This window comes from Ranitomeya variabilis, chromosome 4 (genome assembly GCF_051348905.1).
Source record: "Ranitomeya variabilis isolate aRanVar5 chromosome 4, aRanVar5.hap1, whole genome shotgun sequence".
Lineage (NCBI taxonomy): Eukaryota > Metazoa > Chordata > Amphibia > Anura > Dendrobatidae > Ranitomeya > Ranitomeya variabilis.
The window spans coordinates 532,674,053-532,818,231 of record NC_135235.1 but is presented as its reverse complement, the minus strand read 5'-3'; the positions used below and the strand labels follow the sequence as shown (position 1 = coordinate 532,818,231).

Genomic DNA, 144,179 nt, shown 5'->3' with positions numbered 1-144,179 from the left:
TGTTTCCAACTCTGAAAACATACTTCATTCAAGAGACCCATTCGCCCACTTGAATTTAAATTTGACCCTTGTGAATTGGACCATGTGATAACCTAGTGAAGCTGTGATTGGCTACTCAAGGGTGAGGAGGGTTTGTTGTTCTCCTGTTTTCCCTAAGCCAATGAGATTGTGCTACTGATGCTTTCTACCAATAAAATGTCATGTGATTGTTTATTATCATTTATATTTGTACTAGGAATAGACCCTATGCTATTGCATCGAGAGTGCGGTGAAATGAACATCCCCTGGCGCTCAGCCAATGAGTGGCGCGGGATTCAAATCCCCAGCCGGCTGAGCCAATGAGCGGAGCCGCACGGCTTTGGTGGGGGATTCAAATCCCATGCGGCATCGCTCATTAGCTCAGCCGTCGGGGCGGGGGATTTGAATCCCGCTCAGCCAATGAGCGGTGCCGCGCGGCTTGGCGGGGGATATGAATCCCGACCACCATATCGGAATACCCATAACTTGGGTGTTCCAATATGGCGGTCGGCGTAGTTCCGATGCGAGCAGCCGGGTGATGAGCGGCTGGCGTCGCTCATCTGCCGGCTGCATCGCCGCTGACCTCCCTGCGGCAGGAGATGAGCTGCGCCTATCGTTGGGAGATTAGCGGCTAGCGCCGCTGATCTCCCGACAGAATAGCGGTGCCATTTTTGTCACAGCTTCCAGCCGCTGTGGATTGCGGCATAGCGACACAATCGCCGGAAGCTGTGACAGAGCCGATTGGCAATTATATATTTGATGTAACCTCTTTGTACAGCACTGTGGAATCAATGGTGCTCTAAAAATAAATATTAAATTGTTGCAGCAACAGCGGGCAAATGTTTATTTCTGGAGTATAGAAATTATGGTTTTCTGTTTAGGCACTCGGCTTTTAATGTGTAAATGCCATGTATTAGCATTAGTCTAATGTAGGGGTGGGCAATTAACTTTCCCCAAGGGCCACATGAGAGTGACTGTTGTGGAGGGCCGAACCAATAGGCTGAAAATAATTCTGATCATTATTATTAACATATAATTATTTTATATGAATTGTATCACTTAATATTGAGCAGAATTAAGTATTCCGACATCCTCTTATAGGCTGTAAGAGCCCGCACACAGCCCCCTTCATATGCCGTAAAAGCCCGCACAGCCCCGTCCATATGTCATAAGAGCTCCCATGATCAGCAGGAACCCGCACACAGCCACCTCTCTATACCGTAAGCGCCCCACAGCCCTGCCCATGATCAGCAGGAGACCGCACACAGCCTCCCCATAATCAGCAGAACCCCATAGCCTCATCTCGTCCAGCACGAGAACCCCACACATCCTCCCCATGTCCAGCACGAGACCCGCTCACAGCCTCTGTATGTCCGGCATGAGAACTCCCATACATGTGGGGAAAAAAAAACACCACATACTCTCCTTTCTCCCGTTCTTCCACTGTTCTCTCCAATGCAGTGACTCTCAGCATTGCTCAGCTGATGCGACAAAATGACGTCATCGTGTCAGCTGTCTCACGCTGATTGGTGGAAGAAAGGGTCCGCGTCCCCTCCACCAATTTATTCACCGCTGCCTGTATCCCAAGGATGCAGATAGCGGTGACTGGGCAGCAGCGGACAGGCTTGGGAGGGCATGGTGCGGCCCGTGGGCCATGGCCACTGATTTCAGCCCCTTGGCTGTCATGGCCCAGGTCTAATGTATTGTGTGTATTACAATACGTTCTAACAATTGGACAAAACGTTTGAATATGAAAAGTGGATGTGTAAGCTGATAATCTTCAAACAAAAACTGGTAATTTTGGGTAATGTGCCCCAGCCCTTGGAAGCTAGCTGTGGGCACTCGGCTATAATGTTCCCGTAGTTCAATCTTATATATGAAATGAATATGTACCATCTTCCATCCTACAGGAATATGTTGTACAATTGTCTGGTTTCTCATATTTTCCCTGTTCAGTGCCAAATAGCTGTGGCAATACCCCTGGTCGTTGTCTACATCTGTTATTGGCACTGCTCTGGTCAGTCTTCAGGTTCCTACCAGATCGCTCCAGTGTTTGCTGGGTGAGACGCAAATCACTTCACAAAATAAGGCTATGTTTCCACGGACTGGAATGGCAGTGCTTTGGACGCAGCGGACACCCGCCCCGTACAAAGCGCTGCAGGTTTTTGTATGCGCATTGATTCCGCATGTGTTCATTGAACACATGCGGAATCACTGCATCCTATACATAGAACTGTGCTATTTATCTTGCAGAGACTGTGCATTTCCGCAAGATAAATAGACATGCTGTGGTCTATAAAGACGCACCGCATGTCCGGAAATCCCCTCCACTATGGTGTAACATCTGGACGTTGCAGCTGTACGCAGCGTCAAACCCGCAGTGTTTACTGACCATGGAAACATACCCTAATGAAAAGAAAAAAAAAGCAGGGCGCTCCATAGTGCAGAAATCCTTAATGAAGTGGAGCTGGTGATGGCTGACAGAAAGGGGATATGTTAATACACTCACCTTGAAGGGATGTGCAAATATCAATCACAACCTTGTTCCAAATCCAGAGATAAAAGAAATCAGCTGCAGCTTGTTCCATATGATGGTCCGATGCAGGAACCACAATATGTCAGAGAAATAAAAACGCTGCCGAGTGTGATAGACAGGCAGCATCTTCATAAGAATTTATGATAAGACTATAGGCTACACGTTTCAACATCGGACAGATGTCTTCCTCAGGTCAGGCATATAAAACACAAGCTTAGCCTGAGGAAGACATCTGTTCGGTGTTGAAACTCGTAGTCCTTAGGATAGGTGCACATGGCCAGTAAACACTGCAGGTTAGACGCTGCGTACCTCCGCAGCGTCCAGATATTACAGCATAGTGGATGGGAATTCAAGAAATCCCATGTCCACTATGCGTCCTGAGATGCCCACGGAGACGAACATGTGGCGCATCTTTCCAGACCGCAGCATATCTATTTATCTTGCAGATACACAAGTCTCCGCAACATAAATTTCACGCATATAATGTATTGAACTCAGTGATTCCGCACGGTTCAGTGAACACATGCGGATTCGCCTGGCTTTAATAGCCGGCCGCACTTTGGATGCAGCAGATATGTGCTGCTTCCAAAGCACTGCCAATTACTGAATGTCTGCACATACCCTAATTCTTATCGTAAATTCTTATGAAGATATTACCTGCCTGTCATGCTCAGCAGTGTTTTTAATCACCCTCTTTTTTAATTTTATTTTTATACTATTTATTCAATGTAAGTCTGTGGGACCCAGAAAGAGGCTCTCATAGACTTGCATTAAGAACTTGTGACCTTTACTTCTGACGTCCGGTCAGTCATAAATTGCGTTCACAAGATGACAGTGCGGGGTGCTGGGAACAGCTGAAGGCTGGCTGGTAATTATAGTACTAGGGTCAAAAACCGATGGAGTGGTGCTTTAACCCTCCGTCAGGGGCAATATGTTTCATAACGAGTTTAGGGGCATTGCGCCTGTCCGGCACAGGCTAGAAAATTGGCTATATTTTCCTTTTTTAAAAATTTCAATGCTCTAAAAGTGATCAGTTACCTTAATAGGAATGTAATAAATGAGAATACATATAATCAGGTGTAAAAAAAAAATGTTTAATAACCAGAAAAGTAATATGTTTCTATGTCTTGAGCATCCTCCTCACTCTCTCCATCTTGACCTGTATCAGACACATCTGGACATTCTTCCACATCATCTTCTGAAGCAATGTCACTTTCTTCCCCTAAATCTTCTAGCTGTAAGGGGTCTGTCTCATCATCAATCAGTATATTTTGCACTTGCTCAACATGAAGGGCATTGGACAAGTCAAATATTCTCCTCGCCATTTCAGAAGAAAAGCTGAAGCAAGAGAGAGAATATGTGTTAGGGCGCAATGTGCCTGAGAAGCACAATCTTATTTCTAACAAAACCTTTTATGACAAATCCACAAATTTAGCACTAGCTATTCATAAAACAAGCTAAAAAAACAATTGGGATGAATAAAAACAGCAAATTCTAATCGTCAAATGTGTGACGCGTTCAGGGGCAATGAGCCTGAGAAGCCAAAACACTGATATCTGATCTCCTGCAGCTCTGCAGCACAAGAGGCTTCGCAGGTTTCACACAGCCTTTAGGGTATGTGCACACGTTCAGGATTTCTTGCAGAAATTTCCTGAAGAAAACCGGAAATTTTCTGCAAGAAATCCGCATTTTTTTTTTGCGTTTTTTTTCAGTTTTTTTTAGCATTCTGCAAGCGTAATTAGCTTGCAGAATGCTAAAGTTTTCCAAGCGATCTGTAGCATCGCTTGGAAAACTGACTGACAGGTTGGTCACACTTGTCAAACATACTGTTTGACAAGTGTGACCAACTTTTTACTATAGATGCAGCTTATGCAGCATCTATAGAAAAAGATAGAATGTTTAAAAATAATTTAAAAAATAAAAAAAATGCTTATACTCACCCAGACATCTCATCAGCGGCGTCAGTTCCTCTTCCTATAGCTGCTGTGCGCGCAGGACCTTCCATGACGTCGCGGTCATGTGAGCGGTCACGTAAGCGGTCACATGACCGCTCACGACCAATCACAAGACAGTGACGTCATCACAGGTCCTTCACCGCACAGCAGCTATAGGAACCGAAGCGGCAGCATGCAGCGGTGAGGCGGGAAGACATCGAGGGTGAGTATAGGACTATTTTTTATTTTAATTCTTTTATTTTTTACCAATTATATGGTGCCCAGTGCGTGGAGGAGAGTCTCCTCTCCTCCACCCTGGGTACCAACCGCACATAATCTGCTTACTTCCCGCATGGTGTGCACAGCCCCGTGCGGGAAGTAAGCAGATCAATGCACTCCTAGGTGTGCGGAATCCCCGCAATTCCGCATTTTTAATGAACATGTTGCTTTTTTTTCGCGGAAAAAATCGCAACATTTGCACAAAAAATGCGGAATACATTGTAAATAATGGGAGGCATATGTTAGCGTTTTTTTCGCGTTTTTATCACGTTTTTATAGCGAAAAAAACGCGAAAAATCCTGAACGTGTGCACATGGCCTTAAAGTTAAGGCCCCGTCTCACTTAAGCCCCCGTCACACTAAGCGAGATCGCTAGCGAGATCGCTGCTGAGTCACAAGTTTTGTGACGCAACAGCGACCTCAGTAGCGATCTCGCTATGTTTGACACGTAGCAGCGACCAGGCCCCTGCTGTGAGATCGCTGGTCGTGTCGGAATGGCCTGGACCTTTTTTTGATCGTTGAGGTCCCGCTGGGTAGCACACATCGCTGTGTTTGACACCTAACCAATGACCTCATTGACGACTCAGACACTGAATCGTCATAATAACTGCCATGTGACATCGTTGTACAGGTCGCTACAGGTCGCCGCATCGCTGCTGCGTCGTTGGGAAGATCTCACTGTTTGACATCTCACCAGCGACCACATAGCGACGCAGCAACGATCCCTGACAGGTCGTATCGTTGTCGGGATCGCTTTAGCGTCGCTAAGGAAGGTACTGGGAGGATGGTGTTTCCCAGACAAACCACTGAAAATAGAGAAATGAAACTAAGTGAGCTGCGCCTGTCAGATCAGTTGCCCCTGACGGAGGGTTAAATCTACCTCAGGTCAGTTTATTTAGTCCAACTTTTTATAGTCTTCACAAGGGGGCATGTCTTTAGGCTGCTCTCAATTATTACCTTTTGATTGACACCACCTTGTAAAAAGCAACACTAAATAAAAAGGCCCATATATCTGGGACCATATAGTGGATTAAAAAATAAACTGAATACTCAGGAGCAGTGACAATAAAATAAGATCAAAACCCAGCCAACTTTTGACCTGGTATAAGGTTCTCTTTAAAAATATTCCATTACAGCAAACGTCCACTAACAGAATAGTGAAAGCTGCAGCTGACCTATGAACAGGAGGTAAGTATCTGTACGAGCACTTTTTACCTATTGTGTCCACCCTATAGATTGTAAGCTTATGAGCAGGACCCTCACTAACTGTTGAACGTTTCCATGTTCTGCTTTGGATGCAGCGCATACCCCGCTCCGTCCAAAGCGCCGCCTCCTGTTGTACACGGGGTGATTCCGGATGTGTTCATTGAGCACATGCGGAATCACCACATCGTATTAACTGACTGTGGTATTTGTCTTGCGGAGGAGAGTCTCCGCAAGATAAATAGACATGCTGCTGTCTATAAAGACGCGCCTCATGTCCAGATACGCAGGGCCGACGGATGCAAGTTTTATTCAATTAGGACACAAAACCCATGCTGTCACAGGAAATATGTATTTCTATGTAACTGCAATGCATGAAATAAATACATGCATTATCATGTGTCTGATCAGAAAAATTTAACAAACTTTAGGCCTCAACTTCAGGTACAAGTTGGCCGAACCCGATCATTTTAGCTGACCATGAAATGTGTACGTGAGACTCCCAGTAGATTATGTCAGAGCGCATAAGGATCTGGCATTTACAATTCAATCACCCTATCCTTTTTTATGGTAGAGGTAAGCCACTTCCAGATAATTATGTTTGTAGATCTCTCCTAGAGAACACAGGAACATGTGGCTGAGTGTTCGTGTGTATGGGGAGGCGGGTGTGATAGCTGTTAGGCTACGTGCACACGATGCGGTTTTTGCTGCGGATCCGCAGCTGATTTGACGCTGCGGATCCGCAGTAGTTTTCCATGTGGTGTACAGTACAATGTTACCCTATGGAAAACAAAAACCGCAGTGCACATGCTGCGGAAAATTCCGAGTGGATTCTCTGCGAAAAAAAAGGAGCATGTCACTTCTTTCTGCGGATTCCGCAGCGGTTTTCAACATGCACCAATAGGAAAGTGCAGTTGAAAATCTGCAGAAGAAACCGCAGGAAAATCCGCAGTGAAAACCGCAGTGGTTTTGCACTGCGGTTTTTCAAAATCCGCTGCGGAAAAATCCGCAGCAGAATCCGCAACGTGTGCACATACCCTTAGTCAAATGCTACTTTGGCCAATATCAACCATCTAATGTGTCTGGCCAGGTTAGCCAACTGTTTAGCTATTCTGCCAATCTTGCACCTGCTGAAATGTTACTACAACAGTATATGCTAACTTTAGAGAAGGCATTATAAGGGTATTGCTCACAATTTAAAAAAAAAAAATTTTTACACATGGATATTTCTGGCTGAAAAAAAACCCAAACTATTTTGTTGATTTATTTGCAACTCTATTCTCAGATGCTTCATTGGGGGACAAAGGAAACCATGGGTGTATGCTTCTGCCACCAGGAGGTTGACACTAAGAATTACAACTAGGGTTGATCGAATAGCTTTGGCTAATAATAAATGTTATTTCTATAGTACCAACATATTCCGAAGCACTTTACATTTTAGAGGGGATATTGTACAGACTACATTTTAGAGGGGACATTGTACAGACGAAAGACATTACAGCATAACAATAATCACATAAATAAACAGATACAAAGAGAAATGCATATCCGAATAGCCATAGCGCTTTGCGAATAGCTGCATTAGATACCTGTAGCGCTCCCGATAATCAGATGTTCAGCGCCGCAGCTGTTTCACGGTCACAACACATGCATGGAGACCCTGTTTGTTGGGCTCTATGTATGTGTTGTGACAGTGAAACAGGCTTGACACATGCAGCTGCGGCAGTGAACAGCTAAGTGGTTGAAATAGAGCTGTTGTAGAGGTGTTTTGTGATTTGTTGTAGTACATGTCTATCCTGTACCTATTCCCATTTAGTTTATTCCTCCATGTTCCTATCCTCCGCCATATTGTTGGTTAGTGCTTTTGCATGATAGAGGTTCTCTGTAGTGATGAGCAAGTATACTCGTTGCTCGGGTGGTCTCCCAAGTATTTGTGAGTGCTCGGAGATTTAGTTTTTGTTGACACAGCTGCATGATCTGCGGCTGCTAGACTGCTTGAATACATGTGGAGCTTCCCTAGCAACCAGGCAACCCCCCACATGTACTCAGGCTGGCTAGCAGCCATAAATCATGCAGCTGCGTAGACAAAAACTAAATCTCCGAGAACTCACAAATACTCGGAGACCACCCGAGCGTGCTCGGGAAAACCCGAACAACGGGTATACTCACTCATCACTAGTTCTGTTATCCCTGTTTTGTCTTTGTGTTTTGTTTACATTACATTTCGGGCCATGCCTCATGGGTTGGGGGAAGGGGACAGATCATGGTTTAATAGAAGCATAGTAAGGTCGATGACTCAAGCTTCTCTCCCTTCAAAAGTACCCCCGAGACAGGGATAGTTAGGGTCCAAGTTCCAGGGACAGTTTGAGGCCCCTCTTCCTTACTGAAGACCGTCACAGTGTGACACACACACTAGCAGAGCAAAAAAATCAAAGATGAGTTGTGCCAAATAAAATGCAAGGAAAGTGTAAACACTGCTAAACATGAACAATAGTGATGAGCGAATAGTGAAATATTTGGATTCGGTAAAATCGGCACGAATAATTTTTAATATCCGTGTATTCGTACCGAATAACGAATCCAATGCAAGTCAATAGTAAAGCCGAATATTTTTCTGCTGGACCTAGCAAACAGGTCTGGAGCCTGAGGAAAAAGCTGAAATGATGGGAAAGTGCTAAAACTAAATGGGAACAGCATGGAGAAGATGCCTGCATGCCTTTCTGACTCACATATGGTATCTGGGAATAATGTTGTCAGACAATTGCACTGGTTTTACGGATTTATAAGACCTATTAAACCAAACCTAATCTTTTTTTTAACTCCTTTTCGATGTTGGGCGTAATAGTACACCCACGTTGGAATTTCTTCCTTTTGATGTGGGGTCCAGCGCTGAGCCCCCATTCTACTCAGCATTTCTGCTACACACAGGCGTTCTGATCAGCGCGATCAGATAACTGCAGCTTCTATGTGTTAGGACTGGCGGAACGCACCGAGTAAATAGTGAGATGATATTTGTTGCGTTCGCAGCCCGGGGTCCACCGTGCAGGAGAGAACCTGCTGCTGGCAAATGGCGGCGCTATATGGCGGTGGGAGCGAACTCTGTTACGTCACAGGGTCGCGGTACCGCACAAAGAGCGCAAGCAAGGAGTCATAGAACTCAATCCCAAGACTCAGGAATAGAGTTCGTCTAGACCACTTGCGCTCGACACCGCTACTGGGTGTCAAACTATAACTAATAATAGTAAATTAAAGCACAAGATTGCGAGCAGTGCTGCACTGGCGGACGCCACCAACCACCCAGACTTGAGTTAGAGAAGCGCTCTATTAGCGCACGGCGCCGCACTGGCGGTCACAGTAATAGACGCTGTATGTTTAATGTTGATAGCTTAGTCGGGCGCTAGACAGCAGACATCCATCTTTTGCGAGCAGTCATACACAAGGGAGGGGATGTTTAAACAACGACTTGCACTCATCAACACACACGTTTTCAAATGTACACTAGCACATGGCTGTGCGGTCATGCGAACCTTTTATAGCTGCAGCAAGTACAGGATCTTCCCAGAAGGACCAATGGGAGGCTGCCACAGAAGTTGAGCACCTTCAGGACCTTCCTAGAGGACCAATGGGATTTGCTGCAGTATCTGAGCATGTGACCCTTGATCTCCAACGAGAGATCTTACCCTGGGCATGCTCAGAAGGGAAAAGTAGGACTTAGTCCCAAAAGGTCTGCTCGTCGCTTCCCAGTACTGGCTACAATGGCAGAAGCTGGAAAGGCAGGAGTAACCCTTTGCACAGAGTCAGACTGAGCGAGACGCTGGGACCGACGTCTCCACTGAGCAGACTCCACTGCGGCAGGAGAAGAATGGGAGATAGCAGCGGAGATGGCCCGAGATTCCCCTTGTGCAGAAGCGGGAACTTGACCCCTAACATTACCCCCCCTCCTTGGCCCTCGCTACGCTCGAAGGCAGCAATGAGCTGCGGAGCCCAAATATTCTCAGCAGGCTCCCAGGACCATAACCCTTCCAGTCCACCAAATAAAATTTTTTGCCACGGACCACTTTGCACCCCAAAATAGCGTTCGCCTCGTAATCGTCCGTAGACGAACCCGATGTCCCGGCAGATGACTCGGAAAACCTGGACATGTATACGGGCTTTAAGAGGGACACATGAAAGGTGTCGGTGATACCCAGGCGTGGCGGAAGGGCAAGACGGTAAACCACTGAGTTAACCTGTTCGAGGACCTTGAAGGGGCCCAAGTAGAGAGGTGCAAACTTAGTGGACTCAACTCGCAGCATGATGTTACGGGCGAGAGCCACACTAAGTCACCAGGAGCAAAGGTCAGAGTGGGGCGCCGATGTGCATCGGCGGAGGACCTCATTCTCTCCTTGGAGGCCCGAATGGCATCCTGAGTGCGGTCCCAAATGTCCCGTGCCTCCACAACCCAGTCTGCCACGGTAGCAAGGATGCCCAGTCATCCTGCCTGGCTGAGACAAAATGTCGCAGATATGTGACCAAGGTCTGGTTGGCCCTCTCTACCAACCCATTCGTCTCGGGATGATATGCAGAAGAGAGATTCAACTCAATGCTGAGAAGACGACAGGCGGAAGATGTGTTTTATAAACAACGCTGCGAAGGCCCGTGCAGAAGGTAGCCGTGGAAGTGGCACCAAGTGCACCATTTTAGAAAAATGATCGGTGATAACCCAAATGATGGTACAGCCATGAGACTTGGGCAAGCCCACCACAAAGTCCATCCCGACCATCTCTCGGGGCCTGTCTGCCACCGGCAAGGGATAAAGTAACCCAGCTGGGCCATTGTCGAGGAAACTTATTTTTGGTGCAGGAGACACATGCCCGAATATAATCTCCGGCGTCACAGACCATATGCGGCCACCAGTACGTCCTCACCAGCAGCTCAGATGTCCTCTTTGTCCCAAAATGTCCACCCACCCTGGACGAATGAGCGCAAGAGAGAACCTCCGGTCGCAAATTAATAGGTACAAAAGTCTTGCCCGGAGGCACTGACTCTAGCGAAACCGGAGCTATGGTTCTCAGGCTCTCAGAAGGGACAATAAGCCGAGGCTCCCTTTCCTCCTCAGAAGACACAACGGAGCGAGAGAGGGCATCAGCATGAATGTTCTCCCCAGCGAGATAATGGAGGGTGAAGTGGAACCAGGAAAAGAACAAGGACCATCTGGCCTGACGAGAATTTAGCCGCTGGGCTGTTTGTAAATATACCAAATTTTTGTGGTCCGTGAAGACTTGGAAGGGAAAGCGAGCCCCCTCCAAAATATGTCTCCACTCCGAGAAGGCCAACTTCATTGCTAGCAACTCCCTGTCCCCGATGGAATAATTCATCTCTGCTGATGTGAAGGTCTTGGAGAAGAAGCAAGGATGCTTCCGACCTTGAGCATCCTTTTGGAAGAGGACTGCTCCAGCACCAATGGATGAGGCATCTACCTCCATTATAAATGGCTTATCAACATCGGGACGATGTAGGATGGGAGCGCTAGCAAAATGAGACTTAATAAAAGGGAAAGCCTTGGCGACCTCTTCAGACCACAATTTGGGATTTGTTCCCTTCTTGGTAAGGGCTACCAAAGTTGAGAAGTGGGGAATGAACTGGCGATAGGAATTAATGAACCCCATAAAGTGCACCGCTTTGAGAATGGGGTTCTTGCCTGTCCATCACAGCCTGTAGTTTGGCAGGATCCATAGCCAATCCCTGGGCGGAGATGATATAGCCCAGGAAAGGTAAAGACTCCTGCTCAAACATACACTTCTCCAACTTTGCATAGAGGGAATTTGCCCGTAGGAGGTCGAAGACTCTGCCAACATCTCTCCGGTGGGAGTCAATATCTGGAGAGAAGATGAGAATATCATCCAGATAGACTACGACCGAGGTGGAGAGAATATCCTGGAAGATATCATTAACAAAGTCTTGGAAACCGGCTGGGGCATTACAGAGCCCGAAGGGCATCACCAGACACTCATAGTGCCCAACCCTGGTATTAAAAGCAGTCTTCCATTCGTCCCCCTCACGGATGCGAATCAGGTTATAAGCACCCCACAGATCTAATTTGGTAAATACCCTTGCTCCCTGTAGTCTATTAAAGAGCTCAGAAATCAGGGGCAACGGGTACTTATTCTTAACGGTGATGGTGTTAAGACCCCTGTAATCTATGCATGGTCATAATTCTCCATTCTTCTGCACGAAGAAGAACCCCGCCCCTGCAGGTGACACTGACTTCCTAATGAACCCTCTTGACAGATTCTCCTGGATGCACTGGGACATAGCCTCCGTTTCCTGGAGAGAGAGGGATAGACCTGTCCCCGAGGAGGTTCTGCTCCAGGCATGAGATCTATAGGACAGTCATAGGGGCGGTGAGGCAGAAGGGTCTCTGCAGCCTTTTTGGAGAAGACGTCTGCATAGGACTAATAGTGTTGTGAATTAGACTTTTTTGGCTCCCTCTAGTGGATACTAGTGATATGACTCTGGGATTTCCTTCCCTCTGTCTGCACCCAGCTGGGTCGTTACTTCAGGGGTGTTGCTATATAAACCTCCTGGAACCTTAGTCCAGTGCCTGGCATCGGTGTTATCAGACACATTCTGTTTGCTGGTCCTGGTTCGTGTTAAATTAAGCTAAGTCCTGCTTCTTTGTTTTTTGGGTTATTTGTTTGCTATCATTTTTGTCCAGCTTGTACTAAATGTGATTCCTGACCTTGCTGGAAGCTCTAGGGGGCTGGTGTTCTCCCCCCGGGCCGTTAGACGGTTCGGGGGTTCTTGAATTTCCAGAGGATATTTTCCTCTGACAAATCAATGCCCATCTTGGCACAAAACGTCCGCCAAAATCTAGACACAAACTGGGATCCCCTGTCAGAAACGATATTCTCCGGAATCCCATGCAAACGAACCACGTTCTGAAAAAATAAAGGGACCAACTCAGAGGAGGAAGGCAACTTAGGCAAGGGCACCAAATGAACCATCTTAGAAAAGCGGTCACACACAACCCAGATAACGGACATTTTCTGTGAAACCGGGAGATCAGAAATAAAATCCATGGAAATGTGCGTCCAAGGCCTCTTCGGGATGGGCAAGGATAACAACAACCCACTGGCCCGAGAACAGCAAGGCTTAGCTCGAGCACACACTTCACAAGACTGCACAAAGGTACGCACATCCCTAGACAAGGAAGGCCACCAAAAAGACCTGGCCACCAAGTCTCTAGTACCAAATATTCCAGGATGACCAGCCAACACAGAAGAATGGACCTCGGAGATGACTCTACTGGTCCAATCATCCGGAACAAACAGTCTTTCTGGTGGACAACGATCCGGTTTATCCACCTGAAACTCCTGCAATGCACGTCGCAAGTCTGGGGATACGGGGGACAATATTACCCCATCCCTAAGGATACCAGTAGGCCCAGCGTCTCCAGGAGAGTCAGGCACAAAACTCCTGGAAAGAGCATCTGCCTTCACATTCTTTGAACCTGGCAGGTATGAAACCACGAAATTGAAACGAGAAAAAAACAACGACCAACGAGCCTGTCTAGGATTCAAACGCCTGGCAGACTCAAGGTAAATGAGATTCTTGTGATCAGTCAAGACCACCACACGATGTTTAGCACCCTCAAGCCAATGACGCCACTCCTCAAATGCCCACTTCATGGCCAAAAGCTCCCGATTACCCACATCATAATTGCGCTCGGCGGGCGAGAATTTTCTAGAGAAGAATGCACATGGCTTCATCACCGAGCCATTAGAACTTCTCTGTGACAAAACCGCCCCCGCTCCAATCTCGGAAGCATCAACCTCAACCTGAAAAGGAAGTGAAACATCTGGTTGACACAACACAGGAGCAGAAGAAAACCGGCGCTTAAGTTCCTGAAAGGCCCCCACGGCCGCAGGAGACCAATCAGCAACATCAGCACCCTTTTTAGTCAAATCAGTCAAAGGTTTAACAATACTGGAAAAATTAGCAATGAACCGACGATAAAAATTAGCAAACCCCAAGAACTTCTGTAGGCTCTTAACAGATGTAGGTTGTGTCCAGTCACAAATTGCCTGAACCTTGACGGGATCCATCTCAATAGTAGAAGGAGAAAAAATGTACCCCAAAAAAGAAATCTTCTGGACTCCGAAGAGACACTTTGAGCCCTTCACAAACAGAGAATTGGCCCGCAGAACCTGAAACACCTTCCTGACCTGTAGAACATGAGACTCCCAGTCATCAGAAAACACCAAAATATCATCCAAATACACAATCATAAACTTATCCAGATATTCACGGAAAATATTGTGCATAAAGGACTGAAAGACTGACGGAGCATTGGAGAGTCCAAAAGGCATTACCAAATACTCAAAATGGCCCTCAGGCGTATTAAATGCGGTTTTCCACTCATCACCCTGTTTTATCCGCACCAGATTATACGCACCGCGAAGATCTATCTTAGTGAACCACCTAGCCCCCTTAATGCGAGCAAACAAATCAGTCAATAATGGCAATGGATACTGATATTTGACTGTAATCTTATTCAGAAGGCGATAATCTATACAAGGCCTCAGGGAACCATCTTTTTTTGCCACGAAAAAAAAACCTGCTCCCAGAGGGGACGAAGATGGACGAATATGTCCCTTTTCCAAGGACTCCTTAATATAATTCCGCATAGCAGTATGCTCTGGCAGTGACAGATTAAATAAACGACCCTTAGGGAACTTACTGCCAGGAATCAATTCTATAGCACAGTCACAATCTCTATGAGGAGGGAGCGAGTTGAGCTTAGGCTCCTCAAAAACATCCCTATAGTCAGACAAAAACTCAGGGATCTCAGAAGGAGTAGATGAAGCGATTGAAATCGGAGGTGCATCATCATGAACCCCCTGACATCCCCAGCTTAACACAGACATTGTTTTCCAGTCTAGGACAGGATTATGAGTTTGTAACCATGGCAGACCCAGCACTAGTACATCATGTAAATTATACAGTACAAGGAAGCAAATCACCTCCTGATGAACGGGAGTCATGCGCATGGTCACTTGTGTCCAATACTGCGGTTTATTCATAGCCAATGGTGTAGAGTCAATTCCCTTCAGAGGAATAGGAACTTCCAGAGGCTCCAGACTAAAACCGCAGCGTTTAGCAAATGACCAATCCATAAGACTCAGGGCAGCGCCCGAATCCACATAGGCATCAACAGAAATGGAAGACAGTGAAAAAATCAGAGTCACAGACAAAATGAACTTAGGCTGCAGAGTACCAATGGCAAAAGATTTATCAAGCTTTTTTGTGCGTTTAGAGCATGCTGATATAACATGAGCTGAATCACCACAATAAAAACACAATCCATTTTTCCGCCTATAATTTTGCCGTTCACTTCTGGACTGAATTCTATCACATTGCATAGTCTCAGGTGCCTGTTCAGAAGACACCGCCAACTGGTGCACGGGTTTGCACTCCCGTAAACGCCGATCAATCTGAATGGCCATAGCCATAGACTCATTCAGACCTGTAGGCGTAGGGAACCCCACCATAATATCCTTAATGGCCTCAGAAAGACAATTTCTGAAGTTTGCAGCCAGGGCGCACTCATTCCACTGAGTAAGCACCGACCATTTCCGAAATTTTTGACAATATATTTCCGCTTCATCATGCCCCTGAAAGAGGGCTAACAAAGCCTTTTCAGCCTGAATCTCCAGGTTGGGTTCCTCATAGAGCAATCCCAATGCCAGAAAAAAACGCATCCACACTGAGCAATGCAGGATCCCCTGGTGCCAATGCAAATGCCCAATTCTGAGGGTCGCCCCGCAGGAAAGATATTACAATCCTGACCTGTTGAGCAGGGTCTCCAGAGGAGCGTGATTTTAAAGAAAGAAACAATTTACAATTGTTCCTGAAATTCAGGAAGGTAGATCTATCTCCAGAGAAGAACTCTGGAATAGGAATTCTAGGTTCAGACATGGGAGTGTGAACAACAAAATCCTGTATGTTTTGAACTTTTGCCGCGAGATTACTCAGGCTGGAAGCCAAACTCTGGACATCCATGTTAAACAGCTAAGATCAGAGCCATTCAAGGGTTAAGAGGAGGTAAGAAGCAGCTAGACAGCAATTAAGGGCTAGGCAGCAAAACTCTGAAGGAAAAAAAAAAATAAATTTCCCTTAAACACTTCTTTTTCTCCTGCTTCAGCCCCAACAATTAACACTTTGTGGGCCGGCTATACTGTCATGAATCCCAATGGCTAGGGATAGCACAGGACAAGCAAGGTACAAATATATAACGGACGAGCTCTAGGGTGATGGAACCTGGGCTGACCGCTGCCCTACGCCTGACAAACGCAACTAGAGATAGCCAGGGAGCGTGCCTACGTTGGTTCTAGACGCCACGCACCAGCCTAAGAGCTAACTAGCACTGCAGAGAAATAAAGACCTCACTTGCCTCCAGAGGAATGAACCCCAAAAGGTACAGTTGCCCCCCACATGTATTGACGGTGAAATGAGAGGAAGGCACACACATAGAGATGATATATATAGGTTTAGCGAATAGAGGCCCGCTGTAAACTAGAAAGCAGAACGATACAAAAGGGGTCTGAGCGGTCAGCAAAAAACCCTAATCAAAAAAACCATCCTGAGATTACAAGAACCCATGTGCCAACTCATGGCACATGGGGAGAACCTCAGTCCACTAGAGCTACCAGCTAGCATAGAGACATAATAAGCAAGCAGCATTAGAGCTGCACAAGTGGCTCTTTTAGTTAAAAATGCCTGGGGGGGGGGGGTGTGTGACAGGTTCCTTTTAAGGACATTCTGGGAATTTTAAGTAGTACAAAAATGAATTGCCTATCCCAAGTCATCTTTCTCGTATACTGAAATAATAGAGCTTAAAATGAATTTGTTGCAGTTGACATACGACTTGTCCATGTATAATGCTGCATGTTTTCTTGCATTATATACCTATCTTATTCAGGATTGCTACAATTAGGGAATCTGTCAGCAGGATTTTGCTCAGTAAACTACAGACTACAGACAGTGTCAGGTTGGCGCCGTTATACTGATTAAAATGATACCTGGGATGATGAAATTCGTCTTGTGGTTGTTGTTTATTCTTTATTTTTAGTTAATGAGATTTGCGTGCTCCGGGCGGCCTGTGGGGGGGTCTTTATATAGTGCTCTGCTTACATATTCATCTGTATTGGCCTCTGACAGGTCACTGATTCTTCAGTGACCTTCCTCCTATTTTGCATACTGCATATAATAATGGCTTTGAAAAAAAAAAAAAAAGTATCTTCAGCAAAATGGCGGTGCATGCGCAGTAGCATCTTTCGCCTAGTCACGTGAAGCAGAGTTCGAGAACAGCTAGCTCCACTAACTGTTCAAAACAGCTGACATGTCCCGGCTTTGATGCGGGCTCACCGCGGAGCCCTGCATCAAAGCAGGGGACCTGACGTCGGACGTACTATCCCGTCTGACGTCAGGAAGGGGTTAAAGAAAATGTCCACTACTATAACTTTTTTTTTTTTTTCATAAATCTTGCTATTATGTGCCACTGAAAGCATCTACTGTGTTTATTTTAGCAATATTACCTTTTATCGTGCTGTAGCAGCACATCTTCGGTGCTGGATCCAGCTCTCATGGGGTTGATCGACAACTTCCTTTCTCCTGACTTACTGTGCTCTAATACTACAAGTTCCATGATGCATTGCAGTCGCCTGTAACTCAGCACCTGGCACACCCACGCCAAAACACACCCCAACCCCTCCCTATCTTCAAAAAGATTTGTGATGTCATTTTTGTCCAACCTCCTCTTTCACATTTGTCCAACCCACACTCCATTACACACAGATAGATAGATAATAGATAGCGGATAATAGATAGCTAATATATAGATAGCAGATAATAGATAGATAATAAATAGATACATACAGAGATATATCTATATATCTACTGTATATCTATTTCCATAGATATGTCCATATCCATGTTTCTAAACCCCTTCACCCCTGGAGCTTTTTTCATTTTCGTTTATCGCTCCCCTTCTTTCCAGAGCCATAATTTTTCCGTCAATATGGCCATGTGGGGGCTTATCTTTTGCGGGACAAGTTCTACTTTTGAACGACATCATTGGTTTTACCATGTCGTGTAGCAGAAAATGTGAAAAAAATTAAAAGTGCGATGAAATTGCAAAAAAAGTGCAATCCCACACTTTTTTTTGCTTGGCTTTTTTGCTAGGTTCACTAAATGCTAAGGCTGTGTGCACACGTTGTGGATTTGATTGCAGATCCGCAGCGTTTTTTGCCGCACAGAATTGCATCAAATCCGCAGTGTAGTGCACAACCAATGTAAGTCTATGGGAGCCGCAGACTTGTGTTGTGTTATTCTGTATGGGGCGCTGTGCGGTGCCCACAATACTGTATGGAGCAATATATGGGGCTCATTATTCTGTATGGAGCACTGTGGTGCCCAGAATACTGTATGGAGGACTATACTGTCTGATTTATGACCTATTGTAGAATGTACAATAGTTATCACTCATGTAATGTATGGGGGGGACTGTATATGAGATGGGAGCCCTATAGGGGGGCTGTACAGTATATGTGTTTGGAGGGGCGCCGTTTTGAAGTTTGCCTCAGGCAGCAGTGTGGCTAGGTTCACCCCAGATAGTGTTCCATACAAAATGCACCCCATATAGTGCTCCAAACAGAATAGACCCCATACAGTGCTCCATACAAAATGGGCCCCATATAGTGCTCCAAACAGAATGAGTCCCAGATAGTGCTCCACACAGAATGGGCCCATATTGTGCTCCATAAATTAAAAAAATACTTATCTCTCCCTCTTTTTCGCTATAGGGCTGGTCTCCTCAGCATCTTCTGACTCCCTGCACTGCTCAGCGCAGAGGGCACGCTGTAGTGACGTCATGGCGCCATCTGCCCTGAGACTGAGGAGTCTTCAACTGCATTGCTGATAAGGACTGAGTTGCAGGATACAATCAACAAATTTTATCAAATGTTTTACAAGTCAACACGTTTCAAGGTCACACATGTCCCCTTCATCAGGACAAAACCCTATGAGTGACTATCAAGAGTGTTTGTCTTATAAGCAGTCTTTATTTTAAATAAAACCGCCAAACCGGGCACATGACTGTGTTAAAGTTCAAATAGTGACTCCAGATACGTATTGATGTTAAAACATTTGTATGATTTCTAACGTTTTGAAATTATTTAAAGTTTTTAACACATTTTTATTACCAGTAAATATTATAAAACTGATAAAACATTAAAAAGAAATAAAAGCAAAAAATAAAAACTGGAAACATGAGTGGAAACACCTCCCTGGGCACATTCGGGACCGGTGACCGGCAGCAGCTGCTTTACGTGCCTATCTCAGGGTGCGATTTGCAACCACATCAGGTGAGTCGGCTCACATTAATATTCTCCCGTTATCATTGGCTAAAACCCCATTGCGCTCCTTTTTGTCTCCTAGTCCTTTCTCTTCCATCTGCCCTGAGACGTCAGAGAGTCACAAGACGTGGAAGAGATCTCACCTGCGGGGGAAGAGGAAGAAGTAAGTATGGGGGGCTCACAGTACACGCTGGGTGGTGAAGCCAGCAAGGGCCCCCCTCCACCTCCGAGCCCCGATGCAGCTGCACCGGCGGTATGGCCGCCCCTGTCATGCAGATAGCATCACTTGGTGTCTGACAGCTGCACATCTGATGTTTACATCGATCACTTCCTGTCCTCAGCCTGTGTTCTAATACTACAAGTTCCATCATGCATTGCAGTGGCCTGTGTGCCTGCACTTCTCCATCAAAACTCCTCCGTCCTTCATTTACTCTGATTACATGCGGGATAACTGTGTTTGTTATGCAAATTTTGGCCAATATTCTAAAGCAATATCCTTACACAGAATAGATGACATAACCCCTTTTGCTTATGAAATGCAGATCACAGCACTTCACTAACAAAGGTGTCGGCCCCAGCTCTACTTCTCTATCAGGCTGTCTGGCAGCTTGTCTGAGGCAGACTAATTGTGTCTTCAGGAGACATGCTCAGGGAAGCTGTCATTCAATCCAAAAGGTCTACACTCACTACCAGGAGCACAGTGACAACTTCCTCTCATTTTGTACTATTTGTGTGCCGGAAATGGGAAGTATCAGCCAAAACAGAGGAGGAAGAAGTATCTCCGTAACAATCCAGTACCAAGTGATACCTGCTGAGATGCATGGTGCCATTATAGAAACGAGCAGTGTGGGAGAGACATTATAGAGAGGATCGTTATTGAGAGGGGCAGTGTGGGGTGCACATTATAGTGAGGTGCAGTGAGTCAGAGACATTATTATGCAGAGGGACAGTGGGGGCATTATGGAGCAGGGCAAGCTTTGGGTGTGAAATCTCATTATGGCATCTGTACAAAATGAAGACAAAGAGGATGGCAACAATTCCAATCAAAGAAGATGTCACCTATAAGGGACCTGGATCCAATGCTTAATTGTGATACTGCCTACGTCTCATCAGTACTGTGGTTCCTGTATGGTCCGCAATCTGATGATGGCTGTTAACAGCTCCCAGTATCTCCTTACCATTGTTAAAGGGAACCTGTCACCTCCCCCCCAGGCGTTTTTAACTAAAAGAGCCACCTTGTACAGCAGTAATGCTGCATTCTGACAATGTGGCTCTTTTAGTTCTGGGTGCTGTAACTGCCGAAATAATCAGTTTTATAATTTGTCCTAAATACCTTGTCTTCAGTCAAGGAAGCAGGCGTTTCCCCCCTGCTGCAGACGCCACACAGCCATCACTCAAATTTTCTTGGCACCGCCTCCTCACCGCTGTTTTGAAATCTACCGGCGCCTGCGCTCTTTTCTCCTGCCTTGAGCAGGCGCAGTGAGCGCTGCCCGTCCTCTGTCCTCATATGCCGTCTAGCTGTCTGCGCCCTGCAATGTGAATAAATCAGAAGACACTGCGGGGCTGGGATTCACAGGCAGGGCGGCCGCACAGGTGCAGTCCGCTAGACTGCATATGAGGACGGATGGTCAGAGCTCACTGCGCCTGATCAAGGCAGGAGAAAAGAGCGCAGGCGCTGGCAGATTTCACAACAGCGGCGAGGAGGCGGCGCCCGGCGCCAAGAAGATTTGAGTGACGGCTGTGTGGCGTCTGAAGCAGGGGGGAAACACCTGCCTCCTTGACTGAAGACAAGGTATTAAGGACAAATTACAAAACTGATTATTTGTTAGTTACAGCACCCAGAACTAAAAGAGCCACCTTGTCAGAATGCAGCATTAGAGCTGCACAAGTGGCTCTTTTAGTTAAAAATGCCTGGGGGGGGGTGACAGGTTCCCTTTAAGGACATTCTGGGAATTGTAAGTTTATGTAATACAATTATATATGGGGCTAATTTAACATTACAATTGATCACTGTACTAAGCATGGTGCTATATACACGTACTGATGGTGGTTCTGACCATGCATTCATGTACTGATGGTGGTTCTGGAGCTGCATTTGTGTTCTGACAGGGGTTCTGGTGGTGTATTCATGTGTTAATAGTGGTTCTAGTGCTGCATTCTTGCACTAAAGGGGGTCTGGTGATGCATTCAAGTACTGATGGTGGTTCTGGTGCTGCATTCATGTGCTGATGGTGGTTCTGCTGCTGTATTCATGTGCTGCTGGTGGTTCTAATCTTGTACACAAGGTGCAATCCATAACATGCTTCCTGTTAAAACTTCAAAATCATCAAACCTTAGAGATTAGCAGATGGATTTGGGGAGTTTCTAGTCCAAAAACTCAGTTTAAGTTAGCATGTGTTCACAATCTATTTTTCTGGAGCAAAAACTCTCCAAATCCTCCTGAAATATTCAAAACTTGGTTTTGGTGATCAGAGGAGTAGCTAGGGTTTCAACTTAGGGGGTGCGAAACATCTGAGTGGGCCCCTAACCAGCTAACCCTGATTACAGTTACGGTTGCGCACTCTAATTGTGAATATAGTGGAACCTCAGAATATGAGCGCTCTGTTATTGAAAATAAATCTGTATACAAAAACGAACATTGATTTTACCGCCATATTGTGACGATATACAACTTTGATGGTCGCAATACTCTGAGTGCCCCTATAACAACACAGTAATGCTTAAGTGCCCACTTTACATTTAATAATGTCCCCTAAGTTCCCTCATGTACTGCTCCATTATACACAGTATGATGATTCTATAACTCCCCGATACACCGTATGATGTTCTCACGGCTCCCCTTTACACAGTATAATGCTGACAGAGCTCCCCTATATACAGTGTAATGGGCCAACAGCTCCCATATGCACAATATGCCTTCACAGTTCCCTATACACAGTATGGTGGGTCACAGCTCCCTTATAAACAGTATGATGTCCCTCACAGTTCCCCTGTACACAGTATGATGGGACCGCAGCTCCCTTATACACAGTATGATGGGACCGCAGCTCCCTTATACACAGTATGATGGGCCCGCAGCTCCCTTATACACAGTATGATGGGCCCGCAGCTCCCTTATACACAGTATGATGGGCCCGCAGCTCCCTTATACACAGTATGATGGGCCCGCAGCTCCCTTATACACAGTATGATGGGCCCGCAGCTCCCTTATACACAGTATGATGGGCCCGCAGCTCCCTTATACACAGTATGATGGGCCCGCAGCTCCCTTATACACAGTATGATGGGGCCACAGCTCCTTATACATGGTCTGATGGGCCCACAGCTTCCTTATACACAGTATGATGGGCCTGCAGCTCCCTTATACATAGTATGATGAGCCCGCAGCTCCCTTATACACAGTATGATGGGCCCGCAGCTCCCTTATACACAGTATGATGGGCCCGCAGCTCCCTTATACACAGTATGATAGTATGATGGGCCCGCAGCTCCCTTATACACAGTATGATGGGCCTGCAGCTCTCGTACAAACAATATGATGTCCCTCACAGTTCCCCTGTACACAGTATGATGGGGCCACAGCTTCCTTATACACAGTATGATGGGCCCGCAGCTCCCTTATACACAGTATGATGGGCCCGCAGCTCCCTTATACACAGTATGATGGGCCCGCAGCTCCCTTATACACAGTATGATGGGCCCGCAGCTCCCTTATACACAGTATGATGGGCCCGCAGCTCCCTTATACACAGTATGATGGGCCCGCAGCTCCCTTATACACAGTATGATGGGCCCGCAGCTCCCTTATACACAGTATGATGGGCCCGCAGCTCCCTTATACACAGTATGATGGGCCCGCAGCTCCCTTATACACAGTATGATGGGCCCGCAGCTCCCTTACACACAGTATGATGGGCCCGCAGCTCCCTTATACACAGTATGATGGGCCCGCAGCTCCCTTATACACAGTATGATGGGCCCGCAGCTCCCTTATACACAGTATGATGGGCCCGCAGCTCCCTTATACACAGTATGATGGGCCGCAGCTTCTGACTGGCCAGAAGTTAAAAGCTATGTCACAAGCGCTCAATGTAAGACTATGAGGCTATGTGCCCACGTTGCGGATTCGTGTGCGGATTTTTCCGCACCGTTTTTGCAAAAATCCACAGGTAAAACGTGCTGCGTTTTACCTGTGGATTTCCCGCGGATTTCCTGCGTTTTTTGTGAGGATTTCGCCTGCGTATTTACACCTGCGCAATCCTATACAGGAGCTGGTGTAAAACGCTGCGGAATCCGCACAAAGAATTAACATGCTGCGGAAAATACAACGCAGCGTTTCCGCACGGTATTTTCCACACCATGGACACTGCGGATTTGGTTTTCCATAGGTTTACATGGTACTGTACACCGCATGGAAAAGTGCTGCAAATCCGCAGCCAAATCCGCAACGTGTGCACATAGCCTGAGAGTGAGAAAGAGGCCAGAACGAGGCTCCCATAGACTCACATTGATTAGTGACCTCTGCGCTGCTCCATGAAACACTGGAGCCTCGGACAGGCCACAAACTGCAGGAGACGGAGACGAGCGGAGAATAAAACAGATGAAAACGCCAGAAGGTGAGTATCAGACAGGGGGCAGGGGACGCGGATTTTCAGCACCGCTCCAGCAATGAAATAAAAAAAAAACTTGAGTGGTGCTGTAAATGTGATGCAGCTCTTGGTTACTATATGGGGGCTTCGTATACTAATACTCATAAAAGACCCAGGTGGTACGTATCAAAAGCCCCCTACCCCCCCATCTCCAGCCTCCCCAGACAGCAAATATTACATGTGATGGAGTACATATAATATCGTAACAAAACATTATAATATTCAGCCCCCAGTGCCCTGTCCCCCCTCCCCCACTTCAGCCCCAATACCCCAATCATCTCACATCCACCCCCCCCAGTGCCCTGTCCCACTTCACCCACCTTCAGCCCCCACAACACCCCCATGGTCTCACATTTACCCCCCAGTGCCCTGTCTCCCCTCCCCCACAATACCCCCATGGTCTCACATTTAGCCCCCAGTGCCCTGTCTCCCCTCCCCCACTTCAGTACCCAATACCCCATCATCTCACATCCACCCCCTCAGTACCCTGTCTCCCCTCACCCACTTTCAGCCCCCACAATACCCCAACGGTCTCACAGTGACATACCTGAATTTAATAAACCTAAAATGTTCCATCCCCAGCACTTACTGATAAAGTTTGCACTGCAGGCAGGACCAGGAAGTGTCTAGGTCAGTGATGGGCAACCTTTTGAGCTCGGTGTGTCAAAATTCGCCAAAAAACCGAGCATAACTTGGGTGGTGTGTCACCTTGATAAAAAAACAATTTTGCGACATGTATAGTTTAAATAACAAATATGTATAATTAGAATTAACTTACCTGCTTAGTGACTTCTTTGTTCATCTGTCAGTTGGTTTCTTTTGTTGGTCTTGCTATTATTTAACTTGTGTGGGGTGCCGTGAACTAAGATAAGTGAGGGGGAGGGGGAATTCTTCCAGTGATGGCGAACCTGTGGCACTCCAGCTGTTGCAAAACTACAATTCCCATCATGTCTTTACAGCCAAAGCCTTTGCTTTGAATGGCCAGCCATGATGGGAATTGTAGTTTTGCAACAGCTGGACTGCCACAGGTTCGCCATCACTGATGCCTCCCTCTCACTTATCTCAGTAATGGCCAATGACACCCCACAGTTCACTGGATGATGGTTGCTGTAGTAGTCACAGGGCCTGAGTCCAGACAGCTATCACAGGGCCTGAGTCCAGACAGCAATCACAGGGCCTGAGTCCAGACAGCAATCACAGGGCCTGAGTCCAGACAGCAATCACAGGGCCTGAGTCCAGACAGCAATCACAGGGCCTGAGTCCAGACAGCAATCACAGGGCCTGAGTCCAGACAGCTATCACAGGGCCTGAGTCCAGACAGCTATCACAGGGCCTGAGTCCAGACAGCAATCACAGGGCCTGAGTCCAGACAGCAATCACAGGGCCTGAGTCCAGACAGCAATCACAGGGCCTGAGTCCAGACAGCAATCACAGGGCCTGAGTCCAGACAGCAATCACAGGGCCTGAGTCCAGACAGCTATCACAGGGCCTGAGTCCAGACAGCAATCACAGGGCCTGAGTCCAGACAGCAATCACAGGGCCTGAGTCCAGACAGCTATCACAGGGCCTGAGTCCAGACAGCAATCACAGGGCTTGAGTCCAGACAGCAATCACAGGGCCTGAGTCCAGACAGCTATCACAGGGCCTGAGTCCAGACAGCTATCTCCTCAGGCCTCAGAAGTGCAGCCTGGGACTTCTGGTCGGCGCAGCAGGGAGCAGCGCAATGTCGCCCAAACAACACAGATCCGACGCAGAGGCCTGGGACTTCCGGGAGCTGCGCCTAGCCTACCGGAAGTCCCAGGCCTAGACGCTCTGCACCGGAGCTCTGTTGTTTGGACCCACAGACCTCCTGCATGGCATCCGATCCGATAAAAAATCGGATCGGATGCCATTGTTTAGTATTCCGATACCGCAAGTATCGGGTATCGGCCGATATTTGCTGTATCGGAATTCCGATACCGAGATCCGATACTTTTGTGGTATCGGGTATCGGTATCGAAACAACATTAATGTGTGTAAAATAAAGAATTAAAATAAAAAATATTGCTATACTCACCTGTCCGACGCAGCCTGGACGTCCGCGAGGGAACCGGCAGCGTTGTTTGCTTAAAAATCGCGGTTTTCCTTCCTTACTTGAAGTCCCGGCTTGTGATTGGTTGCGTGCCGCCCATGTGACCGAGACGCGACCAATCACAGCAAGCCGTGACGTAATTTTAGGTCCTTCAGGATTTTAAAATTACGTTCCGGCGTTGTGATTGGTTGCGTGCGGTCACATGGGCGACGCAACCAATCACAACGCCGGAACGTAATTTTAAAATCCTGAAGGACCTAAAATTACGTCACGGCTTGCTGTGATTGGTCGCGTCTCGGTCACATGGGCGGCACGCAACCAATCACAAGCCGGGACTTCAAGGAAGGAAGGAAAACCGCGATTTTTAAGCAAACAACGCTGCCGGTTCCCTCGCGGACGTCCAGGCTGCGTCGGAGAGGTGAGTATAGCAATATTTTTTATTTTAATTCTTTATTTTACATATTAATATGGTTCCCAGGGCCTGAAGGAGAGTTTCCTCTCCTTCAGACCCTGGGAAAGAAGCAATTTCTATGGGGCCGCGGCCGGCGGCCGGCGTGTCACTGAAAATGACTACGCGTGTCAGCACTGACACGCGTGTCATAGGTTCGCCATCACTGGTCTAGGTGAAATGCAAGGTGGGCACTAGGACCCAGCGCACCTGAGCCAATCCCAGCGTGCACAGAGTGAAGAAAACTGCAGCCAGGAAAAGCTTCATGATCAGGTCAGACAGGCGAAACCATTCACTGCAGGGGGGAGACTGCAGCCGGCCACTGTGCTAGCAGCGTGCAGAGTCTCCGTCAGACGGGAGCAGACATTATACTGCTCTGCTCCTATGCGGTGTTCTGCCTCCTCACAGAATTGGCCTTGGCTCCCGGTGGGCCCCTTCGTGTGACAGGGTCCGGGGCGATGGCCCTCTCTGCCCCCCAGTAGCTACGCTGCTGTTGGTGATGTATTAATATACCGATGGTGGTTCTGATGATGGATTCATGTAGGTAACCCTTTAAATTTTGTCGCAGTCTTTGGGATTGGTTCAGTCTGACAGTGTAGCCCTTGAACCAAAACATGCGTGCCCCCCTAAATGAGACCTAAAATGAGGCTCTCCATTACCCAAGGCAAAGATAATGTTTGCCCCTACATATCCAAAGCATAAGACACATTCTGACGTTATGACTGAATTACTATTTTTGCTGCGACTGCTGTAAAACTACTCTTCCGTTACGTGTTAAAGCAGCCCAAGGGAAGAGGTTAGGAGGAGCTCTATTATTATGGCTGGATGTGGCAAAAATGCTCAATTATAAAAATGCCGCAGCTGCCTGCTGACGTGATTTTTGGCCAGGTTGTGGCATTAATACTACTTGGGCTACTTTCACACTAGCGTTTTTTGTCCTCCGTCGCTATGCGTCGTTTTGGCGAAAAAATGCATCCTGCAAAAGTGCTTGCAGGATGCGTATTTTCCCCATTGACTAACATTGCCGACGCATTTGCGACGCATTGCCACACGTCGCAATTGTCATGCGACGGTTGCGCCGTGTTGTGGTGGACCGCCGGCAGCAAAAAACTTTACATGTAACGTTTTCTGCTGCCGACGGACCGCCATTTCCGACCGCGCATGCGTGGCCGGAACTCCGCCCCCTCCTCCCCGCACCTCACAATGGGGCAGCGGATGCGGGGAAAAACAGCATCCGCTGCACCCGTTGTGCGGCGGAAACAACGCTAGCGTCGGTACGTCGGCCCGACGCTCTACGACGGGCCGAGTACGACGCTAGTGTGAAAGTAGCCTTATTCATCTGGCCTCCCATCCACCCCTTCCCTACCGATGCAGGCCTCTCCTTACACAAAAAGCAGAAACTGTAGTAGACATCAGTTAAGCTTAAGCAGCTTGTGTTCTCTTGCTGGAAGCTTCTTAACTCAGAGCGTGATGCTGTCTGACCTAGTCCGGTCAGTAGTCGGCTAGTCCTGCATATCTAAATGAAAAGTAAATATGCATACCTACCCACACCCATATTCACTCCCATGTCAGTGATGGTAAAAATCTTGCAGATAAGAGATCCCTCCCTAGGTCTGTGCATGTGGGGTTTCATTTATTCCTATTCTATCATTTACTATCACTGACCTCGGCACACAGAGGTGGGGAGAATATGGGTGTGGGTAGGGATTCCAGTTTACTTTTCATTTACATACGGAGAACTAGCCGATGCGTGACTGTAATTGACCGGAAATTACTGCAAGAAAACAAAAGAAAGGTACAGCAATAAAATGTCCAGATTCATAAAGGGCTGCCAAGCAATATTTCAGGGTGCTATTAAATTATCACCTGGGAGATTCCCTAACAGTGCCCATATTGTGCCTCATAAAATTAATAATGCCTCCTGTGTGCCCCTTTGACAGTCTCAATACTCCAAGTGTCCCTACAATAATGTTTTTATAAGTGCCAAATTAACATTTAATATTGTCCCGAATCCCCCATGTAGTGTAATAAAGTCCCCTGAGTCTATCCCTCTCACAGTAAAAATGTCCACTGATTCCTCAATGTACAACAGTAATGTCCCCAGTATGATGGCCCCCACTGCTCTTATATACAGTATGATGGCCCCCAATGCTCTTATATACACAATATGATGTCCATACAACCTCCAATATACAATACTAGATGGTGGCCCGATTCTAACGCATCAGGTATTCTAGAATGCACAGCCAAGTAGTATATAACAGAGCCCATGTAGTATATAGCACAGCCACGGAGTATATAACACAGCCCACGTAGTATATAACACAGCCACGTTGTATATAACAAAGCCCACATAGTATATAACAGCCCACGTAGTATATAACAGCGCACGTAGTATATAGCACAGCCCACGTAGTATATAACACAGGCCACACAGTATATAACACAGCCCACGTAGTATATAGCACAGCCACGTAGTATATAACAGGCCACACAGTATATAACATAGCCCACGTAGTATATAGCACAGCTGTTATGATCCTCAGTGGCTTAGGATCACAAATCTAACCAGCTAAGTAGAAGATAATAGGACGAGCTCTGGGGATGTGGTAACTGGACTGACCGCAAACCTGATCCTAACCGCAAACACTATAGGCAGCCGTGGAACGTTTCCTGAAATCCTAGACGTCTCTTCACGGCCTGAGAAACTGACTACCCCTAAAGAGAAAGTAAAGACCTCACTTGCCTCAGAGAAATAACCCCAGAGATATAGAAGCCCCACACAAATAATAACGGTGAGTTAAGAGGAAAAGACAAACGCAGAGATGAAACAGGTTGAGCAAATGAGGCCCGCTAACGCTAGATAGCAGAAAATAGCAAGGGATCTGTGCAGTCAGTAAAAAACCCTATGCAAAAATATCCACGCAGAGAATGCGAGAACCCCCACACCAACTAACGATTGGGGGGAGCAACTCAGCACCCCAGAGCACCAGCAAGCAAGGAAATCACATATTAGCAAGCTGGACAAAACTCATCATATACTAGGAAACATCTTGAACACAGATGAGCAAAAATAAGCAAACAAAACTTAGCTTCTCTTGAGAGACTGATAACGGATGTAGACAGGAGCAATCAGAATAGCACTGAATACAACGACAACAGGCAAGGAATGAAGGACCAGGTGGATTAAATAGGAAACCTGACTAGCAGATGACGAGACAGCTGATCCCAGCCAGAAACCTGCAAAATAACAAAAAGAGCCACCAGGGGGAGCCCAAAGAGAGAACTCAAACAGTACCACTCACGACCACAGGAGGGACCCCGGAAACAGAGTTCACAACAGTACCCCCCCCTTGAGGAGGGGTCACCGAACCCTCACCAGAACCCCCAGGGCGATCAGGGTGAGCCACATGGAAGGCACGAACCAAATCGGCCGCATGAACATCAGAGGCGACAACCCAGGAATTATCCTCCTGACCATAGCCCTTCCACTTAACCAAATACTGAAGCCTCCGTCTTGAAATACGAGAATCCAAGATCTTCTCCACCACGTATTCCAATTCTCCTTCAACCAGCACCGGAGCAGGAGGCTCAACAGAAGGAACCACAGGCACCACATACCTCCGCAACAAAGACCTATGGAACACATTATGGATGGTAAACGATGCCGGGAGGTCCAAACGAAATGACACAAGGTTGAGGATTTCCAAAATTTTATAAGGACCGATAAAACGAGGTTTAAACTTAGGAGAAGAAACCTTCATAGGAACATAACGAGAAGACAACCACACCAAATCCCCAACACGAAGTCGGGGACCCACACAGCGACGACGGTTAGCAAAGCGCTGAGCCTTCTCTTGTGACAACGTCAAATTGTCCACCACATGGTTCCAAATCTGCTGCAACCTATCCACCACAGAATCCACCCCAGGACAGTCAGAAGACTCAACCTGACCCGAGGAAAAACGAGGATGAAAACCAGAATTACAAAAAAAAGGCGAAACCAAAGTAGCCGAACTAGCCCGATTATTAAGGGCAAACTCGGCCAATGGCAAAAAAGTCACCCAATCATCCTGGTCAGCAGAAACAAAACATCTCAAATAAGTTTCCAAGGTCTGGTTAGTTCGCTCGGTTTGGCCATTCGTCTGAGGATGGAAGGCCGACGAAAAAGACAAATCAATGCCCATCTTAGCACAAAAGGACCGCCAAAATCTGGACACAAACTGGGATCCTCTGTCAGACACAATGTTTTCAGGGATGCCGTGCAGACGAACCACATTCTGAAAAAATAACGGAACCAAATCGGAGGAAGAAGGCAACTTAGGCAAGGGCACCAAATGGACCATTTTAGAAAAACGATCACAAACCACCCAGATGACAGACACTCTCTGAGAGACCGGAAGATCCGAAATAAAATCCATGGAAATATGCGTCCAAGGCCTCTTAGGAACCGGCAAAGGCAAAAGCAAACCACTGGCACGAGAACAGCAAGGCTTAGCCCGAGCACAAATCCCACAGGACTGCACAAAGGAATGCACATCCCGCGACAAGGAAGGCCACCAGAAGGATCTAGCCACCAAATCTCTGGTACCAAAAATCCCAGGATGACCCGCCAACACTGAAGAATGGACCTCGGAAATAACTCTGCTGGTCCATCTATCTGGGACAAACAGTCTCTCTGATGGACAACGGTCAGGTCTATCCGCCTGAAATTCCTGTAACACCCGTCGCAAATCTGGGGAAATGGCAGACAAAATTACCCCCTCTTTAAGGATACCAGCCGGCTCAGAAACTCCAGGGGAGTCAGGCACAAAACTCCTAGAAAGAGCATCAGCCTTCACGTTCTTCGAACCAGGAAGGTACGAGACCACGAAATCGAAACGTGAGAAAAACAATGACCAACGAGCCTGTCTAGGATTCAACCGCTTGGCCGACTCAAGATAAATCAAATTTTTATGATCAGTCAAGACCACCACACGATGCTTAGCTCCCTCTAGCCAGTGTCGCCACTCCTCAAATGCCCACTTCATTGCCAACAACTCCCGATTACCAACATCATAATTTCGCTCAGCCGGCGAAAATTTTCTTGAAAAGAAGGCACATGGCTTCATCACAGAGCAATCAGAGCTTCTCTGTGACAAAACAGCCCCTGCTCCAATTTCAGAAGCATCAACCTCGACCTGGAAGGGAAGAGAGACATCTGGCTGACATAAAACTGGAGCCAAAGAAAACCGGCGCTTCAGCTCCTGAAAGGCCTCAACGGCCGCAGGAGACCAGTTAGTCACATCAGAACCCTTCTTGGTCAAATCCGTCAAAGGTTTAACCACACCAGAAAAATTAGCAATGAAGTGACGGTAAAAATTAGCAAAACCCAAGAACTTCTGAAGACTCTTAACCGATGTAGGTTGAGTCCAATCATGAATAGCCTGGACCTTGACTGGGTCCATCTCAATAGAAGAAGGAGAAAAAATAAAGCCCAAAAAGGAAACTTTCTGGACTCCGAAGAGACATTTGGAACCCTTCACAAATAAGGACCTGAAATACCATCCTGACCTGCTTCACATGGGATTCCCAATCATCTGAAAAGACCAAAATATCATCCAGATACACAATCATAAACTTATCCAGATATTCTCGGAAGATATCGTGCATGAAGGACTGAAACACAGAAGGGGCATTAGAAAGTCCAAAAGGCATCACCAAGTACTCAAAATGGCCTTCGGGCGTATTAAATGCTGTTTTCCATTCATCGCCCTGTTTTATACGCACAAGATTATATGCACCGCGAAGATCTATCTTGGTGAACCAACTAGACCCCCTAATCCGAGCAAACAGATCAGACAACAATGGTAAGGGATACTGGAATTTGACCGTGATTTTATTTAGAAGGCGATAATCTATACAGGGTCTCAACGAACCATCCTTCTTGGCCACAAAAAAGAATCCCGCACCAAGAGGGGACGAGGAGGGGCGAATATGTCCCTTCTCCAAAGACTCTTTTACATAGCTCTGCATAGCGGCATGCTCTGGTACAGACAAATTAAACAGTCGTCCCTTAGGGAACTTACTACCAGGAATCAAATTTATAGCACAATCACAATCCCTATGAGGAGGTAGGGCACTGGATTTGGGTTCATCAAATACATCCTGGTAGTCCGACAAAAACTCAGGGACTTCAGAAGGAGTAGAGGAAGCAATTGATACCAATGGAGCATCGCCATGAATTCCCTGGCAACCCCAACTCAACACAGACATTGCTTTCCAATCCAGGACTGGATTATGAGCCTGCAACCATGGCAGACCCAACACGACAACGTCATGCAAATTATATAACACAAGAAAGCGAATCACCTCCTGATGTGCAGGAGTCATACACATGGTCACCTGAGTCCAGTATTGAGGTTTATTCTTGGCCAATGGTGTAGCATCAATTCCCTTCAATGGAATAGGGAACTGTAATGGCTCAAGAATAAAGCCACAGCGCTTGGCAAATGACAAATCCATCAAATTCAGCGCGGCACCTGAATCTACAAAAGCCATAACTGAGTAGGATGACAGAGAGCAAATCAAAGTAACAGACAAAATGAATTTAGGCTGTACAGTACCAATGGTGACAGATTTAGCGAAGTTTTTTGTACGCTTAGAGCATGCAGAGATAACATGAGCTGAATCACCACAGTAAAAGCACAACCCATTCTGACGTCTATGATTTTGCCGTTCCATTCTGGTCAGAGTCCTATCACATTGCATAGACTCAGGTTTCTGTTCAGAAAACACCGCCAGATGGTGCGCAGGTTTGCGCTCCCGCAAACGCCGATCAATCTGAATGGCCAAAGCCATTGACTCATTCAGACTCGCAGGCGTGGGGAACCCCACCATAACATTCTTAATGGCTTCAGAAAGACCTTCTCTGAAATTTGCAGCCAGGGCACACTCATTCCATTGAGTAAGCACCGACCATTTCCGAAATTTTTGACAATACACCTCAGCTTCCTCCTGACCCTGAGAGAGAGCCAGCAAGGCCTTTTCTGCCTGGTTCTCAAGATTAGGTTCCTCATAAAGCAATCCAAGCGCCAGAAAAAACGCATCCACATTCAGCAATGCAGGATCTCCTGGCGCCAGGGAGAAAGCCCAATCTTGAGGGTCGCCACGTAACAGGGAGATAACAATTCTAACTTGCTGAGCGGAATCACCAGAGGAACGAGTTCTCAAAGAAAGAAATAATTTACAATTATTCTTAAAATTCAGAAACCTAGATCTATCTCCAGAAAACAACTCAGGAATAGGTACATTTGGCTCAGACATAGGACTGTGAACAATAAAATCCTGAATGCTTTGTACCCTTTCAGCAAGATGATCCACACTAGAAGTCAGACTCTGAATATCCATGTCTGCAGCTGAACTCAAAGCCACCCAGAGATTAAGGGGATGAGAGAAGCTGGACAGACTGCAGCAAAGGGAGAGGGAAAAAAAAAAAATTGTACTCAGGACTTCTCTTATCCCACTTCTGCGATGCATTAAACACTTTTTGGCCTGTTGTACTGTTATGATCCTCAGTGGCTTAGGATCACAAATCTAACCAGCTAAGTAGAAGATAATAGGACGAGCTCTGGGGATGTGGTAACTGGACTGACCGCAAACCTGATCCTAACCGCAAACACTATAGGCAGCCGTGGAACGTTTCCTGAAATCCTAGACGTCTCTTCACGGTCTGAGAAACTGACTACCCCTAAAGAGAAAGTAAAGACCTCACTTGCCTCAGAGAAATAACCCCAGAGATATAGAAGCCCCCCACAAATAATAACGGTGAGTTAAGAGGAAAAGACAAACGCAGAGATGAAACAGGTTGAGCAAATGAGGCCCGCTAACGCTAGATAGCAGAAAATAGCAAGGGATCTGTGCGGTCAGTAAAAAACCCTATGCAAAAATATCCACGCAGAGAATGCGAGAACCCCCACACCAACTAACGATGTGGGGGGAGCAACTCAGCACCCCAGAGCACCAGCAAGCAAGGAAATCACATATTAGCAAGCTGGACAAAACTCATCATATACTAGGAAACATCTTGAACACAGATGAGCAAAAATAAGCAAACAAAACTTAGCTTCTCTTGAGAGACTGATAATGGATGTAGACAGGAGCAATCAGAATAGCACTGAATACAACGACAACAGGCAAGGAATGAAGGACCAGGTGGATTAAATAGGAAACCTGACTAGCAGATGACGAGACAGCTGATCCCAGCCAGAAACCTGCAAAATAACAAAAAGAGCCACCAGGGGGAGCCCAAAGAGAGAACTCACACAGTACCACTCACGACCACAGGAGGGAGCCCGGAAACAGAGTTCACAACACACAGCCACGTAGTATAAAACACAGCCCACGTAGTATATAGCACAGCTACGTAGTATATAACACAGCCCACGTAGTATATAACAAAGCCCACGTAGTATGTAGCACAGCCACGTAGTATATAGCACAGCCACGTAGTATATAGCACAGCCCACGTAGTATATAGCATAGCCACGTAGTATGTTGTACAGCCATGTAGTATATTGCTCAGCCCACGCAGTATATAACACAGCCCACGCAGTATATAACACAGCCCACGTAGTATATAACAGCCCACGTAGTATATAGCACAGCCATGTAGTATATAACACAGCCCACGTGGTATATAGCACAGCTACGTAGTATATAACACAGCTCACGTAGTATGTAGCACAGCCACGTAGTTGTCAGGACTCTGAACATTTTTTACCTTTTGTGCATTACTGCCCTTTTTCAAGATGGCGTCTTTGGTCTCATGTGCACTGTGTGTTCCTGCTATAAAACTCCACCCCAGCCTTCAGTCTGTGCTAGAGTATTCTGCCTTGCATCCAGCTTCTGACCTCTGATTACTCCCTGGCTATATACCTGCTCCTGTGAACCTGTGTGGTGATCCTGCTACTCTGCTCTGAGTTCCTGCTGCATACACCAGTTCCAGTAATCCTCCTTCATTTGCTGCTCGTGTTTACTTCCATCTGCATTTGCTGGACATGTAAGCGTTTGCTGCCCTGCAAAAACCTGAGACTATTAACCAGGCCTCCCTGGTTGAGCTAAGATATTATTTGAACTGCCTTATAAGCTTATCTATCTGTGTTTGGACTAAGGGTACCGTCTCACAGTGGCACTTTTGTCGCTACGACGGCACAATCCGTGACGTTCCAGCGATATCCATACGATATCGCTGTGTCTGACACGCAGCAGCGATCAGGGACCCTGCTGAGAATCGTACGTCGTAGCAGATCGTTTGGAACTTTCTTTCGTCGCTGGATCTCCCGCTGTCATCGTTGGATCGGTGTGTGTGACACCGATCCAACGATGCGTTCGCTTGTAACCAGGGTAAACATCGGGTTACTAAGCGCAGGGCCGCGCTTAGTAACCCGATGTTTACCCTGGTTACCGTCGTAAATGTAAAAAAAAAAAAAACAGTACATACTCACATTCCGGTGTCCGTCAGGTCCCTTGCCGTCTGCTTCCCGCACTGACTGACTGCCGGCCGTAAAGTGAAAGCAGAGCACAGCGGTGACGTTACCTCGGCATCGTTGGTCGCTGGAGAGCTGTCTGTGTGACAGCTCCCCAGTGACCACACAACGACTTACCAACGATCACGGCCAGGTCGTATCGCTGGTCGTGATCGTTGGTAAATCATTTTGTGAGACGGTACCCTAAGACAAGGATTTATTCGTGTCAAGTATCCTCAAGAATAACTGTGCTTCATAGACTTTCTGCTTGATTGCATTATCCTCTGAAGTTTCCTATATACTGCTAAGCTGCGTTTAATATTTACACCAAGTGTTGTAGACTTGAGTTTCTCTCTGCACCTGTTTGAATCACCGTGTGATAATATAGCCCACGTAGTATATAGCACAGCCACGTAGTATATCGCACAGCCCACTTAGTATAAAGCACAGCTACGTAGTATATAGCAGAGCCACGTAGCGTATAACAGTCCACGTAGTATATAGCATAGCCACGTAGTATATTACACAGCCACGTAGTATAACACAGGCCACGCAGTATATAACACAGCCAACGTAGTATATAGCACAGCCCACGTAGTATATAACACAGCCATGTAGTATATTGCACAGGCACGTAGTATATAACACGGCCCACGTAGTATATAACACGGCCCACGTAGTATATAACACGGCCCACTTAGTATATAACACAGGCCACGCAGTATATAACACAGCCGACGTAGTATATAACACAGGCCATGCAGTATATAACACAGGCCACGCAGTATATAACACAGGCCACGCAGTATATAACACAGGCCACGCAGTATATAACACAGGCCACGCAGTATATAACACAGGCCACGCAGTATATAACACAGCCACGTAGTATATTGCACAGCCCACGTAGTGTAGAGCACAGGCTCGTAGTATATAGCATAGCCCATGTAGTATATAACACAGCCCATGCAGTATATAACACAGCCCACGTATTATATAGCAATGTGGGCACCATATCCCTGTTAAAAAAAGAATTAAAATAAAAAATAGTTATATACTCACCTTCCGTCAGTCCTCGGATGCAGCCAAGGCCTTTACCGATGCTCCTTGCGACGCTCCGTTCCCAGTAATGCCTTGCGGCAATAACACGTTATCATGTAGCGGTCTCGCGAGATCGCTACATCATCTCGCGAGACCGCTACGTGATCTCGAGTCATTGCCGCAATGCATTCTTGGGACTGGAGCGCGAGGAGCGGGAAAGGCTGCGGCGAACTTTGGAAGGTGAGAATATGTTGTTTTTTATTATTATTTTTAACATGATCTGTTTTTACTATTGATGCTGCATAGGCACAGCTCCCCATTTTCAGTATGATGGCCCCAACAGCTCCTTATACATAGTATGATGGCCCCCACTGATCTCATATACACAATATGATGTCCATACAGCCTCCAATATAGAATATGATGTCCTCCCAGCTCCCCATATTCAGTATGATGGCCCCCACAGCTCCTTACATACAGTATGATGGCTCCCACAGCTCCTTATATACAGTATGATGGCCCCCACTGCTCTCATATACACAATATGATGTCCATACAGCCTCCAATATACAATATGATGTCCTCCCAGCTCCCCATATTCAGTATGATGGCCCCCACAGCTCCTTATATACAGTATGATGGCTCCCACAGCTCCTTATATACAGTATGATGGCCCCAACAGCTTCTTATATACAGTATGATGGCCCCCACTGCTCTCATATACACAGTATGATGGCCCTACAGCTCCCCATATTGAGTATGATAGCCCCCACAGCTCCTTATATACAGTATGATGGCTCCCACAGCTCCTTATATACAGTATGATGGCTCCCACAGCTCCTTATATACAGTATGATGGCTCCCACTGCTCTCATATACACAGTATGATGGCCCTAAAGCTCCCCATATTGAGTATGATGGCCCCCACAGCTCCTTACATACAGTATGATGGCCCCCACAGCTCCTTATGTACAGTATGATGGCCCCCACAGCTCCTTATATACAGTATGATGGCTCCCACTGCTCTCATATACACAATATGATGTGCATACAGCCTCCAATATACAATAAGATGTCCTCCCAGCTCCCCATATTCAGTATGATGCCCCCACAGCTCCTTACATACAGTATGATGGCTACCACAGCTCTCCTATACATATCATGGCCCCACAGCTTTCCTATATACAGTGGTACGATAGCCCTCAAAGCCCCCTCTCAACAGTATAATGACCACACACTGTATAATGTCCCCAAAGCTTCAATACACAGTATAATACACCCAAAGTTCCTCAAAACACAGTATGATCCCCCAAAGCCCCCTATAAACAGTGTAATCCCCAAAAGCCCTCTATACACAATATTAGTTTATACCGCAGTGTTTTTATGTTACAATTTCCTGCTAATAAAATAATCCCTCTGGATTAATGTCTCTGGGAAGATGACGAGCTGCTCCCAGTATAAGTAGTGTCCGGTCACTGTACACAATGCAGATACTTCTCCCATCACTCGGATACCTGTAATGCCTGATCACTGGCTCGACCAGGTGACGCCTCTCACTGACTTCCCTGGTACACTGGACACAACTTGCTAGACTGCCCATAGACTGGATGATGTTGCTGTTGCCTTCCCCGCTGCTTTCTGCCATCAGGTATGCTGTGTTCTCACTTCTCTCTCCTATCAGCTGATTTTCCTGCTGCTGTCCTCACTGATTCCTTCTGTCTTCTGCTATCAGCCATCCTCATATAGCATCTTACCAACTGCCAACTGTCCGTTTGCTTCAAAATCATGAGACTCCTCCCACTTTAGCCCTGCACCAATCAGACCTCCGCCCACTTTAGCCCTGCACCAATCAGATCCCACGTTTTTCCCCCCCCTGTCCCTCTGCCCAGCTATAGATATATTTACACGACTGGTTACTGAAGATCTTAAGCAGTTGTCGTCAAAACGTAGATTTGATAATCTGACATATAGGCAGAGATGCGCCATTAACGAACTAAAATCTTATAAAGATGTGGTATTTAAGCCTGCAGACAAGGGGGGGAACATCGTCGTCTGGCCATGTGACAAATATGAGAAAGAGGCATTTCGGCAATTGCGGGATGCCACCACATATATAAAACTAGCCTATAATCCGATGGCCTCCTTCTCTTCTCAGCTACAGAAGATCCTTGGGAGGGCAATGGAGGAAGGGATTATTAATAAAAAGGTCCTGGATGGTCTCACGGTCAGGTCACCTAGGACGCCTACTTTTTACCTTTTACCAAAGGTGCACAAGGACGCCGTCAACCCGCCGGGGCGTCCGATCGTGTCTGGGATCGATGGTCTATGTGATCCCGTGTGTAAATTCATCGATTTTTATCTCAAGCCACTTGTGGAGGTTTTACCCTCTTATGTTAGAGACACGGTGGACGTCCTTTCACGTGTTGACGGCGTCCTTGTTGACCCTGGGGTCCTTTTGGTCACCGCCGATGTCCAAACACTGTACACCTGTATTGACCACGAGCACGGGTTGGCAGCGGTCCGCCTCTTCCTGGGGGCCTCCGACCTGGGCAGCCCCATGTGCGAACTGGTCCTCGAGCTGCTGCGCTTTGTCCTCACCCACAATTTTTTCGTCTTCAAAGATAATTATTATCTACAGAGGCGCGGCACGGCCATGGGCGCGGCCTGTGCGCCCTCGTATGCCAATCTCTTCTTAGGATCATGGGAGAGATTAATTTTTGGCGACGGGGGCGCGCAGTCCGCGGACCATGTGCTGTGCTGGATGCGCTATATAGACGATGTTCTATTTCTGTGGGGGGGAACGGCGCAGCAGCTTGAGGAATTTATGAGTCGGCTAAATGATAATGGGCTTAACATAAAATTGACATATCAATTTGATTGCCGACGTATTGACTTCCTGGATGTGACATTGGAGATTGACGATGCCCGACGGACGTCTACAGGAAGTCGACGTCGGTAAATGCCCTTTTGCATGCCGACTCAGCACACAATCGTAGCACTGTTGGGGCTGTCCCGGTCGGACAGTTCCTGAGGATGAGGCGGATATGCTCCACTGATGAAAAATTCTTTGCTCAAGCAGAGGACTTAAAAGGACGTTTTGAGACAAGAGGGTACAGCCGTAGGACCATCAGGCGGGGATTTGAGAGGGCAAGGAGGACACCACGGCGGGACTTACTCTACCCCAAGGATATTAAACAGGGGACACAAATAGAGAGAGATAGGATCCGATTTATCACCACGTATAACCATGAGTGGTCTAAAATGCGGGATATTCTAAATAAGCATTGGTCGGTTTTGTTGACTGAGCCCGCATTAGCTCCTGCCTTAGGTAAGTTTCCATCAATGACTGCGAGGAGATCTCCTAATTTAGGCAACTTTTTAGTTCGCAGCCATTACGTCCCCCCAATTCCTAATCCATTTGGTACCAGGGGCCCATTGTTGGGCTCATTTAAATGCGGCCACTGCTTAGCTTGTACTAACATAATACGGACTTCATCCTTTAAGTCATCCGATGGTACCAGGGAATATGACATTAGGCAATACATTACATGTAGTACGTCTAATGTCATATATTATGCTACATGCGGATGTTCTCTGATTTACGTGGGACTCACATCCAGAGAATTTCGGGTGCGGGTCCGTGAGCACGTTAGAGACATCCACGCTGCACGCTCAGCTATCGATGACTCTGACCTGAAGACACTTCCCCGTCATTTTAAGCAGTATCACAACTGTAACGCGGATTCTCTTCAGGTCAGAGGCATCGAATGTATCCACCTTGGGGTCAGAGGTGGTAATTATAAGAAAATTTTAGCGCAACATGAGGCGGCTTGGATTGTACGCCTCAACACCCTGACCCCAAGTGGACTTAATGAGTCCCTGAGTTTTTCCTCATATTTATGATTAGAATAAAAATATGTATATATATCTCCTTATCTTGAGATTGTTCTCCCTTTGCTCCTGTATTTAATATCATGTCTCCTACCATATCCCTATATGGCTCACCTGTCGGGGCCCAATGTATGTGGGTCTCCGGATTGGATTCTTTTGTTGTTTTTATTGCTTTTATTCACTTTATTTTTCTTGTTATTTTTAGTTTTTATCCTGCTTCATCCATCTCGCTCCAGTATCCAGGACGCCTCACATGATCGGACTACTTTATATGCCTAAATTTGTATATGTGCTGTTTCTCCATTCGTGTCTTCAGTGTGGTTATGTTATTGCGGTAGTTCTATATGCGGCATTGTTCCTAAGTATTATGTACCGATATTTTTCTTATATATGTGTTCCATTTAAGAGGTGATTACGTGTGCCCAAATGGTACTTGTGTTATGGGCACTATATGCATACCCACATACTTACACTTAAAATTGCATCAGCGCACATTTTTCCAGATATGGCATTATGTCCGATTTTGCCATTGTGCGCATGCGTCGCTCGAGGCTCCCGCTGTTCCGGGCCGGAGCGGCGTCTCCTAGTGCCTCGCGCAGACGCTGTGGGATGGTTTCCATAGCGCCGGGTGTGACGCCTGACGCCGTCCCTGACGTGGGACGGGGCGCCCCGGGCGCGCATGCGCCGCATATATGGCTTCCATTGGCTGGCACGACCCATGTGACGGGTCATGTGCCGTTGGTCCGCTTCTATTTTAAGGGTCCTGTCTCAATCTGGGGCACCTCCCCTTGAGAAAGCTAACACCCGCGTAGGCGAAACGCGTGTCGGGGACTCTCCGGTACTGAATCCCGCCTGGTGCAAACTGCCTCCACATTACCCGGTAAGCGCCGCTTGTGACATTGGTATTACTTGCTGTGAAGGGTTAATTAGTTACCCATTCACGTAAATTGACACATAGGCTTGGTTGCTTCCCGGTTATTATCCTAATATATATGGGCTATTTACACTTGGCAGCCCCTGCACCAGTGGTGACTCACTACTCTTTTTAACCATCCTTTTGTATATGTATATGATGTATTTTGCACTATTTTGTCTGCTAAATTAATAAATATTTAATCTTTTTGCATCACTTCTCAGCTCCATTGTTACTCCTTTGTGTGCTATGCCTGTATGGAGTTAGTTTGCCTCTTTGGTGATGGGCTTTTATGGCACTATTTAGTGCTTTAATTTCCCTGTTAAAATGTTGCCTGGTCTTGTTATTAACCAATCAGATCCCCGCCCACTTTAACCCTTCACCAATCAGACTCTCTTCCACTAGAGCCCTGTGCCAATCAGATTATTCCCACTTGAGCCCTGCACCAATCAGGGCTTTTCTACAATAGCTACACGTGCACGGCTCCTTCCCCCAGAGAGACATCAGCTGGTACCACAGTGTTATCGCTCTACAGCGGCCACTACAGGACAAATGTGGCACTACGTGCTGCCACCAGGAAACTACATGATGGTAACGATAGGTTGCGGCTTTAAAGAAGTTGTCCACTACTATAACTTTTTTTTTTTTTCATAAATCTTGCTATTATGTGCCACTGAAAACATCTACTGTGTTTATTTTAGCAATATTACCTTTTATCATGCTGTAGCAGCAAATCTTTAGTGCTGGATCCAGCTCTCATGGGGTTAATCGACAACTTCCTTTCTCCTGACTTACTGTGCTCTAATACTACAAGTTCCATGATGCATTGCACTCGCCTGTAACTCTGCACCTGGCACACCCACTCCAAAACACACCCCAACCCCTCCCTCCTCTCCCTCCTCTATCTTCAAAAAGATTTGTGATGTCATTTCTGTCCAACCTCCACTTTTACATTTGACCCACACTCCATTACACACAGATAGATAGATAGATAGATAGATAATACATAGATAGCAGATAATAGATAGATAGATAGATACATACAGATATATCTATGTCTATTTCCATAGATATATCCATATCCATGTTTCTAAACCCCTTCACCCCTGGAGCTTTTTTCGTTTTCGTTTATCGCTCCCCTTCTTTCCAGAACCATAATTTTTCCGTCTATATGGCCATGTGAGGGCTTATTTTTTGCGGGACAAGTTCTACTTTTGAACGACACCATTGGTTTTACCATGTTGTGTAACAGAAAATGTGAAAAAAATTCAAAGTGCGATGAAATTGCAAAAAAGTGCAATCCCACACTTGTTTTTTGCCTGGCTTTTTTGCTAGGTTCACTAAATGCTAAGGCTGTGTGCTTTTTTTGCCACACTGAATTGCATCAAATCCGCAGTGTAGTGCACAACCAATGTAAGTCTATGGGAGCCGCAGACTTGTTGTGCACATGCTGCGGAAAAAGCCGCACCGAAACGCAGCTTTTTTTTCCCGCAGCATGTCACTTTTGTGCGGAACGGCAGTGTTTCTGCACCCTTAGAGTTGCATTGAGTCGGGCACATCCGCAGCAAAACCGCAGATGTAAAAAAGATCTGCAGTTTTGCTGCGGATGTGGGTCCGAGAAACGCTGCAGTTTTGGAAATGTGTGGGCAGTGACTGTGTGCATGTATGTGTGTGCAGGCGGGGTCTGCGGACTGTTCGGGTGTGTGCGGGTGCCTGGCTTTTCGGATGTGTGCCTGGCTTTTCGGGGGGGGGTCTGCGGGACTGTTTGTGTGTGTGCGGGGCTGTTCCGGTGTGTGAGGGACTGTGTGGGTGCCTGGCTGTTCAGGTGTTTGCGTGACTGTTCAGGTGTGTGCGGGGCTGTGCGGGGGGTCTTTTGGGGTGTGTGTGCAGGCATCATCCGATGGGACTACAAGTACGCAGCATCCAATCTGCAGCTAATTCGGATGTAATCCGGACAGTGTACATACACCCTACACTTTCCATACATCTATCAATAGATATATCTATCCCGATATATCTATAGATAGATATATGAATAGATGTATGCATCTATAGATCTATCTATATGTAGATCTGTCTATCCATTTCAGCTATCGTCTATCTGTGTCTGTAATAGAGTGTGGGTTGGACAATAATGACATCACAAATCTTTTTTTTGTTCAATAATACATCTTTATTTAGCTTTCAAAAACGCATACCAAAACGCATCAAAACCGCGCAAAAAACGCACCAAAAACTGCACCAAAAGCGCACCAAAAACTGCATTTAAAACGCACAAAAACCGGACCAAAAACTGCATAAAAACGCACCAAAAACGCATCAAAACCGCACAAAAATGCACCAAAAACTGCATCAAACTGCATCAAAACCACGCCAAAAACGCATCAAAACCGCACAAAAACCGCATCAAAACCGCACCAAAAACAGCATCAAAACCGGACCAAAAACTGCACAAAAAAACAGACCAAAAACTGCATCAAAACTGCACCAAAAACTGCATCAAAACCGTGCAAAAAACGCACCAAAAACCGGACCAAAAACTGCATAAAAACGCACCTAAAACGCATCAAAACCGCGCAAAAACAGCATCAAAACTGCACCAAAAACTGCATCAGAACCGTGCAAAAAATGCACCAAAAGCGTGCAAAAACAGCATCGAAACCGCAACAAAAACTGCATCAAAACTGCACCAAAAACTGAATCAAAACCGCGCAAAAAACGCACCAAAAACTGCATCAAAACCGCGAAAAAACGCAGCTGCGTTTTCTGCAAGGAGATGCAGATTTTGTGCAGAAAATTCTGCACGCAAATCTGCAACATGTGCACACAGCCTAAAACTGACCTGCCATTATGATTCTCCAGATCATTACGAGTTCATAGACACCAAACATGTCTAGGTTACGTTTTATCTAAGGCCTCTTTCACACTTGCGTCTTCAGGCCTCCGTCGCAATCCGTCGTTATGGCAAAAAAACGGATCCTGCAAATGTGCCCGCAGGATCCGTTTTTTTGCCATACACTTTAATGGATGACGGATGCCCACACGTCGCATCCGTCGTGCGACGATGCGTCGTGTTTTTGCGGTCCTTCGGGACAATAAAAGTTCAATGGAACTATTTTTGTCCGTCGGATCCGCCATTTCCGACCACGCATGCGCGGCCAGAACTCCTGCTCATCACAATGGGCAGCGGAAGCATAGTAAGACTGAATCCGCTGCCCACGTTGTGCTAAATTTAGCACGTCAGTCAGTAGGTGTGCTGTTCCATGTATGTTGTTATATTTTACTCTGCTGCCACCCAATGGCCTTTTTCCGTATGACAGCTTGTTATTCATTAATTCTTGTGGGTATGTCTTCCACTTGCAGTTCTGGGGTCAAGTCTTCTCTTCCTCTGGCAGCCATTTCAGTTTCAGTTTCATGCTGTTGTGAGAGGACATGCTTTACCGGGCTTAGGAAGGCATCAGTCTTTCGACCTCTTTTGTTGCTCACACTTGCAGTCATACTTGGTGCTACATCTTACTGTACCTCATCTACACCTGCATTTCTGGAGAAATTACTGTATTACCAGTTATACGCTGTATGTCCAGATTTCCAAATAAACAAGTCTGGATTGCACAATCCCTGGGGTGCATCATCTCTCCGGACGCTGAGCAGCATTGGTCCTGTCTGCCTCACATCGAAGAAATACTGAAGGTACGAATCTCTCACAACTCTTAATAGTCAATCACACCTCCATTCGCCTCATGTGGGGACAGAACAGTACGTCAGGCCGACGGTTTGCGACGGCCCCGTACCGACGGAAGTGTGAAAGTAGCCGAAGTGGTGAAAAAAAATTCCAAATTTTGCTAAAAAAAAAAAATAAAAATTGCGCCATTTTCCGATACCCGTAGCGTCTATATTTTCTGAGATATCGGGTTGGGTGAGGGCTTATTCTTTGAGTGCCGAGCTGACGTTTTTAATGATACCACTTTTGTGCAGATATGATCTTTTGATCGCCCGTTATTACATTTTAATGCAATGTCGCGGCGACCAAAAATACATAATTTTGACTTTTGATTATTTTTTTTTCGCTACGCCGTTTAGCAATCATGTACATTTTTTTTTAAATGAAAACAGCTGACATGTTGCGGCTTTGAAGTGGTCTCACGGCCGAAGCCCACCTCAAAGCGGGGGATACTGCCAGCTGACGTACTATCCCGTCAGCTGGCAGAAAGGGGTTAATGAACAGTATGTTTTAGTTAAAAAAATGAAGAGAAAAAATGGCGTGGGAGCTCCCATGCAATTTTCTGCACCAGAGAGGGAAAGCCGATGGCCGGGAGCCAATATTTGTAGCCTGGGAAGGGGTTAATACCCATGGCCCCCCCCCAGGCTATGAATCAGCCCACAGCTGTCTGCGTAGCCTTTACTGGCTATTAAAATAGGGGGACCCCCCAAAAAAATGACGTGGGGTCGCCCTATATTTTATAGCCAGAAAGGCTACGCAGACAGCTGCGGGCTGATATTCATAGCCTAGAGAGGGGCCACGGATATTGCCCCCCCCCCCGGCTACAAATACCAGCCCGCAGCCGCCCCAGAAATGGCGCATCTGTAAGGCCGGCGTCACACTGGCGTGTTTTAAAGACGTATGAGAGGCGCAGAAAATACGGATTGCATACGGTACAATGATTCTCTATGGCCCAGCTCCTATCTGCCATATTTTACGGATCCGTATTATACGGTCTTGTACAGCCGTAGAAAATCGCAGCATGCTGCGTTTGTCACCGTATTGCGCAAAAAAATTGCCAATGAAAGTCTATGGGGGCGCAAAAAATACGGATTACACACAGACCAGCAGTGTGACTTGCGAGAAATATGCCAGACATCACCAGGTGCCAGGAATTGTGCCAAGCCCTCAATCAGGAAGCTCAGACATGCTAATTAGCTGAAAAAGCCACACAGACATCCCAGAAGTCTGGTGCTCGCCTCCACGAGTTCCAAGCAGCATGGCCAGCATAATTAACGTGGATATGCTCATCATCCTGGTCCAAGAACGCCCTGAGATCTGGGACCATCGTGATTCAAACTATGCCAACTGGGCCAGGAAAGAGGCAGCTTGGAGGACCATCTGTGGGATCCTATTCCCATATTATGCCCAACGGCCACGTGCGGAGCAGACACGACTTTGTAAGTACACTCATGCTGTGACATAAATTAAGCTTAAAAAATGGTTTACCTACATGATTGCAGAAAGAATATTTTTGGCCTTAGTATGGTATATTTTTCCATTTTGTGCAAAAATCAAAGATGATTAACATGAGAAAGGGTTAACGTACATAGCTAATATAGATGTTGCGTTGGGTACTATTTTTGTTTAGGCCAAACTGGTACAGAGTGGAGTGGACCCTGTCCTTGTGTTGTTTCTTTTTCTTGTGTATATTTTTTTTTTTTTAAGCAATTGTAACTTTATGTCAATCATTTAAAAAGGCATTTTATTCTCATCATTCAAATATGATCTATCAATGCCAACTGTTTTAAGCAATGTGCAGAATGAGCTTAACCCCTTAACGACCGCCGATACGCCTCTTAATGGCGGCCGCTAAGGGTACTTAAACCACAGCGCCGTTAATTAAGTGAATAGCGCCCCCCAGAGTCGGATTTTCTCTGGGGTCTCGGTTACCGGGGGTAGCCGAGACCCCAGAGAACATGATTCGGGCGTCTTTTACCGACCCCCGAGTTGCGATTGCCGGTAATTAAACGTTTACCGGCGGTCGCAAAAAAAACCCAAAAAAAACGCGATTTCCCATTTAATTTCTCTGTCCTCCGATGTGATCGCACATCAGAGGACAGAGAAATGGGGTCCCCGATTGCCCCCCGATACTCACCTGTTTCCCCCGATGCTCCCCGTGGCTCCCGATGGGCGCAGCCATCATTTTCCGGCAAAAAAATGGCGGGCGCAGTGCGCCCGCCGGCCGGCACCCGGGAGATCTTTGGGGTCTCGGCTGCTGAGGGTAGCCGAGACCCCAAAGAACATGATCGGGGTCGGTTCTTACCGACCCCTGTTTTGCGATCGCCGGTAATTAACTGTTTACCGGCGACCACAAAAAAAAAAAAGCGATGTGTAATTCTCTGTCCTCTGATGTGATCGCACATCAGAGGACAGAGAAATAGGGGGATTCGGGGACCCTATCATACTTACCGGTGTCCCTGGGTCCTCCTGCGTCCTCTCCTGCCGGCCAGCTTCTTCCTATGGAAAGAAAATGGCGGGCGCATGCGCAGTGCGCCCGCTCTCTGCTGCCATCTGCCGGCGGGCAGGAGAGAGGAGTTGGAGCTAAAATTAGGGCTAGGGTTAGGGTTGGGGCTAAATTTAGGGTTAGGGTTGGGGCTAAATTTAGGGTTAGGGCTGGGGTTAGGGTTGGGGCTAAAGTTAGGGTTAGAGTTGGGGCTAAAGTTAGGGTTAGGGTTGGGGCTAAAGTTAGGACCAGGGTTGCAGCTAAAGTTAGGGTTAGAGTTGCAATTAGGGTTTGGATTAGGGTTGGCATTAGGGTTACGTTTGGGATTAGGGTTAAGGTTAGGGCTGGGATTAGGGACGTATTGGGATTAGGGTTAGGTTTGAGGTTAGGGTTGAGATTAGAATTAGGGGTGTGTTGGATTTAGGGTTCTCATTAGGGTTATGGTTGTTTTGGGGTTAGGGTTGCGATTATCCTTAGGGTTGTGATTAGGATTATGGATCGGGATGGCATTAGGGTTAGGCCTCTTTCACACTTCAGTCTTTTGGCATCAGTCTGAAACCGCCATTTTCATCAAATAGCAGATCAGCCATTTTTTTTTTGCGGATCCTCTATTTTCCCATAGACATGCATTAGCGACGGATTGTGGCGGATGGTCGTCTGTTCCATGCGACGGATCCGTCGAGATTTGGCGGACGTCATCTAGACATTGACGGCCATTGTAACGTTTTTGTCTGCGCCAGAATGGCGGTTCGCGACGGATCCGTCGCGTTCGTCATTCCATAGAATGGCCGCCTATGGGCGATGGATCCGTCGTTACCGTCATTTCGGCGGATCCGTCGCCCCAATCCGCTTTTTCAATTGCGCATGCTCCAAAAAGTAGATACTTTTCCCAGACAACCCCCAAGTAACGGATCCGTCAAAAAAACTGATCCGTTAGAACCGTTTTGTCAACAATTGTGACGGATCCGTCGACCCGTCACTATGTCGGAGCTGACTGACGCCAAACAACTGAAGTGTGAAAGAAGCCTTAGGGGTGTGTTGGGGTTAGGGTTGGAGTTAGATTTGGGGGGTTTCCACTGTTTAGGTACATCAGGGGGTTTCTAAACGCCACAGCCAATTTTGCGCTCAAAAAGTCAAATGGTGCTCCCTCCCTTCCGAGCTCTGCCGTGCACCCAAACAGTGGTTTACCCCCACATATGGGGCATCAGCATACTCGGGATAAATTGGACAACAACTTTTGGGGTCCAATTTCTCCTGTTACCCTTGTGAAAATAAAAACTTGGGGGCTAAAAAATCTTGTGGAAAAAAAATATTTTTTATTTTCACGACTCTGCATTATAAACGTCTGTGAAGCACTTGGGCATTCAAAGTTCTCACCACACATCTAGATAAGTTCCTTGGGGGCTCTATTTTCCAAAATGGGGTCACTTGTGGGGGGTTTCTACTGTTTAGGTACATCAGGGTCTCTGCAAACGCAACATAATGCCCGCAGACCATTCTATCAAACTCTGCATTCCAAAATGGCGTTCCTTCCCTTCCGAGCTCTGCCATGCGCTCAAACAGTGGTCCCCCCCACACATGGGGTATCAGTGTACTCAGGACAAATTGGACAACTTTTGGGGTCCAATTTCTCTTGTTACCCTTGTCAAAATAAAAATTTGGGGGCTTAAAAATCTTTTTTTGTGGAAAAAAAATTTTATTTTTATTTTCATGACTCTGCATTATAAACGTCTGTGCAGCACTTGGGCATTAAAAGTTCTCCCCACACATCTAGATAAGTTCCTTGGGGGGTCTAGTTTCCAAAGTGGGGTCACTTGTGGGGGGTTTCTACTGTTTAGGTACATCAGGGGCTCTGCAAACGCAACATAACGCCCGCAGACCATTCTATCAAAGTCTGCATTCCAAAACGGCGCTCCTTCCCTTCCGAGCTCTGCCATGCGCCCAAACAGTGGTTTACCCCAACATATGGGGTATCAGCCTACTCAGCATAAATTGCACAATAAATTTTGGGGTCCAATTTCTCCTGTTACCCTTGAGAAAATAAAAAATTGCAGGCTAAAAAATCATTTTTGAGGAAAAAAAAAAGGATTTTTTATTTTCACGGCTCTACTTTATAAATTTCTGTGAAGCACTTGGGAGTTTAAAGTGCTCACCACACATCTAGATAAGTTCCTTAAGTGGTCTAGTTTCCAAAATGGGGTCACTTGTGGGGGGTTTCTACTGTTTAGGCACATCAGGGGCTCTCCAAACGCGACATGGTGTCCGATCTCAATTCCAGCCAATTCTACATTGAAAAAGTAAAACGGCACTCCTTCTCTTCCAAGCTCTGCGGTGCGCCCAAACAGTGGTTTACTCCCACATATGGGGTATCGACGTACTCAGGAGAAATTGCACAACAACTTTTGTGGTCTAATTTCTCCTGTTACCCTTGTCAAAATAAAAATTTGGGGGCGAAAAGATCATTTTTGTGTAAACAAATGCGATTTTTTTATTTTCACGGCTCTACTTTATAAACTTCTGTGAAGCACTTGGGGGCTCAAAGTGCTCACCACACATCTAGATAAGTTCCTTACGGGGTCTAGTTTCCAAAATGGTGTCACTTGTGGGGGGTTTCCACTGTTTAGGCACATCAGGGGCTCTCTAAACGTGACATGGCATCCGATCTCAATTCCAGCCAATTCTGCATTGAAAAAGTCAAACGGCGCTCCTTCTCTTCCAAGCTCTGCGGTGCGCCCAAACAGTGGTTTACCCCCACATATGGGGTATCGGCGTATTCAGGAGAAATTGCACAACAACATTTATGGTTAAATTTCTGTTTTTACACTTGTGAAAATAAAAAAATATGGTTCTGAATAAAATGTTTGCAAAAAAAAGTTAAATGTTAATTTTTGCCTTCCACATTGTTTCAGTTCCCGTGAAGCACGTAAAGGGTTAATAAACTTCTTGAATGTGGTTTTGAGCACCTTGAGGGGTGCAGTTTTTAGAAAATAACCAAGTGTGACACCATTCTATCATATAGACCCCTCAAAATGACTTCAAATGTGATGTGGTCCCTAAAAAAAAAAAATGGTGTTGTAAAAATGAGAAATTGCTGGTCAACTTTTAACCCTTATAACTCCCTAACAAAAAAAATGTTGTTTCCAAAATTGTGCTGATGTAAAGTAGACATGTGGGAAATGTTATTTATTAACTATTTTTTGTGACATATCTCTCTGATTTAAGGGCATAAAAATACAAAGTTTGAAAATTGCAAAATTTTATTTTTTTGCCATATTTCCATTTTTTTCATAAATAATCGCAAGTAATAGCTAAGAAATGTTACCACTAACCTGAAGTACAATATGTCACGAAAAAACAATCTCAGAATCAGCAGGATCCGATGAAGCGTTCCAGAGTTATAACCTCATAAAGTGACAGTGGTCAGAATTGTAAAAATTGGCCTGGTCATTAAGTACCAAATTGGCTCTGTCACTAAGGGGTTAAACATTATTTGTTACCATGTCATTGCAGTGGATGATGTTATGACACGATGGCGCAGCATCAGGGATCAGTACCTGCGGGAAAGGCAGCAACTGGCAAGAAGTGGGTCAGCAGCGGGCAAGAAGTGGGTCAGCAGCACCACCCAAAAAAAGGAAGTACATATATTACGATCGACTTTCCTTTTTTGATGCCAGTTTGGATCTAAGACAGTAAGTAAAAACACAACAATTTTTTTTTTTTTTAAATATTAGTATTAATATTTGTTTTTTTAGTTCTAGCGTCATTTATTCCATGGCGCTTTACATGTAAGGAGGGGTATACATATTAAAAAATATATTAAAAATAAATAAATAAAACTGGTACAGGAGGAGTGAGGACCCTGCCCGCAAAGCCACACAAGCTACAACAAGGGATGGGTGAGAATACAGTAGGCGAGGGTAGAGCTGGTCATGCAGTGGTTTTGTCGATCGGTGATTACCGCAGGTTATATGCTTGTCGGAAGAGGTGGGTCTTCATGCTCTTTTTGATGCTTGCAATGGTAGGCGAGAGTCTGATGTTTAGTGGTAGTGTTTTCCACAGTAGGGGTGATACACGAGATAAATCTTGTATACGATTGTGGGAAAAGGAGATAGGAGGGGAGTACAGAAGGAGATCTTGTGAGGATCTGAGGTTGCGTGTAGGGAATTACCGAGAGACGAGGTCACACATGTATACTACACTTGTTAGAAAATGGCTCAAATATTTATTTGGTGTCTTATTTTAATCATAACAGAACTCAATCCAACCTCACTGAGAGGGAGACCGGGTCGGACTCGGAGGTTGTGATACAGTTGCTGTTGACGAAGAGATGGCAGGCCCATCTTTGGACTCAACATCATCCATCCTTCCTGGAACATCGGCTTCTGCATCACAAGAGACTGCACCAAGTTTACAAGATGCAGCACCATCAACATCAGCAGCACAACCTGATCCTGTAAGCCAGGAAGAGCATGGCCACAGCAGCAGCCCTACTCTCCCACTGGTGTCCTCCCCACAGGCATCTGGGGCTTTACGCAGAGGCTGCAGAAGGAGAGAGCTGCAAGCCACTAGGAGGGATGTGGATGCTGGGGTCCTCAATTATTTGGCCAGGGCAGCCACAGATGATGGAGAGGAGGCCTTTGCTCGAAGCCTGGCCCAGTACCTTCGTCCCCTTCACCGTGAGGTGAGGCTACGTGTGAGAGGGTGTATTCAAATCCTGATTGATTTAAGCACCCCTCCAAGTAACCGCTGAGGTTTTTGAATTTCATAAAAGAAGGCAGCTTTCACAAACTAACGTCTTACGCCTTCAAATAACTCAACAGGTGCATGGTCAATCAGGATTTGAAGCACCTCCTCCACATATGCCTACACCTCAACCCCTCCCAACCCAAAATCAACAAAGGTCAGCACCGTATCAAATGGCAGCCTACAACCCACCTTCCCAATATGGCCACTTTTCCAGACCCAGTGCTGTAGGCTGGTCCCAACCTGGTTTTGGACAACATGGCCATTTTGGGGGTGGGTATGAGTCCAGCCAATATGTCGGTCAGCATGAGGGCTAGAGACAAATACCTTATGGGCAATACCCAACTGCCCAATTTGAACAAGGCCTGTATTTGCCTCAGCAACCAGCAGTATCCACACTGGGTGAAGGACAATTGGCCCAACAAAGGCCCCCTAAACAGGACCCTGAGCTGCTGCCATCACCACCGCCAACTTACAGGAATCTGTAAGAAAAAGTTTTGTGTTTTTTCTTGGTTACGCATAACCATGTTTTTGTTTATTGTGTGGTGTATTTGAAATTTGTTCATGTTTTTTTGGCTAAAAAAAAATACAAACCCCCCAAAAAAAATTCTAACCATATGAAAAAAATATGGTTAAAAATGTAAAACAAAAGGCTTTTGCCTTAATCACAGCCTCCAAAACCGTTAAATGTCCATTTTGGCAGGGTGCGTGAAAAAAAACGCATTACGGATTACATATGCAACATTACATGCGCAAAATACGCAACCACACCTTGCCTATGGATTACATACGGATCACCATTTTGGAAATATTTATGCGTATTACGGCCGTAAAATACGCACCGTATTTACCTACGCTGAGTGTGACGCCGGCCTGAGATGCGCCAATTCCGGCACTTAGCCCCTCTTTTCCCACTCCCGTGTAGCGGTGGGATATGGGGTAATAAGGGGTTAATGTCACCTTGCTATTGTAATTAAGCCGGGTTAATAACGGAGAGGCGTCAATAAGATGCCTATCCATTATTAATCCTAGAGTAAAATCAAAATAAAGACACAGCCAGAAAAAAGTATTTTATTATTCTTAATTTCACCATACTTCAGCGCCTGCAAAAAACGTAAAATAATAAACCGTATAGTACCTGTCCGCCGTAGTCCAATTAATAACGAGTGTCCCACGACGATCTCCCCTATAGAACAGTGACATCGGGTGATGTCACTGCTCTATAGGACCTTCAGTGACACACTGACAGGAGACAATGGCTCCTGCAGTGCATCACTGAGAGGTTACTATAGTTCACTGGTCTCACTTTATGGCAATTGGTGCGTGGGAAAATTCCTCACACAGCAATGCCAAACGTGAGACTAGGGACTATTTTCTCACAGGGGCGTAGGAATACATTGTGGGGAATACATTCCATCATTGTATTCCTGGAGCCCCTGGAGAGCGATGGCATCAGCTGATGCTGCTGCTCTCCACGGGAGATCGTCGTGGGACACTCGTTTTAATTGGATATCTGCGGATCAGGGAGTATAGTGTTTATTATTTTAATATTTTTTACAGGTGAAACTGGCTTCGGGGAACAAAGTGACAAGTGATGGTGAGTATGTACTCTATGTAAGGTTATACACATGGGAAGAAGGAATCAATATCACCATTACACACTGAACGGGAAACCACTGGGTAAATCTGACAGGGAGAAGGACTTGGGGATCCTAGTTAATAATAAACTTACCTGGAGCAGCCAGTGCCAGGCAGCAGCTGCCATGGCAAACAGGATCATGGGGTGCATTAAAAGAGGTCTGGATACACATGATGAGAGCATTATACTGCCTCTGTACAAATCCCTAGTTAGACCGCACATGGAGTATTGTGTCCAGTTTTGGGCACCGGTGCTCAGGAAGGATATGCCGTATTTTTCTGACCATAAAACCCACTTTTTTTCCTCCAAATTTGGGAGGAAAGTGTGGGTGCGTCTTATGGTACGTGTTATGATGCTGGTGGTTAGGAACACTTGGAATGACCTGATAGGTAAACCAGAAATATAGGACAAGCTCTGGGGACGTGGGAACTTTACTGACCGCAACCCTGATCCTATCACACACACTATAGGCAGCCGTGGAGCGTACCTAACTCTCCCTAGACGCCTCTTCACAGCCTGAGAGCTAGCTACCCCTAGAGAGAAACAAAAGCCTCACTTGCCTCAGAGAAATTTCCCCCAACGTAATGTAAGCCCCCCACAAATAATGACGGTGAGTTAAGAGAAAAATACAAACACAGGAATGAAAACAGGTTTTAGCAAAAGAGGCCCACTAGTACTAAATAGTTTGAAGATAGCAAGGGAACTGTGCGGTCAGTATAAAATACTACAAAAATATCCACGCAGAGAATACAAAAGACCCTCACACCGACTCACGATGTGATGGAGCAACTCTGCTCCCCAGATCTTCCAGCTAGCAAGAAAATAGCATATAAGCAAGCTGGACTGAACTTATCATATACTAAGAATCATTTTCCAAAAGCAATGAGCAAAAATGAACTAGCATGAACTTAGCTTCTCCAGGAGGAGACAGGTCACACGTGAAGTCCCAGAGAGATCTGAACCAATACTGAATACAACTACAGCTGGCAACAAGTAAAGATCTTGGTGGAGTTAAATAGGAAACCAGCACAGCAGAAAACGAGGCAGCTGGAGCCCAGCTAAAGACCCGCAGTATCACTCAAAGCCACCAGAGGGAGCCCACGAACAGAACTCAACAAAGTACCACTCATGACCACAGGAGGGAGCCCGAGAACGGAATTCACAACAGGTACGGATGTAGCATGTGGAGAGGGGGGCAGCAGGGAGTGGGATCGCACTGTTATCCCACTTCAGGATATCCTCACTGCCCAGAGTCAGCACTGGGGAAACCCGATGATTAAGTGCAGTGAATATTCATTAGCTGCTTCCCCGCCCACTGATCAGCTGAGCGGTGAGCCGGGAGAAGCAAATGAATACTGCACTTAAGCAGGGACACACAGTTTCCCAGCGCTGATTCCTGCAGCAGCTGAGATCTGTGTGTCCGGGGGAGGAGGAGGAGGCAGCAACAGGGGCCAGGAGATCGCTGCATACCTGCCTGCTGGGGCTGTGCTGGACGCTGAGCTGTGGTGCACAAGGAGGACCTGTGTGATGTCACAAGTGGGCGGGCTGGAGCATCACATGGCAGCACAGAGCCCTCCCTCTTCTTGACATCATCACAGGTCCTGCAGGCTCTCCACTAGAATCTGCAGCTTCCTCTTATAACCTGTGCTGTGGAAAGGCAACAAGAGGGAGGGCTCTGTGTGCAGCCATGGGATGCTCCAGCTTTTACCTCACCACAGGCTGGCTGCCACAATTAAGAGGTTAGTCTTTACAATACACAATAAAGCACTCTGCCACTCCTGAGGTGAACTATAACTCCCAGCATGTCATAGGATCTGCAGGACATGCTGGGAGTTATAGTTCTCCCATGGGATTTTAAAGCAGCACTCCAGTGTTATTTTGCAGTGCTGGAGTGGTGCTTTCAATATAAGCCCTGTGCCCCCATTCTTATACTCACCCTCCAGCATCTTCACATAGTACTTTACAGACACCACACTGGTCCTGCAGCTTCCAAAATAACATACTATTATATATAATAACACCACATATAATAGAATGTTATTTATGTTATTAAATATTTTACCACTTTTTTTGCTTCAAATATTTTTTCCCCTATTTTCCACCTCAAAAACCTGGGTGCGCCTTATAGTCCGAAAAATACAGTAATGGAACTAGAGAGTACAAAGGAGGGCAACAAAATTAATAAAGGGGATGGGAGAACTACAATACCCAGATAGATTAGCGAAATTAGGATTATTTAGTCTAGAAAAAAGACGACTGAGGGGCGATCTAATAACCATGTATAAGTATATAAGGGGACAATACAAATATCTCGCTGAGGATCTGTTTATACCAAGGAAGGTGACGGGCACAAGGGGGCATTCTTTGCGTCTGGAGGAGGGAAGGTTTTTCCACCAACATAGAAGAGGATTCTTTACTGTTAGGGCAGTTAGAATCTGGAATTGCTTGCCTGAGGAGGTGGTGATGGCGAACTTAGTCGAGGGGTTCAAGAGTGGCCTGGATGTCTTCCTGGAGCAGAACAATATTGTATCATACAATTATTAGGTTCTGTAGAAGGACGTAGATCTGGGGATTTATTATGATGGAATATAGGCTGAACTGGATGGACAAATGTCTTTTTTCGGCCTTACTATGTTATATGTACTGTATGTCACATGTCGCACGTTGCATGATGTCGCGACATGCGCCATGCATGTCATATGGTGCATGTCTGTATGTTGTATGTAATGTATGTGTTTTTTGTCGCATGTCATATGGTGCATGTAGCATTTCTGTATGTTGTATGTACTGTATGTGTGTAATGTATGTGGGTTTTTTTTACATTCAACACATTAGCCGGATAATGGGACTACTACTGTCCCATCATTGGCTAATGTGTCACTCACTGTCACTGTAGCAGGCAGAGCTGATGGGACTTGTAGTCCCATTGGACGATGCCTGCACACAGACACACACCAATGACCCCCCCGCAGCAGACCCCAGCACGGCCAGCACATCCCAGCGCCGGCACGCAGATCCCCAGCGCCTCCACATCCCGGCGCCCGCACAACCCGGCGCCGGCACGCAGACCCCCGGCACCCGCAAACAGACCCCCGCCCATCCCAGCACAGCCCCGCCCGCCCCCAGCACAGCCCTGCATCCCCCAGCGCCACCCACAGCCCAGTCACTCTTGATGAGTGACTGCTGTCTGTGGAGGCTGGTCGCGCCTGCTCATGATGTCACGTCAATTTCCAGAGTCTGGAAATTGACGTGACGTCGGCGGAAATTAGCGGCGGCAGCAGCCTAGGGGTCACGTGACCCGGACCCAGCCGCCACCATAGCGCCGCTCACAGGTGGAAACGGAAATGGAAGGTATTTACACAATTCATTAGGGGCCCCGGGGGATACATTGGGGGGTTAATTGAAAGTAGTGGACAACCTCTTTAAGGGTAATAGTCATGTCCATTATATAACTTCGGGCCACTGCATGAGAAGTTCCTAGAGTAGGATATTCCAACCACAATATGGCCAACGCTTCACGTGTCCAACGGCAAGTAGACTGCTGGAAGCCCCGAGCCCTCCAGGAAGTGCTCCATAGTGACTTCCGGAGGCTGAGTGTGCTCTGGCGCTGGAAGAGAAGCGCCGGAACCGCAGGACACGTGACACAAAGGCGGACACGCTGTTGTGTACCGGTATATATCAGGAGGTGAGGAGCTCTATGGTGAGAATGGCCGCTTCTCTCCTACCCGCACGTCACACACTGTGCTCCTTACTGGGAACTGTACATGCACTGCTGTGTGTTCCTCCGCAGGAAATAGTCCTGGACCCTGCACATCTGTAGTGGATTGCTTCGCCCATAAAGAGCCATGCATTGCATTCCTGTTAATGTGGGGTGCCCACCTGTGTATAGGGCTGGTGTAGGGTGCGACCCTCCTGTGTACGGGGCTGGTGTAGGGTGCCGCCCTCCTGTGTACGGGGCTGGTGTAGGGTGCCGCCCTCCTGTGTACGGGGCTGGTGTAGGGTGCCGCCCTCCTGTGTACGGGGCTGGTGTAGGGTGCCGCCCTCCTGTGTACGGGGCTGGTGTAGGGTGCCGCCCTCCTGTGTACGGGGCTGGTGTAGGGTGCCGCCCTCCTGTGTACGGGGCTGGTGTAGGGTGCCGCCCTCCTGTGTACGGGGCTGGTGTAGGGTGCCGCCCTCCTGTGTACGGGGCTGGTGCAGGGTGTTGCCCGCCTGTGTATAGGGCTGTTCACTGATTATCGGGAGCGTTCCAGGTATCAAGGTTACCCATGCAGCTATTTGATAAGTTATAGCTATTCAGATACAGACTTATCCGAAGCCATTCTATCATCCCTAATTACAACACCCACCTACTGGCAACTAGGCTATTCAGTTTAGCTTGGTGTCATTAGGAGGCAGATAGGTTCTAGGGCTCCAGGGCTCCAGTTTGGTTTCTGTCAAAATTATGTATTTTTTTTGTTTATATTTTCTAAGGCTACTTTCACATTTCCGTCGGTAGTCGCCCGTCACAAAGCGTCGGCGCGACGTACCGACGGAAGTGTGCCCTTTCACATTTCCGTCTGCAGTCCCGGGGAGGAAAGAGACAGAGAGATTTCCTGCCGGGCATGCGCAGACGGAAAAACAGGATACAACGCACAGAAAAACGTTCCCTTGATCATTTTTTCCAGACGAGGGGCCGCCAAAATCCGACGCAACCAGTGCACGACGGACGAAACGTGTGGCCATACGTCGCGATCCGTCGGTAATAAGTCTATGGGAAAAAACGTATCCTGCGGGCAAATTTGCAGGATGCATTTTTGTCCCAAAACGACACATTGTGAGACGGATTCTAAACAACGTGTAAAAGTAGCCTAATCTGTCCTCTCCTCCAGGTAAGGTAACAGATGGGGATCCATTGCTCTGTTTATATGCTTATCCAACCCTAAGGACAGAGAGCACAGTTCTACCAGGAGTCAGTCTGTATCGTCTCTTGGCTGGGACGGCAGAACCTTTTATTCTCTTAATGCATTTGGCATTATGGCACTGGTGTGCACAGTCCTTTCCCTTCTTTCTTCTTCCCACCTCCCCCCCCCAGGAACAGGCCCGTGCATATACCAAAGATTAAGCCAGTGATCATCACCTCAAAGAAACATCATGGATGGATCAAGCCTTGGAAAGATATCTAGGACAGGCAAATTGATCTTCTCCCCACATCCCACTGCAGTGCGCCAGCTCCCAGCCAGTAACAGAAAAGCTTATGCTCAGTCTTCAGCTTTTTTTTCTTCCTCCTGGGCCATCCCCCTCAAGTTTCCTCCTAGGGCTGGGATTCTGTCCCCCACTTCTCTGTGGCCTAATTCAGCCTCATGCCTCAGCCAATCATGAGCAATTCTCCCACACAATTTTCTTCATCTGCAGCATCCCTCATCCAAACCAGCAGTATCTTACAGCATCCCATGGGAATTACATGGCTCTTATACCCTGGATAAATCCTTCCAGTGCTCATTATCCTGGCCTGGCCCACTTCATGGCCCTTAGAACTTACACCATGTTGCACAGCAGGCTTTCACCTTCCTGGCACATAGGAACTAGCTTTGTGCCTGTCTAGTCATTTCACCTTTTCTTTCTTAAGGTACCTTCACACTGAGCAACTTTCCAACGAGAACGACAGCGATCCGTGACGTTGCAGCGTCCTGGATAGCGATCTCGTTGTGTTTGACACGCAGCAGCGATCAGGATCCTGCTGTGATATCGCTGGTCGGAGCTAGAAGTCCAGAACTTTATTTAGTCGCTGATCACCAGCCGTCATCGCTGGATCGGCGTGTTCACTTATAACCAGGGTAAACATCGGGTTACTAAGTGCAGGGCCGCGCTTAGTAACCCGATATTTACCCTGGTTACCATTGTAAAAGTAAAAAAAAAAAAAAACACACTACATTACTCACATTCTGATGTCTGTCACGTCCCCCGGCATCCACAGGGTTAAAACTGCTTTCGGCTGTCAGCTCCGGCCGTAAAGCAGAGCACAGCGGTGACGTCACCGCTGTTACTGCCGGCGCTGACACATTCAGTGCAGGAAGCTCTCGGCAGCAGCGCAGCATTAGCAAGCGCTCCTGCCGAAAGCAGTTTTAACCCTGTGGACGCCGGCGGGGGACGTGACAGACATCAGAATGTGAGTATGTACTGTTTTTTGTTTTTTTTTTACTTTTACAATGGTAACCAGGGTAAATATCGGGTTACTAAGCGCGGCCCTGCACTTAGTAACCCGATATTTACCCTGGTTACCCAGGTGCTGCAGGGGGACTTAGGCATCGTTGAAGACAGTTTCAACGATGCCGAAGTTGTTTCCCTGATCGTTGGTCACTGGAGAGAGCTGTCTGTGTGACAGCTCCCCAGCGACCACACAACGACTTACCAACGATCACGGCCAGGTCATATCGCTGGTCGTGATCGTTGGTAAATCGTTTAGTGTGAAGGTACCTTTAACTGCATGTTGTTGAACATTGCAGCCACACATATAATATATGAGATAAGGTAAACTAATCAAATTTGCAGAAGCTGCAAAGCTAGGATGGATTGATAATTAGAGAGAGGATTCAGAAGGATCTAGCTAAGCCTGAACAATAGGCAGTGACTAATAGAATGGTATTTAACGGACATGCAAGATTCTACATCTGGGTAAGAAAAACAAAAAATACATCTACAGAATTAGAGGAATAGAACTACAACACCACATGTGGAAAAAAAACTTGGGTATACTAATAGATCAGACTGCACATGAGTCAACAGTGTGATGCAGCAGCAAAAAAGGCAAACAGCTCTAGGATGTATTAAGAGGAGAAAGTCTAGGTCACGTGAAGTAATTATTAGTGATGAGCGAATATACTCGTTACTTGAGATTTCTCGAGCATGCTCGGGGGTCCTCCGAGTTTTTTAGTGCTATGAGTTTTAGTTTTTAGCGCCGTAGCTGAATGATTTACATCTGTTAGCCAGCATAAGTACACGTGGGGGTTGCTTGGTTGCTAGGGAATGCCCACATGTACTTATGCTGGCTAACAGATGTAAATCATTCAGCTACGGCGCTAAAAACTAAAACTCCGAGCACTAAAAAATACTCAGAGGACCCCCGAGCGTGCTTGAGAAATCTCGAGTAACGAGTATATTCACTCATCACTAGTAATTATCCCTCTTCTCCTCGGTCAGGCCTCATCTAGAATACTGTGTTCATTTCTGGGCACCACATTTCAAAAAAGACATTGAAAAACTTGACCAAGTTCAGAGAAGAGCTACCAGGATGGTAAGCAGACTGCAAACTATGTCCTACAAAGAACAGTTAAAGGATCTGGGAATCAAATGGAAACAACATGATACTACAACAAACCTGCCAAGAGAGGGCCACTCACCAAAACTTAAAGCCCGGGCAAGGAGGGCATTAATCAGAGAGGCAGCACAGAGACCAAAGCTCTGTCCCTATGACTGCCAAAAGATATGTGGGAGACTTCCCAAATGTATAGAGGAAGGTACTGTGGTCAGAAGAGCCAAAACTGAACTTTTTGGCCACTGAGGTAAACGCTATGTGTGGCACCAAACCAACACAGCTAATCACCCAAAGAACACCATACCCACAGTGAAACATGGTGGTGGCAGCTTTATGCTGTGGGACTGTTCTTCAGCAGCAGGGATGGGAAAATTGTCTAAGTCAAGGGGAGAATTTCAGGGATATTGTTGAGCAAAACCTTGAGTCTGTCAGTGATTGGATACTGGGATGGAGGATTGCCTTCCAACAAGACAATAACCCCATGCCTACTGCTAAAGCAACACTTGGGTGATTTAAGGGGAAATGTGTAAATGTCTTGGAGTGGCCTAGTATACGCCCAATTTAGAATCTGTGGTCAGATTTGAAGATTGATTTTCAACCACCTAACTTGAAGGAGCTGAAGCAGTTTTGCCTTGAAGAATGGGCAGAAATCCCAGTGGCAAGATGTGGAAAGCTCACTGAGGCTTATCCAAAGAGACTTGCAGCTGTAAGTTTCCTTCCTGAACGTCCCCGGCGCCTGCACTGTAAGTTTTTTTCAGCGCAGTTTGAGCTGCCCTTCGACTCCCATAACATGATGGGAACTTACAGCGCAGGCGACGTTCAGGAAGGACCTGGAGGTGGCGCACGGAGGCCCCGAGTGACGGCTGGGAGGCGTTCATGTCAGGTGGGAAAAGACATGCCCCCCCTGACAAACTGCAGGTATGAGGGGCAAATTCTAAAAACGATTATTTTAGCGTTGGCAGGGACCCGAACTAAAAGAGCCACCTTGACAGAATGCAGCATTAGTGCTGCACAAGGTGGCTATTTTAGTTACAAACGCCTGGGGGGGGGTGACAGGTTCCCTTTAAAAGATTGTTTCTGCTTCTACTGTTTTTTCTTTTTCACTAACTGAATAGCTTGGTTACCAACAAGCAGGTGTAGTCAATTTTTTTTAGGTTGTAATAGTATCACCCTCCTGGAGGTAGTACAACCATGGTTTCATATGTCCCTCAATGATGGCTACAAGAAAGTATTTTTTAATTTACTGTTAAATCCCTTTTTTCTCAAGTAGAAGTGCCTCAAAAATTGACATAGCTTTTTCCCTTCTTGAAAAACCCTGCACAAAATGACAATTTGCACTTTAGCCCTGTTTCCCTTTGAAATGACTAGGGAGCTTATTTGAAGCGCTTTTTTTGAATTGGAATATACCCTTTGGGTGCTGACCTCTTCCCTTACACATCTGCCTATTTCCTTTATGACATTAACAGGTTCTGATCATTAATTCTATACACAGACAAGAAGAGAAACATCCAAAAAGAGAACATTATTTTATATAGATATATTTATATTTTAGTATTTTTCAACCATTTTCTTGTAGTCCTATTTTACACATACAAAATAGACTTCAGTATCTATAAGTTCAGATTATTTTAGAGTAAAATATACATTAGAAAAGAATAAGTACCAACTCTGCTCAATCTTTACCCCTTTTTTGCCAATAAGAAGCAAAGCATTGTGGGCCAGAGTAGTGCATCTTGGGAGATGTATACACACCACTCTAGGCTTCACAGTAGTGGAGTGTGCATACCACTGATGCTCTGCAAACCACCGTTTTGTGTCCCATTAGCAGCCTGAAAGGGGGAGTAGTGTATAAGCAAGGGGTCACAGTTCATGTATCGATTGCCACTCATGACTTGGCTCTTGGGAATGTTTTCACTTTTGGCTAGAGAGAAGGTGGTACCTTAGAGATGAACAAAAATATTCTTAGCACCCTGGTCCAAAAGTATAGACTGTGCTGGTCCAGCTGCCGCATAGACACTGGATAGGGTGCGGCAAATCTTTTTTGCTCATCTCTAAAAGGTATAGTTGCCCAGCTTCCACAATAATGGCCAGCAGTTAGGCTACCATTAATGTGGGAAAAACCCTGGAGACCTCCCACTTTCACTTTGTCAATTAGTGGGGACACCAGGAGCAAGTCCCACATAATCATAGGTGTTAAAACCTGCCAGAAAAACCCTTTATCCACTTCAGTCTAACCTCCCTTGGACAGTCCCTTCTCTATCCCTTTATATTGATTACTAGTGACACAGGAGTGTTGCAATCCTCCCCATGATTGGATATCTTGGGCAGACCAGGCGTTAACCAATATTGCTATTTGAATCAAGAATTATAAACTAGACTTCTCCTCTGGCTGCACATATAAATGCCCCAAATTTATTTGATCATAAATAATAATAAATCTGCATATCTTAATATCTATCCAAGTGCTTGTTATTGTCTCAATGACTTTATGACGAGGCAGCAGATTTCATCAAACAGCGATTCCCTTTACTCAATATGCTCTACAAAAGGTGCATTCATGCACAGCATTTTTGCGTTTTATTTTCCTTGATATTTGGGTGGTTTTTCCTCATCATAAAACTGGAAGTCAATCATGGATTATTACATGCTCTACAGTGCAGGGTGAGGTATTTTTCACACTTTGGTGCACTCTTTTTGGTTCCTTAGCCGTTCTTTCAAAACACAGGATGCTCTAGGTGTGACTTTCTTTTTAGTTATTTTTCAATAGACTTCTGAAAAGGGGTCTAAAAAAAAAAAAAAAAAAAAGAAAAAAAAAAGGCTCCCAGGAAATACTTCGTAAAATACAAGAAAAAAAAAAGGCTGCATTCACACATCCATGTATTACCATCCAAGACAGACAGACAGACTGTTCTCAGGTGTCAGATTTTTTTTCTTCACTGAAGTAGATAGACAGAATTGTTTTCTATCCATTGACACTTAATGGCTCAGTTAAAACCGGAAGGAAAACTGAGGTATGAAGTCTGTCTTCATTGTCTTATAAGGATCCATCATAGATTAATCACACCAACGGATGAGAATAGGATATGCTTGGAGTCACGCAGATTCTCACTCTCAGGCTCATGATTTTAATGGATGTGTGTATAATAGCCATTCTACTCTATGGAGTCCAAGTACTAGTTGATAAAAAAAAAAAATATCAAACAGCACTAAGACTTTATGCAACTTTATAAAAGAGAAACTCTTATTATGGCAGATATGCAAAGAGCGGCCACCAATGTGGGGAAGTCCTCCTACTATACCAGCAGTTGGCGTAAACTGTAGAGCAAGGGTGCAGATATTCCATGAGTCCAGCCCATAAGCAGCAATCACTGACACCAAATGTGAACCCTTGATATAAGGCAAAATGATTCCCTACAAACCCAAGCAGCATTGGAGGTGTTGGCAGTCATAGACATGCTGCAGCTTAGTGTCTCCAGTATCTCTATACACAGATGATAAACATGCTGCAACAGAAAATGACAGTAAATGTCTCTATGTGGTGCACTGTGACAATGCAGAGTACCTCTGCACTGGTGCTATATGTGCTTTTCTAACTACACGCTAAAAACGTCCAATACCCAGAGAATGGTCCATTAGAAACCTTAGTATTGTCATAGCTTCTCTACACAAAACCAGAGAGGAAACTGGTAACCATATTGCATTCCTGAAAAATACGGCAAGGGATTAATACTACAGTCATGGTTATTTCAGAATTGAAAAAGCAAAAAAAAAAAAAAAAAACAGGAGCTGTAGGGTATGGGTATAAAAAGGAAGGTGAAGAAGAAGAAAAGTGGAGGGGGGGGGGGGGGGGGGGAATTCCAGTGACCTAAAAAATGGAGAACACCACTTATGACCCTCTTATCTGCATAGACAGTGAAGTGCATAACCACCCAAAAAAAAACAAAGAAAAAAAAAAAAAGACTTGTTCCCATCACCGTTTTAAACAAACAACCTCCACTAAAATGAGTCTCTGTAGTTCCGATGCATCCCTCGGTCGCCACGTATGAGTCTTTTTCAGCCATGTTGCATTGTAAGTTTTGCTGAAGAATGTAGTATGCAATAATCATGCTCCCAGTTTCAACCATTTGAGGTCAACATACCGAGTTGGGCCAGGTCTCTTTGGGTAACAGTTACGAAGTGCATTCTGTGGAGTACAAGGCCTGGGAGAGCTGGGCAGCTGGTCATCACTAGTCATCCTGGGGAGGTTATGTGATCCTATAGTAGAACACGACTTCTTCCTTATAGTGTCTACGTTGTGGAGTTTTACTTACTCCGAAAAACCTCTTCCTACAAATGTATTAAACTATTCAGTTTCCCATGGCATTAGCAAAAGTAACCATCTTTTAAAGTCTGACAAGTAGAGAATGGAAGGAGAAAGATCAGAAGTTTCCTGACTAGGCCCAGGAGTTGGAACCGCACAATGCCCACTCCCGTGCAAGGTGTGGAGAGGGCTGTCGGTGACAAGGATATGGAATGCATAGAAAGGCAGCAGGGGGGCACCCAGCTCCTTTTTGTTCACAAATGTGGTCATGCGGGAGCAACCCAACTCATTAAAAGATGGGCAAAGAGAACGAGGGCCGGGGTGAAGAGTCCAGGCAGCAGAGACTTGCAATGTCATCTCACCTCGGAATTGGCGGCAGCGGAGGAGCTCCACGGGTTGCTAAAAAGACAACAATATACAGGTCAGAGGAAATGTACAAAAATGCACTTGACATTAAATGGGGTTCTCAGACATTTATTTACTAACTACATGATAAATATCTAGTTTATGAAACCACTCCACTGGGACCCCCCATTAAGTAGAATAGCTGGCCCAATGTTTTGTTTGAGAGCAGCCAGAACGTTAAATAGAGCAGTGATCAAATGTGCCAGTCTATCCTATTGAAAGTAATAAGATAGCCATACAGCTTTGTCTATAAACATCAGCCCCAAGATCCTTGTCCTATGTTAAGAGGAAAGGGCTCCATTCTAGTGTGAGTCTAAACAGCAGGACCCCTAGAGATCTGACACTTGTAACCTATCCTGTGAAAGAAGTTGTCCAAGCAATTTTGGAATTTACCTTTTAAGAATCAAGACTAGACGGATTTTTTTTTTTTATCTATTCTCTATTAAAGGCCAACAATGCAGTCTGAGGTGGCAAGATTCCTAGAAAAGGAGTGCAACATTTACAAACGTTTGCTATGGAGCTTGTGAGCACTGTTCTGCGGATTGCTTGATACATCTACCTAGCCTAAGTTCTCCTGTGCGTCTGAGATGCTGAAGAATCAAAGCTGATCCTTATAGTAGCATGGGAAAGGGCACAGTTTGGGCCATTGGGTCAAATACTATCAATGATCAGAAGCGCTCAGCCACCAGGAATGCACTAAGTCAGGATGCAGAAGAGTTTGTGCTCCTGAACAAAGTATGTTAAGAAAACCCCATTAAGGCCATGTTCACACTTTGCGGGTTTTACCGCGGATCTGCAGCGTTTTTGCAGCTGCGGGTCCGCAGCAGTTTCCATTGCGTTTACATTTACATGTAAACCCTTTGGAAACAGCAATCCGCTGTGCACATGCTGCGGGAAAAACCGCGCAGAAACGCAGCGGTTTACAACCCGCAGCATGTCACTTCTTTGTGCAGAATCGCTGCGATTCTGCACCCATAGGAATGCATTGATCCGCTAACTTCCCGCATGGGGCTGTGCCCACGATGCGGGAAGTAAGCGGATAATGTGCAGATGGTACCCGGGGTGGAGGAGAGGAGACTCTCCTCCAGGCCCTGGGAACCATATTAGTGTAAAAAAAAAAAAAAAGAATTAAAATAAAAAATGATACACTCAGCGCTGCACGCGGCTGTCCGGTCTCAGGGTTGCTGTGCGAGCAGGACCTGCGGTGACGTCGCGGTCACATGACCGTGATGACGCCGCGGTCACATGACCATTTTGTCACGAAGGTCCTTCTCACACAGCATCTTTGGAACCTGACCGCCGCGTGCAGCGCCGAGGAGATCGGACGTCAGAGGGTGAGTATAAACCATTTTTTATTATTTTTAACATTACTATTGATGCTGCATATTGCTGCATATGCAGCATCAATAGTATAGGAGTAAAACCCGCAGCGGAAACTGGAAGACAAACCGCGATAAATCTGCAGGGATAACCGCAGCGGTTTTGCCCTGCAGATTTATCAAATCCGCTGCGGGAGAACCCGCAGAGCACGCCGCAAAGTGTGCACATAACTGAAGTGTGAAAGAAGCCTTAGGCTGTTTGGCGTCAGTCTGCTCCGACATAGTGACGTTTCACGGATGCGTCAAAAAAACGGATCCGTTAGAACCGTTGCGACCGGTTTTTACATCCGTTGGAACTGTTTTTTGACGGATCCGTTTTTAAAAAACCCGAGGATCTCAATGTGTTTGGCTAATACAAAGTACTTGGAAAGGTGACTGTCTACTGGAAACTATATATACAGTATATTTACACATCTTTGAAAGGTTGTAGAGAAAGTGGCAGAGATGGAAGGAGTACTGGCGAATACTGTGAAGATATGTGCGGATTTCACTTTTGAGGCTAATCGGTTGGCAGTTATCGTTCGGGACAAGGAGGAAGCAAGACTGCGCATCCTGCGGCAGCGGCGGAAGAGAAGGCTGTGGATCCATCCTATCACAGCCCAACGCATGACCAGTGGCGTTTATTCCACACTGTATATTGAATTAAGGGAAAATCCTGAAAAATTGCTGGCAGGGTCTGTCTTGATGGCTGCTGGCAGGGTCTGTCTTACTGGCTGGCACTGTGTTCTCTCTGCTTCTTCTCTGCTTGATGGCACATTAAAGAATGAAGCCCACCTGTCCTGTTTATATAGTTTTGGGGTTGTCGGGGAAAAGTATCTACTTTTTGGAGCATGCTCAATTGAAAGAGTGGATTGGGGTGAAGGATTCGCCAAATGACGGATCGCAACGGATTCCCTAGAATGGCCGCCTATGGGCGACGGATCCGTCGCGAACCACCATTTCGGCGCAGACAAAATTGTTATAATGTCCATCAATGTCTAGATGACGTCCGCCAAATCTCGACGGATCCGTCACATGGCGGATGGAACGGACGACCATCCGCCACAATCCGTCGCTAATGCAAGTCTATCGGAAAATAGCGCATCCGCCCCAAAAAAATGGCGGATCCGCTATTTGACGAAAACGGCGGATTCAAACTGACGCCAAAAGACTGAAGTGTGAAAGAGGCCTAAGCCCTTCCAGATGTGACATAATACGTCACATTTCGATCCCCTCAGTAAAAATATGCATAAAAAGATTAGCTCATTTTGGCTAGGTCAGTGTAAAAATAAAAGCTATGGCTCTTGGAAGAAGGGGAGGAAAGAAATGGAGGCGCAAAATTGTCCAGATGGGAAAGTGTTAAAACAAATGTTCATAAAGACAGGAACTTTTGTCATTGCTCATGCTTTACCTCTGTTTGTTTTACTTGGGTAAACTTTTTGGAAGGGTCTGTAGTCCTCTGGAGCAGGAAACTCATCCACCGAATGGAAGGGAAATTTTGATTCAAAGTCATCTGTAATACAGTTTACATATAAACATGCAAGTAAGTTACACAACAGATATAGTATGAGCGAGGTTAGCATATTCAACCAAGGGCTTTTAAATAGAGGATGCACCTCAGTTTGTAGCCATGTCCATAGCTGTTCATTGTATATATGTATAGATATATAGTCAGTTTTCAGAGGAACAGAACATAAAAAAATAAATAAATCACAGAATCCCTTAAAATGCTTTTAATTTTGCTTCCATCATATCCCAAAAAAATACATTACAATGTAAAACAAAGCAATGTTTTTGGTGATGAACCCTTCGTCAGGCTAAAAGGAGGATAAGTGACATGTTTATTGTGGGCAGAAGATAAAGGATTCCAATTGTACCAAGGAATACATCGAGAGCTGGGCTGGCTAGATGTCCAGAAGCATAGAAGTAGTACTGTCATGAGTGGGTCACGTCCTTCTGGAAGATCTGGGGTTAGACAGTCACTACGAATTGCGAATCGCAGATCTTCCAATTTAGCTGATGTGTTTGAGTTAAATATTAAATGGATTTAGTTTCCTTTGGTGCTGAAGAGGGTAACCCTTTACATGCTGGTTAGAAACATGCAGCTCCATCTCACAGCTGTTCCTGACTTGGACATTTTCTTTCTCTATAAAATCTTGTCAGACCTTCTCTTCCTTGCCAGTGAACGCTTTGCTTCCTACCCCCTTGCAGATGCGGTGCTGATTTGGAGATCGTTGTTGCCACTGGAGATTGTGGAGTGTGATTTTTGGGTGTATGCTTTCCTCATTGTCCTATTCCTCCCTATATACCTCTCTACCTTTGGTGAGTGTTTTTGTATGTTTGTTGCTTTAGGTTATCCCCGTATTACATATTATTACACTACAGGAAAGAAATATATCTTGGTACCGTGTTAGCCAGTAGATAGAAAAATATTTAGAATTGAGAGTCCTCAGTGGTTGATACCATCTTTTCAGTTAGCCATTAAAAGGTAACAAATTGCAAGCTTTCGAGACTACATACGTCTCTTCATCAGGCAAAGACTAAAACAAATTCTGAAGAATCACATATTTATGCACAACATAGTATAGAGAAGAAAAAAAAAAAAAAAAAGGGGAAAAAAACCATGGATAAGCCAGGTGACATGAAGCAGAATTACCATGGGTGATAAACAGTTACGTCCATAAATATTGGGCCAATTCTTAGATAAGGATTGTTTATTGTCCTGTGATTAGGGTCTCTGTTGTGATGATCCCACATGGTCTGATGGGCAAGTTCCTTAATTGATGTAAAAAGACATAAATCCATGTGACACATTCATTCCTGCAGTTAGAGTGTCAAAGGTCGTCATCAGTTTATATTCCCAGACTCTCCTGTCTTTTTGTGTTTTGAAGTTACCTTTCAATACAAGTAATTTCATGTCCATAATGCTATGATTTGGGAGACAGAAATGTATTGCCACGGGTATATCCATTCTTTTTTCTCTTATTGTATGGCGATGAGAGTTCATCCTTGTTCTCAGTTTCTGCCCTGTCTCCCCCACATACAGACCCCCAGTTGGACATTTAGTACAAATAATTAGGTACTGATTAAAATGTCATCAATGTAGCGGTAGTACCTAACTATTTGTACTAAATGTCCAACTAGGGGTCTGTATGTGGGGGAGACAGGGCAGAAACTGAGAACAAGGATGAACTCTCATCGCCATACAATAAGAGAAAAAATAATGGATATACCTGTGGCAATACATTTCTGTCTCCCAAATCATAGCATTATGGACATGAAATTACTTGTATTGAAAGGTAACTTCAAAACACAGAAAGACAGGAGAGTCTGGGAATATAAACTGATGATGACCTTTGACACTAATTGCAGGAATGAATGTGTCACATGGATTTATGTCTTTTTACATCAATTAAGGAACTTGCCCATCAGACCATGTGGGGTCATCACAACAGAGACCCTAATCACAGGACAATAAACAATCCTTATCTAAGAATTGGCCCAATATTTATGGACGTAACTGTTTATCACCCATGGTAATTCTGCTTCATGTCACCTGGCTTATCCATGGTTTTTTTCCCCTTTTTTTTTTTTTTTTTCTTCTCTATACTATGTTGTGCATAAATATGTGATTCTTCAGAATTTGTTTTAGTCTTTGCCTGATGAAGAGACGTATGTAGTCTCGAAAGCGTGCAATTTGTTACCATCTTTTCAGTTAGCCATTAAAAGGTATCAACCACTGAGGACTCTCAATTCTAAATATATTATTACACTAGCATTTCTGTCCCAGGCCACCTAGGGGAGGGGACAGCTTAGGGAATAAAAGGAGAACAGTAAAGCTGGTGTCCCAAACCTCATCAGCTAAAGGGTATGTGCACACGTTGCGGATTTTTCACGTTTTTTGCGCATTCTTTCGGCAGCTTTCCACGGCAAAAACGCTTAAAAAAAAATGTATACATTAAGCATCCCATCATTTTTAATGGTTTCCACAATTTTGGTGCACATGTTGCGTTTTTTTCCACAAAAGAAAAAAGCATGCGGAAAAATACGCAGCATGTTCATTAATTTTGCTGATTTTAAGCGGATTTCCCACTATTTTATTGCATTGGGAACCTCTGGAAAAAAACGCGAAAAATCCGCACAAAAAAACGCGCAAAATACGCGATAAACACGTGTGCAGAATTCCTGCGGAAAATCTCAGGATTTTCTCAGGAAATGTCTGCATACTTTCCGGACGTGTGCACATAGCCTTAGAGGTACCTTTGGGAGCAGAGATAGTTAGGGCCCGAGACCTAGGGACAGTTCAGGGCCCCTTTCCCTAATCACATACAGTCACTACATGACAGGTACATGGTATAGCCCAAATAGGGAAGGGGAAAAGTGAAAAAAAAAAAAAAGCATCACCAGGAGGCTACACAAGTAGGGGAGTGACATTACATGATACAGCGATTCTGCCTTTTTGGTGTGCAGTCTCTCCGATAACTGACTATTGGTCTATGGAGCAAAGTGGTCTACTCTAGTGGAACAAGCACCCATTTCCTGTTCTTCCATGCAGCTGGGAGGTTGAGCAACCCACCATTAACCCCTTCACTCCCCCAAGCCTGTTTTCACCTTCAAGACCAGGCCAAATTTTACCATTTTGACAGGTGTCACTTTGAGGTAATAGCACTGGGATATGTTTAAGCGTTCCAGAGTTGTGCTCTTTTAGGCTTCTTTTACACTTGCCATCTTTTTGCGGCCCCAAAAGATTTCTATGGGGCCACAAATTCGCCGGAGCGCCATACGGCCGTGAAAAAATATTGAGCCTGCTCAATATTTCTCACGGCTCACGGACACGGCCCCCATTGAAAATTAATGGGGTTGCAAAAACGGAAGCTTTTTTTTTTTGCGGTGCACTGTCAAGAACGTATTGGCGGATCGCCTTTTTTGTCCCATACTATTCTAAACCAGAAAAACGTCGGGAAGTGTAAAAGAAGCCTAAGTGTTTGCAATGTTATTTGAAAAAAACTCCAAAACAAATAAAAATATTTGATTTAAAAAAAAGACTTGCGCTTATTTATGATAGAAAAAAACGTAAACTTGGAGAAAATTTAGCAATTTTCAATCTTTTACTTCTTATGCCCTTAAACCAGAGAGTTATGTCAGACACAATATTTAATAAATAACATTTCCCACATGTCTACTTTACATTAGCACAATTTTTTAAAACAATTTTTGTTAGGAAGTTAGACCGGTTAAAAGTTGACCAGTGATTTCTCATCTTTCCAATTTTTTTTTTTTTTTTTTTTTTTTTTTAAGGGACCACATCACATTTGAAGTGTCTTTGAGGGGCATATACAGTGGGGGAAATAAGTATTTGATCCCTTGCTGATTTTGCAAGTTTACCCACTGACACAGACATGAACAGTCTAAAATTTTAAGGGTAGGTTAATTTTAACATTGAGAGATAGAATATCAAAAATAAAATCACGTTGTATAAATTATATAAGTTTGCAATTTGCAGTGAGAAATACGTATTTGATCCCTTACCAACCATTAAGAGGTCTGGCTCCTACACACCAGTTAGACGCTCCTAATCAACTCGTTACCTGCATTAAAGACAACTGTCTTACATAGTCACCTTTATAAAAGACACCCGTCCACAGGACTCAATCAGTCAGACTCTAACCTCTACAACATGGGCAAGACCAAATAGCCTTCTAAGGCTACGTTCACATTTGCGGTCTGCGCCGCAGCGTCGCCGCATGCGTCATGCGCCCCTATATTTAACATGGGGGCGCATGGACATGCGTCGCACTTGCGTTTTGCGCCGCATGCGTCCCTGCGGCGCCCGCGTCCGGGCGCAGAGGACGCAGCAAGTTGCATTTTTGCTGCGTCCAAAATCAATGAAAAAAAGGACGCATGCGGCGCAAAACGCACCGTTGTGCATGCGTTTTGCTGCGTTTTTGTTTGCGTTGTGGCGCCGACGCGGCGGCGCACAACGCAAATGTGAACGTAGCCTAAGGATGTCAGGGACAAAATCATAGACCTGCACAAAGATAGAATGGGCTACAAAACCATAAGTAAGACGCTGGGTGAGGAGACAACTGTTGGTGCAATAGTAAGAAAATGGAAGAAATACAAAATGGCTGTCAATCAACATCGATCTGGGGCACTATGCAAAATCTCACCTCGTGGAGTATCCTTGATCATGAGGAAGGTGAGAGATCAGCCTAAAACTACATGGGGGCAACTTGTCAATGATCTTAAGGCAGCTGGGACCATAGTCACAAAGAAAACCATTGATAACACATTATGCCGTAAAGATTTAAAATCCTGCAGTGCCCGCAAGGTCCCCCTGCTCAAAAAGGCACATGTGCAGGCCTGTCTGAAGCTTGCCAATGAACACCTGGATGATTCCGTGAGTGACTGGGAGAAGGTGCTGTGGTCAGATGAGAAAAAATTGAGGTCTTTGGCATTAACTCAACTTGCCGTGTTTGGAGGAAGAGAAATGCTGCCTATGACCGAAAGAACACCATCCCCACTGTCAAGTATGGAGGTGGAGACATTACGTTTTGGGGGTGTCTTTCTGCTAAGGGCACCAGACTACTTCACCACATCAATGGGAGAATGGATGGAGCCATGTAGCATAAAATCCTGAGTGACAACCTCCTTCCCTCAGCCAAGAAATTAAAAAATTGGGTCGTGGCTGGGTCTTCCAGCAAGACAATGACCAAAAACATACAGCCAAGGCAACAAAAAAGTGGCTCAAATTGAAGCACATTAAGGTCATGGAGTGGCCTAGCCAGTCTCCAGACCGTAATCCCATAGAAAACTTATGGAGGGAGTTGAAGCTCCGAGTTGCCAAATGACAGCCTCAAAATCTTAATGATTTAGAGATGATCTGCAAAGAAGTGTGGGCCAAAAATCCTCCTGACATGTGCGCAAACCTCATCATCAACTACAAAAAACATCTGACTGCTGTGCTTGCCAACAAGGGTGTTGCTACCAAGTATTAAGTCTTGTTTGCCAGAGGAATCAAGTACTTATTTCTCACTGCAAAACGCAAATACATTTATACAATGTGATTTTCTGGATTTTATTTTTGATATTCTATCTCTCAGTGTTAAAATTAACCTACCCTTAAAATTATAGACTGGCCATGCCTTTGTCAGTGGGCAAACTTACAAAATCAGCAAGGGATCAAATACTTATTCCCCCCACTGTATAAGACAGAAAATACCCAAAACTCAAATCCCCCGCCCCGCCGGCTGAGCCAATGAGCGGTGCCGTGCAGCTTTGACATTCCCGTGCCGCTCGTTGGCTCAGCCAGCAGCAGCTCAGCCAATGAGCGGCGCCGCGCGGCTTTGAGCGGCGCGGGATTCAAATCCCCTGCCAAAGCAGCGTGGCGCCGCTGATCTCCCGATGGAATAGCGGTGCCATTTTTGTCACAGCTTCCGGCCGCGGTGGATTTTGGGATAGCGACACAATAGCCGGAAGCTGTGACAGAGCCGATTGGCAATTATATATTAGATACAGTAGTGTTGTGCTGTGCTGTAAACACAAGCATGTATGTCTCATAAAAAGACAAAAAGGGGGTTAAAAATTCTCACAGGACGCATGTACAGTGTTTTCTTTTTTAGCATCTATCTGTATAATCATCTAAGGGTCACTTCCGTCTGTTTGTCTGTCATGGAAATTCCCCGTTGCTGATTGATTTGTCGCGGCTGGCCGCGACCAGCGACGGCCACAGTCCGGCCACGAATTCGCCCTTCCCTACTCCCCTCCAGTCAGTGCCCCCATAGCGGTTTAGCAGTCCGTTAAACGGACTGCGTTACACCGCGGCATAACGCAGTCCGTTAACGCTGCTATTAACCCTGTGTGACCAACTTTTTACTACTGATGCTGCCTATGCAGCATCAATAGTAAAAATATCTAATGTTAAAAATATAAAAAAATCATTATATTCTCACCTTCCGGCACCTTTCCCGCTCCTCGCGACCATCCAGTCCCAAGAATGCATTGCGGCAATGACCCGATATGACGTAGCGATCTCGCGAGACCGCTACATCATCACATGTTATTGCCGCAATGCATTCTTGGGACCGGAGCGTCACGAGAAGCATCGCTAAACGCCTGGGCTGGATCCGGGGGCCGCCGGAAGGCGAGCATATAACTATTTTTTATTTTAAATTCTTTATTTATTTATTTATTTTTTAACAGGGATATGGTGCCTGCTGTGCTATATACTGCGTGGGCTGTGCTATATACTACGTGGGCTGTGCTATATACTGCGTGGGCTGTGCTATATACTACTATACATATTCTAGAATACCCGATGCGTTAGAATTGGGCCACCATCTAATTATTTCATAAAATCCATGTCAGACAACCAAAACATACACTTAAAACAACTGCTAAAGGGGTGGTCATCACTTTATAATCAGTAGAGATCTAACTCCCACAATTTTAAGAATGAAAGGGCCTCAGTGCCGGTTTGGGGCTGCGCCTACTAAGTTTTCCCTGGTCATCTCACCCTCAGGCCCTACTGTGTATGTGCAGGAAAAAAAAAAGTGAAGAGCTGCAGTACTCATTCAGTAATGTATCACTTTTACTGTTAGGATCTGCTGGACCTCACCAAATAAAGTGATGAATTCCTGTACTTGTCTCTCTCTGCTATAGACTTTGAATGGAGTGGCAGTGTGCATGCTCAACCGTCATCATTGATGGGATTGATCCTATGGATAATCAAAACTTATGGGAACATCCCACTAACATTTCTAGAATAGTGGCTCATATATAATTATATAGTTGGAAACTTATGGAAAACCAGAATTAGTTTACACTCAGAAAAGCAATGAAGGTCCAAGACTGGGGCACCTCAATCAGGGAGGTAGAATACCATTTGATATTACAGTAGGCAGGTATCTATCCCTAAATAGAGATCTTAGTCACCGATTAACTTGCATGTTCTGCACTATTACAGCAGATGGGAAGAAATGTGATGCAAAAAGTATTTAACGGAGGTTTACCTGCAAATGACCTCCCAACAGAGATAGAGTCTCTGTGTCCATTCCTAACAGGAGGTGGTGGCGGAGGAGGTCCAGCAGGAATTCGAGAGGGAGGCGGGGGTGGCTTAGCCCGGTTCTGTGTTGTATCACTTGTGCCATGCATTCGGTAAGGAGGGGGAGGAGGAGGAGGTGCATCACGGCCGCCATTACGTACTACAGGAGCTGCAAGATGAGGACATTTTTACAATGCAGAACAGCAACATTTGGGGATTTTATGGACAAATGAAATTTCCATTCAAATAGAATTACTACTTCAATAATGCATGCATTGCCTCACCTGATCCCCTAGAAGGAGGGTCTCTTACAGGCGGTGGTGGTCTGTTACCACCCGGAGAGAGATTTGCTGAAGTTGGTGGAGGAGGAGCCAGTCCTCGCACGTTTGCAGCTTGTCTGCGAGGGAGAGAGTTGAGCCGCAGTGGTAGGTCTGGGGGCGGCTCATTTATAGGGCTAGGTGGTCCATTCACAGAAGGAGGAGGCTGTCTGTAAGGTGGCGGTGGAGGGGGTTGTCCCTGAGAATTAGGGGTTCGCATGTTGACAGGAGAGGGAGGCGGCTTTACTGGAGGAGCAGCAGGAGCCCGATGCCCTGGGGTTGGCGGTAAAGGTTTATCCCTACTGTAGGGTTTGGCATTCTGAGCAGGAGAAGGTGCTGAACTAGCATGTCGCCGCCCAGGAGGAGGCGGTGGAGGGGCAGAGGAACTGTGCCTCATTCCTGGACTAGTGGTACTAGGGGGACGTGTAAGATCTGGCAAGGATGGCCTGTGGGCTCGTCCAACTTCTGGAGGGGAAGAACGGTTGCTGCTGCTGTCAGTGTCATCCTGGGGTCTCCCTCCTGAAACTGGGGGACGGGGAGCAGCAGATCTTGTTGTTGATCCCTGAAGAGGAGACCGACCAGATGGGCTTTCTGAAGAAAATAAGAAAAGTGACAAAATCAAGATATTTTTGTACAGAAATGCTACAAAGCAGAGTGTATAGGGACAAGACATTGGAAGAATAGCAAAAGGTACAGAGGTGAATACTGAAGACATTCACACTTCCCCATGGGCCAGCAATAAATCAGTTCTTATTCAGCAGCAGAAACTCCCCAAAACATCATCACGTACCAGAGTTACTATCTTTGGTTCCTACTGGCCTAAGTTGAGGAACTCCCCCTTGAAAGAGGCCTCCTCTTGGTTGCATCGCTCCTCCGCCTGTCGGCCTAAAACCAGGACCACCACTACCGCCGCCATTAGAGTCTGCAAAATATTACAGCATTTATATTACAGCAAAAAGGAAGAAACTGTGTCTGATTTCTACAATTCCAAGACAATTGTTAAAAGAAAAAAAAAATGAAACCATAAGATGGTGACTACTGTACTACCACCTCCTATGATTATACACTTACTCAGCCAATTCAGTGGTCCATGTTGACGGGGGTGTTTGGGAAAGAGTATGGCCAAGTTAATGGCCTACGATTCTCAATATATGGTTTGGGGTATACCTCTAAATCATGCACATACATCTTCAGTAGCGGCTGACCAAATTCTAGTTCAGCTGTCAGCTCTTTCCCCTGATCCCTCAAACACAACACGGCAATGCATTCATGTGTGCTCTATAGGGAGAGAGGGGTGAGATGCTAACAGACACCATCGGCACTACATGAAGAACAAGAGGATGGGGTGTCTGAATTCGTATTGCCTGATCTAACCCAACAATCTTTCTGTTGGGAACAGGGGGAGTTGGGAGCCACCCATACACATTAGATAGCTGGCAGGGCTCGATCAAAACCATTAGGTGCAACCAACTATCATTATGTACATGGAGCCTTAAGGATTTATTCTCAACTTTAGAAGTTATCACGTATGCAAAGTGATAAGTTGTGCATTAATCGGGGTCCAACCACTGGACATCAGGGCTCTGAAATTTTGTGTTGGAATCAAGTGGTGGCCACACATGAATGTCACTGCTCCATTCATTACCTATGGGACTGCCAGAGTTAGACGTGCATTGAACTCTACTATATCAGGCAGTCCCACCGCTCCAGATCACAGTCTTTTCTCAAGATTGGTGGAGGTCCCTTCTGTCGAATACTTGCACATCTGCAAGTACGATAACATTGGGAATAATCCTTTAAAAGGGATTGTTCACCACTGCGACAACCCTATCCTGATCTGAGTATTTGGCGCCGATAAAATAAAGTCAGAGCAGCCACAGCCTTGGCTTTCTCTTCATGCTCGATTTGTCTGAAGATGAGGACAGTAACAGCAGCACTGATTGTACAAAGGACTTATGTATCATAAATATTACATGTAAGCCCCGGGACCAAGAGTGCCGACACCGCTGGAACAGCACCAGCACGAGAGATGAGTATAAGTGTTTTTATTTTATTAGGCCAAACATTCAGATCGAGAAGGGGTTGTACTAGTAGTGGAACAGGTCCAGGGACTAGATAGTCATTATGGATCCAACTTGGCCACGGTTTAGCAGAAGCTTCTTCCAGGTTATCTTACACTGTGCGGACAGCCAATTACCAGTGTTGGCACGGTGTTGGGAGCATCTTTGACCACTGCTGGTCTACACTGCAACTGTGGGAAGTGGCAGACTGAAATAATTCACAATGATTTCCACTGGAATACGGAGCGGAATATAGCCCTTCAGCCCTGACATTACATGGAAAGAGGCTGTGACCCCAGACAGTCTCTTTAAAGGAATTATCGTCAAGTACTAAACAACTGATGAGATTGGAGGGGGTCGACAACAGGCACCACCACTGAATTCTGCTCTGGCATTTCCGGGTATAAACAATGTACGGCAGAACAGAGCAGCTCCACACATGGTTTTCTGGCAGCTGCTTTATTCTGCCCCACACATCACTTATATCCGGATACTGCTAGACTAGAACTCAATTGATCAGTAGCAGTGCCAGGCATAGGACCTCTACTCATATACATAGGATATCATTTGTTTTGGCACTAATCCCTTCATAGGAGACTTGCCATCAGATTCATGCTGCCCAGAATCAGACATTGGCTGCGCAATTGCAGCTTTGTATTTTTGTTCTGAAATGCTGCACGGTTTCAGGGTAAGCACCCTTTGAAAAGCAGTCCAGGATTTATGTCTCGGCTGACTAGCCCAAAGCAAGTCCCCAGCCAGCTTCTCCCTGCCAAGTCTTTATGACTGACAGGTCTCTTCCAATGATACACAGGTAGAGACCTGCTAGCGTCCAGGGACCTTGTAAGGATAGTAAAGATAAGACGACCCATACTGTTGTTTATAACAATCTGCAGCTCTATAATCAAAATAATCATGTTTTTATCAGCCTGCAAATGAGGCCATAAGTGCTCAGGGCACGATGAGCACTTCATGATCCTCTGCTTCCCCAGCTCAAGTCCCCATCTTGCACCTCTCACTGCTGCGAGATTTCGTTTACTAGCACATGACAATACACAGCCATGGAGCTGTCAGTCAAGCACCAGTGGATTGCACAAGGTGGGGACTTGAGATGGGAAAGCAGGGACTCAAAGTGTTCTGTGACCTCCAAAAACACAAGTGGCCTCATTTGCATGCTGATAGAAAAAAAATATGTGGATTTTTTGATTATGGATAAAAAAAAGTATGGCTTTACTTATCTTAACAAGCACTATCTGACTAGATAAGCAGATTGGGGAGTGACGAGTTAAGTGGCAGATTCACTTAGGGTACTGTCACACAGTGGCACTTTTGTCGCTACGACGGTACGATCCGTGACGTTCCAGCGATATCCATACGATATCGCTGTGTCTGACACGCAGCAGCGATCAGGGACCCCGCTGAGAATCGTACGTCGTAGCAGATCGTTTGGAACTTTCTTTCGTCGCTGGATCTCCCGCTGTCATCGCTGGATCGTTGTGTGTGACAGCGATCCAGCGATGCGTACGCTTGTAACCAGGGTAAACATCGGGTTACTAAGCGCAGGGCCGCGCTTAGTAACCCGATGTTTACCGTGGTTACCAGCGTAAAAGTAAAAAAAAAAAAAAAAACAGTACATACTTACATTCCAGTGTCTGTCCCCCGGCGTTCTGCTTCTCTGCACTGTGAGCGCCGTCCGGCCGGAAAGCGAGCACAGCGGTGACGTCACCGCTGTGCTTTCCGGCTGGCGCAGACACAGTGGAGAGAAGCAGAACGCCGGGGGACAGACACTGGAATGTAAGTATGTACTGTTTGTTTTTTTTTACTTTTACGCTGGTAACCACGGTAAACATCGGGTTACTAAGCGCGGCCCTGCGCTTAGTAACCCGATGTTTACCCTGGTTAGCCGGGGACTTCGGCATCGTTGGTCGCTGGAGAGCTGACTGTGTGACAGCTCCCCAGCGACCACACAACCACTTACCAACGATCACGGCCAGGTCGTATCGCTGGTCGTGATCGTTGGTAAATCGTATAGTGTGACAGTACCCTTACACATATCCCCTTTGCAAAATGACAAGCATCTTCTTTTATTTCTGCAATGTTAGTTTCAGGGGAAAAGTACAGAGTTCAGTATATTTTATAACTTCAAACCCAGACGTCTCACACCAGTCAATATTTATATAGAAAGGGAGTGCCTGGAGATTGCATGAAGATTTCCTGCTCCGCATATTCATTACATACAGGTCACACAATACATACTTTCTAATACGGGAGCACTCCGGTCATTCACTGCAGTGGTCCTTTTTAGATTCGCTCCTTTGCAGATGTCGCTGAGCAGAGCCCCTCGGCCTCTTTGTTCTTCGTTGGTAAGCTTAGGGGGTTTAGTGTTGGCCTGTAGACAAGTCAAGGACAGAAAATTGTAACAAACATTCTCGTATATGATATTATATTCTGGAAATGATATCAAACCATGACAATGTGCTGAGTGCCACAAACACCGAGAGCCCTCGCCTGTTCTGCAATACCTGGACTGGTAATAGATGGGGACTAACCCTGTGACACGACCATCCCACAGTCTATGTTCAGACAGAAAACTTAATGCAAGTTCCATCCAGAAATGAGGCAAGATAAGTTTTTAACACCCCAGTGTGAATAGATCTCCCTCTCGGCTTCATCTTTCCAGAACGTGGATTGAGCGATTAAGTCAAAGTGTATTACATTACTAAAGTAGGTCCTCAGCAGAGCGAAAACAAGAGCCTCAAGACCTTTTTACACTAGAGGGGAAAAAAGCACAGCAACTGCACTGTGTGAACCCACCTATAGGGTAAGTTCACAAAAGACCATTGCAATATACTGTACATCTGCATTGATTACATGACAATTTGCTTTGCAAAAGATAAAATCCACACAACAGAAAAACCTGCAGAAAGAAATGGCATTGTTAGAAGTTGTAGGCTCCCCGCAGGTCAATTTCAGCACAAGAAATCTCTTTGAAGAGTGTAGATATTTGGTAAAAGGTCATAGACTTTGCTGATATACTGGTTGCCGCATTTTTGCCTCATCTGAACATATCCTTAGAAAGAACAAACCATACACTCTACCCCACTTATGAATAAATCCAATAACGAGCTACACAGGTTGTATGTTGGAAGTAGCACAGATGAGAATAAACCGCCCTAGTATCACTAGTATAAGTGCTTCTCATCTCATATCATCAAAAGTTAATTTATTTCAGCTCCAATATAAAAAGTGAAACTCATTATATAGTCATTACAAACAGAGTAATCTATTTCAAGTGTTTATTTTTGTTAATGTTGATGATTATGGCTTATAATAATTAACAAAAACACCTGCAAAGGCTTCCTAGACTGTTTCAGTAGGCTACACTATCATGGGGAAGACTGCTGACTTGACAGATGTCCAGAAGGCAGTCATTGGCACACTCCACAAGGAAGGTAAGCCACAAAAGGTCATTGCTAAAGAAGCTGACTGTCCACAGAGTGCTGTATCCAAGTATATTAACGGAGAGTTGAGTGGAAGGAAAAAGTGTGGTAGAAAAAGGTGCACAAGCAACCGGGATAATCACAGCCTTGAAAGGATTGTTAAGAAAAGGCCATTCAAAAATTTGGAGAAGATTCACAAGGAATGGACTGCTGCTGGAGTCATTGCTTCTAGAGCCACCACACACAAGTATCCAGGACGTGGGCTACCAGCGTCGCATTCCTTGTGTCAGCCACTCATGACCAATAGACAACCCCAGAAGTGTCTTACCTGGGCCAAGGAGAAAAAGAACTGGACTGTTGCTCAGTGGTCCAAGGTGTTGTTTACAGATGAAAGTAAATTTTGCATTTCATTTGGAAATCAAGGTACCAGAGTCTGGAGGTAGACTGGGGAGGCCACAATCCAAGCTGCTTGAGGTCTAGTGTGAAGTTTCCACAATCAGTGATGGTTTGTGGAGCCATGTCATCTGCTGGTGTAGGTCCACTGTGTTTTATCAAGACCAAAGTCAGCACAGCCATCTACCAGGAAATTTTAGAGCACTTCATGCTTCCCTCTGCCGACAAGCTTTTAGGAGATGGAAATTTCATTCTCCAGCAGGACTTGGCACCTGTCCACACCGCTAAAAGTACCAATACCTGGTTTAAAAACAACAGCATCACTGTGCTTGATTGGCCAGCAAACTCACCTGACTTTAAACCCATAGAATCTATGGAGTATTGTCAAGAGGAAGATGAGAGACACCAGACCCAACAATGCAGATGAGCTGAAGGCTGCTATGAAAGCAACCTGGGCTTCCATAACCCCTCAGCAGTGCAACAGGCTGCTCGCCTCCATGCTACGCCGCACTGATGCAGTAATTGATGCCAAAGGAGCCCCGGACCAAGTATTGAGTGCATTTACTGAACATACGTTTCACAGTACACCAACATTTCAGATTTAAAAATAATTTTTCAAGCTGGTGTTATAAAGTATTCTAATTTACTGAGATAATGACTTTTGGGTTTTCATTGGCTGCAAGCCATAATCATCAACATTAACAGAAATAAACACTTGAAATAAATCACTCTAGTTGTAATGACTCTATATATGAGTTTCACTTTTTTGTATTGAAGAACTGAAATAAATTAACTTTTTGATGATATTCTAATTTAGTGAGAAGCACTTGTATATAGTCCTGAATATTCAAGTCAAGCCTGCTTTGTTGTATGCATTTACCTGGGAGAATGTAGGAGGTGGCGGAGGTCCTGGTGGTGGTGGGGGTGGAGGAGGGATAGGCATCTTTCTCAGTAATATTACCGATTCACTGTTGACTCCTGCAACCAGCCCCTATATGGGGTGGAGACCACACGAATCCTGTATGGAAGAAGCAGCAGAGTCACATTAATCTTCAGACCAAGCTTCTGTGGAAGAAATACAAGGATTATGGCAGTCTGTATTATGTGAATGGAAAGGCTACAGATATAATAGTTTTGTATGTGCATAAAATTAACCACTCTACTGTTAGCTATCAAAATCTGCTCTGCTACCAATACCCACTGATTCCCAACCACGAGCCACCTTGGATCTGGCGGGTCGCCATAATTATCGTGGTTACAGGACAAGATAACGTTTCCATATGCAATGGTGGAGATCATGCATTCCGGCAACGGTGGAAAGGAGAAGAATTTTCAAGTGGCTGTCCAGTCTTAAAACTACAAGCCATTATATAACTGCAGACTTGTTAATCCTCACATTATGCGCACTACGCATTGTGTGGATTCTCTGATGTTGGGTACGGTAGTGATGTGAGCGCCTGTATGCATTATGTATACTCCCAGCCACATTCCAACTAGATGTGCGCAGCCTCACTCAATTAAAGTACATTTAGGGAAACTGGAAAATTTCTAGTCGGACTGTGGCCAGGAGTATGCATAACGCATACATGGGCTCACATGACCGCAAGCTCCCAGCGCCAGAGACTCCTCACAGAGCGCAGCGTGTGTGATGTGAGGATTCCCAAGTCTGCCATCATAGAGTGACGGCAGACTTGTAGTTTAAGAATGGACAACCGGTTTAAAACCATGTTGTTAAGTTTGATATTTCTGTATCCCAAGCACGTACAAGGCTTCCTGGCCCATCCTAAGGATAGGCCATCAATATCAAAATCATGGACAACCCCTTTAACACTGTGGCTTATATAGGAGGAATAGCACTGTAAACAGGGCACAAATTAGAGATGAGAATTCCCTCTTCAGCTCTAACGTCAGCATGTGTAATAATGAGCTTCCTCGGTCATTGCAATTAAAAATGTTTGGAAAAAGTTAGTGAAATCTGGGAAACATACAGATGTGCTGCATTACGTCTTGCTAGCACAGGCTGAGCTTGTAGAGGGGTCGCCCACTTGGCACGGCATCTATAAGGGCAGGCTGATCTACGTAAAGGGGTCGCCCACTTGGCACTGCATTTATAAAGGCAGGCTGTGCTCGTAGAGGGGTCGCCAACTTGGCACTGCATCCATAACGGCAGGCTGAGCTCATAGAGGGGTCGCCCACTTGGCACTGCATCTATAAGGGCAGGCTGAGCTTGTAGAGGGGTCAGCCACATGGCATTGCATCTATAAAGGTAGGCTGAGCTCATAGAGGGGGTCGCCCACTTGGCACTGCATTTATAAAGGCAGGCTGTGCTCGTATTGGGGTCGCCCACTTGGCACCGCATCCATAACGGCAGGCTGAGCTCGTAGAGGGGTCGCCCACTTGGCACTGCATCTATAAAGGCAGGCTGAGCTCACAGATGGGTCACCCACTTGGCACTGCATCTATAAGGGCAGGCTGAGCGCGTAAAGGGGTCGCCACTTGGCACTGCAATTATAAAGGCAGGCTGTGCTCGTAACCGGGTCGCCCACTTGGCACTGCATCCATAACGGAAGGCTGAGCTCGTAGAGGGGTCGCCCACTTGGCACTGCATCTATAACGGCAGGCTGAGCTCGTAGAGGGGTCGCCCACTTGGCACTGCATCTATAAGGACAGGCTGAGCTCGCAAAGGGGTCACCCACTTGGCACTGCATCTATAAGGGCAGGATGAGCTCGTAAAGGGGTCACCCACTTGGCACTGCATCTATAAAGGCAGACTGACCTCATAGAGGGGTTGCACACTTGGCACTGCATATATAAGGGCAGGTTCAGCTCGTAGAGGGGTCGCCCACTTGGCACTGCATCTATAAAGGCAGGTTGAGTATGTAGAGGGGTCGCCCACTTGGCACTGCATCTATAAAGGCAGGCTGAGTTTGTAGAGGGGTCACCCACTTGGCACTGGGTCTATTAGGTAAACCTTTGATCAAACCACGAGGATGGCAAATATTTTACTATAAAGTGGGCCAGCTCTCATCACGCCTTTATTGGTAAATACACTCATATTCCATAACAGTACACTTGAGTATCTAGTTGTTATTTAGGGCTCCTTCAGACATCAGTTTTTCTTGCATGAGTTATATAAAGCGTTTTTCACAAATAGAAATAATACCTATTCTATGGGCCTGTTCACATGTCTGTGTAATTTTTTTTGGTGGCCGACTGTTAAGGGAAAATAAAAAATTTTAAAAAAATCACAGAGCCATACCTGATTTTGATCCAAGCTTTGGACCAAGTTTGCCAATGCAAGTCTACAGTGTGCGGTCCATTTTTCATAGGCTGTTTGAATGGAGAAGCTTGAGAAGCTTGAGAATCCCTCAGTTTTGTGTTTTTTTCATACAAGAAATACTGATTAAATTGATGACACACTCATATGAAACACTGATGAAACGTGGAAAGATTTTTGGGTATACGAAAAATCACTGATTTGGGAATTAAGCCCTTCTAATCCTTGACAGTCCATTTATACTTGGTTCACATATGGGTCATTCCACATCAAGTGGACTAGTTTTAAAAATCGTCCCCACTCGACCTTCTCCGATTTTGCTGAAAATTTATAAGGATGTACATGTATGTTTGAAAAGAGGTTCTGTAAATTTTTAGGGCCAGATCTCAAATACATTGGGCACTGTTGACCTTTCACTGGAGGTTCCACCAAGCCTGCGGCTTCAGCTAAGAGGATTTTGCAAACTTTGGCACATAGCCATTAGAGTTCTATACTGGCTATGATGCTGAAATTTGGCATGCTAGCTCAACTTTTGCGGCTAAACACGATAAAATTATTACCGGCTATGACAAAACAATATTTCGGCCGCAACTTTGTGTCAAAGTAGCTTGAAAAACGCGTCGCATAAAATTTATGCCAAACTTTGCCCATATATAACTCAAGACCAAAAGCCAATAGTAACTGGTGCTTTGCCCTGTACACCAAACATCTACATGACTTTGCATTGCTGCAATATCACGGTCAAAGCATATGTATTTGTGGAAATATTCACACCCACATATGATGAAAAACTTAAAAAAAACGAATTTTACCTATTTTTAGGTCAAATTTCTCAAAAAGGGTACCCCTAAAATATATTCTGATATCATTAGAAAGAGCACATTTTTCTCTACAAGGATCATTGTTTTGTTTTTTTGGAGTCTCTCAGTTTAAGAAATGAAAAATGCCACTGAACATGGTGTTATTTATTAATACGCAATGAATGGTAACTGCACTATTCAAACCCTTGCGTTGGTCCATGGTGGTTATACCACAACCAATTCCCTAAGAATTGGTATTATAATCCTATTAAGAGTTGTAATAATGCTGTCTTTTGAGAATTGGCAGCCCCATCGCCTAGGAGCCATGGCCGATAGCCGTGCAAGGCGAGCCTCGGGCGGTCTCTTTATTGCAGGTTCCGAAGCCTGAGGGTGGGTTGTCTTTGCCTAGGATCCCAAGCCTAATATTGGGTATCTTTTGTTGGTTCCCAAGCCATAATGTTCAGTCTAAGTAGTCTGGAATTGTTGCTGAATTTGCAACATAATCGGTTCAGAGAAGCTGTATTGTCGGCCCATTGCTGTCCAAAAAGGTCCAAATCTTGACATTGGCATCTAAAAGTTGGTCCATTAAGGCTATATCAGACGAATTCGGTGTCTCTGAAAGAATGGTCAAACAAGCTCAAAAGCTTAAATGTGAATATGGGATCTTAGCCTTACCTAGAATCAAGTGTGGCAAGAAAGTTTCTGAGGAAGTGAAGAAAAAGGTGCAGGCATTTTTTGAGGATGATGAATTCAGTCGAATGTGCCCTGGTAAAAAAAGACTATAACAGTGCGAATAGCAGGAGAAAAAAAAGCAGATGCAAAAGCGACTATTACTGAGCAATATGAGGGAAATGTTTGTTGCCTGTCGGGATCGGAATGGCCCTGAAATTGGATTTTCCAAGTTTTGTGAGCTTCGGCCAAAGTGGTGCGTAACCGTTGGATCTGCTGGAACACATTGCGTTTGTGTGTGTACCATTCACAAAATGTCAAACTAATGCTTGCAGCATGCCCAATCAATGATGACTCCAAAGAGCTCATATGCAAAATGGTCTGTGGAATTGAATCCAAGGACTGTATGCTCGGCCGTTGTGATAAATGCCCGGGTCCTGAAGTTTTAAAAGAATTTCTAGTCAATGTGTTTGTCAACAGTGACCCTGAAGATATTATTGAGTTCAAACAATGGATTCACACTGATCGAGACACGTTTGATACCAAACAACTGACTATAGAAGATTTCATTGAAGAATTGGTTTTGAAAATTTCTAAAGTTTGTAGCCATCACTACATCGCCAAGCATCAAAGTTGCTATCTGAAATTGTTGAAGGAAAATCTGAGACCTGAAGAGCTTGTGATCCTTATGGACTTTGCTGAAAATTACTCATTTATTGTTCAAGATGCCATTCAAGGTTTCCACTGGGAAAATAGTCAAGCTACAGGACACCCATTTGTAATTTACTTCAAGGAGTTAAATGGTGAAGCTGGCAGAACATCAGCTTGTGCATAATCAGTGATTGCTCACAACATGACACGGTTGCAGTCCACACTTTCTTAACAGTAATTGTGGAGTATCTCAAGACTCATCTATGGGATTCGTCATATCCACTACTTCAGCGATGGATCTGCAGCCCAGTTCAAAAATTTCAAAATTTTTCTCAACTTGTGCCACCACAATGCTGATTTCAATATCAGCGCTGAATGGAATTATTTTGGTACCAGTCATGGAAAGTCGCCCTGTGATGGGATTGGAGGGACAGCAAAGAGGTTGGCAGCTCGTGCCAGTCTTCAACGCCCAACTGAAAACCAAATACTGACCCCGGTGGATTTATTCAACTTTTGCAACGAGCAACTGCATGGAATCAAGTTTTTTTTTTTGTTCCAAAAGAAAAAAATTGACGAAATACGGGTAGTTCAAGAGGAAAGGTTCAAATATGGACATACAATTGCTGGAACAAGAGAAAATCACCAGTTTGTGCCAATTGATGACAAAAAGATTCGCATTTCAAGGGTGTCAAATGACCCATCATCTTTCATTGCCCATGTAGATAGATCTGTCAGATCAGAAATGCCTTTTGTGCCAATTGCAAACCTCCAGCCAGGGCAATACATTGCCTGCATTTACGATAGGAACTGGTGCATTGGAAATATTTCTGAAATTTCAGTCGACGAGCATGATGCATTAACAAATTTTATGCATCCTCATGGACCAGCTAGCTTCTTTCACTGGCCTGTGAGAAATGATACATGCTGGATTCCCAAGCAGTCAATCATTGCAATAATTCCAGCACCAGCTGCAACAGCAATGGGCCGACAATACAGCTTCTCTGAACCGATTATGTTGCAAATTCAGCAACAATTCCAGACCACTTAGACTGAACATTATGGCTTGGGAACCAACAAAAGATACCCAATATTAGGCTTGGGATCCTAGGCAAAGACACCCACCCTCAGGCTTCGGAACCTGCGATAAAGAGACCGCCCGAGGCTCGCCTTGCACGGCTATCCGCCATGGCTCCTAGGCGATGGGGCTGCCAATTCTCGAAAGACAGCATTATTACAATTCTTAATAGGATTATAATACCAATTCTTAGGGAATTGGTTGTGGTATAACCACCATGGACCAACGCAAGGGTTTGAATAGTGCAGTTACCATTCATTGCGTATTAATAAATAACACCATGTTCAGTGGCATTTTTCATTTCTTAAACTGAGAGACTCCAAAAAAAACAAAACAATGATCCTTGTAGAGAAAAATGTGCTCTTTCTAATGATATCAGAATATATTTTAGGGGTACCCTTTTTGAGAAATTTGACCTAAAAATAGGTAAAATTCGTTTTTTTTAAGTTTTTCATCATATGTGGGTGTGAATATTTCCACAAATACATATGCTTTGACCGTGATATTGCAGCAATGCAAAGTCATGTAGATGTTTGGTGTACAGGGCAAAGCACCAGTTACTATTGGTTTTTGGTCTTGAGTAGTGTTGAGCATTCCGATACTGCAAGTATCGGGTATCGGCCGATACTTGCTGTATCGGAATTCCGATACCGAGATCCGATATTTTTGTGATATCGGGTATCGGTATCGAAACAACATTAATGTAAAAATGTGTAAAAGAGAGAATTAAAATAAAAAATATTGCTATACTCACCTCTCCGACGCAGCCTGCACCTTACCGAGGGAAGCGGCAGCGTTCTTTGTTTAAAATTCGCGCTTTTCTTTCCTTTACGTGAGTCCCGGCTTGTGATTGGTTGCGTGCCGCCCATGTGACCGGGACGCAACCAATCACAGCAAGCCGTGACGTAATTTCAGGTCCTTCAGGATTTTAAAATTACGTTCCGGCGTTGTGATTGGTTGCGTCGCAGTCACATGGGAGACGCAACCAATCACAGCAAGCCGTGACGTAATTTCAGGTCCTTAAGGATTTTAAAATTACGTCCCGGCTTTGTGATTGGTTGCGTCGCAGTCACATGGGAGACGCAACCAATCACAAGCCGTGACGTCACGGGAGGCTGGACACGCGCGCATTTTAAAATGGGCGCATGTCCAGCCTCCCGTGACGTCCCGGCTTGTGATTGGTTGCGCCGCGGTCAACCAATCACAAGCCGGGAGGCTGGACACGCGCCCATTTTAAAATTTTAAAATGCGCGCGTGTCCAGCCTCCCGGCTTGTGATTGGTTGACCGCGGCGCAACCAATCACAAGCCGGGACGTCACGGGAGGCTGGACACGCGCCCATTTTAAAAAGCGCGCGTGTCCAGCCTCCCGTGACGTCACGGCTTGTGATTGGTTAATGGCGGCCATGTTGCCGGGACGCGGACCAATCACAGCAAGCCGTGACGTAATTTCGTCACGGCTTGCTGTGATTGGTCCGCGTCCCGGCAACATGGCGCCGTGACCAATCATAAGCCGGGACGTCACTGGAGGCTGGACACGCGCGCTTTTTAAAATGGGCGCGTGTCCAGCCTCCCGTGACGTCCCGGCTTGTGATTGGTTAATGGCGGCCATGTTGCCGGGACGCGGACCAATCACAGCAAGCCGTGACGTAATTTCGTCACGGCTTGCTGTGATTGGTCCGCGTCCCGGCAACATGGCCGCCCTGACCAATCACAAGCCGGGACTTCACGTAACCAAGTAAAAGGGCGAATTTTAAACAAACAACGCTGCCGGTTCCCTCGCTGAGGTCCAGGCTGCGTCGGAGAGGTGAGTATAGCGATATTTTTTATTTTAATTCTTTGTTTTACACATTTATATGGATCCCAGGGCCTGAAGGAGAGTTTCCTCTCCTCCAGACCCTGGGAACCACCAGGAATACCGTCCGATACTTGAGTCCCATTGACTTGTATTGGTATCGGGTATCGGTATCGGATTGGATCCGATACTTTGCCGGTATCGGCCGATACTTTCCGATACCGATACTTTCAAGTATCGGACGGTATCGCTCAACACTAGTCTTGAGTTATATATGGGCAAAGTTTGGCATAAATTTTATGCGACGTGTTTTTCAAGCTACTTTGACACAAAATTGCGGCCGAAATATTGTTTTGTCATAGCCGGTAATAATTTTATCGTGTTTAGCCGCAAAAGTTGAGCTAGCATGCCAAATTTCAGCATCATAGCCAGTATAGAACTCTAATGGCTATGTGCCAAAGTTTGCAAAATCCTCTTAGCTGAAGCCGCAGGCTTGGTGGAACCTCCAGTGAAAGGTCAACAGTGCCCAATGTATTTGAGATCTGGCCCTAAAAATTTACAGAACCTCTTTTCAAACATACATGTACATCCTTATAAATTTTCAGCAAAATCGGAGAAGGTCGAGTGGGGACCACTGGTCCACTTGACATGGCATGACCCATATGCACTTGACAGCGAGCACTATTCTCGTCATCAAAACTACAGAAACCTCATCCAGCACACTGTCATGTTGGGACGATGGTCTAAATGGGGTGCCCCAGCTAACTATCTGTGCAATAGTAAAAACTAGCCCCAGGCAAGGTGAACATCCAAGCAGTGACTTGACAGGTTGCAGGAAGAAACCAGCACTCTGCAGTGCCATCCGGTTACTGGAGAGGATATGATCGCTCGGTCCGTAAGGGGCAGCTACACACTGTACTTCACCGCAACATTAATGTAGCCAAAGGGTATTGTTTTTGCAAATTATGTTACTTTTGCCACACAATTAGCATATTATGCATATTTTGCAACTGTGTTTCATTAAAAATGTTGCAACATTTGTCTTTTGTAGCCTTTGTGTTGTACCAACTTATTCCGCAATTGGTTATAGTCATCTGAGAACCTGTCAGTCAGTCTGTATGACTGACGGAGTTTATTACTCATAAGGTTCAGTCAGACCGCAGTCCACGGACTAGCCAGCGGCTCTCCCAACCCATGATCGACAGCATCGTATTTTTCTATGCCGCTGTCACACTCGAGTGGGGAGAGCAGCCAGCCAGTCCGCACAGTGCAGTCTGATCTTGGTCCGATTTACATGGTTGTCTGACTGCGGCCCTTATCTGCCTTTTTCTGAACTGCTCTGAGCTTATTTGGGACCACAGACCACATCAAAGTTCAATGTGCAGGGGGAAAAAAAAAAAAAAAAAAGGTTGTAGAAGCCAAAACTGTGCACATTTTTAAAGGGGTTGTGCACTACATTCTATAATGCCTCCACAGAGTTAAACCTAGTAAAGAAGTATTTCTGTAAATGCCTCTTGTTTTCATCTGTGCCCGTCATTGGCGCCATCACTGACCGTGGCTGCAGCCGCCGTTGAGGTCACGTCGAGCTCCAGAACACCTTACATCACCCGGGTGTGACCCAGTTGCTCGCACCCCTCCTGATTACTGGGTTGTGACGTGCGGTGACACATTGCCCAAACCCCAGTCAGATAGTGGGCGCTTGGGGCTAATGAAAGCAGAGAATAGAGGGAAGTCGCTTGCTGGATACTGGGCTGTGACGTGCGGTTAAACTCAACCCACAGACCAGCCAATAAGGAGGGGTGAGCGCAACTGGGTCACACCCGGGGATGCAAGGGAATCTGGAGCTTGACGTGACATCAGCAGATGTCAGCAGCGGCTGCAGCCAGGGTCACGTGATGCCGAGTGAGTGGTCAGCAATTTACAAAAATACTTCTTTACAAGTTTTAAATCGGTGGGAGAATTATACAATGTAGTGGACCACCTTTTTAATGCATCACAATTGCAAAAAAAATTTTTAGCTCCAAATACAAAAATAGCACACAAAAAAAAAAAAAAAAAATCTCCCCAAAGCTGGAAAATCTCTCTAAACACAATACCGCTACATCTGGAACATGGCAGTAAAGCAGAGAAAAAAAATAAAAACAGCCTAGAAAGCGAGATACATCTAATGAATAATTCAATAATAAAAGAGTTGTCCAATCTTAAAAAGAATAAAAAAAACACATCATGGATGTATAGGGCATAAAGTTATCGTTCGATAAGCCTGGGAATTTAAAGAGCTCAGCCCTGCAGCATAGTTGTACTACTGAACTGAACTGTGCCCGCTCCCATGCTACAAGCAGCGGTAGCTGGGCCTCAACAGCATCAAAGGAGTACAGGGGCACTGAAGGTGACCAGATCAAGCAATCTGGCCAGCTGTATAGCAAAGAAATCAGATTATAAATGCTGAACTCCTTTATAGATGGACAGCAGCAGCGGCTGGGAACCTAGGAAACGAGCAGAGCAGCATACATGATAAAATGTAAAATCCCCTCATTCTTCAGAATTCAAAAACTTTTCAACAACAGTTTGATTGCAGAGATTTCACAAATTCTACCCATGTAAGATCACAATCAACTCCATTCAAATGCAGAATTCTTCAGTACTGGAAATTTACAACAGACTATCGATCAAAAGTACACTGTAACAAGCATGTGCACAGCTCTTAATGGGTTATTCCCAAAATAAAAAGTTATCCTCTGCCTTCAGTATAGGGGATAACTTCCTGATCTCTACAGAGATCCTGCGAATTGTGCTCTGCATAGCACTTTCTTGAGCATAGTAGAGGTGTGCTCAACGCAGCACGGTGGCTCAGTGGTTAGCACGGCAGCCTTGCAGCGCTGGGGTCCTGGGCTCAGCAAGGACAACATCTGCAAGGAGTTTGTATGTTCTCCCCGTGTTTGTGTGGGTTTCTTGCGGGGTCTCCGGTTTCCTCCCACACTCCAAAGACATACTGATAGGGAATTTAGATTGTGAGCGGACAGCGATGATAATGTGTGCAAACTGTAAAACGCTGCGGAATATGTTAGCGCTATATAAAAAAATAAATAATATTATTAGTATTATTAACTTCCGCTCTATTCATTAACTTTGGCACTGCTATGGAAAGCCAAATAGGGTCATTCTATGGTAACGTACGTTACATTCACAAGCCAAAAACTGGCTACAGACTGTTCTTTGAAGGCAGGCACAGAAAGGAGTGAATGTATATTGTACAATAAACTATTCTCAATAGATTTCAACACAGTTTGATTTTTCAACAATAAAATTAAATACAAAATTCAGTGTTATTACTTGGTAACTTACGTTACAAAAAAGGAAAGGCAATTGTCCTTCATGAGGCTGCCAAATTTTCTGTTCTGGTAAACAGGGGAAAAGCACTATTTTTATTGTATTAAAACACCGTAGTCTCAGCAACTTTAAAAAATGTATTTTAACCTCTCAAGTTAAAAGCAACAGTTTTTATTACAAGAAATATAGATAACTTGCGTAACCGCACAGTATAGTAACTTTTGTTACTAAACTGATGGTAACTTGCATTACAATAGGTTACCATACATTGGATTAAACATGTTTGTAACATAAGTTACTATATTGTGTTGTAACATAAGCTACCATGGAATGACCCAATACAGCACTACGCTATTTCCTGGAGCAGAGATCGTGCTTGTGGACCTTTGCTCCACTCTACAGAGCACGGTTTTCGTGAAGATTGCTGGAGGATCAAGTGGTCAGACGCGAAGCAATCAAAGTTTTCTCCTATCCTATGGTTATGAGAAAAGTTCAAAATTTAGGGAAAAATCCTTCAGTAGCTTGGGAACATCAACTAGAGAGGAGTACATGAGGCTCATATAAAGTCACAAAGCAGAAGACCAAGTGACTGCACTAGCTCACTAAGGGTATGTGCACACATTGCGGATTAGGCTTAGGAATTTCTGGTGCGGATTCTGTCTCTCCTGGCAGAAAACGCACCTGCGGTTTTTTGTGTGGTTCCGCAGCGTTTTTTGGTGCGTTTTTGCTGCGGTTTTCTTGCGGATTTGCTGCGTTTTTTACCCCTGCGGTTTTCTATAATGGAATGGGTACAAAAACGCTGCATATTCACAGAAAAGAATTGACATGCTATTTCTTTAAAACCGCAGCGTTTCTGCAGCGGATTTTCCGCAAAGTGTGCACAGCATTTTTTTTTTCATTGATTTACATTGTACTGTAAATCAATTGCTGATCTGGAGCATTTCTGAACCTCAAAAAACGCTGCGGATCCGCAGAGAATCCGCAACGTGTGCACATACCCTTAGTGAGTACACTCCCAAAAGATGAAGTACAGATGTTGAGTTAGTACATTTGAAGCCAGTCAAGTAGACAGGAAAAAAACAGGTTTCAGTGGTACATTAGGGCCTCTTTTGACCAGATAAAAAGTCAAGTCTACTAATAAAGTGAACTGAACTTTTTAATAACTTTACAGCATGTACTATATATATATATATATATATATATATATATATATATATATATATATATATATATATATATATATATATATATATATACACACATACATACGTACATACACCTATACCGTATATACTCGAGTATAAGCCAAAATTTTCAGCCCACTTTTTTGGGCTGAAATTGCCCCTCTCGGCTTATACTCAAGTCATACCCGGGGGTCGGCAGGGGAGGGGGAGCGGGGGCTGTCTAAAAATACTCACCTAGTCCAGGCGCGGTCCCTGCAGGTCCCTGTCTTCCCCGGCGCCGGCAGCAGCAGCTTCAGCTTCTTCCTGTACTCAGCGGTCACATGGTCCCGCTGATTACAGTAAATGAATATGCGGCTCCACCTCCCATAGGGACCGCTGAGTACAGGATGCAGCGCTGCGGCGTCGGGGAAGCAGGATCTACACAGCGGCAGGACCAGGTGAGTATACGGGGAGGGGAGCGCAGCGCAGCGCTGCGCGATAGACACCTGCTCCTCGTTCCGGGCGCCGATCTGTCTCCAGCACTGACGCTGAGGTCAGAGGGCGCGGTGACGTGGTCAGTGCGCGCCCTCTGCTGAACGTCAGTGCTGGAGATAGATCGGCGCCCGGAACGAGGAGCAGGTGACTATTGAAAGTGCGGAGGCCTGAGCGACGGAGAGGTGAGTATGTGATTTTTTTTTTTTATCGCAGCAAATGGGGCAAAAGTGTCTGTATGGAGCATCTATGGGGCCATAACATTCCTGCAGCACTATATGGGGCCATAACATTCCTGCGGCACTATATGGGGGCCATAACATTCCTGCGGCACTATATGGGGCCATAACATTCCTGCGGCACTATATGGGGCCATAACATTCCTGCGGCACTATATGGGGGCCATAACATTCCTGCGGCACTATATGGGGGCCATAACATTCCTGCGGCACTATATGGGGCCATAACATTCCTGCAGCACTATATGGGGCCATAACATTCCTGCAGCACTATATGGGGCCATAACATTCCTGCAGCACTATATGGGGCCATAACATTCCTGCAGCACTATATGGGGCCATAACATTCCTGCAGCACTATATGGGGCCATAACATTCCTGCAGCACTATATGGGGCCATAACATTCCTACAGCACTATATGGGGCCATAATGTTTCTGCAGCACTATATGGGGGCCATAACATTCCTGCAGCACTATATGGGGCCATAACATTCCTGCAGCACTATATGGGGCCATAATGTTTCTGCAGCACTATATGGGGCCATAACATTCCTGCAGCACTATATGGAGCCATAACAATCCTGCAGCACTATATGGGGCCATAACATTCCTGCAGCACTATAAGGGGCCACAATGTTTCTGCAGCACTATATGGGGCCATAACGTTTCTGCAGCACTATATAGGGGCATAATGTTTGTGCAGCACTATATGGGGCAAGTGTCTGTATGGGGCCATAAATAACAGTTGTAGGGCACTACGGCATATGGGGCAAGTGTCTGTATGGAGCATCTTATAGGGCCATAACGTTTGTGCAGCACTATATGGGGCAAATATCTTTATAGAGCATCTTATGGGGCCATAATCAGCATTTGTGCAGCATTATATTGGGCAAATGTGTCTATGGAGCATCTTATGGGGCCTTTATTAACCTTTATGCAGCATTATATGGGGCATATTTTAATATGGAGCATCTTATGGGGCCATAATGAACAGTATGGAGCATTATATGGGGCTCCTGATTCAATATGGATATTCAAAGACACTTAACCTACTGATGTCTCAATTAATTTTACTTTTATTGGTATCTATTATTACTTTTGACATTTACCGGTAGCTGCTGCATTTTCCCCCCTAGGCTTATACTCGAGTCAATAAGTTTTCCCAGTTTTTTGTGGCAAAATTAGGGGGTTCGGCTTATACTCGGGTCGGCTTATACTCGAGTGTATATATATATATATATATATATATATATATATATATATATAAAGTTTATTTACCCTTTAACAACTTCTGCACTGCCCTAGACAACATCGGGCTGTGCACACTTTACTCTCCACCGACATTCTAAAATGTCAATGCAGAGTAGGCAGCTTGCCCGAAATTGTGCAGCTGCTGAGGATCTGCTATCAGACAAAGCCAGGAATCATTTATTATGTTGTTTGCCCTGATCACTGTCTACACAACAAGCAGTGTGTGCACAAGATTAGTAAGCACAGACAGTGCTTCCTCCTCTGGACCTAGTGATCATGTGATCGCTGGACACCGGGAGAGAGCAGGAGCTGCTGCGTCCTAGGAGAATTAGTCAGCTCTGCCATGCAGCCAGGAGGCAGAACTGGCCCTTTAACTAGGACTATTCTACCAGACACCGTTACATGGGAAAAATATAGTTCTTACCAATAACGGTATTTCTCTGAGCCCATGACGGCACCACGGAGAGAGGGGATCCGCCCACCAAGGACAGGAAACCTACAGATAAAAAGGCGGTACCACTCTCCCGCATCAGTTGTTTACATAGAGAACGATGGGAGACTACGAAAAAGCTTGTTAGTTATAACATTACTTAGTATAATCAAGATACCGCGTGACCTAATATCAAATAATCTATGACACTATGTTGATGTGTACACCCATGAGTGAAGGGAGGGAATGTACGGGTGCCGTCATGGGCTCAGAGAAATACCGTTATCGGTAAGAACTATATTTTTCTCTGTCGCCCATGACGGCACCACGGAGAGATTTAAATAGATTGTACATTCAGGGAGGGACCACCGCTTCTAGAACCCTTTTACAGAAGGTAAGGTCCGAAGAGGAGATAAGGTCCAATCTATAGTGCCTATAGAATGTGGAAGGTGATGACCAAGTAGCAGCTCTACATATCTGGTCTATAGAAGCTCCGGCCTTCTCCGCCCAAGAGGCTGCTACTGCTCTTGTTGAGTGAGCCTTGACGTCCCCTGGAGTGGACAGTCCATTTGTCGAGTATGACAGGCTGATAGCGTCCTTGATCCATCTCGCTAGAGTGGCTTTGGAGGCTTTTTTCCCCTTTCGGGGACCCTGGAAACACAAAAAGAGAGGCATCCTCCCTACTCTCTCTGGTGGCTTCTAAGTATTGCAGGAGGCATCTTCTGACATCTAATGTATGTAATATTTGTTCCTCCCTATTTTTAGGGTTGGGACTGAAGAAGGGGAGCGATATCTCTTGAGATCTGTGAAATCTGGAAGCCACTTTCGGGAGGTATGCTGGGTCTATCTTTAAAATGACCCTATCCTCTAAGAACTGTGTGTAAGGGGGGTTAGCTGAAAGCGCCTGTATGTCACTAACCCTGCGGGCAGATGTGAGGGCGACCAACAGGGAGGTTTTGAGAGATAGGTTTTTCAATGAGATTTCATCTAATGGTTCAAAGGGAGGTTTAGTCAGGGCTTTAAGGACAAAAATTAAATCCCATTGGGGGGTAACCCTTACCGGAAGAGGCCTAGATCTCCCGGCTGCCCTGATAAACCTAGAGACCCACCTATTTGAAGCTAAATCAAAATTGAATAGGGCTCCTAATGCTGCAACATGAACTTTTAGGGTGCTCGTGGCTAAACCAATCTCCAACCCTTTTTGCAAAAACTCTAATATGGATTTAAGGGGGGTTTCTTCCCCTATTTTCGCACCTGATGAAAGGAATTTTTTCCATATTTTCCCATATTGTTTTGTTGTGACTGGTTTTCTACTTTGTAGAAGAGTTGAAATTAGCCCCAGAGAGAACCCTCTGCCTTCTAACAGCTTCCTCTCAAAAGCCAAGCTGTCAAGTGTAAGCTCTTGACTTGTGGATGATGGACCGGGCCTTGTGATAGAAGGTTTTGGAGGTCTGGTAAGACCCATGGGTCGGATATTGACATTTTCCTCATCCAGGAGAACCAAGGCCTCTTCGGCCAGAACGGGGCTATCAAGATCACAAGAGCCCCGTCCTTCAGAATCTTCCTCAGCACTGCCGGAATCAGAGCGAGAGGAGGAAAAGCATAAGCCAGCTGATGTTGCCAAGGGATCAGGAATGCATCTACTACTACTGGGTTCCCCAGGGGAGCTATGGAGCAAAAGGAGTCCACTTTTTTGTTCAGGTAGTTTGCGAAGAGGTCTATTTTGGGAATACCCCATCTTTCTGTGATCTGGGTTAATACTGCCTGATTTAGCTCCCATTCCCCTTGTTTTAGACTGGAGCGACTGAGGAAGTCCGCTTTGAAATTGTCGACTCCCTTTATATGCAGGCTTGTCAGGGATAGGAGGTTGGTCTCGGCTATTTGTAGGATTGACTTGGTCACCTCCATTAGATTCTGGGAACGAGTACCCCCTTGGTGATTTAGGTATGATACCACCACCCGGTTGTCTGACATCACCCTGACATGGTGAGAGTGAAGGGGTCCCAAGAATTCCCGCAGGGCAAACTTGACTGCTAAAAGTTCCTTCATATTGGAGGATTTGTTTTTTAGTGTTGACGACCAAGAGCCCTGGGCTACTAGATCGCCGAGATGAGCACCCCACCCCGTGGGACTTTGAAACTGGGAACACCCACGGGACTCCCCGGGAAAGATTTTTCTGTGATGTCCACCAGATTAGGGAGTGACTTGTGCGAGGAGATAATGTTAACCGCCCTTCTAAATGCCCCCCTAGAGAGACCTGTTCTGACAAGATTTGCCATTGGAGGTCTCTTGAATGGAACTGAGCCCACTGGACTGCGGGGATGCATGAAGTCATAGAGCCTAAGAGGGACATGGCCTGGCGGAGGGTTACGGAGGGTAGAGATTGCATTTTTGATACTAGACTTTTAATTTTTTGTATTTTGTTCCCCGGGAGCCGACATTCCATTTTTATGGAGTCTAGGGTGAGTCCTAGATACTCCTGGACCTGGGAAGGCAATAGTCTGGACTTTTTTAAGTTTATTAGCCAGCCCAACTCCTTTAAAGAGTGTATTACTGTTGCCAGCTGATTTTCGCAGTGTTGGGGGAGGAGCCTATCACCAAAAAGTCGTCTAGATATGGCACAATCAGGGTGTTTTGTTCCCTGAGATGAGCCATTACCTCTGCAATCAGTTTTGTGAAAATTCTCGGGGCTATGGCTAGACCAAAGGGTAGAGCAGAGAATTGGAAGTGGCGTACCACCCCCCCCGATATGAACTGCCATTCTGAGAAACCTTTGGTGGTCTTTGTGTATGGGGACATGGTAATACGCGTCCTTCAGGTCCAGGACTACCATGAAGCATTGAGGAAACAGCATTTTTATAGATGACTTTATTGTTTCCATCTTGAATGCTTGAATCTCTAGGCAATTGTTTAGAGTTTTCAAGTTTATGATCGTCCTGTAGGACCCGTCCGGTTTTTTCCTCAGGAACAGAGGGGAATAGTACCCTTGCCCTCTTTCTTGTGGGGGAACTTCCAGGAGCACTCCTTTTCCTACTAACCCGATGACTTCGTTCTCCAATGCCAGTTGTTCTTCCGCTGAAGACCTTGGAGATGTCATCGTAAAGGAGGGACGAGGGTATTTTTGAAATGTCAATTTCAGACCTGATTCTATTATGCTCAGAATCCAATGACTGGAGGTAATTCTTTCCCAGGCCGAGAGAAAGAGTGACAGTCTCCCCCCCACCTGGGGCCAACCTTCATTGGGAAGGTTTTTTGTTATCATTGGGATTTTTGTTAAAAATGAAATCCTGTTCTTGTTTTTCTTATCTTCCCATCTCCCCTGGCCTCTCCCCGTTTTTTTACGGAAAAAACCTCTTGTTCCGAAAGGGCTTCCTATAGGAGGGGAAACTCAGGGAGGGAAAAGATTTCTTTTTATCCCCTGCTTTTTCCAGAATGTCGTCTAGGGTGGACCCGAACAAAAATTCTCCTTCGCAGGGGATGGTACACAATTTTGTTTTTGTTTGCAGATCGCCTGGCCAGCATTTAAGCCAGAGGGCGCGCCTAGCCGCGTTCGAGAAGACCGCTGATCTAGCAGCTAATCTGATGGAATCGGCCGAAGCATCGGCCAAGAATGCCGCTGCCCCTTTCATTACAGGCAAGGTGTTGAGGATAGAGTCCCGGGATGATTTCCCTTTAAGCTGGCCCTCTAGTTGATCTAACCAGATCATTAGGGAGCGGGATGTACATGCGGCTGCCACTGCCGGTTTTAGACCTCCTCCCGCTGCCTCCCAGGAGCTTTTGAGAAAGGCGTCTGCCTTCTTGTCCATAGGGTCTTTTAGGACCCCCATGTCTTCGAAAGGGAGGGCAAATTTTTTTGATGCCTTAGCTATGGCGACATCTAGTTTAGGGGCTCTATCCCAGAAGGAGCAGGATTCGTCCTCGAAGGGGTATTTTCTTTTCGGAGTTAACAGTGACTTTTTTATGGGTTTTTTCCACTCTTTTTTAATTAGTGACGAAATTGCGTCATTAAGCGGAAAGGCCCTCTTCTTTTTCTGTTCTAGGCCCCCAAACATAATGTCCTGAACCGATCTTTTGGGGTGAGAGTCTACCAGCCCCATAGTGCTCCTCACTGCTTTTATGAGGCCATCAGTGTCTTCTATGGGAAAACAACTGTGCCCCCCTGAGGAAGAAGAGGATAATGATGAAGAAGAGGAGTCAGAGGAAACCGAGCTTGAACTATCACTGTCTGTATCTGATGCCGGAGACGGGGACCTATGCCTGGTCTTCCTCCGTTTTTTTCCTTTTTTAAGGGATCTAAAGGTGTCTTCTACCTGATCCTTGATCAGGGTTTTTAGATCGGCTGCGAACCCGGGAAGGCTCTCAGAAACTGTTTGCTGTATGCATGCATTACATAGTCTTTTTTCCCAGGTAGATGGGAGATCTTCTCTACAAAGGGCACAGATTCTATGCTTAGTTTTTCCTAAGCTTTTCTTCCCCTATAAAAGAGACAAATAATAACCTTACTGCCTCTGACATTCACGAAGATCACTTACCACCTCAAGGACCCATAAATACCGGTTGGGGATGCTCTTCGTCTGTCTTTTTCCCTGACGCCGTGCTGGACTCCTTGCTATGCTGAGACCTTTGGCGTTCTTTACCGGTGGTATCCTGGTGTCCTTTCTGTTGTCGCCGTTTTTGCTGCTGCGACGATACTGGTGGTGGTGATTCTGGCAAGGGTGATGCCGGGTCACTCATACTTGCAGTTGGCGCTGCGGCTGGTGCTGCGGTTGCTCTGCTACTGTGGCGGCTGATGCTGTGACACGAGGCTCACGCTGTGGCTTGAGGCTCATACTGCTGCTTGGCTCGTGCTGCAGATAACACTGCGGGTAACGCTGCGGAGCCGCTGGGTAACTGGTGCAGTTCCCTTCTTAAACGGGAGATTCCCGCCGCTTTTTTGAATTTGCGCCTGCGCAGATCGCTCATAGTTTCGGCGCCGAGCGCCGTCCGGCGCCCACGCAGATGCGCCCATCCGCCGGCGCCTGCGCAGATGCGCCCATCGCCAGCGCCTGCGCAGAACCATCCACTGCCGGCGCCTGCGCAGATGCGCCTATCGCTGGCGTCAGCGCAGATGCGCCCATCGCCGGCGCATGCGCCAAAGCGCCCGTCGCCGGCGCATACCCCGAAGCGCCCAATGCCGGCGCCAGCGCAGAAGCGACCCGCGCAGATGCGCCCCTGCCGGCGCCTGCGCAGAAGCTCCCGCCGTCGGCGCCTGCGCAGCTCCAGTGCTCCTGCGCTATCGAGAGAACTGGCAAGTCTCGGGCATGCGCCGTAGGGCCAAGATGGTGCCCTAGAAAGCACATATGGAGTGGCCCGCTGGGCTCCCGGCCCTATGTGGCCTTAACGCGCGGCTCTGCATGCCGGGTGGCAGTGCAGTGTGCAGGCTGACGCTTTTACAGGGAGGGCCATGCTGCACCTCCCGCAACCACAGAGGGACCCCCCTGGATGTTGCAGCTGCTGCATCTTACCTGGGGAGGTGACCGCGAACTCCATGTCACCTCCCCCACACACCCTAGAGGCCTACTAGCCCCAGCGGTGGTGCCTCGGGTAACCACACCAGCCGAGGCAGAGGGACCCCAGCTGCCTGAGTCGGACTGATTGGCCCCGGAATCCCATGTCGATCTTCTTCTGGTAAGTCCGTAGGTCTCCCATCAAGGACAGGAAACCAACTGATGCGGGAGAGTGGTACCGCCTTTTTATCTGTAGGTTTCCTGTCCTTGGTGGGCGGATCCCCTCTCTCCGTGGTGCTGTCATGGGCGACAGAGAAATAAGTAATAAAAGAATGTATTTATATGCAGTAATATGAACAAGTGCCCCTCAACATTCAGCAAACTGTGGTGCACAGTGTGTACATTAAATTAATTTTAAAAAAAGGCAAGGAAAAATGTTAAAAAATCTCACCAGCCCAAAATGTGATTTATAATAATTGACTTATAGAAAAATAATTTCTGTGGAAAGTGCAGCACAAAGTTAAAATATTTTGGGTCTTTATTCGTGTTCCTTGATGGTTGGAAAAAAAAATAAAAATTTGAAAAACAAAAGACTATTTCCCTTTCTCTTTACATGTTCACCAGAAAGGAAGAAATATATAAATTAGAAAAATTAAGCCTCATGTATCCGAACGAGCCACTAAAGATGTATGCTCGATAAAAGCTGTAGGGAACTCAAACACTTGCTGTAAGGTTTTCCCAGAGATCACAAATGATTACTGGTGGTTCTAATTTTAGTCAACACTTTTGATGCCATTAAAAGGAGTACACTAAATCAGACAGGCACTTTACCTCAAGCTACGACGGTACTAGACAAACCCTTCTAAAAGATTTCTCGTGAGCTGCACCAGCTCTCTGGAATGCACTAGCTCTCTGGAATGCACTAACCGAGACAATTTCATGAATTCCCAATATCTACAGTTTTAAATGGGGCTTAAAGACGCATTATTTTAGACTGGCCTCACCACACTTATCTAACTATTCCTATTCTGACCTTGCAAGACGTTCCTCCAAATCTGGCCCCGTGTATCATCTACACATCGTCCACGTACTTAATATCCCTCTGTGTCTGTACTTATACTGGCTGGTGACCGCTTCATGCAGCGCTATGTGAATACCCTATTTATTATATTGATGGCTGGACCGAACATTATGAGCTCTTTACCATCCACCTTTCGTTTTCGTGTCCCCCCTATTTCCTCAGACTGTGAGCTTGCGGGCCCCCACTCCTCTTGGTAGGTGTTGAATGTGTTATTCTGTGATGTCTTTATTGTCTGTATATTTCCCCTCTGAATTGTAAAGTGCTGCGGAATATGTTGGCGCTATAGAAATAAAAATCATTATTACACTGTCATGACTCAACAGTCTGCAGAATTCTGTCCGAAGCCTGGACAACGCTTTTGATATCTCCACAGCTCATCATAAAATAAAACCACTTCTCACTTTCATCCAATCACAGATTTGTCCCCAGGGGTCATGACATTACGTCACGTGACCACTACAGATAGTCAGTGGATGCTGATCGACTGCAGCCTTCAGTATTTCATCAGGGCAGAAGTCATGTGGCGCAACAATTGGGGCACACATTGCCAGTCCAGGAGGTAAGTATGCAGGGTTTTTACTGTATGGGTGGGCTCTGGAGCCATTTAGAAGAGGCTGTTCTGTAGTGGGCAACGTCTTTAAGCAAGTATAGTGGTAATAATGAATTACAAGCAAAATGGCATCTAGAAACCATCATTTTCAGCAGAACCACACTACATCCATCTCTGAACCTTCATTAATAGGTGACATCTCTATGTCCTCCTTTAGCTACCCCTGATTGTGGCAGGACACCTTTGCATTACACATCCCATCTGACACTACACCTATATACAGAGCAGCCGTGCCAGGCATTGCTGTCATAGCACAGATATCTCTCCACATAACCTGACCTCCATCTCTCCACGGTTTCCTGCTCCGCCACCTCCACTTTCAGGAAGTGCTGAAAATTAATTCCACAAATCTGTATCACACCTCGTCCATAAAGCCGCAGATCTTTGGGCTCTGTAAACACCCTGTAAAGTCCTGGAGTCACCTTCACCTGTCATGTTGTAGCTGTCTCCATTTCTAGGAACGCTGCCGACATCTGTTTCCATTATGAACACAAATATGTTAGCACTAGTGATGAGCGAACGTGTTCAGATAAAGTTTAATACAACTATGCTCGTGTTCTAACCGAGCGTCTTCGGCGTGCTCGAATACTATGTTCGAGTCCCCATGCCTGCATGTCTCGTGGCTTGGATAATGCCTTACCCCAGCACGTTCACTCATCACTAGGTGGCACCCAGCTTTACCAGGGAATAGACCTGCAAATCTGCCCAGAAGACATGCTGCTGTACTATTGCCTGTTCAGCGATTATGGAGGAGTTGGAGAGGTGATCAGTGTTAGGTGACTAATGTTGGGAGTTATAATCCAGCTTCTCAAATAACAAAGGGGCTCAACTAATTTTAATTAAGGGTCTTTAAGGTAGGTATAAGAAAAAACAGCTGTTCTCTTCCAGAAGCAGCGCCTCTTGTCCATTGATCTGGTATTGCAACTTACACTCTTCAATAGTACCAAGCTGCAACACCAGAAATATCCATGGACAAGAATGGCATCGTCTCTGGATAGAAGGAAAAGCCACCAATGTTTCTCTAATGGCATACTACACCTTAAGAGGGCCATACACCCAAGAGAGCCATTGGCTGAATGCTCCTTTGGCAACAGGTCTCTCTACATTACGCTGGTCTTAGATGGGGCAGCAAAAATCTGGTGACCGACTCCCTTTAAAGAGTAAGGCTGCCGTCACATTATCAGTATTTGGTCAGTATTTTACATCAGTATTTGTAAGCCAAAACCAGGAGTGGAACAATTAGAGGAAAAGTATAATAGAAACATATGCACCACTTCTGTATTATCACCCACTCCTGGTTTTGGCTTACAAATACTGATGTAAAATACTGACCAAATACTGAACGTGTGACGGCAGCCTAACTGTCTGTTTAATATTTTTTCTTAAAACAATAAGACATCAAAATAAGCAACTTTGCAATATATCTTATTATGCTTATACGTTTCTTTCTCCTCTTAGGCGGATGTTTCCTTCTCAATTTTCGGGTAAAATCAGTCTTTAATATAGACTCTCTCATTACAGAGATAGATGACAGTTGGAGAACGGTAACTTCAGGAGAACTTGCAGCAGAATGTCTGTGTTTGCCTGTAGCTCCTCCGCTCTACACAGAATCTCATCAGTAGCAGCGGTCATCCATCTCAGTAATGGGAAGGTCTGTCTCCACTGAATACACATTTTACCCTTGAATTGAGTGTGAATGATCAGACCAGGAGGTGAAAGAAACAGCTTTCTCTGATAAGATATTACAAAGTTTTCTTATTTTCGTCTGTACTATCAATTTCGGAAATAAAAATTAAAATGGCAGCTACTCTTTAAAGGGAATCTGTCAATAGGATCAACCCTCCTAAGCAGTCTATATTGCCATGTAGATCATAGGAAGCTGAATAAACGATACCTTGATATCTGTGATCTGATGTCTTATTTTAAATGAATGAGGAAGTTACCAGTGCGAGACATGTAATGACTGACAGTCTGCTCTCCTGATCAACACGTCTCACGCTGGTAACACTCCCATCATTTAATATCTCTGGAGGCAGATACTTATACAGATCAGTGTCCGCCCGTAGCCCTGAAAAGCTCATTTACATATAAGAAAAATGTGGATTCCTAAGGAAGACATCGGATTGCAGATATCAAGGTATCATTTTATTCAACTTTCTATGCCCATACAGATGGCTTAAGTGGGTTGATTCAGATTCCTTTAAGGGTATGTGCACACGTCCGGAATGCATGCAGAATTTTCCTGACATAAACCTAAGGTTTTCTCCTCAGGAATTCTGCATGCGTTTTTTTCACGTTTTTGACGCTTTTTTGTGTGGATTTTTTTACGTTTTTCCCCTGACACTCCAAAACAATGGGAAATCCGCAAAAAATCCGCAAAAAGAATGAATATGATGCTTCTTTTCCCGCAATGCATTTTTATGGCGGAAAAAAACGCATCATGTGCACAAAAATTGCGGAATGCATTCTAAACGGTAGGATGCATATCTAAGCTTTTTTTATGCGTTTTTATAGCGTTTTTATCTCAAAAAAACATGCAAAAAACGCGAAAATTCCTGAACATGTGCACATACCCTCAGAAGGCCAGTAGTGTACAACCCCTTTAAGCTGGTCATAAACCTATCAACTCTGACACTTCATACACATGCTGCCGAGCTAAGCATGTATCTATTGTAAATGGAGAGAACAGAGTAAGCTATTGAGTGGAAAGTCGGACTACCACCATGTACAGCAGATTGGAGGGTTCAGCTGACAATCTAACCCGTATACAACCCCATGACTCATTTAGGGAGCCCTTTTATTAATATACAGGTGTGTCCTAGGGCAGCGCTCAGCAGCAGATCCAGATGCAGGGACGATCATTTTTCTGGACAATCCACATTTTTGGAGGTTTTGTATGTTCCTTCCAGTAAGGTATGCAGCAGAGCTATGCAGTCACACCCCGGGGCTCCTGCTCCCCTATCATACCTTACTAGAAGGCTGGGTGAGGTAGCACACGCAGGAGTCGTCATGCTAAAATATTCTAACTCCGCGGCCTGCAACAGCTCCAAGATGTAGAAGCCACATAGAGGTGGTGGTAAGGGAACCATCAGCTGCACATCCCCCTGTGAGCTGACCGAGCGAGACAACCCAGTGGCTGCAAATGTCACACAGACACATCTACATAATACTATGGTAATTATGGTGACAACCCTCGGCTCAACAACTACTAATGACAACTCAGACATGACTGTATTTTAGGTCTCAATTGATGTCTATGGTTTAAAGGGGAATTCTACCTGTATTCATCCCCTGACATGTCTCCATAATCAAATATGTCACCCTTCTGGGAATCCTCAGGTAATCAGTCAGGAAAGCACCAAGCCTCCTTAGCAGTGAGCCCTGTGGCACCTCTGTGGTGTGACCACCGATCTGGATAGAAGAGGGTCCTGGCTGTTCATTGTCTTGTAACGCCTTGTAAAAAATCTAGAAGAACGTTTCAATTATTGTAGAATGAAAACTCCCATAAGAACAAATGGAGAACCACAGGTGTGCCACCACCTCTCCACTCACTGGAGGTCCATCACTGGCTGGAGAGAGAGGAGATCAGGGTCACCACCCATGTGATGTCAGGGATGTTCCCAGACCCACAGACATGCATTGGTGATTGTGATCTGTGGTGCGGATCAAAAAATGAACTTGTCTCGGACTTTTTTGTGAGTGAGACTTCATCTACAACCCCCCAAAAGGCTAAAGAACACGGACGTCTGAATGAGGCCTAAACCTGGGCCTACAAAGAACTAGCCGAATCGGGGAACTGAGGCATCATATTAGTGCCCCATTGAATTACTGTACCTGGCCAGTCACTTTTCTTTTTTACGCAGCGTGCTGGTAACAAATGATGATATCTGACGCCGCTCACTTCCAAATCGGAGGTAACAGGTGCCCATGACATTCTGACCTCCTACAGCCCTTAAAGGGGTTGTCCACTACTCAGACAACCCCTACTTGATCTAAATGTCTGACCCCGATAACAGAATATAGCCTATACTCACCTCCCGCACCGGCACTCGCTCTCCCCGGGGCTCTTGTGCGGTGTTGTGACACCGACGCCCAATCAGCGCTGGCGTCACTGTCCCCACCTTCGGACAAACTGAACATGAAGAGGAAGTCCGGGCTGCAGCTGATCCCTGGCTTCCTCTTCCTGCTCAAAACGTCCGAAGGTGGGGTGAAGCCAGGGCTGAATGGGCGTGGGGTCATGTGTAACACCACATCAGAGCGCTGGGGAGTGCGAGTGGAATCACCATGGGAACAGTGCCGGCACGAGTGGTATGAGACAGAGTTGTCCAAGTAATGGACGACATCTTCAGGCCGCGTGCGTCATCGGCAGATATCGTGCAACTAATAGGAAGGAATGGACTTTATTCTAGTCATTCACCTGTGAGTCATCTTGTGCCCTTATGCCAGATATTTGTCTTATGCCAATTCTGAGCCTATTCCAATGGGCACGTTTAAAGGGAACCTGTCACCCCCACCGTCATCAGGGGCTTATCTACAGCTTTCTGTAATGCTGTAGATAAGCCCCCGATGTTACCTGAAAGAGGAGAAAAAGAGGTTAGATTATACTCACCCAGGGGCGGTCCTGCTGCGGTCCGGTCCGATGGGTGTCTCAGGTCCGCTCCGGCGCCTCCCATCTTCATTCCATGACGTCCTCTTCTGGTCTTCACGCTGCGGCTCCTGTTGAAGGCAGAGCAAAGTACTGCAGTGTGCAGGCGCTGGGCCTCTCTGACCTTTCCCGGCGCCTGCGCACTGCTTTGCTCTGCCCTCAACAGGGCAGACAAAGTACGCCTGCGCCAGAACCGCGGCATGAAGACCAGAAGAGGACGTCATGGAATGAAGATGGGTGGCGCTGGACCGGACTGCAACGCCCATCGGAGCGGGACCGCTCCTGGGTGAGTATAATCTAATGTCTTTCTCCTCTTTCAGGTAACATCGGGGCTTATCTACACCATTACAGAATGCTGTAGATAAGCCCCTGATGGCGGTGAGCTTACCTCACCATCGATTCTGGGGGTGACAGGTTCCCTTTAACCCGTGTAATACATACGACACAATGTACTTACACTATTTTTCTTGTTTCATATTGAGCCAGATTGTAGGCGGACTCAGAATTGTACATTTGTGGTTGTATTTATGAGACCTCCGTTTCCTATCAATAAATGGAAAGATTCTTGCTTACACTCACAAGTTTAAAGCAAAGTGTTCATCTAATCCTCAGTGTGAGTCCAGCAGACCCCATTGTTGTCATTTGCACATCACATCTGTAGCCCATGCACTAAGCAATCACCCAGGGCACTATTGATGGAGGGCAGTAAGGCTATGTGCACACGTTGCGGATTCGCAGCAATTTTCCATGCGTTGTACAGTACCACGTAAACCTATGGAAAACAAAATCCGCGTGCTGCGGAAAAAAACACGCGGAAATGCAGCGTTGTTTATTCCGCAGCATGTCAATTCTTTGTGCGGAAACGCAGCATTTTACACCTGCTCCACAATAGGAATCCGCAGGTGTAAAACCGCAGGTGGGATCCGCGGGTAATCCGCGGTGTGGTTTACCTTCAGATTTTGCAAAAACAGTGCAGAAAAATACACACACACCAATCCGCAAGGTGGGCACATAGCCTAAGGGTGCATCCTGCAGGTTCGGGCTCCTCTACATCCTCTCTGTTTCGGGATTTCCTTAAGGTACCGTCACACTAAACGATATCGCTAGCGATCCGTGACGTTGCAGCGTCCTGGATAGCGATATCGTTGTGTTTGACACGCAGCAGCGATCAGGATCCTGCTGTGATATCGCTGGTCGTTGATTAAAGTTCAGAACTTTATTTGGTCGTCAGATCGCCGTGTATCGTTGTGTTTGACAGCAAAAGCAACGATACCAGCGATGTTTTACAATGGTAACCAGGGTAAATATCGGGTTACTAAGCGCAGGGCCGCGCTTAGTAACCCGATGTTTACCCTGGTTACCAGTGTAAAATGTAAAAAAACAAAAAGTACATACTCACCTTCGTGTCCCCCGCCGTCCGCTTCCTGCACTGACTGAGCGCTGGCCGTAAAGTGAAAGCACAGCGGTGACATCACCGCTCTGCTGTTAAGGCCGGCGCTCAGTCAGTGCAGGAAGCGGACGGCGGGGGACGCGAAGGTGAGTATGTAGTGTTTGTTTTTTACATTTTACACTGGTAACCAGGGTAAACATCGGGTTACTAAGCGCGGCCCTGCGCTTAGCAACCCGATGTTTACCCTGGTTACCCAGGGACCTCGGCATCGTTGGTCGCTGGAGAGCGGTCTGTGTGACAGCTCTCCAGCGACCAAACAGCGACGCTGCAGCGATCGGCATCGTTGTCTATATCGCTGCAGCGTCGCTTAGTGTGACGGTACCTTTAGTATTGCAGACGATGCCGTTATTACATGTGCATCACTAAGAGAAGCCCGAGAACATGACCTGGAGGTGGACCTTCTCCAGTAGAGGGGACTGTTGTGGCCCGAGATTGCCTGCAGCGGTCAGGCGACTTGAAGAGCGCATCATCGGATACATTTCTGAGAATACACTGGTTCCCAGGCAGCTGCAGCCAATCACAGTCCGCAGCGGTCCCTCAGCGGGAGCGCTGCTGGAAGAATAATGAAAGGATCAGGGATACATTCCGATTTGGTGGAAAGATGCCGCCTCTTCCTGCACTGGATCCCGCAGGGGAACTTTTATTTTTACCCCTACATCACCTTTAACTCATACTGGGGTATACCCGGTGTCATAATGGCCACCACATGCAGCAAGACCGCCAGCAGTGAGAACAGAGCGACCTGACACATTGCAACGAACTGTCAGAAGTGGAGAACGGTCCATACTGGACACAACTGGAGCAAACAGCGATGTCTGCACGAGGACAGAGCCCATGAGAAGCCGCGGAGCCTCACACGTGACCGCCCCTTTATGGTGGAGCACCCCTTTAAGTCAGACTTATTGCCACACAGAGTATGTTACAGTTCTCTGCAACCGGTCACGCTCCAGCTGCAGAAACACTACAGCTCCCAGCATGCCCTGACAGTCTGGAGAGCTAGGACTGTCCACATCCCACTGCCCAGCATCATCGTGTGGTTGTTACAGCAGAGGCTAGCCCAGGGTGTCACTACAAGTCCCAGCACGCCCCCTTCTCACTGTGCCCACAGGCAATGATGGGACTTGTAGTTCCTCAGCAGCCGAAGCTTCCTGTAATAGACAGACGTGACACCCAGGAGCCGTGATTTACTGGTGTCAGCCACAGCCCGGACACGTCCCCACCCGGGTCACTGCGGAGCGGCACAAGCCCTCTGTTCCCAGCCCTACCAGCAGCACGGCGGCCTGCTCCGAGCCGTCCCCTTACCCGCTCACCGCCGCTCCCTCCGGTTTCGGTCTCCGACAACCCGGAAATACAACCAGCAGCTCCTTCCACTAGCACAAAATGGAGTCACCGCAAGGGGCGTGTCTCTGTGCTGAGTGACGTCAGCGCGTCACACGCCTGCTTGCGGGTAGCTAGCGCGGCCATGTTGGGAAGGTCAGGGTTGTGTTTTCTGATTGCAGCCATGTTGGGAAGGTCAATAGTGCTGCTGCTAAGTCAGGAGGACACAGCAAATGGGAGACTGAGGGTCGGTATTTTACTTCAGTCTTTGTAAGCCAAAACCAGGAGTGGAACAGTAAGAGGAAAAGTATAATAGAAACATATGCACCACTTCTGTATTTATCACCCACTCCTGGTCTTGGGCTTACTAATACTGATGTAAAATACTGACCAAATACTGAAAGTGTGACCCTGCCTTAAAATAAATAAGGGGAATATTTATTAGTCCTAATAGATAGCCATTGTACACATAGCCTTGACAGCCTGAAAATGAGCCATTTATCACGGCCAGTCATGCTGGACTTCAGCCTTACACCTCCCATTTGCTTTTATATCAATTTTGCGCAGGAAATGTCACGTATTAAAGGGAACCTGTCACCCCGTTTTTTCGGTATGAGATAAAAATACTGTTAAATAGGGCCTGAGCTGTGCATTACAATAGTGTAGTTTGTGGACCCCGATTCCCCACCTATGCTGCCGAAATACGTTACCAAAGTAGTCGTTTTCGCCTGTCAATCAGGCTGGTCAGGTCAGATGGGCGTGGTGTCTTCCCCCAGATCTTGCGTAGTTTTCCGTTGGTGGCGTAGTGGTGTGCGCATGTCCAAGGTCCCGAATCCTGCACAGGGGTGTGAAAATAGCAGCGATGTCCGTTATTCCATTGGTGGTCGGTGGGCGCGGCCATCTTGCTTTGGCCGCGCGTGCGCAGAAGCGGCGCTCTGCTGGCCGCAGCGCTCTGCTGGCCGCGGCTTCAGGAAAATGGCCGTGGGCATCCGCGCGTGCGCAGATGGCTATCGCGGCGGCCATTTTCCTGAAGCCGCGGCCAGCAGAGCGCCGCGGCCAGCAGAGCGCCGCGGCCAGCAGAGCGCCGCTTCTGCGCACGCGCGGCCAAAGCAAGATGGCCGCGCCCACCGACCACCAATGGAATAACAGACATCGCTGCTATTTTCACACCCCTGTGCAGGATTCGGGACTTTGGACATGCGCACACCACTACGCCACCAACGGAAAACTACGCAAGATCTGGGGGAAGACACCACGCCCATCCGACCTGACCAGCCTGATTGACAGGCGAAAACGACTACTTTGGTAACGTATTTCGGCAGCATAGGTGGGGAATCGGGGTCCACAAACTACACTATTGTAATGCACAGCTCAGGCCCTATTTAACAGTATTTTTATCTCATACCGAAAAAACGGGGTGACAGGTTCCCTTTAAGCCTCACCATTTTCCAGTGGAGCCCCGCCCACCCACACAGACCACACCCCTTTATCTTGATAGCAGCACGCAGCCCTGTAAAAACATAAACCCGCCTGATGCCGTAATGTGCCCCACAATTTACAGAGTGGCTTCCAAATTCATGCTAATCCAGCCAGAAATGCTGTAGGGGAAATCAGTGACTCACCAAGGTCAGCGGCTCATATCATCCACAGCGGCTCAACTGCTGAGCTCAGTGATTGGCTGCAGCGGTGATGTGCACCATAGTCGTGATATCACTATTGTAGCCATAAACAGAGATCGGAGCAAGAGAGGTAACGCTGGATTGGGGGAGGGGGAGTGATCAATGGATTACGGGGTTTCAGTCAGCCCCTCACCATAGATGTATGACATCCGCCCCTCACCAACATTTGGGAAATAATGGCTCGTTCTATAGAGCTCACCGGTGTAACAAGTCAGACTGTGACATGCCTTCCCTCCTAAATATTCTACGCTCACCTGTGAGTGATACTATTGGAAAGCGTAAGCTATGAGGAACCGCAGCAAGTCAGCCACGAAGTGAGGCCACGTAAAGTCACAGAGCAGGGTCACTGAGTGCTGAGGAGCATAGTACATACAAGTCACCAATGCTCTGCTGACTCCATAACTGCAGAGGCCAAGTCTCCTCTGGAATTAACATCAGCACCAAAACTGTGCGGGAAACTTCATACTATGGATTTCCATGGCCGAGCAGCTGCATGCAGCCTTACATCACCAAGCGTCAGATGGAGTGATGGAAAGCTGCTGCCAATGGACTCTGGAAAACTCTTTGGAGAAACTAATAAAACTTCTGTATCTGATGGATAAGTTTGGGTTCAGTGAAATGGTAGGAGAACATGGCTTGACTGCATTGTTGTTATGGCACTGTTTGAGGATTTAATCCGGTGACCTTTTACTTTGTGGTCAATTCTTCTACCTCTTGAGATATGGCTCTTTTCCATTCCTGTCCAACTGCTGATTATTCCTTTGTCCTTATTCTTTCTTCTTGGTTTGCTCTGTTCCGAGAGTTTTCCATTTTCAGAATTTGGTTTGCCCTATCACATTCTGTAACCCGTCCCTGCATTTTCTTGCTGGCTATATTTCTTGGTGGATGTACAGCACAGACCAAAAGTTTGGATACGCCTTCTCATTTAAAGATTTTTCTGTATTTTCATGACTATGAAAATTGTACATTCACACTGAAGGCATCAAAACTATGAATTATCACATGTGGAATTATATGCTTAACAAAAAGTGTGAAACAACTGAAATTATGTCTTATATTCTAGGTTCTTAAACGTAGCCACCTTTTGCTTTGATGACTGCTTTGCACACTCTTGGCATTCTCTTGATGAGCTTGAAGAGGTAGTCACCGGGAATGGTCTTCCAACAATCTTGAAGGAGTTCCCAGAGATGCTTAACACTTGTTGGCCCTTTTGCCTTCACTCTGCGGTCCACCTCACCTCAAACCATCTCGATTGGGTTCAGGTCTGGTGACTCTGGAGGCCAGGTCATCTGACGTAGCACCCTATCACTCTCCTTTCTTGGTCAAATAGCTCTTACACAGCCTGGAGGTGTGTTTGGGGTCATAGTCCTGTTGAAAAATAAATGATGGTCCAACTAAATGCAAACCGGATGGAATAGCATGCCGCTGCAAGATGCTGTGGTAGCCATGCTGGTTCAGTATGCCTTCAATTTTGAATAAATCCCCAACAGTGTCACCAGCAAAGCACGTAGCATGTAGAGTCCATCCGTTCACCTTTTCTGCGTCGCACAATGACACGGTGGTTGAAACCAAAGATCTCAAATTTGGACTCATCAGACCAAAGCACAGATTTCCACTGGTCTAATATCCATTCTTCTTGTTGCCTGTCCTTAGCAGTGGTTTCCTAGCAGCTATTTTACCATGAAGGCCTGCTGCACAAAGTCTCCTCTTAACAGTTGTTGTAGAGATGTGTCTGCTGCTAGAACTCTGTGTGGCATTGACCTGGTCTCTAATCTGAGCTGCTGTTAACCTGCGATTTCTGAGGCTGGTGACTCGGATAAACTTATCCTCAGAAGCAGAGGTGACTCTTGGTCTTCCTTTCCTGGGGCGGTCCTCATGTGAGCCAGGTTCTTTGTAGCGCTTGATGGTTTTTGCCACTGCACTTGGGGACTCTTTCAAAGTTTGCCCAATTTTTCGGACTGGCTGACATTTCTTAAAGTAATGATGGCCACTCGTTTTTCTTTACTTAGCTGCTTTTTTTCTTGCCATAATACAAATTCTAACAGTCTATTCAGTAGGACTATCAGCTACATATCCACCAGACTTCTGCACAACACAACTGATGGTCCCAACCCCATTTATAAGGCAAGAAATCCCACTTATTAAACCTGACAGGACACACCTGTGAAGTGAAAACCATTCCCGGTGACTACCTCTTGAAGCTCATCAAGAGAATGCCAAGAGTGTGCAAAGCAGTCATCAAAGCAAAAGGTGGCTACTTTGAAGAACCTAGAGTATAAGACATAATTTCAGTTGTTTCACACTTTTTTTGGTAAGTATATAACTCCACATGAGTTAATTCAAAGCTTTCATGCCTTCAGTGTCAATATACAATTTTCATAGTCATGAAAATACAGAAAAATCTTTAAATGAGAAGGTGTGTCCAAACTTTTGGTCTGTACTGTATATTTATGAGTTCCAGCTCTTTATCTTGGTTTGTAAAGTCCAGTTGTGTTCTTGCTTTTCCTCCTAGCAACTTTTCCTTTTATCACTGTTAGGTTCTTGGTAGTCTTTTGCTGCCTCCCCTCTGGTTCCTTAGGAAATATGAGAAACCCGTCAACGGCCTCGGAGCCAGGTCTGAGGTGGTGTTTTTAGTTGTGCCACTCGCTAGGTCCTTTCTAGTCTGCACAGGGACTAGTTAGGTGTAGATGCGGTGTTTCCCCGGTGTGAATGTGAACACGCTCATAACGATTGTCATGGTATGGAATTGTGTTTCAGGGGTCAGACTAGGCTCCTTACTTTCCTTAAATGGAAATCTTAAAGAAGCACTCCAATCAAAGTTTATATCCCCTAAATATATTGCAGCACACGCTGTGATTGTTCACAGCACACAGGGACTTTCCTAGCCCCTGAAACGAGCATCACTGATAACGCTTTGTTTCAGGAAGGAGGGCAGGAGCTGCAGCAGTGACCACAGCCTAAGGCCCCTGATAACGCTTCGTTCAAGTATCCCAGCACGTACTTAATCCCTTAACGACCGCCAATACGCCTTTTAACGGTGGCAGGGGTACTTAAACCACAGCGCCGTTAATTAACAGTGCTGTGGAAAAAGTGTATAGCGCCCCCCCAGAGTCGGAATTTCTCTGGGGTCTCGGTTGCCGGGGGTAGCCGAGACCCCAGAGAACATGATTCGGGTTGGTTTTTCCCGACCCCCGAGTTGCGATCGCCGGTAATTAACCGTTTACCGGCAGTCGCAAAAAAAAAATCGAATTGCCATTTAATTTCTCTGTCCTCCGATGTCGCACATCAGAGGACAGAGAAATGGGGTCCCCGATCGCCCCCCGATACTCCCCCGGTGCTCCTCGTGGTTCCCCATGGGTGCCGCCATCTTCTTCCAGCAAAAAAAATGGCAGGCGCATGCGCAGTGCACCCGCCGGCCGGCACCCGGAAGATCTTTGGGGTCTCGGCTGCCGGGGGTACCCGAGACCCCAAAGAACATGATCGAAGTTGGTTTTTACCGACCCCTGTTTTGTGATCGCCGGTAAATAACCATTTACCGGCGACCGCAAAAAAAAAAATGCGGTGTTTTATTCTCTGTCCTCTGTCAGAGGACAGAGAAATAGGGGGATCGGGGACCCTGTTATACACACCGGTGTCCCTGGGTCCTCCTGCATCCTCTCCTGGCTGCCGACTTCTTGCTTCAGTAAGAAAATGGCTGGTGCATGCGCAGTGCGCCCGCCGTGATCTGCCGGCCGGCAGAGGAAGATGTCTTCCTCTTTTTTATTTTGGTCACTGTGAGATCCTATCACAGTGATCAAAATGAAGAAAATAGCAAATAACCCCCCCCCCCTTTATCACCCCCTTAGTTAGGAAAAAATAATAAAATAAAAAAAATTATGTATTTCTATTTTCCAATTAGGGTTAGGGTTAGGGCTAAAGTTAGGGTTAGAATGGGGCTAAAGTTAGGGTTAGGGTAGGGGCTAAAGTTAGGATTAGGGTTGGGGCTAAAGTTAGGGTTAGAGTTGGGATTAGGGTTAGGGTTGGCATTAGGGTTAGGGTTGGCATTAGGGTTACGTTTGGGATTAGGGTTAGGTTTGGGATTAGGGTTAAGGTTCGGGTTGGGATTAGGGGTTTATTGGGATTAGAGTTAGGGTTGAGATTAGGTTTACGGGTGTGTTGGGCTTAGGGTTTTGATTAGGGTTATGGTTAGGGTTGGGATTAGGGTTAGGGGTGTTTTGGGGTTAGGGTCATGATTAGGCTTATGGTTTGGTTTGTAATTAGGATTATGGATCGGGTTGGGATTAGGGTTAGGGGTGTGTTGGGGTTAGGGTTGGAGTTAGAATTGGGGGTTTTTAACTATTTAGGTACATCAGGGGGTCTCCAAACGAGACAGACAATTTTGTGCTCAAAAAGTCAAATGGTGCTCCCTCCTTTCTGAGCTCTCCCGTGCGCCCAGTGGTTTACCCCCACATATGGGGCATCAGCGTACTAAGTACTAGTTGGACAACAACTTTTGGGGTCCAGTTTCTCCTGTTACCCTTGCGAAAATAAAAAAAATGGGGGCTGAAAAATCATTTTTGTGGAAAAAAATGATTTTTTATTTTCACGGCTCTGCGTCAAACTTCTGTGAAGCACTTGGGTGTTCAAAATGCTCACCACACATCTAGATAAGTTCCTTGGGGAGTCTAGTTTCCAAAATGGGGTCACTTGTGGGGGGGCTTCTACTGTTTAGGTACATCAGGAGCTCTGCAAATGCAGCATGACGCCCGCAGACCATTCCATCAAAGTCTGCATTTTAAAAAGTCACTACTTCCCTTCTGAGCCCCGATGTGTGCCCAAACAGTGGTTCCCCCCACACATGGGGTATCAGCGTACTCAGGACAAATTGGACAACAACTTTTGGGGTCCAATTTCTCCTGTTACCATTGGGAAAATAAAAAATTAGGGGCTAAAAAAATCATTTTTGTGGGAAAAAAATATTTTTTATTTTCACGACTCTGCATTATAAACTTCTGTGAAGCACTTGGGTGTTCAAAGTGCTCACCATACATCTAGATAAGTTCCTTGGGGGGGTCTAGTTTCCAAAATGGGGTCACTTGTGGGGGGTTTCTACTGTTTAGGTACATCAGGGGCGCCGCTATCATGGGGCAAGTTGAGTCCTTTGCTTCAGGCGGCAGTCGTCACTGAAAGACAGGGGGCGGCAGAGCGGCGGTCAGAACACCTGGTGCTGACTCTCCATAATCCCTGACATTTGCTGAGTGTCACTAGTGCGGTGCGCGCGCCCTTGCTCACAACCCACAACCTAACCGTTAGGTTAGTCACAACCCGCGGTGTGCAATATCAGCCGGTCATCCCCGCACCCGCAGAGCAGCACACCACATATTGGCTGCGCTGTGCAAACAGGACCTGTGATGAGGTCACAGGAGGGGAGGAATCAGGGGTCACATGATCGGGACTTCCATGGATTGCAGGACTCTGCTGTCCTGGTTGCCATGGTAAGCTGCCTTATGTGTGTGGTCAGGAGGGGTTAAGTGTGGATGTAGCAGAGCCGTGTGTGTACGAGGTGTACAGAGCGGAGCTGAATGTGTACGAGGTGTACGGAGCGGAGCCGTGTGTGTATGAGGTGTACGGAGCGGAGCCGTGTGTGTATGAGGTGTATGGAGCGGAGCCATGTGTGTACGAGGTGTATGGAGTGGAGCCGTGTGTGTATGAGGTGTATGGAGCAGTGCCGTGTGTGTACGAGGTGTATGGAGCGGAGCCGTGTGTGTATGAGGTGTACGGAGTGGAGCCGTGTGTGTATGAGGTGTATGGAGCGGAGCCGTGTGTGTATGAGGTGTATGGAGTGGAGCCGTGTGTGTATGAGGTGTATGGAGCAGTGCCGTGTGTGTATGAGGTGTATGGAGCGGAGCCGTGTGTGTATGAGGTGTATGGAGCGGAGCCATGTGTGTATGAGGTGTACGGAGCGGAGCCGTGTGTGTATGAGGTGTATGGAGCGGAGCTGAATGTGTACGAGGTGTACGGAGCAGAGCCGTGTGTGTATGAGGTGTATGGAGTGGAGCTGAATGTCTATGAGGTGTACGGAGCGGAGCCGTGTGTGTATGAGGTGTACGGAGCAGAGCCGTGTGTGTACTAGGTGTACGGAGCGGAGCTGAATGTGTACGAGGTGTACGGAGTGGAGCCGTGTGTGTATGAGGTGTACGGAGCAGAGCCGTGTGTGTATGAGGTGTATGGAGCAGAGTGTGTGTATGAGGTGTATGGAGCAGAACCGTGTGTGTATGAGGTGTATGGAGCAGAGCCGTGTGTGTATGAGGTGTATGGAGCAGAGCCGTGTGTGTATGAGGTGTATGGAGCAGAGCCGTGTGTGTATGAGGTGTATGGAGCAGAGCCGTGTGTGTATGAGGTGTATGGAGCGGAGCCAGGTGTGTATGAGGTGTATGGAGCAGAGCCGGGTATGTGCGAGGTATATGGAGCGGAGCCGTGTGAGTACGGAGTGGAGCCATGTGTGCAAAGTGTATGGAGCGCAGCCGCGTGTGTAGGAGTAACTATGTGTGGCCATTATACAGTATGGAGCATCATGTGGGCCCATTATACAGTATGGAGCATCATGTGAGGCCATTATACAGTATGGAGCATCATGTGTGACCATTATACAGTATGGAGCATTATGTGTGGCCATTATACAGTATGGAGCACTGTGTGGCCATTATACAGTATGGAGCATCATGTGTGGCCATTATGCAGTATGGAGTACTGTGTGGCCATTATACAGTATGGATCATCATGTGTGGCCATTATACAGTAATGAGCATCATGTGTGGCCATTATACAGTATGGAGCACTGTGTGGCCATTATACAGTATGGAGCATCATGTGTGGCCATTATACATTATGGAGCACTGTGTGGCCATTATACAGTATGGAGCATCATGTGAGGCTCATTATACTGTATGGAGCAATATATGGGGCTCATTATACAGTATGGAGCACTGTGGTGCCCAGAATACTGTATGGAGGACTATACTGTCTGATTTATGACCTATTGCAGAATGTACAATAGTTATCACTCATGTAATGTATGGGGGGGACTGTATATGAGATGGGAGCCCTATAGGGGGGCTGTACTGTATATATATGGGGCATTGTTGTGAATTTGCTTTTTGCTCCCTCTAGTGGTTACTAGTTTTTTGACTCTGGTTTTTCTGTCTTTCCTTTTATCTGCACCTGGGTCGTTAGTTAGGGGTGTTGCTATATAAGCTCCCTGGACCTTCAGTTCTATGCCTGGCAACGTAGTTATCAGAGCTAGTCTGCGGTGCTCTTGTCTACTGATCCTGGTTCCAGTTATATCAGCTAAGTCTGCCTTTTGCTTTTTGCTATTTGTTTTGGTTTTGTATTTTTGTCCAGCTTGTTCCAAATCTATATCCTGACCTTTGCTGGAAGCTCTAGGGGGCTGGTGTTCTCCCCCCGGACCGTTAGACGGTTCGGGGGTTCTTGAATTTCCAGTGTGGATTTTGATAGGGTTTTTGTTGACCATATAAGTTACCTTTCTTTATTCTGCTATCAGTAAGCGGGCCTCTCTGTGCTAAACCTGGTTCATTTCTGTGTTTGTCATTTCCTCTTACCTCACCGTCATTATTTGTGGGGGGCTTCTATCCAGCTTTGGGGTCCCCTTCTCTGGAGGCAAGAAAGGTCTTTGTTTTCCTCTACTAGGGGTAGCTAGATTCTCCGGCTGGCGCGTGTCATCTAGAATCAACGTAGGAATGATCCCCGGCTACTTCTAGTGTTGGCGTTAGGAGTAGATATATGGTCAACCCAGTTACCACTGCCCTATGAGCTGGATTTTTGTATTCTGCAGACTTCCACGTTCCTCTGAGACCCTCGCCATTGGGGTCATAACAGTTTGCCAGGCCAGTATTAAATGTTTAATGCATTGCAGAAGAGGGATTATAAGAAAGAAGATTCTGAGTTTTTTTTTTTTTCTCCTTCCCCTTTACCTCAGAGTGGCTATGCTTGCTGCAGACATGAATGTCCAGACCTTGATTACAAGTGTGGACCAGCTGGCTACTCGTGTGCAGGGCATACAAGACTATGTTATCAGAAATCCTAGGTCAGAACCTAAAATACCGATTCCTGAACTGTTTTCCGGAGACAGGTTTAAGTTTAGGAATTTCGTGAATAATTGTAAATTGTTTTTGTCCCTGAGACCCTGTTCATCAGGAGATTCTGCTCAGCAAGTAAAGATTGTTATTTCGTTCTTACGGGGCGACCCTCAGGATTGGGCTTTTTCGCTGGCGCCAGGAGATCCGGCATTGGCTGATCTTGATGCGTTTTTTCTGGCGCTCGGTTTACTTTATGAGGAACCCAATCTTGAGATTCAGGCAGAAAAGGCCTTGCTGTCTATGTCTCAGGGGCAGGACGAGGCTGAAGTGTATTGCCAAAAATTTCGGAAATGGTCCGTGCTGACACATTGGAACGAGTGTGCACTGGCCGCTAATTTTAGAAATGGCCTTTCGGAAGCCATTAAGAATGTTATGGTGGGTTTTCCCATTCCCACAGGTCTGAATGATACTATGGCACTGGCTATTCAAATTGACCGGCGGTTGCGGGAGCGCAAAACCGCAAATTCCCTCATGGTGTTGTCTGAACAGACACCTAATTCGGTGCAATGTGATAGAAAAACCGCAAATTCCCTCATGGTGTTGTCTGAACAGACACCTGATTTAATGCAATGTGATAGAATCCTGACTAGAAATGAGCGGAAAATTCATAGACGCCGGAATGGCTTGTGCTACTACTGTGGTGATTCTACACATGTTATCTCAGCATGCTCTAAACGTATAGCTAAGGTTGTTAGTCCTGTCACCGTTGGTAATTTGCAACCTAAATTTATTCTGTCTGTAACTTTGATTTGCTCACTGTCATCTTATCCTGTCATGGCGTTTGTAGATTCAGGTGCTGCCCTGAGTCTCATGGATCTCTCATTTGCTAAGCGCTGTGGATTTACTCTTGAACCATTAGAAAATCCTATTCCTCTTAGGGGTATTGATGCTACACCATTGGCAGCAAATAAACCGCAGTATTGGACTCAGGTTACCATGTGCATGACTCCTGAACACCGCGAGGTGATACGTTTCCTGGTTTTACATAAAATGCATGATTTGGTCGTTTTAGGGCTGCCATGGTTACAGACCCATAATCCAGTCCTGGACTGGAAGGCTATGTCAGTCTCAAGTTGGGGCTGTCGTGGTATTCATGAGGATTCCCTGCCTGTGTCTATTGCTTCTTCTACGCCTTCGGAAGTTCCGGAGTATTTGTCTGATTATCAGGATGTCTTCAGTGAGTCTGAGTCCAGTGCACTGCCTCCTCATAGGGACTGTGACTGTGCTATAGATTTGATCCCAGGCAGTAAATTTCCTAAGGGAAGACTGTTTAATCTGTCGGTACCTGAACATACCGCTATGCGTTCATATATCAAGGAGTCTCTGGAAAAAGGACATATTCGTCCGTCTTCTTCCCCTCTTGGTGCGGGATTCTTTTTTGTGGCAAAAAAGGACGGATCTTTGAGACCTTGTATTGATTATCGGCTTTTAAATAAGATCACTGTCAAATTTCAGTATCCTTTACCGCTGTTGTCTGACTTGTTTGCCCGGATTAAGGGTGCCAAGTGGTTCACCAAGATAGACCTTCGTGGTGCGTACAACCTTGTGCGCATTAAGCAAGGTGATGAATGGAAAACCGCATTCAATACGCCCGAAGGTCATTTTGAGTACTTGGTGATGCCTTTTGGGCTCTCCAATGCGCCTTCAGTTTTTCAGTCCTTTATGCATGACATTTTCCGGAAGTATCTGGATAAATTTTTGATTGTTTATCTGGATGATATTTTGGTTTTTTCTGATAATTGGGATTCGCATGTGGAGCAGGTCAGGTTGGTCTTTAAAATTTTGCGTGAAAATTCTTTGTTTGTCAAGGGCTCAAAGTGTCTCTTTGGTGTACAGAAGGTTCCCTTTTTGGGGTTCATTTTTTCCCCTTCTGCTGTGGAGATGGACCCAGTCAAGGTCCGAGCTATTCTTGATTGGACTCAGCCCTCGTCAGTTAAGAGTCTTCAGAAGTTCTTGGGCTTCGCTAACTTCTACCGTCGTTTTATCGCTAATTTTTCTAGCATTGTGAAACCTTTGACGGATATGACCAAGAAGGGCTCCGATGTAGCTAACTGGGCTCCTGCTGCCGTGGAGGCTTTCCAGGAGTTGAAACGCCGGTTTACTTCGGCGCCTGTTTTGTGCCAGCCTGACGTCTCACTTCCCTTTCAGGTTGAGGTGGATGCTTCGGAGATTGGGGCAGGGGCCGTTTTGTCGCAGAGAGGCCCTGGTTGCTCTGTTATGAAACCTTGTGCCTTTTTCTCTAGGAAGTTTTCGCCTGCCGAGCGAAATTATGATGTGGGCAATCGGGAGTTGTTGGCCATGAAATGGGCATTTGAGGAGTGGCGTCATTGGCTCGAGGGTGCTAAGCATCGTGTGGTGGTCTTGACTGATCACAAAAATCTGATGTATCTCGAGTCTGCTAAACGCCTTAATCCGAGACAGGCCCGCTGGTCATTGTTTTTCTCCCGCTTTGATTTTGTTGTCTCGTATTTACCAGGTTCAAAGAATGTGAAGGCCGATGCTCTTTCTAGGAGCTTTGTGCCTGATGCTCCTGGAGTAGCTGATCCTGTTGGTATTCTTAAAGATGGAGTTATCTTGTCAGCTATTTCTCCGGATCTGCGACGTGTGTTGCAGAGATTTCAGGCTGATAGGCCTGAGTCTTGTCCACCTGACAGACTGTTTGTTCCGGATAAGTGGACCAGCAGAGTCATTTCCGAGGTTCATTCCTCGGTGTTGGCAGGTCACCCGGGAATTTTTGGCACCAGAGATCTGGTGGCCAGGTCCTTTTGGTGGCCTTCCTTGTCAAGAGATGTGCGGTCATTTGTGCAGTCCTGTGGGACTTGTGCTCGAGCTAAGCCTTGCTGTTCTCGTGCCAGCGGTTTGCTCTTGCCCTTGCCTGTCCCGAAGAGACCTTGGACACATATCTCCATGGATTTCATTTCTGATCTTCCACTATCTCAGGGCATGTCCGTTATCTGGGTGATATGTGATCGCTTCTCCAAGATGGTCCATTTGGTTCCTTTGCCTAAGCTGCCTTCCTCTTCCGATCTGGTTCCTGTGTTTTTCCAGAACGTGGTTCGTTTGCACGGCATCCCTGAGAATATTGTGTCAGACAGAGGATCCCAGTTCGTTTCCAGGTTCTGGCGATCCTTTTGTAGTAGGATGGGCATTGATTTGTCGTTTTCGTCTGCTTTCCATCCTCAGACTAATGGACAGACGGAGCGAACCAATCAGACTTTGGAGGCTTATTTGAGGTGTTTTGTCTCTGCTAATCAGGACGATTGGGTGACATTCTTGCCGTTGGCTGAGTTTGCCCTTAATAATCGGGCTAGTTCCGCCACCTTGGTTTCGCCTTTTTTCTGCAACTCTGGTTTCCATCCTCGCTTTTCTTCGGGTCATGTGGAGCCTTCTGACTGTCCTGGGGTGGATTCTGTGGTGGATAGGTTGCAGCAGATCTGGAATCATGTGGTGGACAACTTGAAGTTGTCACAGGAGAAGGCTCAGCGCTTTGCCAACCGCCGCCGCGGTGTGGGTCCCCGACTACGCGTTGGGGATTTGGTGTGGCTTTCTTCCCGCTTTGTTCCTATGAAGGTCTCCTCTCCCAAATTTAAACCTCGTTTTATTGGGCCTTACAAGATATTGGAAATCCTTAATCCTGTATCTTTTCGTCTGGATCTTCCTGTGTCGTTTGCTATTCACAATGTATTTCATAGGTCCTTGTTGCGGCGGTACATTGTGCCTGTAGTTCCTTCTGCTGAGCCTCCTGCTCCGGTGTTGGTTGAGGGCGAGTTGGAGTACGTGGTGGAGAAGATCTTGGATTCTCGCCTCTCCAGGCGGAGGCTTCAGTACCTGGTCAAGTGGAAGGGCTATGGTCAGGAGGATAATTCCTGGGTGGTCGCCTCTGATGTTCATGCGGCCGATTTAGTTCGTGCCTTTCATGACGCTCATCCTGATCGCCCTGGTGGTCGTGGTGAGGGTTCGGTGACCCCTCACTAAGGGGGGGGTACTGTTGTGAATTTGCTTTTTGCTCCCTCTAGTGGTTACTAGTTTTTTGACTCTGGTTTTTCTGTCTTTCCTTTTATCTGCACCTGGGTCGTTAGTTAGGGGTGTTGCTATATAAGCTCCCTGGACCTTCAGTTCTATGCCTGGCAACGTAGTTATCAGAGCTAGTCTGCGGTGCTCTTGTCTACTGATCCTGGTTCCAGTTATATCAGCTAAGTCTGCCTTTTGCTTTTTGCTATTTGTTTTGGTTTTGTATTTTTGTCCAGCTTGTTCCAAATCTATATCCTGACCTTTGCTGGAAGCTCTAGGGGGCTGGTGTTCTCCCCCCGGACCGTTAGACGGTTCGGGGGTTCTTGAATTTCCAGTGTGGATTTTGATAGGGTTTTTGTTGACCATATAAGTTACCTTTCTTTATTCTGCTATCAGTAAGCGGGCCTCTCTGTGCTAAACCTGGTTCATTTCTGTGTTTGTCATTTCCTCTTACCTCACCGTCATTATTTGTGGGGGGCTTCTATCCAGCTTTGGGGTCCCCTTCTCTGGAGGCAAGAAAGGTCTTTGTTTTCCTCTACTAGGGGTAGCTAGATTCTCCGGCTGGCGCGTGTCATCTAGAATCAACGTAGGAATGATCCCCGGCTACTTCTAGTGTTGGCGTTAGGAGTAGATATATGGTCAACCCAGTTACCACTGCCCTATGAGCTGGATTTTTGTATTCTGCAGACTTCCACGTTCCTCTGAGACCCTCGCCATTGGGGTCATAACAGGGCATGTTATTTTGTATGGGGCGCTGTGCGGTGCCCACAATACTGTATGAAGCAATATATGGGGCTCATTTTACTGTATGGAGCAATATATGGGGCTCATTATTCTGTATGAAGCACTGTGGTGCCCAGAATACTGTATGGAGGACTATACTGTCTGATTTATGACCTATTGCAGAATGTACAATAGTTATCACTCATGTAATGTATGGGGGGGACTGTATATGAGATGGGAGCCCTATAGGGGGCTGTACTGTATATGTGTTTGGGGGGCGCCGTTTTGAAGTTAGCCTCAGGCAGCAGTGTGGCTAGGTTCACCCCTGATCAGGGGCTCTGCAAATGCAACATAACGCCCGCAGACCATTCTATCAAAGTCTGCATTCCAAAATGGCGCTCCTTCCCTTCCGAGCTCTGCCATGTGCCCAAACAGTGGTCCCCCCCCCCCCCCCCCACATATGGGCTATCAGCGTACTCAGGATAAATTGCCCAATACATTTTGGGGTCCAATTTCTCCTTTTACCCTTGTGAAAGTAAAAATTTGGGGGTAACCCTAAGTGCAACCATAAGTGCAACCCTAACCCTAAGTACAACCCTAACCCTAAGTGCAACCCTAAGTTCAACCCTAACCCTAAGTGCAACCATAAGTGCAACCCTAACCCTAAGTGCAACCCTAAGTTCAACCCTAGCCCTAAGTGCAACCCTAGCCCTAAGTGCAACCATAACCCTAAGTGCAACCCTAAGTGCAACCCTAACCCTAAGTGCAACCTTATGTGCAACCCTATCCCTAAGTGCAACCCTAAGTGCAACCCTAACCCTAAGTGCAATCCTAAGTTCAACCCTAGCCCTAAGTGCAACCCTAGCCCTAAGTGCAACCCTAACCCTAAGTGCAACCCTAAGTGCAACCCTAACCCTAAGTGCAACCTTATGTGCAACCCTAACCCTAAGTGCAACCCTAAGTGCAACCCTAACCCTAAGTGCAACCCTAACCCTAAGTGCAACCCTAACCCTACCCCTAACCCTACCCTTAACGGAAAAACAAAAATAAATATTTTTTTGTATTTTATTATTGTCCCTACCTATGGGGGTGATAAAGGGGGGGTTATTTACTATTTTTTTTATTTTGATCGCTGTGATAGAACCTATCACTGCGATCAAAATGTACAGGGAACGAATGTGCTGGCCGGCAGATTCGGCGGGCATACTGCGCATGCGCCCGCCATTTTCCAAGATGGCGGCGCCCATGCGAGAAGACCGAGGACACCGGGAGGGACACCGGGACTAGGTAAGTATGGGGGGGGTGCAATCAGAGCCCGGGGGGCGGAGGGGAGGACGGGGGAGGGGAGGAGGGGAGAGGAAGGCGCTTAGGACAGGACGGAGGGGTAGGGAACACTGACGGCGGCTGCAGATCGCTGCCGTCGGTCGTGGGGGGGCCAGATCGGGGTCTCCAGCCATGGCCGATGCTATTGCAGCATCAGCCATGGCTGGATTGTAATATTTCACCAATTTTCATAGGTGAAATATTACAGATTGCTCTGATTGGCTGTTTCACTTTCAACAGTCAATCAGAGCGATTGTAGCCACGGGGGGGGGGGGGGGGGGCGAAGCCACCCCCCCCCCTGCGCTGTAGTACCACTCCCCCTGTCCCTGTAGGTCGGGTGAAATTGGAGTTAACCCTTTCACCCGGCCTGCAGGAACACGATCATTCTGTGACACAGCATATGCGTCACAGGTCGGATTGGCACTGACTTTCATGATGCATACGCTGTGTCACAGGTCGGGAAGGGGTTAAATTGCAAATTAAGTGATACCATTTCTCCTCTATCCTCACCCATCTGGATCCAGCCAGCCCAGAAACTAAAAGAGGAGATGTCATTGTTGCACCAACAGCAAGACTGCTGTGGCAAGTGCTTGGCTGTAGCAGTCAGGTGATTCTATTCCTCCCTTCCCTTTCCATCCCAATTTTTCTTGTTACATATACAATTTCTATGTTTATTTCCTTATGTGTGCATTGTTACACTTCTGTGGTGCCCCAGGGTCCTGGTCGTCACAGTAGCATTGCTTTCCTCACAGGGAGAGTGATGTTACGTTTGAAGGCAAGAAGGGATAACTGTCACCAGGTAAACACAAGCATGCAACACATTCACACTCCAGGCCACCAGGGGGAGCTTTTGATCCTATTTACTAGGTGACTCCCCATATATAGATGGTAGTTTTGGAGGGAAAGTCAGTCAGGTCCAGGAAGGTCCAGACAGTTCCTGCCAGAGAGACAGAGGGAAAGGAGAGAACAGTTCTTGTCAGGAAACAGACTGGATCAGTCTGAGGCAGAAGAGGGTTTACTGAGCTGTGTAGCCGCAGTGCTCCAGCTCCTGGAGAGATATTATACAGAAAGTCGAATATATTGCAGAGAGCGTGCAGGAGAGAGAAGCACAGAAGAGGATTCCAGTGGGAGACAGCCACGAGCAGGCTGCCTCCCTCTGAGGCGCAGAGACCGGTAGCCGGAACACCGAGGTTGTAAAGCCCTCTACGACTTACATCAGAGACCGGCAGGACAGCACGTTACCTGTCCGCCTTAATACCCAGGAGACACAGTGACACCTTTAGAGCCCGGGGCGTGCTAGAGTCCCTATAAACAGACTCAAGTCACCAGTCATACGGGTTATGTCCTTTCCTATACGGGGACAGAGAGAGAGAACATCTGTGAGGACCTTATCTGAAGCCATAGGCAGTAAGGGACTACAAGACCACAGCGCATAAGGAAGGCTTTGATTTCCACCTGGACAAAGGGGACTCCTAACTTGCCTCCAAGCCGGCTGTACCCTGCCTGCCCTGTGATCTGGTGCCCTGGACTGTGGCTGCCTGAGGACTTCAGTAAACAAGGTAGAGACTGCAAACCTGTGTCCTCGTTCTTTACTGCGCCATTCACCATCTTCCATCTACACACCGGGAGCCCTGGGGACATACTTCACCTGTGGGAAGTTATACCATCTAGCTGCCATAACATCACCCCAGAGGACCCCTTAAAGCAGCGTCGGTCCCCATTGACTGAATACCACAGGTGGCATCACGAACATAAACTTTATTCCCTTTAAAGGCCTTTCCATTTTACATGGGCGCCCAGGACCACGGACCGGGTCGCCACCGTGACATCCCCCTGTAAAACACCGGACCCGGTACCGAGTACCCCACGGCCCTGGCGGGGCGACTCACTTCCCTATAACATTAATAAAATAATTTGAAAGAAAACATTTATTTTTTTTCTAAAGGAAATCTGTCAACTGTGTTTTACCTCCTAATCTGAGAGCAGCATAATGTAGAGACAGAGACCCTGATTCCAGCAATATGTTACTTATAGGGCTGATTGCTGTAGTTTTGAGGAAATCACTATTTTATCAACAGGAGATTATCACTAAAAGACTAGTAAATATGCTTCTATGTGCTCGTCCCAGTACTGATTGGTAGCTTTATGCCAGGGTCAGTGTTAACACCCGGCGCACCAGGGCAAGTGCTTGGCCCCTGAGCAGGCGGGGGGGCCCACTCGCCATCGGGGACACTGGAGCGCCAGTGCCCACGCCAGTGCCCCCACCAGTGCCAGCGCCCACAAGTGCCCCCCCACCCCGCCTGCTCAAGACCCCTGTACTTGCTGCAGCGTCTTCCTCGGCTCTTGACTGTGACGTTTCAGGTAGAGAGTGTGATGATATCAGAACTGTGCGCCCTCTGCCTTATCAGTCACAGTGCAGAGAGCCGGAAGACGGAGTGGTGAGTATTTCATTTTTGTAAATGTTTGGAGCAATATATGGGGACCATCAAACACTGGAGCATCATATATGGGGCCCATTATATATGGAGCCCATCATACATTGGAGCATCATATATGGGGCCCATTATATATGGGGCCAATCATACACTGGAGCATCATAAGGGGCCCATTATATATGGAGCATTATACGGTGCCCATTCTGTTTCGAGCAATATATCGGGCCCATCATATACTGTATGGAATATTATATGGGGCCCATTATGTGTGGAGCAATATATGAGGCTCATTATACTGTATGTAGCAATATATGTGTTAGGAGTCCAGTTCCCGCCGCTGCACAGGGGGAATCTCGAGCCATGTCTGCTGCGGTCTGCCATTCTGCATCAGCCGCAGTGGAGCCTGCTCAGCGAAGACGTCGGTCCCACTGTCTCGCTCAGCCTGATACTGTGCAAAGGGTTACTGCTGCCTTTCCAGGCTCTGCTTTTGTAGCCAGCACTGGTCAGCGGCGAGCAAGCTTTCCTGGGACTAAGTCCTGCTTTGCACACACTGAGCATGCCCACGGGAGGACCTCTCATTGGAGGTCGGGGGTCACACGCTCAGGTCCTGTAGCAGCTCCAATTGGACAACTAGGAAGGTCCTTGTCTGCTGCAGCTATATAAGATTCGCATGGCCGCACGGCAATGCGCTAGTATCAACCTATGTTATGAGCTTTGCTACTTGGTGGTCATGTCTGCTTGTGGTCAGGGTTGGCTGAAATAAGCCCCTAGCATACCGGCACCTCCGGTGAGGAGTTTTGTGTGCTTGGATTCAGGGCCCGGCTGAAATAAGCCCCTAGAACAAAGGTGTCAATCTGCATTCCTCGAGGGCCGCCAACAGGTCATGTTTTCAGGATTTCCTTAGCATTCCACAAGGTGCTGGAATCATTCTGTGCAGGTGATTAAATTATCACCTGTGCAATACAAGGAAATCCTGAAAACATGACCTGTTGGCGGCCCTCGAGGAATGCAGTTTGACACCTCTGCCCTAGAATACCGGCACCTCCGGTGAGGAGTGGTTTGTGTGCTATGCTCTCTGCATGACCACTCTTTGCTTTGCTCAGTTAGGTAGCTGTGATCCTCTGTGAGGTTAACAGGGCACAGCGTTTTCATATCTTTGCGATTCTGTGAAGTTAACAGAGTTCGCTTATACCACCATATAGTGCCGCAATTACTTTGCAGCAGATATCTCTGCACGGTGGACCCCGGGCTGCGAACGCACCTTGTTGTTTCCTTCCTATGCTTGGTGCATTCCGCTAGCCCTAACAATATGGAACCATGGAGAAAAAGGAGTCAATTCTGGTATATAGCAAAGTGAAAAAGCTTTATTATTATTAATAAATCACACATAAAAATATTAAAACCAAGAAGCACAGAAAACAATATAGCGCATATACAAGTGTATTTGGCGCAAGGTAGTTCATAGATGAATCCAAGCTAAGTGCTGATGCAAAAAATACCAGCACAACAAAAGGGTATTATATAGCACATGCATAATATGTCAAATCTCCACTGCCAAACAAACGTATGGAGCTACAATGAGTAACTAAATGTAGTCCCAGGTTGATATACGTCCTAGTGGACATCAGACCTCAGCAGCAACAGCTGCCCTCCCAGTATATTAGACTTAATCCACGGAACAAACTCAATCTATTTAGCTCAGTAAACACACATGGCAGCGTAAATACAAATAGAAAGACAGCACATGCTATAAAGGTGTTAGTTACCCATCATTGCCACTGGTAATTGCGCCAGCACTCGCTCCCCAATGCACGTTTCGGTATATAAACACCTTCCTCAGGGGGCGTGCGTGCCCTAACAATATGGGGCTCATTCTTTATGTACCGAACACCTACTGTTTGGGCACGGACTTATCCATAAAGTCCATATTACTGTTCAGTTCGGCACACCGAACATCGGGTATTTCCCATGCTGTCACGACAGTGCAAGAAACACCGGCAGCTCTGATCGGCCGTAAGACTATTACTTGCCGGTCAGAGAGCTGCGTGAGCCAGCAGTAGTGACCGTCGGTAAAAAGTTTACTGCCGATCACAGTGGCGTCTGCTGTTGAGAGAGTACTACTCTCATCAGCCTATGCATGCTGTCGCTGAGGGCTGCACAGCTGTCAGTTTTATCATGGCTGGTTATCATGAATAGAGGGGTCCCCACACTGTTTTTTATTATTATTATTATTATTTAAATAAATAAAAAAACTGTGCGAGGACCCCCATTTTTCACAACCAGCCAAGCTAAAGGAGGCAGCTGGGGGCTTGTATTCTCAGGCTGGTAAGGTGCCAAAGATATTGGACCCCTCCAGTCTAATAATATCAGCCTGCAGCCGCCCCAGAAAAAAGTGCATCTATTAGATGCACCAATTCTGGTGCTTTGTCTGGCTTTTTCCACTTGCCCTGTGGCGGTGGCAAGTGGGGTTGATATCACCTTTATATTGTCAAGTTTCATCAAACCCACGAGTTAGTAATGGAGAGGAGTCTATAAGATGCATCTCCATTACTAACCCCATTGTCATATTGTAAATAAACATACAGCCAGAATAAAATCCTTTATTTAAAATTAAAATGCATACAGTTTTCCTTTTTTTATTTAGAAATAGAATTAAAGTTATACTCATCTGATGCCCATTCCATTAAAAAGCTTGTCCCCTGTAAAAAAAACAAAAAAAAAACAAACAGAAAATAAAAAACAACAATAATACTCACCTAACGCTTATTCTATTGAAGTCCTGGTTTCCTGTAAAAAATTAATAAATTAAAAAACATCCATATCCCTCAGCTGTTTGACATACTGTCCCACGTCGTACTCCATGTTTGTGATAAGTGAGTTTCAACCTGGATGGTGCCAGGATGCGAATGAACTGCTGCGAGTGCAGCATCAGTGACTAGCGGTGATGTCATCGAGGTTACCGCATGTCACTGAGACTGAATTCCCAGCTCACTTCGCTATGAGTCGGGCCGATAAACCATAAGAAATTTCTCATGGTGAACTCACTGAGCTCAGCGCTGCACCGTGAAACTTTTTATCAGTGCTAGAGGTGATCTCACTGAGATCGACCCGGCTCATAGTGAAGTGTTTATTTTATTTTATTTTTTTTAACAGGGGACAAGGGCTTCAATGGAAAGGGCGTAAGGTGAGTATAACTTTGTTTTTTATTTATAAATAAAAAAGTAAAATGGTGTGTATTTTTATTTCAAATAAAGGACTTTATTCTGGCTGTGTGTGTTTATTTACAATATGACTATAGGTACCTTCACACTAACCGACTTTGCAACGATAACGATAGCGATCCGTGACGTTGCAGAGTCCTGGATAGCGATATCGTTGTGTTTGACACGCAGCAGCGATCTGGATCCTGCTGTGATATCGCTGGTCGTTGCTGAAAGTTCAGAACTTTATTTGGTCGTCAGATCGGCGTGTATCGTCGTGTTTGACACCAAAAGCAACGATGCCAGCGATGTGTTACAATGGTAACCAGGGTAAATATCGGGTTACTAAGTGCAGGGCCGCGCTTAGTAACCCGATGTTTACCCTGGTTACCATTGTAAAAGTAAAAAAAAACAAACAGTACATACTCACCCTCTGCTGTCTGTCACACGTCCCTCGCCGTCTGCTTCCCGCACTGACTGTGAGCTCCGGCCGGCCGGAAAGTAAAAGCAGAGCACAGCGGTGACGTCACCGCTGTGCTGTACTTTACAGCTGGCAATCACAGTCAGTGCGGGAAGCAGATGGCGAGGGACGTGTGACAGACAGCAGAGGGTGAGTATGTACTGTTTGTTTTTTTTACTTTTACAATGGTAACCAGGGTAAACATCGGGTTACTAAGCGCGGCCCTGCGCTTAGTAACCCGATGTTTACCCTGGTTACCCGGGGACCTCGGCATCATTGGTCGCTGGAGAGCTGTCTGTGTGACAGCTCCCCAGCGACCACACAACGACTTACCAACGATCACGGCCAGGTCGTATCGCTGGTCGTGATCGTTGGTAAATCGTTTAGTGTGAAGGTACCTTATGGCGTTAGGAATGGATAGGTGTCTTTTAGTTGCCTCTCCATTACTAACCCATGGGCTTGATGTCACCTGACAATACAAAGGTGACATTAACCCCATAAATACACAAATATTAATCCTACTTGCCACTGCCACAGGGCAAGTGGAAAGAGTCAGGCAAAGAATCAGAATTAGGGCTGTGGTGGGCTGCTATTTTTAGGCTGGGGGCTAATATCTATGGCCCTTTACTAGCTTGAGAATTCCAGGCCCCAGCTGTCTGCTTCAGCTTGGCTGGGTGTCAAAAAATAATTTTAAAAGAACAGCGTGGGGACCCCTCTATTCTTGATAATCAGCCATGATAAAGCTGACAGCTGAGCATTGCAGTCCGCAACTGTCAGTTTTGCCATGCTGGCTACCAAAAATAGAGGGGAACCCAAGTCAATTTTTGTTACTCCTAGCAGCCGATGCCTGTGACTGGACGTAAACTTTACTGCTGCATGTCTTTGGGGGTATGTCTCTACCAGCTTTTCACATCTAGAGGTTAAAATTTTTGCCCTTTCTTCTTTGCAAACTAGCTCTACTTAAGTGAGATTGGATGGAGCGCATCTGGTAAAAGCTATTTTCAAGTCTTGCTATAGATTCTCAATATGATTTATATCTGTACTGTGACTGGGCTATTCACACACATGAATATGCTTTGATCTAAACCATTCAATTGTAGCTCTGGCAGTATGTTTAGGATTGTTGTTCTACTGGGAGGTAAACCTATGCTCCAGTCTCAAGTCTTTTGCAAGGTTTTCTTCCAGGATTTTCCTTTATTTAACTCCATCCATCTTCCCATCAGTACTGAGCAGCATCTTAATCCCTGCTGAGGCAAAACATCCCCAGAACATGATACTGTCACCACGTTTAACTGTGGGGATGGTGTTTTCAGAGTGAAGTACAGGGTTAGTTTTCCCCCACACATTGCATTTTGCATTTAGCCCAAAAAGTTCTTTGGTCTCAAATAACCAGAGAACCTTCATCCACATGCTTACTGTGTCCCCTTTATGACTTTTTGCAAACTGTAAACAGCACTTCTTATGGCTTGCTTTAAAAAAATGGCTTTCTGCTTGCCACTCTTCCATAAAGGCTAGATTTGTGGAGTATGAGTGCAGCGCCCCAGAGTCCTGGTCGTTGCAGTACTGTAGCTCCGCCACTATGGGGAGCTACGGTGCGTCTGATGGCACTGAAGGAGTTCATCTGATCAGGTATCACAGACACCAATACATTTCACAGCCGGGCCTCCGGGGGGAGCTAAGGGTGCTATTCATTAGGCCACTCCCCACCATAGTGGGTAAACTGGGGGTCAGGCAGGAAGTTAGATCAGAAAGCTGACTGGGTTGGAACCAGGCAACACCTTGTGGCAGAGGGTGTTGTAGGGGAAGATACAGTAGGGTCTCTGTCAGGGGTGGGATCCTGACAGAGGCTTGGCAACGAGAACGAACGTAACGGGACCGTGCCTGCTCCGGGTAGCGGCGGTGCCCAAGGAAGGACTAGAAGCGAGATAGATTGTGCTGAGTGAGAAACGAGATCACGCAAAGGAGAAATACCAGTAGGAGTCGTGCTGTAAGACCGAAGCAACATCCTACTGAGGCGCACTACCGGTGGCCGGAACGCCGAGGGAGTATCATAACATTCAGCTTCAAGCAATACTCCAAACAGCGGCAGGACAGTCAGTTTAAGGCGGGCTGTCTAACCTTAAATCACCTATGCAGTCTTGGGGGGCAACTTGTGGAGAGGGGCGACTCTAGGGTCCCGGAAGAGCTCCGAGCCTACCCGTCAAACGGGTGCCGTCCCAACCAGAACATCAGGGAGGGACGGAGGATTAGCAGAACATCATCTAATCGAGTTGTGAGGGAACTTAAGAAACAGACACAACAGTTGTGGGGGACTTTCCGTAAGCACAGCAGGGAAGGACCACAACACATAGCGCTAGAAGGAAGGCACCGATTTCCACCTGTGAAGAGAACTCTGGAGGTGCCATTGGACCGGCCGGACTTGCGCAGCCTGGTGAACCGTATTCCGGACTGAGGACCCAGAGATCTTCAGTAAAGAGGTAAAGAGACTGCAACCTGGTGTCCTCGTTATTTACTGCACTGCACCACCGCACCACCACCACCACCACAACGTCACTACCATCATCCACACCTATTATTCACTGTGCGCCCCACAGCAGGGTCACGGACCGGGGCCTAGCCGCCGTGACAACCCCAGAGCAGAGACTCAGAGGCCCGGTACCGGGTACCCCTCGGCCCTGCGGCGGTGGGGGCGCTCCATGTGACTAATCGTCCTGTGGACAGATTCTCCTGACTGAGCTGTTGGTCTCTACAGCTTCTCTAGAGTTACCATAGGCCTCTTGGCTGGTTTTCTAATTCTCTCCTTGCGTGGGATGTCAGTTTAGGTTGACGCCCATGTCTTGATAAGTTTGTAGGTGTGTCATACCCATTCCATTTTTGGATGATGGATTGAACAGTGCTCCGTGAGCTGTTCAGAGCTCGAGTTATATATTTTTTTGTAATCTAAGCCTGCTTTACTCTTTTCCACAACTTTATCCCTGACCTGTCTGATGTGTTCCTTTGTTTTCATGATGCTGTTTGATCCCTAATGTTCTCAAACAAACCTCTAGAGGCCTTCACAGATCAGCAGTAGTTATACTAAGAATTCATTACACACAGGTAGACTCAATTTATAGTTATGTAAGCTCTGGAGGCAATTAGTCACTCAGGATTTTATTTAGGGGTATCAGACTACAGGGAGTTGAATGTATATGCACGTCACAATTTTCAGATTAATGTTTTTAAATATTTTTTTGTGTGTCATTTCCTTTACACTTCCCAAATACTTGTAACTTTGTGTTGGTTTATCACATAAAATCCCAATAAAATATATTTAAGTTTGTGGGTGTAACGTGAAAAATGTAGAAAAGTGTATGGAGTTTGAATACTTTTTCAAGGCACTGTATGTATTCCATATGTAATGTATAAATCTGTATAAATAAATGTAAAATACAGGTGCAGCACTAGCAGAAAAATGCTAAACTGTGTGCAAAGAAGCCTCTCAGGCAAAACCAAACCTCAAAATATCCAAACGAGAAAAATTCAGTACTCCATAGTCCAGTGCTCAATGGTTTATTGACCCATCATGCCAGGGCAACGTTTCGTTCCATTTGTGGAACTTTTTCCATTGAACACTGTACTATGGACTGCTGCTTCTTTCTCTTTTGTATATCTGTATAAATATTTTTATTTATTTGTAGTCCATATGTGTAATGAATGATAATGTGTTTTACTTCATTAGTATTTTTCACTGCCCCTTAGCTCTGCATGCCTGTCACACATCTCTGTGCTATAATCAGCGTATTCTCCTGCTGAATAGAGCAGAGACCAGTGTCATGCCTGTAGAGCGAAGTGGCACTCAAGAAATACTAATGAAGTAAAACTATGACCCCCACATCAGCACACACATTATCATTCATTACACAGCGGTGAAAATTAGTTGTCTGCTCTAAACAGCGAAATCTTGTGATATTTTGTGAGACTGTTCAAGGGAGATAGATCACCTCCTGAGCTATAGAGTGACGTAGTGCCACTAGGCATACCATGAACATTAGGTGCAGCTGCCTGGCGGCAACTTTCAGTAGAAAGTCATCAATTTTCATACCATGTCTGCGCATTTTGCACAGTATGCAAATGCATTTCCATAATAAATTTTCTATTAATTATATTAAGATTTTATTTTATTTGTAATATAATAATAACAGTAATAATAGTAATAAAATAAAAAATATTGGTCAGACCTGCTAATATCAGCAGACAGTATAATGTTTATGGAGGCCTCCCAAACCTTCCCTGATAGATGATGTTGGCTGTGGTAGATCAGCAATGTCATATTTTGGACTATCGATCCTTTTGTTCTTGGTGAGATAAGCCACCACCAGAGGGGACTGGCCTCTGCCCTCTCCTAGAGGACATGGTTACGATCCTGTATAGGGAGGAGCAGGGGACAGATTGCTGCCAACCAAACAACCTGCCAAACTATCATTCGGCAAACAGCACTGTATTGTATATATGGAGATCTTTGTGATCAGTTATCAATATCAGACTAGATGGGTATTTCCTGAAGGAACTACAGATAGTGCTTTGGAATGGTGCCCGGGCTGCCCCTGCAAGACTTTCACACTTGGGTGCCCCTCAGGCGCTGGTTTGGTAGTTGTAGCCCCTCAGGGTTGAGGCTTGGTGGGCCGGGTCACTCTGGGTCCGATTTGGTGGGCCGGGTCACTCTGGGTCCCATTTGGTGGGCCGGGTCACTCTGGGTCCCATTTGGTGGGCCGGGTCACTCTGGGTCCCATTTGGTGGGCCGGGTCACTCTGGGTCCCATTTGGTGGGCCGGGTCACTCTGGGTCCCATTTGGTGGGCCGGGTCACTCTGGGTCCCATTTGGTGGGCCGGGTCACTCTGGGTCCCATTTGGTGGGCCGGGTCACTCTGGGTCCCATTTGGTGGCCCGGGTCACTCTGGGTCCCATTTGGTGGCCTGGGTCACTCTGGGTCCCATTTGGTGGCCCGGGTCACTCTTGGTCCGATTTGGTGGCCCGGGTCACTCTGGGCCCGATTTGGTGGCCCGGGTCACTCTGGGCCCGATTTGGTCAACCCGGGTCACTCTGGGCCCGATTTGGTGGCCCGGGTCAATCTGGGCCCGATTTGGTGGCCCGGGTCACTCTGGGGCCGATTTGGTGGCCCGGGTCACTCTGGGGCCGATTTGGTGGCCCGGGTCACTCTGGGGCCGATTTGGTGGCCCGGGTCACTCTGGGGCCGATTTGGTGGCCCGGGTCACTCTGGGTCCGATTTGGTGGCCCGGGTCACTCTGGGTCCGATTTGGTGGCCCGGGTCACTCTGGGTCCGATTTGGTGGCCCGGGTCACTCTGGGTCCGATTTGGTGGCCCGGGTCACTCTGGGTCCGATTTGGTGGCCCGGGTCACTCTGGGTCCGATTTGGTGGCCCGGGTCACTCTGGGTCCGATTTGGTGGCCCGGGTCACTCTGGGTCCGATTTGGTGGCCCGGGTCACTCTGGGTCCGATTTGGTGGCCCGGGTCACTCTGGGTCCGATTTGGTGGCCCGGGTCACTCTGGGTCCGATTTGGTGGCCCGGGTCACTCTGGGTCCGATTTGACGGGCGGCGCCACTCTGGGTCCGATTTGACGGGCGGCGCCACTCTGGGTCCGACTTGGCGGGCGGCGCCACTCTGGGTCCGACTTGGCGGGCGGCGCCACTCTGGGTCCGACTTGGTGGGCGGCGCCACTCTGGGTCCGACTTGGCGGGCGGCGCCACTCAGGGTCCGATTTGGCGGGCCGGGTCACTCTGGGTCCGATTTGGCGGGCCGGGTCAATCTGGGTCCGATTTGGCGGGCCGGGTCACTCTGGGTCCGATTTGGCGGGCCGGGTCACTCTGGGTCCGATTTGGCGGGCCGGGTCACTCTGGGTCCGATTTGGCGGGCCAGGTCACTCTGGGTCCGATTTGGCGGGCGGCGCCACTCTGGGTCCGATTTGGCGGGCGGCGCCACTCTGGGTCCGATTTGGCGGGCGGCGCCACTCTGGGTCCGATTTGGCGGGCGGCGCCACTCTGGGTCCGATTTGGTGGGCGGCGCCACTCTGGGTCCGACTTGGCGGGCGGCGCCACTCAGGGTCCGATTTGGCGGGCCGGGTCACTCTGGGTCCGATTTGGCGGGCCGGGTCAATCTGGGTCCGATTTGGCGGGCCGGGTCACTCTGGGTCCGATTTGGCGGGCCGGGTCACTCTGGGTCCGATTTGGCGGGCCGGGTCACTCTGGGTCCGATTTGGCGGGCCAGGTCACTCTGGGTCCGATTTGGCGGGCGGCGCCACTCTGGGTCCGATTTGGCGGGCGGCGCCACTCTGGGTCCGATTTGGCGGGCGGCGCCACTCTGGGTCCGATTTGGCGGGCGGCGCCACTCTGGGTCCGATTTGGCGGGCGGCGCCACTCTGGGTCCGATTTGGCGGGCGGCGCCACTCTGGGTCCGATTTGGCGGCCCGGGTCACTCTGGGTCCGATTTGGCGGGCGGCGCCACTCTGGGTCCGATTTGGCGGGCGGCGCCACTCTGGGTCCGATTTGGCGGGCGGCGCCACTCTGGGTCCGATTTGGCGGGCGGCGCCACTCTGGGTCCGATTTGGTGGGCGGCGCCACTCTGGGTCCAATTTTGGCGGGCGGCGCCACTCTGGGTCCGATTTGGCGGGCGGCGCCACTCTGGGTCCGATTTGGCGGCCCGGGTCACTCTGGGTCCGATTTGGCGGCCCGGGTCACTCTGGGTCCGATTTGGCGGCCCGGGTCACTCTGGGTCCGATTTGGCGGGCGGCGCCACTCTGGGTCCGATTTTGCGGGCGGCGCACCTCTGGGTCCGATTTGGCGGGCGGCGCCTCTCTGGGTCCGATTTGGCGGGCGGCGCAACTCTGTGTCCGATTTGGCGGGCGGCGCCACTCTGGGTCCGATTTGGCGGGCGGCGCCACTCTGGGTCCGATTTGGCGGGCGGCGCCACTCTGGGTCCGATTTGGCGGGCGGCGCCACTCTGGGTCCGATTTGGCGGGCGGCGCCACTCTGGGTCCGATTTGGCGGGCGGCGCCACTCTGGGTCCGATTTGGCGGGCGGCGCTACTCTGGGTCCGATTTGGCGGGCGGCGCCACTCTGGGTCCGATTTGGCGGGCGGCGCCACTCTGGGTCCGACTTGACGGGCGGCGCCACTCTGGGTCCGATTTGGCGGGCGGAGGCACTCTGGGTCCGATTTGGCAAGCGGGGGCACTCTCGTCCGGTTTGGTGGGCTGGGTCCGATTTGGTGAGCGGGGCAATAATGATAAGACTACAGATAGTGCTTTGTAATTGTGCTGTACTGTCACTTTAAGAGCTGATATTATCTGACAAAACTTGTGACCTGGTGGGCTGGTAGAGTTTATAGGCGTTGACATAGTAACTGGGTCTCACTGCGCATATCAATGAGGTAATCAGCCAGGTGGCAGTTATTTTTAGAAATTGCCTCAGAAATCAGGCCCATTATAAACGTATTGGAAAATTTCCCTATTGAAATGCATTGAGACACTTTTTTCAAACGCAAATTGCGCCAAAACTACAAATCCGATCGACACGAAAAATACTTAGCACACCTCTCAGGAACGCTGGCTTCGAAATGACACCTCACTGGAGTCTGTGAGTTTAGCGGTTCGGGCCGCATTACGTGCGGACTGAATAATAATAATAAGAACTAGATGGGTATTTCCTGAAGGAACTACAGATAGTGCTTTGGAATGGTGCCCGGGCTGCCCCTGCAAGACTTTCACACTTGGGTGCCCCTCAGGCGCTGGTTTGGTAGTTGTAGCCCCTCAGGGTTGAGGCCACTCTGGGTCCGATTTGGTGGGCCGGGTCACTCTGGGTCCGATTTGGTGGGCCGGGTCACTCTGGGTCCGATTTGGTGGGCCGGGTCACTCTGGGTCCGATTTGGTGGGCCGGGTCACTCTGGGTCCGATTTGGTGGCCCGGGTCACTCTGGGTCCGATTTGGTGGCCCGGGTCACTCTGGGTCCGATTTGGTGGCCCGGGTCACTCTGGGTCCGATTTGGTGGCCCGGGTCACTCTGGGTCCGATTTGGTGGCCCGGGTCACTCTGGGTCCGATTTGGTGGCCCGGGTCACTCTGGGTCCGATTTGGTGGCCCGGGTCACTCTGGGTCCGATTTGGTGGCCCGGGTCACTCTGGGTCCGATTTGGTGGCCCGGGTCACTCTGGGTCCGATTTGGTGGGCCGGGTCACTCTGGGTTCGATTTGGTGGGCCGGGTCACTCTGGGTCCGATTTGGTGGGCCGGGTCACTCTGGGTCCGAGTTGGTGGCCCGGGTCACTCTGGGTCCGATTTGGTGGCCCGGGTCACTCTGGGTCCGAGTTGGTGGCCCGGGTCACTCTGGGTCCGATTTGGCGGGCGGCGTCACTCTGGGTCCGAGTTGGTGGCCCGGGTCACTCTGGGTCCGATTTGGCGGGCGGCGCCACTCTGGGTCCGATTTGGCGGGCGGCGCCACTCTGGGTCCGATTTGGCGGGCGGCGCCACTCTGGGTCCGATTTGGCGGGCGGCGCCACTCTGGGTCCGATTTGGCGGGCGGCGCCACTCTGGGTCCGATTTGGCGGGCGGCGCCACTCTGGGTCCGATTTGGCGGGCGGCGCTACTCTGGGTCCGATTTGGCGGGCGGCGCCACTCTGGGTCCGATTTGGCGGGCGGCGCCACTCTGGGTCCGACTTGACGGGCGGCGCCACTCTGGGTCCGATTTGGCGGGCGGAGGCACTCTGGGTCCGATTTGGCAAGCGGGGGCACTCTCGTCCGGTTTGGTGGGCTGGGTCCGATTTGGTGAGCGGGGCAATAATGATAAGACTACAGATAGTGCTTTGTAATTGTGCTGTACTGTCACTTTAAGAGCTGATATTATCTGACAAAACTTGTGACCTGGTGGGCTGGTAGAGTTTATAGGCGTTGACATAGTAACTGGGTCTCACTGCGCATATCAATGAGGTAATCAGCCAGGTGGCAGTTATTTTTAGAAATTGCCTCAGAAATCAGGCCCATTATAAACGTATTGGAAAATTTCCCTATTGAAATGCATTGAGACACTTTTTTCAAACGCAAATTGCGCCAAAACTACAAATCCGATCGACACGAAAAATACTTAGCACACCTCTCAGGAACGCTGGCTTCGAAATGACACCTCACTGGAGTCTGTGAGTTTAGCGGTTCGGGCCGCATTACGTGCGGACTGAATAATAATAATAAGAACTAGATGGGTATTTCCTGAAGGAACTACAGATAGTGCTTTGGAATGGTGCCCGGGCTGCCCCTGCAAGACTTTCACACTTGGGTGCCCCTCAGGCGCTGGTTTGGTAGTTGTAGCCCCTCAGGGTTGAGGCCACTCTGGGTCCGATTTG

The 144,179-nt window shown here is 46.7% G+C and overlaps 1 protein-coding gene and 1 long non-coding RNA gene across 4 annotated transcripts; one reads left to right on the top strand and one right to left on the bottom strand.

The window, feature by feature from the left end:
• Positions 1 to 45,307: 45,307 nt before the first annotated feature.
• On the top strand, positions 45,308 to 54,109 carry LOC143769124 (uncharacterized). The gene is made up of 3 exons (XR_013214219.1): positions 45,308 to 45,575; positions 51,602 to 51,780; positions 52,344 to 54,109. It is a non-coding gene; the product is annotated as an uncharacterized LOC143769124 (long non-coding RNA).
• Positions 54,110 to 63,273: 9,164 nt separating this feature from the next.
• Positions 63,274 to 112,947, bottom strand: WIPF2 (WAS/WASL interacting protein family member 2). Of its 3 annotated transcripts, XM_077252388.1 has the most exons (9): positions 112,823 to 112,913; positions 94,688 to 94,740; positions 83,958 to 84,095; positions 81,501 to 81,633; positions 77,978 to 78,109; positions 77,155 to 77,778; positions 76,839 to 77,039; positions 69,239 to 69,340; positions 63,274 to 66,463 (listed from the first exon to the last, which is right to left on the bottom strand). In XM_077252388.1, the coding sequence occupies exons 3-9, from the start codon at positions 84,018 to 84,020 to the stop codon at positions 66,423 to 66,425; spliced, it is 1,296 nt and encodes a 431-aa protein (XP_077108503.1). In that variant the 5' UTR covers positions 84,021 to 84,095; positions 94,688 to 94,740; positions 112,823 to 112,913; the 3' UTR covers positions 63,274 to 66,422. The 3 variants fall into 3 exon arrangements, with proteins under 3 accessions (XP_077108503.1, XP_077108501.1, XP_077108504.1); XM_077252386.1 differs by lacking the exon at positions 94,688 to 94,740 and having other exon boundaries at positions 112,823 to 112,947; XM_077252389.1 differs by lacking the exons at positions 94,688 to 94,740; positions 112,823 to 112,913 and adding an exon at positions 110,528 to 110,548.
• Positions 112,948 to 144,179: the final 31,232 nt, after the last annotated feature.

Bases quoted from the DNA above. Each gene is read 5' to 3' on its own strand.
- WIPF2 (XM_077252386.1), bottom strand. From the start codon at position 84,020: ATGCCTATCCCTCCTCCACCCCCACCACCACCAGGACCTCCGCCACCT. The intron at 81,634-83,957 runs GTAAATGCATAC...ACTTGTCTACAG, and splicing joins CACCTCCTACATTCTCCCAG to GCCAACACTAAACCCCCTAA. The intron at 66,464-69,238 runs GTAAAGCATGAG...TTGTCTTTTTAG, and splicing joins CCCAAGTAAAACAAACAGAG to CAACCCGTGGAGCTCCTCCG.